Consider the following 124,184-nt stretch of genomic DNA (forward strand, 5'->3'; position numbering starts at 1 on the left):
GGGTGATGGTGGCCTCATAGAATGAGTTTGGAAGTTTACCTTCCTCTGCAATTTTCTGGAAGAGTTGGAGTAGGATAGGTGTTAGCTCTTCTCGAAATTTTTGGTAGAATTCAGCTGTGAAGCCATCTGGACCTGGGCTTTTGTTTGCTGGAAGATTTCTGATTACAGTATCAATTTCCGTGCTTGTGATGGGTCTGTTAAGATTTTCGATTTCTTCCTGGTTCAGTTTTGGAAAATTGTACTTTTCTAAGAATTTGTCCATTTCTTCCACGTTGTCCATTTTATTGGCATACAACTGCTGATAGTAGTCTCTTATTATCCTTTGTATTTCTGTGTTGTCTGTTGTGATCTCTCCATCTTCATTTCTAATTTTATTGATTTGATTTTTCTCTCTTTGCTTCTTGATGAGTCTGGCTAATGGTTTGTCAATTTTATTTATCCTTTCAAAGAACCAGCTTTTGGCTTTGTTGATTTTTGCTATGGTCTCTTTTGTTTCTTTTGCATGTATTTCTGCCCTAATTTTTAAGATTTCTTTCCTTCTACTAACTCTGGGGTTCTCCAACTCTTCCTTTTCTAGTTGCTTTAGTTGTAGAGTTAGGTTATTTATTTGACTTTTTTCTTGTTTCTTGAGGTATGCCTGTATTGCTATGAACTTTCCTCTTAGCACTGTTTTTATAGTGTCCCACAGGTTTTGGGTTGTTGTGTTTTCATTTTCATTAGTTTCTATGCATATTTTGATTTATTTTTTGATTTCTTCTGTGATTTGTTGGTTATTCAGAAGTGTGTTGTTCAACCTCCATATGTTGGAATTTTTAATAGTTTTTCTCCTGTAATTGAGATCTAATCTTAATGCATTATGGTCAGAAAAGATGCTTGGAATGATTTCGATTTTTTGAATTTATCAAGTTTAGATTTATGGCCCAGGATGTGATCTATCCTGGAGAAGGTTCCATGAGCACTTGAAAAAAGGTGAAATTCATTGTTTTGGGGTGAAATGTCCTATAGATATCAATTAGGTCTAACTGATCTAATGTATCATTTAAAGTTTGCGTTTCTTTGTTAATTTTCTGTTTAGTTGATCTGTCCATAGGTGTGAGTGGGGTATTAAAGTCTCCCACTATTATTGTGTTATTGTTGATTTCCCTTTCATACTTGTTAGCATTTGTCTTACATATTGCGGTGCTCCTATGTTGGATGCATATATATTTATAATTGTTATATCTTCTTCTTGGATTGTTCCTTTGATCATTATGTAGTGGCCTTCTTTGTCTCTTTTCACAGCCTTTGTTTTAAAGTCTATTTTATCGGATATGAGTATTGCCACTCCTGCTTTCTTTTGGTCTCTATTCGCGTGGTATACCTTTTTCCAGCCCTTCACTTTCAGTCTGTATGTGTCCCTTGTTTTGAGGTGGGTCTCTTGTAAGCAGCATATAGAGGGGTCTTGTTTTTGTATCCATTCGGCCAGTCTTTGTCTTTTGGTTGGGGCGTTCAACCCATTTACGTTTAAGGTAATTATTGATAAGTATGATCCCGTTGCCATTTACTTTATTGTTTTGGGTTCGGGTTTATACACCCTTTCGTGTTTCCTGTCTAGAGGATATCCTTTAGAATTTGTTGGAGAGCTGGTTTGGTGGTGCTGAATTCTCTCAGCTTTTGCTTGTCTGTAAAGCTTTGATTTCTCCTTCGTATTTGAATGAGATCCTTGCTGGGTACAGTAATCTGGGCTGTAGGTTATTGTCTTTCATCACTTTAAGTATGTCTTGCCATTCCCTCCTGGCCTGAAGAGTTTCTATTGACAGATCAGCTGTTATCCTTATGGGAATCCCCTTGTGTGTTATTTGTTGTTTTTCCCTTGCTGCTTTTAATATTTGTTCTTTGTGTTTGATCTTTGTTAATTTGATTAATATGTGTCTTGGGGTGTTTCGCCTTGGGTTTATCCTATTTGGGACTCTCTGTGTTTCTTGGACTTGGGTGATTATTTCCTTCCCCATTTTAGGGAAGTTTTCAACTATTATCTCCTCAAGGATTTTCTCATGATCTTTCTTTCTGTCTTCTTCTTCTGGGACTCCTATAATTCCGAATGTTGGAGCGTTTCATATTGTCCTGGAGGTCTCTGAGATTGTCCTCATTTCTTTTAATTCGTTTTTCTTGTTTCCTCTCTGATTCATTTATTTCTACCATTCTATCTTCTATTTCACTAATCCTATCTTCTGCTTCTGTTATTCTGCTATTTGTTGCCTCCAGAGTGTTTCTGATCTCATTTATTGTGTTATTCATTATATTTTGACTCTTTTTATTTCTTCTAGGTCCTTGTTAAACCTTTCTTGCATCTTCTCAATCCTTGTCTCTAAGCTATTTATCTGTGTTTCCATTTTGATTTCAAGATTTTGGATCATTTTCACTATCAATATTCGGAATTCCTTCTCCGGTAGATTCCCTACTTCTTCCTCTTTTGTTTGATTTGGTGGGCAACTCTCCTGTTCCTTTACCTGCTGAGTATTCCTCTGTCTCTTCATCTTGGTTATATTGCTGCGTTTGGGGTGGCCTTTTTATATTCTGATAATTTGTGGAGTTCTCTTTATTATGGAGCTTCCTCACTTTGGGTGGGGTTCTATCAGTGGCTTGTCAAGGTTTCCTGGTTAGGGAGGCTTGTGTTGGAGTTTTGGTGGGTGGAGCTGGGTTTCTTCTCTCTGGAGTGCAGTGGAGTGACCCGTAATGGGTTATGAGACATCAAAGGTATTGGGATAATTTTGAGCTGCCTGTATATTGAGGCTCAGGGGAGTGTTCCTGTGTTGCTGGAGAATTTGCGTGGTATGTCTTGTTTTGGAACTTGTTGGCCCTTGGGTGGAGCTTGGTTTCAGTGTAGGTATGAAGGCTTTTGATGAGCTCCTATTGCTTAATGTTCCCTGAATTCAAGAGTTCTCTAATGTTTTCAGGCTTTGGGTTTAAGCTTCCTGCTTCTGGTTTTCAGTTTTATTTTCACAGTAGCCTCTAGACTTCTCCATCTATACAGCACCGATGATAAAACATCTAGGTTAAAGATGAAAAGTTTCTCCACCTTGAGGGACACTCAGAGAGGTTCACTGAGTTACAAGGAGAAGAGAAGATGGAGGGGTAGTTAGAGGTAACTGGAATGAGATGTGGTGAGATCAAGAGAGGAGAGAGCAAGCTAGCCAGTAGTCACTTCCTTATGTGCGCTCTATAGTCTGGACCGCTCAGAGGTATTTACAGAGTTATACGGGGAAGAGGAGAGGGAGGAAGTAGACAGAGGTGACCAGGAGGATAAGAGAGAGGAATGAGTAGGAGAGAGACAAATCCTGCCAGTAACCAGTTCCTTAGGTGTTCTCTACCATCTGGAACACACAGAGATTCACAGAGTTGGATAGAGAAGAGATGGGGGAGAAAAGAGACAGAGGCCACCTGGTGGAGAAAAAGGAGAGGCCAGAGGAGGAGAGAGTGGACAAGCCTGTAATCTTGCTCTCAGGTAAACTTGGGTAGTGAAGTTTGGGTTTTTAAATGTACAAAATTGACAACAAAGATTAAAAATCTGGAGTAGAGGTTGGATTTTCAAAGATACAATATTAAAGAAAAGCAGAAGGAAAAAGGAAGAAAGAAAAAAAAAAGAATTATTAAAAAAAAAAAAAAAACAAAACACCAACAACCATCCAAAGAGTATATATGGTGTTTGCCTTAAAAAAAAAAAAAAAAGTCTTTTTTTTTTTTAAATAGTAATACTAGGTTATAGAAATAAAAATTAGAGGAGAAATAGAAGATTTAACAATTAAAAAAAAGCTCGGAAAAAAAAAGAAAAAAAATGCAAAAGGCAAAAAAAAAAAGAATGATTTTAAAAATATTAAAAAATAAAAAATATATCTGGCTCTTCTCTGATGTTATGGGCCGTGTGGGCTCACTTCCAAGGTGGTTCCCACTGTTTAACTTCTTCTGTTTGCTGGGTTTTAGGCTCACTAGTTCAGTCGCGCTGTGGGGAGGGGGGATGCTGCAAACAAATAGCACTGTCGTGTGTACACAGTATCTCTGCCCCGCTTGACCTGTCCTTTCTCGCGGCGCAGAAACCACTCCGGCTCTACGATGCTCAGCCGGGAACCGTCTGGGGCCGGCCCTAGGCTGCGTGCACTTCCTCGGTCCAAGCCGCTCAGGTTCGGCCCTCAGGCAGCCCTCAGAGGCACAAATGCAGCTGGGACTGCGCTTTGTGCCCTTCCCAGGTCCGAGTAGCTCAGGAGTTTGGCGAGCGCAATTGCCGCGGCTTGTCACCTTTTCCGCCGCTGCTGCTCAGCTCTCTGGGTGGACCGCTGGCGCACCCCGTGAGGCAGACTGTGACTGTCCAGCACCCCCAGAAGTCTTAGCAAAGGAGCCTGCTTGCAGTTAGGTAAGTAAAGTCTCTCCGGGTCTGCAATTGCCCCTTTCCAGTCCTTAGGGCTCTGGCTGCCTGTCCCCGGCGGGGAATGGTCTGCAGCCGGCTTTTCCGTTCCGTCCTTTGTTCTGTGCTGGGTCCTGGCGGTGTCTTATGTTCGAGCTTTTCGCGTGGTAGCTATCCCACAGTCTGGGTTGCTAGCCCAAGTTAGATCGTTCTGGTGGAGCGTGGGGCGTTCGTGCCCGATTCTTACAAAGCACTGCAGCCCGCGCCTCCCGCGCGTCCCTGCCCTGCCCCCACTTCCCAATGGCGGATGCAGGCGTCTGTGCTGCTTTTCCGCTGGGGGAGTTACTGGTGGGCTTGTAATCTCTTGGTTTTAATTATTTATCTATTTTTCCTTCCTGTTATGTTGCCCTCTGTGTTTCCAAGGCTCGCCACAGACTCGGCAGGGAGAGTGTTTCCTGGTGTTTGGAAACCTCTCTTCTTAAAATTCCCTTCCCGGGACGGGCTTCCCTTCCCGGGACGGAGCTCCCTCCCCACCTCCTTTGTCTCCTATTTTGTCTTTTATATTTTTCCCTACCTGATTTTGAAGACAATGGTCTGCTTTTCTGGTTGCCTGATGTCCTCTGCCAGCCTACAGAAGTTGTTTTGCGGAGTTTGCTCGGCGTTGAAATGTTCTTTTGAGGAATTTGTGAGGGAGAACGTGATCTTCCCGTCCTATTCCTCCGCCATCTTCCAGCACTACAATTTTAAGGCATCAATTCTTCACTGCTGGGCTTTCTTTATGGTCCAACTCTCATAAATATACAGGAAAAAGGATAACTTTGAGTACATAGACCTTTGTCTACAAAGTGGTATCTCTGCTTTTTAACACACTGTCTAGGTTGTCATAGCTTTTCTTCTGAGAAGCAAGCGTCTTTTAATTTTTGGCTACAGTCTGCATCCACAGTGATTTTGGAGGACAAGAAAGCAGTTTCCACTTTTCCTCCTTCTATTTGCCATGAAATGATGGGACCAGATGCCATGACTTTCTTTTTTTTTTTTTCAATGCTCAGCTTTAAGCCAGCTTTTCCCCCTTTCACCCTCATCAAAAGGCTCTTTAGTTCCTTTTTACTTTCTGTCATTAGAGGGGTATCATCTGTGTCTCACCTGAGGTTGATATTTCTGTGGCAATCTCGATTCCTGCTAGTCCAGGCCAGCATTTCGCATGATGCACTCTATATAGAGTTAAATAAGCAGAATGACAATATATAGCCTTATTGTACTTAAGTTCATTTAAAAGTGTGGGCATTAAATTCTAGTCATTTACTTTGGTCCATCGTACCAGTAACCATGAAAACATACAATAATCAGCTAGTTCTCTGAAGCCAAGAAGTGTTACAATACAAATGAAGTACTATCATTATTAATATCCAAATGAAGGATAGTCTTAGAAACAAACAAACAAATAAACAAACAGTATTTTGTATTCCAAAGGGGACAAAGTCTAATGTGTAATATGAAAGGAAATTGATGATGTAAAATGTGCTTTACAACAGAGTAGAAATCCTATCAGGCTTCTGATATTCCTGACTGGCAAAGAAGCTCTGGCTAGAGTGTGTTCTGCATTAGTTCTTGTATAGTTCTTTTAGAGAACATGAAATAATTATTGAGTATTGGACCCGAAATTATGTTAGATATTTAAGAAATATTCAACCTGATCAGTATGGAAATAGGATTTATCATTATGTTCCTGAGGCCTCACCAGCATCTCAACTGGTTGAACTGAAAGCAATGAATAAAGGAAAGCACTAAACTTTAATTGTAACAATTTCCATGTTTTTATTCATTTGTCGTATCTTTGTAAAGAATAGATTATTTTAAACCTTCATTAGGAATAGTGTGGCTTATTTCTAGAGTGAGTATTTGATCTTTGTCTTGATAAGTTGGAGACTGGATAAGAACCCAGAAGAACAGGAAAGAAATCTTTTCTAATCAGTGATTGGATTATTCAGATGGACTCTGTCAAGTTTTCTAGCCCAATTATTAAAAAAAAAAAAAAGCAGAAGAGACTACTCTCTCTTTTTCTTCTTTGCTGTCTTACCAAACTTCCAACAACAAAACAGGCAACATTTAGTGACCAGGAATGCAACAGTTGCCGCACAAGCTAGCAGGAAGCCAATCACATCCAAAGAGTGGTGCTGGAACCAGGTGAGGTCATGGAAGGCTGGTCGAAGGTGCTTGGCTCCTTTGTGGCACATGACAAACTCAACCCAGAAGACTGCTCGGTTCAGGGGTTTTACAGGTTGATCATGGTGAATTCTTGATAACTTCATAGCATTCTCTTTATAGCTAAAATTGAATATATATAAATAACAACCTGTAGAGTTTGTTAAGGACATGATATACCTAAAACAGATATATATTATTAAAAATACATTGCATAATTAATTATATAAGTTGTGTCATAATATCACCAAGAATATAAAAAGTTTAAGAAAATTTGTTTCCTCTTGAGATATTTCTAGATATGATGGTCCATTGGCTGATATCTGTTGGATGCTTTAGAGTCTCAGCAATTATTGGAGGTAGGAGAGAAAATAATTTCCAATTGAAAATAGCATTCTCAAAGTACACAAATAAGAATGGATTAATAGAATATGTAGCTTGAGAATACAGAATTTTGATCTAACTTGCTGAGTGTGGTATTGGGAACATAATAGTGTAGGAAGCAGCATGGAAGGGAAGGTCTATGAAAAAGGAATCCTTTCACCACTCCTTCACTCTTCCCCAGGTTTGGTCTGGAGTGTCAGTACTAATGAGACTTCAGAAGTAACAGGAAATGATTTCAGTATGTGATCTTCGTGGTCCTGACATTTCAGATGAAAGCAAGAAAGCTTCATGTGATCCTCTAGGCAAGAAATAGGGTCTGAGACTGAATAGATGCCGGCATTTTTGCCTCAGGCTAAAGAGGGCTGTGTGTTGAAAAGCAGAAACATTACTCTGCCAACAAAGGTCTGAATAGTCAAGGCTATGGTGTTGCTAGCAGTCCCATACCATTGTGAGAGTTGGACCATAAAGAAGTCAGAATGCCAAATAACTGATGCCTTCAACTGTGGTGCTAGAGAAGACTCCTGAAAGTCCCTTGGACAGCAAGGAGGTCAAACCAGACAATCATAAGGGAGATCAACCCTGAATATTTACTGGAAGGAATATACTGATGTTTAAGCTGAAGCTCCAGTATTTTGGTCGTCTGATGAGAATAGACAACTCACTGGGAAAGTCCATAGTGCTGAGAAATATTGAGGGAAGAAAGAGAAGAGGGCATCAGAGGATGAGACGGTTGGATGGCATCACTGAAAATGAACATGAACTTGGGCAAACTCTGGGAGATAGTGAGGGACAGGGAGGCCTGGTGTGCTGCATTTCATGGAGTCACAAAGAGTAGACATAACTGAGAAACTGTACAACAACAACAGAGGGCTGCACCTGCAGTGGTGAGATGGAAGGATGGCAATAGCTAGAACACTAACCCTTCTAACTTCTGTCAAGGAACAGAAGACCGAACCATGGTTTTGGCTTAAGGCTTTGAATGGCTGACTTAGAAGCAAGATTTCCTTGGGTTTGTGAAGGAAGGAGGTTATTCTCCCACACCAAAGTGCAATCATCATTGATAAAGAATACAGAACATTAAATAGTAGAAAATCATAGGAAAGCATGCAAAAAGTATTGAGGATGAGAACTATAAACCTGAAAAAAGTAAAGTTTAAAGTTGCCCTTTGGTTTAAACAACCAAGGCAGGCTTTTTTTAATACACAAGAATTTAAGGAATAAGTACCTCTGAATACATCTCAGGAAAACAAACAATAGCAACAGAAATTCCAAGACAGACACAGAAAGTATTGATCAGATAAAAAGTCAATAAAATACTCTATTAAAACACAAGTTGGTTCATTAAATCCATATAAATACGAAATTAATGCTAAATGATATTGGAAATTGTGGCCTTGGGCAAGATGCATATGTTGTAAGCTTTGACGACATTGTACTGATAATATAGCAAAGAAATCTAAGATGTGATGTTTAAGAGACACTGATGGAACCCACAGCCTGTTTTACAGAGTGAAGTAAGTCAGAAGGAGAAAAACAAATATCATATATTAATATTGTAACCTAGGAAAAAAAACTGTACTCATAACCCCATTAGTAAGGTAGGAATAGAAATGCAGATGTAGAGGACAGACTTGTGTACACAGCAAGGGATGGGACACAGTCGGACAAATTGGGGAAGTAGCACTGACTTATAGATACTATCATGTGTAGAGTAGATAGCCATTAGAATTTGCTGTATAACACAGAGAGCTCAGCCTGGTACTCTGGGGCTTCCTAGGTGGTTCAGTGCTAAAGAATCTCCCTGCCAATGCAGGAGAGCAGGAGATCCACATTTGATCCCTGGGTCAATGAGATCCTCTGGAGAAGCAAATGGCAATGCATGCCAGTATTAATCCCTGGAAAATCCTATCAACAGAGGAGACTAGCAGGCTACAGTCCATGGGGTCGAAAAGACTTGAATATACCCAATAGATTGCCACAAAACACAAAAGAGTGGGATGGGGTGGAGGTAAGAGGAAGACTCAAAAGGAGGGGATTATATATATATATATATATATATATATATATATATATATATATATATATATACTTATGGAGGATTCACATTGTTGTACTAGAGAAGGGAATGGCAAACCACTTCAGCGTTCTGCCTTGAGAATCCCATGAACAGTATGAAAAGGCAAAAAGATATGACACCAAAAGATGCACCATCCAGGTCAGTAGGTGTCCAAAATGTTACTGGAGAAGAGCAGAGAAATAGCCCCAGAAGGAATGAAGAATCTGACCCAAAGCGGAAAGTACGCCCATTTATGGATGTCTCTGGTGGTGAAAGTAAAGTCTGACGCTATAAAGAGCAATATTGCATAGGAACCTGGAATGTCAGATCCATGAATGAAGGCAAATTGGAAGTGGTCAGACAGGAGATGGCAAGAGTGAATATCGACATTTTAGGAATCAGCAAACTAAAATGGACTGGAATGTGAAAATTTAATTCAGATGACCATTACATCTAATACTATGGGCAAGAATCCCTTAGAAGAAATGGAGTAGCCCTCACAGTCAGTAAAAGCATCCAAAATGCAGCACTTGGGAGCAATCTCAAAAATGACAGAATGATCTCTATTCCTTTCCAAGGCAAACCACTCAACATCACAGCAATCCAAATCTTTGCCCCAGCCACTAATGCTTAAGAGACTGAAGTTGAATGGCTCTATGAAAACCTACAAGACTTTCTAGGACTAACACCAAAGAAAGATGTCCGTTTCATCATAGGGGATTGGAATGCAAAAATAGGAAGTCAAGAAACACCTGGAGTAACAGGTAATTTTGGCCTTGGGGTACAAAATGAAGCATGGCAAAGGCTAACAGTTTTGTCAAGAACACGCACTGGTCATAGCAAACACCACCCTCCTCCAACAACACAAGAAATGACTATGTGTGGTCAATGTGTAAAGATAGTCAATCCCAGAATCAGATTGATTATATTCTTTGAAGCTGAGGATGAAGAAACTATACAGTTCAGTTCAGTTCAGTTCAGTCGCTCAGTTGTGTCCGACTCTTTGCGACCCCATAAATCGCAGCACGCCAGGCCTCCCTGTCCATCACCAACTCTCAGAGTTCACTCAAACTCACGTCCATCGAGTCAGTAATGCCATCCAGCCATCTCATCCTCAGTCGTCCCCTTCTCCTCCTTCCCTCAATCCCTCCCAGCATCAGAGTCTTTTCCAATGACTCAACTCTTTTCATGAGATGGCCAAAGTACTGGAGTTTCAGCTTTAGCATCATTCCTCCCAAAGAAATCCCAGGGCTGATCTCCTTCAGAATGGACTGGTTGGATCTCCTTGCAGTCCAAGGGACTCTCAAGAGTCTTCTCCAACACCACAGTTCAAAAGCATCAATTCTTCGGTGCTCTGCCTTAGTCAGCAAAAACAAGACTAGGAGCTGACTGTGGTCAGATCATGAACTCCTTATTGCCAAATTCAGATTTACATTAAATAAGGAGGGAAAAGCAGTAGACCATTCAGATATGACCTAAATCAAATCCCTTACAATTATAAAGTGGAAGTGACAAATGAATTCAAGGGATTAGATCAGATAGACAGAGTGCATAAGAACTATAGACAGAGGTTTACGACATTGTACAGGAGGCCAAGATCAAAACCAACCCCAAGAAAAAGAACTGTAGAAGGGAAAATGGTTGTCTGAGGAAGCCTTACAAATAGCTGAGAAAAGAAGAGAAGCAAAATGAGTACATCAAGAGAAATGCCAGGCTGGATGAAGTCAAAGGTGGAATCAAGATTGCCAGGAGAAATATCAAGAGCCTCAGATATGCAAGTGACTCTGCCCTTATGGAAGAAAGCAAAGAGGAACTGAAGAGCCTCTTGATGAAGGTGAAAGAAAGTGAAAAAGCTGGCTTGAAACTCAACATTGGAAACCACTAAGAATATGGTATCCTGTCCCATCACTTTGTGACAAATAGATGTGGAAACAGTGACAGACTTTATTTTCTTGGGCTCCAAAATCACACTGGAGAGCAACTGCAGTCATGAAATTAAAAGGCTCTTGCTCCTTGGAAGAAAAACTATGACAAACACAGACAGCATATTAAAAAGCAGAGACATTACTTTGCTGACAAATATCCCTATAGTCAAAGCTATGGTTTTTCCAGCAATCATGTGAGAGTTGGACCATAAAGAAGGCTGAGCATTGAAGAATTGATGCTTTCTAATTCTGGTGCTGAAGAAGACTTGAGAGTCCCTTGGACAGTAAGGAGATCAAACCAGTCATTCCTAAAGGAAATCAACCCTGAATTTCATGGAAGGACTGATGCTAAAGCTGAAGCTTCAATACTTTGGCCACTTGATGAGAAGAGCTGACTCACTGCAAAAGAACCTACTGCTGTCAGATTGAAGGGAGAAAGAAAATTGGGCAGCGGAGGATGAGATGGTTAGATAGCATCACCACCTCAATGGACATGTATTTGAGCAAACTCCAGGAGATAGTTGAGGACAAGGTAGCCTGGCATGCTGTAGTCAATGGGGTCACAGAGTCAGCCACAATTTAGTGACTGAACAACAACAACAACAATTCTAATAAGTGTGAGGTGGGAAAGGTGAGGTTTTTATTCGCATTTTATGATGCTTAGTAGTGTCAAGCCCCTTTTCATGTACCTGTTGGCCGTTTTACATCTTTTTTGGGCCAATATCTATTCAGTAACTCCATTCATTTTTTTAAAAATTTTGCTATTAAGTAATATGAGTTACTTATATCTTTTGTATATTAGTTTCTTATCAGATGTGTTATCTTCAAAATGTTCTCCAATTTTGTATGTTGCTTTTCATTTTGTAGGTCATTTCTTTAGCTGTACAGAAGCTTTTGAGCTTAATATAGCCTCACTTTTGTTTTGCATTGGTTTCTTGTATTGTTGGTGTCATATCCCAAAATTTGTTGCCAATACCCTTGTCAAGAAACTTCCTCCTGTTTGATCATAGGAGTTCTATGGTTTCAGGTCTTATGTTTAAGTCTTTAGTCCATTTCTAATCATCTTTTGTAAGTAACATAATATACAGCTCCAAATTCTATTCTCCTGTATATAATTATCTAGTTTCCTTAGCACTACTCATTGAAGGGATAATGCTTTTCCTATTGAGTATTCTTCACTTTTTGAAAAATATTATTCAGCTTTATATATGAAGGTTGTTTCAGGGCTCTCAGTCCTATCCATTGGTCTGTATGTCTATTTTTATGACAATATCATCTGTTTAAAATTACTATAACTTTATAGTACAGTTTGAAATAAAAAGTGGGATGCCTTCAATGTCATAATTTCTTGGGACTGCTTTCGCTGTTTGAGATCTCTTGTGGCTTCATACAAATTTAGAATTTGTTTTTCTATTTCTGTGTCCCAGAAGGCCTTAGAATTTGATCACTCAGTTCATTCTTCTTTTTCTACCAAGGGACTCTTTCTAGCTGAGAGTTCTCGCTTGGTGCTGAGCAATGCTGACTTGAGGATGATGCTGGTAAAATAAAGCTGTCATCATTTTGTTCTTGTGTGATTTATCTCAGGCTCTTTTGTTTCGGTTGTTGTTCTACTGTGTTGCTAAAATTTCATACATGGACTTTAGAGCACTCCCAGAAACGATTTTTTTCATAGATAGTGTCTAATTGTTATTTTCTACTGGGGAACAAGAAGGCTAGGGTCTTCTCTGCCTCCATTTGGATCTCTCAATTTTGCTTCATTCTCTTTCTCTAGTTTTAACTTAAAATATACCAATATAAAATATGTTAAATTAACAAATATAACTCTATTTTTACAAATATATTTCTATTACTTTCTATTTATAAATTAGCACGAGCAAATAGCAGAAGTTTCTAAACTGGTATTGGTTATAACTACATAAGGAAAGCTGAGTAGTTATGTTTTTATGATTTTGTTACATTTCCTAAATTCTTTAGAGTGATAATATCTGCAATTTTTTAAGAAATAAAAAGTACTATTGTTAATTAAAAAGTTTATATCTTTTCAACAGTAGATAATTTTCTTTAAATAAATGTAGTATTTCTTTGAGGTTGTAATCTATCACTCAGTAGTGGTAGGTGACAAAATAATTTCACAAAATTTAAGAAGTATAAAATAATCTTATTTGATATTAGCTATGCACTGGTTATTATATAAAAGTTATCAATTTATAATTGTATAAAACTGATTATTCCTTCAAAAACAAGAGGCTGCTTAAAAATGTATATATTCTCTACTCACAAAGGGTTGTTAATAACTGCTTTCAAAGCATTAAGCAGATCTTCACTTGTCATTCTTTGCAAGTCTACTTCAACAGCTGCCCCTTTGGCTTTCATACGAACAACATTATCATGCTGATCACCAAACACAGGAATTCCAACCATAGGAACCCCATGGTAAATAGCTTCATAGATTCCATTGGTTCCACAGTGAGTGATAAAAGCTCTGGTTTTGGGATGTCCTAAAAATTAAAACAACAACAAAAAAGAAACATTATTATTCTAAATTGTAAGAGAGTCAGAAACAGAAAATCATGACACCTGCATAAGCCAATTCTATTAAGTAACATCTATATTATTATGTGCTATGAGAACACATATAAATCCTTATAGGCTCTGAAGAAAGCAGCAATTAATTACTCCAGGCTAAGTATAATTAGTGATTCCAGCAATTAAGTCATTCCACAGACAACTGAGAAGTTTCCTGCAGAATATATGATGGAGAGTACGTGCCATTTGACAAATTATTGCAGGAAGAATATATCAATAAAAACGAAGGGAAGAACTGTAGAAACCAAATATTTTTGAAGATGGGAAAAGGAAGGTGAGATGTGCAGGATTTCAATATGAGAACGTTGGCATAACAGGCTAGAAAGATAGGTTACATCAAGTTTATGATGTTCTCTGTTTAAGAAAATAGGATTTGCGCTTGACTTTATACTAATATGCAGCCATTTATGTTATATATGAAATATAGGTGAAATGGCTTGCCAGATTTTTTTTTTTTCCTGTAGAGAAGAAAGGTAGGAGGAAATGGATGAAGAGCATCAGGAGTGTGTTACAATATTCTATACGAAAGTTAATGAGAACCTGATCCAAAAGTACTTTCTCTTACATTGATCCTGAGGAGGGAGAGATTAATCATAAATTAAAGATTTATAAACTTGATATTTATGCTAAAGTTTGACAAAGAACCTTGACCAAGATCTAGCTAGGTTCCTCTGAACTCTTCTCAACTAGAATTTGATTTTGTGGCTCCACTATCTCTGCATTGCCCAATTTTAGCAAGCATTTACTAGGTCAGTTGAACTCTTTGTAATTTTTCATCCAATGAACTTCCATTATGTTCTTTGGGGAAAATTCCCTTTTCTTCTGCACACAGAGTTGTGTCCAAACTCTCTGTCTTATTGTAAGAGTCCATTGCACTAATAACTGTATTTATCATAATGGTCTTGAATAAAGTGTGCCTTAATCTTTAAAATGTGTCATGAATAATCCTTTTTACACAAACTCCTGAAGAAATGTGAGAGCACATTAAAATTTCTTTTTTTTTCTTATTTTAAATATAAATTTGTAAGATATCTGTTATTGAATAGTCATTTAGATTAAACTTCATTCAGCTCTGTTTATTTTTCTTCTCTTTGGTCTTACCAAGAAGATCATTTTGTGGAATCCATTCATACAGTCGAGTATTGGCTCCTAGTGTTTTTGGTTTCTTTCCTGTGTATCGCCACAGAACCTATTAAGATGAATGTCTTTATTAGAAGATTTTTAGTATCACATCCTCTCAGAAGTTAACCTATGATTAATCAGATTTGATGCCTCCAGGCATCACACATGAGTGTTTATAAACCATTACACTACAAACACTACAACCATGTTTTCAAAGGCTTGCAATGATCCTAGTCAATAGCCTTTCATATTCTGGTTAATTCTAACTTAACCAGATGAAGAAAAATGATGAAGATGTAGATGAAGAAAAACGAGAATCTGCATCTGAAAGAACTACATATTGGTGTTCATTGCAGCACTGTTTATGATAGCCAGGACATGGAAGCAACCTAGATGTCCATCAGCAGATGAATGGATAAGAAAGCTGTGGTACATATACACAATGGAGTATTACTCAGCCATTAAAAAGAATACATTTGAATCAGTTCTAATGAGGTGGATATATTAATATTCTAATGTTATACCTTAAAGAATTATAAAATGAAGGCAAACCAAGCCCAAAGCTTGTAGAAGGAACATACACATCAATAATTACCTTAAATGTAAATAGATTAAAAGCTCTAACCAAAAGACATAAACTGACAATTGATAAAGAAAACCACACTCATATATATGCTGTGTACAAGAGACTTACTTTAAACCTAGGGACACATACTGACTGAAAGTGAGGAGATGGAAAAAGATATTCCATGCAAATGTAAAGCAAAAGAAAATTGAAGTAGTGATACTTGTATCACACAAAATAGACTTTACTACAAGGACTGTTACAATAGAAAATAAAGGGCAATACATAATAATCAATGGATCAGTGTAAGAAGTAATAGTAGTTGTAAATGTATATGCACCCAACATAGGAGACAAATGCTAACAGCCTTTTATAAAAGGAGAACTCAACAGTAATACAATAATAGTGGGGCACTTACACCAATGGGCAGATCATCCAGACAGAAAATCAATAAGGAAGCACAATCCTTTAATAATATATTAGATCAAATAGGCTTAATTGGTATTTATAGGACATTCCATCTGAAAGCAGCAGAATACAGTTTCTTCTCAAGTGGACACAGAACATTCTCCAGGATAAATCACATCTTGGGTCACAAAGCAAGTTTTAGTAAATTTAAAATAATTGAAATTGTATCAAGCATCTTTTCTGATTACAAAGCAATGAGATTAGAAATCAATTGGGAAAGGGGAAAATGCAAGAAAACATTGTACATGGAGGCTAAACAGTATGTTACTAAACAAACAGTGGATCACTGAGGAAATTTTTTAAGATCTAAGGATTAATGACAACAATATCAATATCATATCATATAACAATATCAAAACATATAAGATACAGTAAAAACAGTTCTAAGAAGGGAAGTTTTAGCAATACAATATTACCTCGAAAAATCTCAAGTAAATATCCTAACCTTTACCTGAAGCAACTAGAGAAAGAAGAATAAACAAAATCAAAGTTAGTAGAATGAAGTCATAATGATCAAAGCAGTAATAAATGAAACAGAGACAAAGAAAACAGTAGCAAAGATCAATGAAACTAAAATCTGGTTCTTTGAGAAAATAAGCAAAACTAGCAAAACTTTAGCCAAACTCATCAAACAAAAAAGGAAGTGGGGTCAAATCAATAAAATGAGAAATGAGAAAGAAGCTACCATGCACAATACAGAATTACAAAGGATATTAAGAGAGTACTAAAAGCAACTGTTTATCAATAAAAGACAATTGCATGACACGGAAGAAATGAACAAAGTCTTAGAAATGTACAATCTCCCAAGACTGAACCAGAAAAAAAAAAAAGAAAATATAAGCAAACAAATCACAAGTACTGAAATTGAAACTGTGATTAAAAATCCTCCAACAAACAAAAGTCCAGAATCCTGATGATTTCACAGGCAAATTCTGTCAAAATTTAAAGAATTAATACCTATCTTTCTGAAACTCTTCCAAAAATTGCAGAGAAAGGAATATTCTGAATCTCATTATATGAGATGACCATCATCCTGATATCAAAAACAAAGATATCACAAAAAAAGAATATTATAGGCCAATAGCAGTGATAAACATAGATGCCAAAATCTTCAACAAAACACTAGCAATCTGAACCCAACAATACATAAAAAGGATTGTACACTATAATCAAGTGGGATTTATTCGAGAGATGCAAGGATTGTCCAATATACACAAATCAATCAATGTAATACACAACATTAGCAAAGTGGAGAAGGCAATGGCAACCCACTCCAGTACTCTTGCCTGGAAAACCCCATGGGCAGAGGAGCCTGGTAGGCTGCAGTCCATGGGGTCGCTAAGAGTCAGACACAGCTGAGCGACTTCACTTTCAATTTTCACTTTCCTGCATTGGAGAAGGAAATGGCAACCCACTCCAGTGTTCTTGCTTGGAGAATCCCAGGGACAGAGGAACCTGGTGGGCTGCCGCCTATGGAGTTGCACAGAGTCGGACACGACTGAGGTGACTTAGCAGCAGCAAAGTGAAAGTCTCTCAGTCATGTCTGACTCTTTGCGACCCCGTGGACTACATGGAATTCTCCAGGACAGAATTCTGGAGTGGTTGGCCTTTCCCTTATCCAAGGGATCTTCCCAACCCAGGGATAGAACCCAGGTCTCCTGCATTGTAACCAGATTCTCTACTAGCTGAGACACAAAGGAAGCCCAAGAATACTGGAGTGGGTATCCTATCTCTTCTCCAGCGGATCTTCCTGACCTAGTAATTGAACTAGGGTCTCCTGCATTGCAGTTGGTTTCTTTACCAACTGAGCTATCGGGGAAACACATTAACAAACTGAGTAGTAAAGCCATATGATCATCTCAATTGATCCAGGAAAATCTTTTGACAAAATTCAACACATGTTTATGATTTAAAAAAAAAAAAAAAAAAAAAAGCTCTGTAGAAAGTGAGCCTAGAGGAAAGTTACGTCAACAAAATAAAGGCCATATATGACTAACCTGTAGTAAACATTATTCTCAATGATGAAAAAAAAAGCATTTCTTCTAAGACCAGAAACACGACAAGGATGTTCCCTCTTGCCACTTTTATTCAACATAGTTTTGGAGAGAGAGAGTTTTTGGTGCCTCTAGCCCTTCCTTAATGCCACTCCTAAGTATTGTTTTTTAAAGCAATTAAAAATGCAATAATTTTATGAAGTTTTTTTAGATTAAATGTTTAAATGGATGTTACTTCTACAAAGCAATTTTTGAAAGCAATTGGAATATAAATATAAGAATTGTCATAATTATTTGAAACATGATTGTTGTAATGGTATGTTTTATCTTAAGCTAGGGAAAAGGTGTCACTCAGTTATAACCTAGAATGATGTTAATATAAAATTACAGTTTGCTGGAACATTGTAAAGTATATTCTTAAATCTGTTACTGGATTATTAAAGCTTTAACTGTTTAAGAGTCATTATTTAGGATTTCATTTTGGATTATTTTTAAGATTCATCATTTAGGATTATTAGAAGAAACATTGCTGCTTCTGCTACTAAGTCGCCTCAGTCGTGTCCGACTCTGTGTGACCCCATAAACGGAAGCCCACCAGGCTCCTCTGTCCCTGGGATTCTCCAGGCAAGAACACTGGAGTGGGTTGCCATTTCCTTCTCCAATGCAGGAAAGTGGAAAGTGAAAATTGAAAGTGAAGTTGCTCAGTCGTGTCCGACTTTTCGAAACCCCATGGACTGCAGCCTACCAGACTCCTCCATCCATGGGATTTTCCAGGCAAGAGTACTGGAGTGGGGTGCCACTGCCTTCTCGAAGAAGAAACATTATTTAGGTTTAATTTTAGAATATGCTCTTATATCCAAGTTTCATTAAGACAATGTTTAAAATCATTAATTATAAGAGAATATAGTCCCAAGACATGCTGTGAATCAAACCTATTATTTTAAATAGCTTTTCCTTTATTCTCTGTCATGTTATTTGTAACTTGTTTATATGCTTCAGATTTAAAAGATATATATAAGAACAGCCAAAGATGTTAAATTACATGAATGACTTAAAACCTAGGCTCAAAGCTGACTGATGCTTTAACAGTAGCATATGATTAATTTCAGATAATTATTTAAAGAAAATAATGCAATAGAATTTTCTGTTAATAATGCCAAGTTTAAAGCAAGATAGCAATCAAATACCCCCTTTTATCATTTGTACTTTTTCTTTAGCGCTCACTTAAGTTGAGACTAACAATATCAATAGCCTTTCCTGCATTTTAAAAGTATACTTTAGTTTGCATTCCCACCAACAGTGTAGGAGGGTTCCCTTTTCTCCACACCCTCTCCAGCATTTATTGCTTGCAGATTTTTGGATCGCAGCCATTCTGACTGGTGTGAAATGGTACCTTATTGTGGTTTTGATTTGCATTTCTCTAATAATGAGTGATGTTGAGCATCTTTTCATGTGTTTGTTAGCCATCCATATATCTTCTTTGGAGAAATGTCTATTTAGTTCTTTGGCCCATTTTTTGATTGGGTCATTTATTTTTCTGGAATTGAGCTGCATAAGTTGCTTGTATATTTTTGAGATTAGTTGTTTGTCAGTTGCTTCATTTGCTATTATTTTCTCCCATTCAGAAGGCTACACTGTTGGTGGGAATGCAAACTAGTACAGCCACTATGGAGAACAGTGTGGAGATTCCTTAAAAAACTGCAAATAGAACTACCTTATGACTCAGCAATCCCATTGCTGGGCATACACACTGAGGAAACCAGAATTGAAAGAGACACATGTACCCCAATGTTCATCACAGCACTGTTTACAATAGCCAGGACATGGAAACAACCTAGATGTCCATCAGCAGATGAATGGATAAGAAAGCTGTGGTACATATACACAATGGAGTATTACTCAGCCGTTAAAAAGAATTCATTTGAATCAGTTCTGATGAGATGGATGAAATTGGAGCCGATTATACAGAGTGAAGTAAGCCAGAAAGAAAAACACCAATACAGTATACTAACACATATATATGGAATTTAGAAAGATGGCAATGACGACCCTGTATGCAAGACAGCAAAAAAGACACAGATGTGTATAACGGACTTTTGGACTCAGAGGGAGAGGGAGAGGGTGGGATGATTTGGGAGAATGGCATTCTAACATGTATACTATCATGTAAGAATTGAATCGCCAGTCTATGTCTGATGCAGGATACAGCATGCTTGGGGCTGGTGCATGGGGATGACCCAGAGAGATGTTATGGGGAGGGAGGTGGGAGGGGGGTTCATGTTTGGGAACGCATGTAAGAATTAAAGATTTTAAAATTAAAAAAAGTAAAAAACTAAAAAAAAATAAAAGTAAAAAAAAATAAAAAATAAAAGTATACTTTACCGTGATCATGGATTTTAAAATACCTATCCCTGAAATAAATATTATCTGACCTTCTGTGGAATCTGGGCAAGGGCTGATGCGATCATATTAGACTTTTCTTCTGAGAGGTTTTTGATCATTGACCCTAGAGTAAACACCATGACTCCATCTCTTCCAGAGCTTTGAACAAACTCTTCAAACTCCTGTGAAGAAAATAGTCTTTGAAATATAAAAGTTTACAGTTATAATAGATGTCACACTCTTTTTATAATGTGTCTGAATTATTAGAACAATTATGTAATTTCATTATATAAACCATGTCAGTGTATAATAGATAGCTTGAAATCCTTATTTAGTTCAGTTGCTCAGTTGTGTCTGACTCTTTGCTACCCCATGAATTGCAGCACGCCAGGTCTCCCTGTTCATCACCAACTCCTGGAGTTAACCCAAACTCATGTCCATTGAGTCAGTGATGCCATCTAGCCATCTCATCCTTATTAGGTGAATTAAAAATTATTGTTACTAAAGGCTCATTTAGTAAAGCATATTTGAGGCATGTGTGTTTCTTTGTGCATGTGTGCTTGTGTTTACAAATTATTGACTGCCTGTTATCTTTTGCCATTTGCTGAGCTCTTTACATGTATCATTTAACTTAGATATACGGTGATTTTATGAGATATGTATACATTTACAAATGGGAAATCTATCTCAGTAAGGTTAAGTAATTTGTCCAAGTCTACACAGCAGTAGCTGGCAAAGCAAATTTCTACCTTTCAGTTAAATAGTTCCAGTGTTGTACTTTATATTTAGCCTTAGATCCTAATAAGATTATCTTTCATTTTTTCTGATGAATCACTGTCAGTACAATGATACAGTTTTGGTAAATTTACTTTTCTCTGCTTTCTAAATTTCTATTTTCTTTTATTTTGATTATATATATATGTATATGTTATTATATGTATATGTATATATATATGTATTATATTATATTATATGTAATATAATTATTATGTAATATATTATATGTATATATACATATATATACATATATATATATACATATATATATATATATATATATATATATATGTTTCCACATACACAATTAGGAATGAGGTAGCCATGTAATATCTGACCAGACAAGTAATGCCGGAATACCTATAAAACATACTCTGAGGATGATAGGAATATATTGGAAATATATAATTTTGAATTAAAAATAAAAACAGTATAGTCAATCATACTAAAATAAAAATAAATCTTTTCATCCTGTGTTGAAAACTAGCAAAACTAAGCCAATTACATACAATAAGAAAAAAATTTGTGAGGCTTGAAATGGAAAGACAGGGAAGAAATTTATATTAAGAGATTTATTACATGATTATGGAAGCTGGCAAGTTTAATCTGCAGAACAGCACATTAGGCTGGAGACTCAGAGAAGACCCACTGCTGTAGTTTAAGTCTGAAGGTGGCCTACAGGCAGAATTCAGTCTTTTGTTCTAGTCATATCTGCAACTAATTGGATGAGGCTTACCCACATAATGAAGAGTAATTTCTTTATTCAGGTCCACATACTTAAAAGTTGATTTCATCTAAAAAGAGCTTCTCAGTAAATTCTAGAAAATGTTTGTCTAAATAGCTGGGTACCTAGCCAGGCAGGTTAACAGATAAAATTAACCATTACACTATGTTTACAGATGATTTGACTTAAGATATAATGTTATCTTTATGTTCAATTGTAGCATAGTATTAGAGAAGGAAATGGCAACCCATTTGAGTATTATTGCCTGGAGACTCCCAGGGACAGAGGAGCCTGGTGGGCTGCCATCTATGGGGTTGCACAGATTCAGAGATGACTTAGGCGACTTAGAAAAAAAAAAAAATAGCATAGCATTTGTAAGATACTAGGAAATATTTTGATGGCATTACTGACTCGATGGACGTGAGTCTGAGTGAACTATGGGAGTTGGTGATGGACAGGGAGGCCTGGCATGCTGCGATTCATGGGGTCGCAAAGAGTCGGACACGACTGAGCGACTGAACTGAATTGAACTGAGGAAATATTTTAAAATTTATATATAATACATTTTCATGTGTAATGAATGAACTTTGAACAAGAAAAGAAAATATTGAGGACTACTTCAATCAGATAGTAATACATAATCCAAAATAAAGGCTACTCATCTTCTTACTGTAGTGTATAGTCTAAGAAAATAATGACCATTAAATTCTATGTCTGTTTTCTCTGTTTGGGGATCAAATATTGTTAACAACAACAACAACAAAAAAAACAGAAATCATCTTAAGAGATAAATACTCATAGCTGGGTAGTGAAAATCCCCTGGAGAAGGGAATGTCTATTCCACTCCAGTATTCTTACCTGGAAAATTCCATGAACAAAAGAGCCTGTTGGGTTACAGTCCATGGGGTTGCAAAGAGTTGGATATGACTGAGTGACTAACACTTCACACTTCATTCATGTAGGATAATAATAAGCACATTTAATTACCTTAGGTAGGGGCTTTGCAGGCTTACAGTGCAGTCCTCCAACAAATTCAATATTAGGCAAGTAAGGTTGAGGAAATTCAAAATCCCAGTAACTTCGAAACAACCACATGTCAGCTTTCCCCATAATCTCACATAGTGTGGTAGGTTTTCCTGAATAAAAATGAAGGATAATAGAGGGAAAGGAATCTGATATGTTAAATGAGAGATATATCTCCACCTAATTTTCTAAGTAAATTCTTAAAGATCAATACTGAGCCTATGCAACCCAACGTAAATCAATTGGCCTTTTCCCCTGAGGAGTACATGATAGTCAATATGAAAAAGTAAGCATAGATTTAAGTATGTAACAAAACGAAAAGCATGTTGCTTTCTCTCCGTCAATGGAGTCTTTCGTCTTGAGCTAAGCCTAAACCCATTCATGTGCTTCTACTAAGTACAAGAAACACACAGCAATCCTCAGCCTTCCGAGATAGAGTCGCACCTTCTTTTCTGGAATTCCAATTCATCTCATCATCATTGCTCCAAAAGCCTCTGATTATGTTGAAAAATAACTTGTGCTTTACCCATCTTTTTTCTACTGTTTTCAAGAGTGCTATCACAACTAATTACATTCTGAGCACTTTTAATACAATTTTTAAATTGATTGTCTCCTTTGCTATAGTTAATGAAAGTTCTTATTTTACAAGATTTTATCCTCATTGGTGAAGATATTTCACTGCATAATAATCTGGTGGTGAAATAGTTTCTATTTTATAATGAAGCTTACCCAGAATTTTGGTGTCTTTTTAAAAAATTTTATTTTTACTTTATTTTACTTTCCAATACTGTATTGGTTTTGCCATACATTAACATGAATCTACCACAGGTATATACGAGCTCCCAATCCTGAAGCCCCCTCCCCTCTCCCACCCCATATCCTCTCTCTGGATCATCCCTGTGCACCAGCCCCAAGCATCCTGTATCCTGTATCGAACATAGGCTGGCGCTTCATTTCTTTCATGATAGTATACATGTTTCAATGCCATTCTCCCAAATCATCCCACCCTCTCCCTCTCCCTCTCCCTCAGAGTCCAAAAGTCCATTCTATATATCTGTGTCTCTTTTGCTGTCTTGCATACAGGGTCATCATTACCATCTTTCTAAATTCCATATATATGTGTTGGTATACTGTATTGGTGTTTTTCTTTCTGGCTTACTTCACTCTGTATAATCGGCTCCAGTTTCATCCATCTCATTAGAACTGATTCAAATGCATTTTTTTTAATGGCTGAGTAATACTCCATTGTGCATATGTGCCACAGCTTTCTTATCCATTCATCTGCTGATGGACATCTAGGTTGTTTCCATGTCCTGGCTATTATAAACAGTGCTGCGATGAACATTGGGGTACATGTGTCTCTTTCAATTCTGGTTTCCTCAGTGTGGATGCCCACCAGTGGGATTGCTGGGTCATAAGGCAGTTCTATTTGCAGTTTTTTAAGGAATCTCCACACTGTTCTCCATAGTGGCTGTACTAGTTTGCATTCCCACCAACAGTGTAAGAGGGCTCCCTTTTCTCCACACCCTCTCCAGCATTTATTGCTTGTAGACTTTTGGATCACAGCCATTCTGACTGGTGTGAAATCGTACCTCAATGTGGTCTTGATTTGCATTTCTCTGATAATGAGTGATGTTGAGCATCTTTTCATGTGTTTGTTAGCCAGCCATATGTCTTCTTTGGAGAAATGTCTGTTTAGTTCTTTGGCCCTTTTTTTTTTTTTTTTTTTTTGCCCATTTTTTGATTGGGTCATTTATTTTTCTGGAGTTGAGCTGCATAAGTTGCTTGTATATTTTTGAGATTAGTTGTTTGTCAGTTGTTTCATTTGCTATTATTTTCTCCCATTCAGAAGGCTGTCTTTTCACCTTGCTTATAGTTTCCTTTGTTGTGCAGAAGCTTTTAAGCTTACTTAGGTCCCATTTGTTTATTTTTGCTTTTATTTCCAGTATTCTGGGAGGTGGATCATAGAGGATCCTGCTGTGATTTATGTCTGAGAGTGTTTTGCCTATATTCTCCTCTAGGTGTTTTATAGTTTTTGGTCTTACATTTAGATCTTTAATCCATTTTGAGTTTATTTTTGTGTGTGGTGTTAGAAAGTGATCTAGTTTCATTCTTTTACAAGTGGTTGACCAGTTTTCCCAGCACCACTTGTTAAAGAGATTGTCTTTTCTCCATTGTATATTCTTGCCTCCTTTGTCGAAGATAAGGTGTCCATAGGTGTGTGGATTTATCTCTGGCTTTCTATTTTGTTCCATTGATCTATATTTCTGTCTTTGTGCCAGTACCATACTGTCTTGATGACTGTGGCTTTGTAGTAGAGCTGGAAACATGTGCTCCATGTCACTGATAGGAGGAAACCATAGCTATCTGGTTTCTCACCACATGACTTTTTGAATATTCTCCTTGATGTTCTAAGTGTGCTAAAGTTTTGATTAGAAAATATAAGGGATTTGAACTTCTAGGATGATGCATCTGCATAAGAGATCAAAGCAAATCTCAGTAAATGAGAGATTTTATTCTGGTAATGACAATATCCAGTTTCATACTGAGTACATATCTTTTGGAATATGTACATAGGTTTTACTTTGTCATTTATTTTTTTTAATTTACTTTTGAGCTAAAATACATTGAAGTTAATTGCTAACTGGGAATATTTCTGTCTAGTAGAAAATATCATCTCCCAAATTACGATTTTATTGCTCTATAGGATATTTTTTGACCATTGTTTTGTCTAACCTAGGACTTTTATTCTAAAATTCCTTTATCCTCTGAAAGGTTTATAAAGAGCTTCTCAATTTTTTGTAATGAATGCTGTCTTTCTTGTTTTTTATTTCTCATCAATTATTTGAACATATCTATGACATGTTTTCGGAGAAGGCAACGGCACCCCACTCCAGTACTCTTGCCTGGAAAATCCCATGGGTGGAGGAGCCTCATGGGCTGCAGTCCATCGGGTCGCTAAGAGTCGGACACGACTGAGCGGCTTCACTTTCACTTTTCACTTTCCTGCATTGGAGAAGGAAATGGCAACCTACTCCAGTGTTCTTGCCTGGAGAATCCCAGGGATGGGGGAGCCTGGTGGGCTGCCATCTCTGGGGTCGCACAGAGTTGGACACTACTGAAGTGACTTAGCAGCAGCAACAGCAGCATGACATGTTTTAATGAACAATTTTATAAATTATGTGTTATATTTTTAAAGTTTGAAAAACATACTTGCAATACATAACATAATGAAGATTTTAAATTCTGACTAGCTAAATTATATCTATATCTTAAGCATTTTAACATTTATGAGAGTAAAAGAAATGTGGTTCTTCTATTTATCAAGTTTTTACTCTTCTCAGATTATTGATATAGTCCACCAATATATATATATATTCTAAGTTGCTAATAACTATGGAAGAATCAGGGACAGAGTAATACCCTATCAATAAGGCATCACTCAAAAAGATGTTCCTAAACTGAGTGTCAGACTGCTGGGACCAGAAGTAAACAAGCAAGTTCAACCAAGTTGTAGATCAATCAAGGCTTAATCCATGATCAGAAAATGCAATCTAGATGAAATTTTAAGTTTTTTTTTCTTAGTGTTGCCTTTTGTAGATTGAACTCTCAACATAGATGTGTGATGGTTTCTGCCCACATTTTATAGGGCCATGTCTAGAGATATAAGCACTTGTTTTTGTCACAAAATGTCCAGAAGAAGTTTCAGTGCAACATGCCAACCTTGATTAGGTCATATGACTTTTTTTTAACATATTACATGTTGCCAGGCAGCACAGTTCATTAGAAGCACTCATATTGTTTTTGAGTTGTTGAATAATTTCTCAGAAGAAATATTGAATAGATACTCAAAAAAGGAAGTGGCTATATAAAATAAGAGATCATAGCTATAATTTTTTTAACTTTTTAGGAATAAACACAATTTTTAGTAATGATAGGGTATTAGAGATACATCTGTTAAAATCAGTAACAAGAAAAATAATAAAAATTCATATGAAAATGAAAAAGTTCCAAATGGACAAATCATTCCTGAGAAATAAAAAGCTGTAGGCATTACTCACTCTAATTTTAAAGAATATTATAAAGCTATAGTAATAAAAGCAATACATAGGTTTAAAAACAGTCACCAGGTCCATTAGAATAGAAGCAAAGGCCCAAAGATAAACTGATGCATATGCAGTCAACTAGTATTTCACAAGGGAGCCAAAAATATTCAATGAACTCACTCTACTACAAAATTATATCAAAATAGACCAGGCTTAAATATAAGACCTGAAACCACAAAATTCCTCAAAGAAAACGATGGGAAATAATTTTTGACATTCATCATGGCAGTGAATTTAAATATGACACCTAAAATATAAGTAACAAAATTAAAAATGAACAAGCAAAACTACTTACAACTAGAAGTTACTGTACACTGCACAGAAAAAAAAAAAGATCAACAAAACAAGAAGGCAACCTATGAACATAGAGAAAAATATTTGCAAGCCATAAGTCTGTGTATGTGTTGTTATTGTTGTTCAGTAACTCACTCATGTATGACCCTTGATGACACCATCAACTGCAGCACTCCAGGCTTCCCAGTCGTTCACCATCTCCTGGAACTGATTCAAACTCATGTCCACTATATTTGGTTGGTGATGCCATCCAACCATTTCATCTTCTGTGGTTCCCATTTCCTCTTGCCTTCAATCTTTCCCAGAATCAGGGTCTTTTCTAATGAGTCAGCTCTTCGCATTAGGTGGCCAAAGTATTGGAGCTTCAATCTAAGCATCAGTCCTTTCAATAAATACTCAGGATTGATTTCCTTTAGGATTGACAGGTTGGATCTCCTTGCAGTCTAAGGGAGTCTCAAGAGTCTTCTCCAACACCACAATTCAACACCACCATTTGACTATATGGACCTTTGTTGCCAAAGCAATGTCTCTGCTTTTTAATATGCTGTCTAAGTTGGTCATAGTTTTTCTTTTAATTTCATGGCTGCTGTAACCAGCTGCAGTGATTTTGGAGCCCTGCAAATGACGGCTCCAAAGAAAATATGATCTCTCACTGTTTCAATTTTTTGCCCATCTATTTCCATGAAGTGATGGGACCAGATGCTATGATCTTCATTTTTGAATGTTGAGTTTTAAGCCAGCTTTTTCATTCTCCTCTTTCACCTTCAGCAAGTGACTGTTTAGTACCGGTTCGATTTCTACCATATGGGTCCTGTCATCTGCATTTCTGAGGTTATTGATATTTCTCCCAGAAATCTTGATTCCAGCTTGTGTTTCATCCAGCCTGGCATTTCACATGATGTACTCCGCTGCTGCTGCTAAGTCACTTCAGTTGTGTCCGACTCTGTACAACCCCATAGACGGCAGCCCACTAGGCTCCCCCGTCCCTGGGGTGATTCTCCAGGCAAGAACACTAGAGTGGGTTGCCATTTCCTTCTCTAATGCAGGAAAGTGAAAAGTGAAAGTGAAGTCTCTCAGTCATGTCCTAACCTCAACGACCTCATGGACTGCAGCCTTCCAGGCTCCTCCATCCATAGGATTTTCCAGGCAAGAGTACTGCAGTGGGGTGCCCTTGCCTTCTCCGTAATGTACTCTGCATATAAGCTAATTAAGCAAGGTGACAATATACAGCCTTGACAGACTCCTTTCCCAATTTGGAACCAGTCCATTGTTACATGTCCGGTTCTAACTGTTGCTTCTTGACCTGCATACAGTATTCTCAGGAGGTAGGTAATGTGGGCTAGTGTTCACTTTCTTGAAGAATTTTCCAGTTTGTTGTGATACACACAGTTAAAAGCTTTGGTATAGTCAATAAAACAGATATAGATGTTTTTCTGGAATTCTCTTACTTTTCTAGGATCCAGCAGATTTTAGCAATTTCTTCTGGATCTCTAGTTCCTCTGCCTTTTCTAAATCCAGCTTGAACATCTAGAAATTCTTGGTTCACGTACTGTTGAAGTCTAGCTTGGAGAATGTTCAGCACTACTGTCCTAGTCTATGAAATGAGTGCAAAGTGAGCAGTAGTTTGAACATTCTTCAACAGTGCCTTTCTTTGGGTTTTGAATGAAACTGACCTTTCCCAGGCTGTGGCCACTGCTGAATTTTCCAAATTTGCTGGCATACTGAGTGCAGCACTGTCACAGCATCACCATCTTTCAGGATTTGAAAGAGTTCAACTGGAATTCCACCACCTCCGCTAGCTTTGCTCATAGCAATGCTTCCTAAGGCCCACTTGACTTTTCATTCTAGTATGTCTGGCTCTCTGTGAGTGATCACACAGTAGAGATTATCTAGGTCATGGAGATCTTTTTTGTATAGTTCTTTTGTGTATCCTTGCCAACTCTTCTTAATATCTTCTACTTCTGTTAGGTCCATACAATTTCTGTCCTTTTTTGTGCCCATCTTTGCATGAAACATTCCCTTGGTATCTCTAATATTCTTAAAGAGATCTCCCATTCTATTGTTTTCCTCTGTTTCTTTGTATAGATCACTTAGTAGGAGTTTCTTATCTCTCACTTGTATTCCTTGGAACTATGTATTCAGATAGGTATATCTTTCATTTTCTCCTTTGCCTTTTGCTTATCTTTTCTCAGCTAAGTGTTACCATCTAAAATATAGGGAGAACTCATAAAATTCAATAACCACAAAAAAATAATTCCTTAAAAAATTAGCTGAAGACCTGAATAAACAATTTTTGAAGAAAAGATTCAAATAGTTAATAAGAATATGAAATAATGCTCAGTGTTACTAGTCACCAAGAAAATTCAAATCAAAGCTACAAGGAAGTAACATCTCGTACCTATTATGATGGTGATCATCAAAATGATAAGAGACAACAAATGTTAGTGAGTAGGTAGTTAAAAGAGACACCTTAACACTGTTGAGGCAAATGTAAATCAATATAGCCAATATGGAAAATGTGATGGTGATTCCTCAAAATTTAAAAATAAAGCTAACATATGATCCAAAATTTCCACTTCTGGATATAATATAAAAAAAGAATAAAGCAAAACAAACAAACAAAAAACAGATCACTGTACTCTCAGGTTCATTGAAGCATTGTTTACAATAGCCAGAAACATGGAAACAACTTAGGTGTTTATAAATAGGTGAATGTATAAAGAAAACATGATGACAGATGGAGTGGAATATTATTAAGTCATGAGTAACAAGGAAAACTTTCCATTTGCCTCAACATGGATGGACCTTGAGGATATGATGTTAAGTGAAGTAAGATAGGCAAATATATCACTTATATATGGATTCTAAAGAGAAAACAAAACAAAAACTACAACAAGCTATAGACACTGAGAAGATTGGTGATTGCCAGATGCTAGGGTTGGGTCATGGTCACAATAGGTAGGTGAAGGTGGTCAAATGGTACAAAGTTCCAGTTCTAAAGTAAGTAATTAGGGAGTGTAATTTACAATCTGGTGACCCTAGTCACTAATACTGTATTACATTTGAAAGGTACTAAGAAAATAGGCTTCCCTGGTGGCTCAGAGGTTAGTGTCTGCCGGCAATGAGGGAGACCTGGGTTCAATCCCTGAGTTGGGAAGATCCCCTGGAGAAAGAAATGGCAACCCACTCCAGTATTCTTGCCTGGAGAATCCCATGTATGGAGAAGCCTGGTGGGCTACAGTCCACGGGGTTGCAAAGAGTCGAACACAACTGAGTGACTTAACTTCGAAGAAAGTAGATATTAAGAGTTCTTAAGTAAAAACCATTTGTATTTATGTGTAGTGATGGATATTATCTAGAGTTATTGTGGTGATTATTTCACAATATGTACAAATATCTAATAATTTTGTTGTAAATCTCTTTTGAAACAAAATTATTTTAAAGCAAGACAGAAAAATTTTGCATAAAAATTTACTGCCAGTTGAGGCACTCCTTGTTTTAGTCTTCAATGTGCGTCTGCATTATACATTAACTAGATCCCCTTAGAAGACACAGGAAAGCTTGCTTACAAAAAAGAAAAATTTTCTTCCTTGCACCAGCAAGGTAACTCTTTAGGAGGTAACATTCCTTCCTTAACCTCTTCAGGGGTCACAATGACCCACTACTCATTTTTTAGGACTACATAAACTGGCAATCAAATGTTGTGATGCATAACCCTTTCTCTCAAAAACTTATATATTCTTTAACTTCTAATGGGCAGAACATTCCTCAGAGATTCCTGACAGATTTTCTCCAGGGTTATAATCCTCAGATTGGCTCAAATAAAATTTTCCATTTCTTTCATAGGTTGACTATTGATTAACATTTTTGTTGCCAACTGCAACTAATACAGTGTTGCTGCTGCTGCTGCTGCTAAGTCGCTTCAGTTGTGTCCGACTCTGTGCGACCCCATAGACGGCAGCCCACCAGGCTCCCCTATACCTGGGATTCTCCAGGCAAGAACACTGGAGTGGGTTGCCTTTTCCTTTTCCAATGCATGAAAGTGAAAAGTGAAAGTGAAGTCGCTCAGTCCTGTCTGACTCTTAGCGACCCCATGCACTGCAGCTCACCAGGCTCCTCCGTCCATGGGATTTTCCAGGCAAGAGTACTGGAGTGGGGTTACATGCTAATAATAACTCAAAAAAAAAAAAAAAAAAAACCCTATCTGAAAGTGAAAGTGAAACTCGCTCAGTCGCGTCTGACTCTTTGTGACCCCATGGACTATATAGCCCATGGAATTCTCCAGTCCAGAATACTGGAGTGGGTATCCTTTCCCTTCCCCAGGGGATCTCAAAAAAATCTAGCTAAAGAAAATATAAGAAAGATTCTGCTTTCTCAAGGGTAATTTATCCCTTATGCAAAACTTCCTTAACATAATCACATAATCACCTTAACATAATAAAAAATAAATTATTCAAAAGGAAAATAGAAGGGATAAATGGACTTGATAAAATAGAGAAAAATTTTGTACTCAGGGTCAAAAGTCACTAGTTAACCTCTAATGCAATTTTAAATAGAACAACAAGAACAGAACACTGAGGTGAGTTTAAAAAAGTTAGAAATACGATCCTTCAAAAACAAACAAAAACTTCTTGTTTTAACACTTTAGAAGACAAGAGAAAATGAAACCAAACTACATTATTTATTTTCTATTTTCAGGTTTGCTTGCATTGCAAACCTGGCCACCAAGTAATCATTACTTTATAGAAAACAAATATAAAGCCTTAGAAGGTGCAAGTTAATCAGAAAGAAAGTAGTCTGCTTAAGAGCAGAAGTGAAAAACAGAAAACAAATCCAAGGTTAGAGAAATCAAGCACACTGTCCTATTTGGGTTCTCCAGACACTCCAAAATATTATGCATGAGTATAGAGAATATTTCTTCTTGGATATATTATCAGTATTTAATCATATAACACAAAACCATAAAAAGGCATGTTATTACTTTTAAAATTCAAACCAGTGTAGCCACAGAAGCTTGGATCTTCTTCACCTAAAATACTTTTTGTAAGTTTTCATACAGTCAGATAAATATTTACATTTTTCATAGTATATAAGAATACTTACTATACATACATTTCTCTTACCTAAGACCTTGCTGTAATATTCATCCCATTCTGGAAATACATAATATGAATATATTATATCACTCACTGTATACAGTAACCAGTTCTCCAGCCTCTGTATAAAAGTCATCTTGTCTGTCAGTCTTGATGTGACACCAGGAACATATGAAGAAGGCATAGGAAGCCCAGCACACAGTCTTTCAAAGACATTCCCATAGAAAACCCGAAAAGTGTATATAAATGGAATATTCAGGAGTTCAGCCACCAATTCCCCACAAAATCTTAAAGGGTCAGCAATACATACATCAAACTTGGCTGCCTGTAGCCTGCTGAGTAACTCCTTGTTAGTGACAGCACTGTCACACACTCTTTTGCTTGTTAATAAAAATTTTCTGCCTATGTTTGCCAGTTTTATTTGCATTTCCCACCATGAGAACTTTGACATGTCAAAAGAAGCTTCATAGAGAATGGTACTGAGCTCTTCCATGGAAGTTTCTTTAGTTACCGAAAGTTGGAGGATCTCCACATTATAGGGAACCTTGGTATGATCAATCAGAAGACTTGGTGAAGGTATCAAGACAGTTATCTCATGCCCACGATGGTGAAGCTCTTCTAGAATAACTTGTAAATTAATCCAATGACTAAAATCTGCAGGCCATACAAGAACTTTGCCCGTCCTCCCAGAGTCAAGGAGACATAGCTGCAGCACGAAAAGGATGCAGAAGCCTTTCACAGTCTTCATGGCTACTTCTTGCCTAAATTAAATCTGGGCTTAAGTCAAGTGCATGAAACTCACAATCCAAAGATCTCTCCTTAACTTCCTCGATCAGTTCATAGTAGGTTGCGCTGAACTTTGAATTGTGTACTTTGTATTATGGATTAAAATGAAAAACAACAGCTTTGATGGAAAAAAAAAAGAAAGAAAAACCTCTATAAACTCAATCCCTCAGTCAAAGGCATCAATCTTCAATGTTCAGCTTTCGTTGTAGTCCAGCTCTCACACCCATACATGACTACTGGAAAACCAATAGCTCTGACGAGATGGACTTATGTTTTGCAAAGTAATGTCTCTGTTTTCTAATATGCTCTCTAGGTTGGTCATAGCTTTTCTTTCAAAGAGTAATCATCTTTTAATTTCATGGCTGCAGTCACCATCTGTAGTGATCTTGGAGCCCAAAAAATAAAGTCTGTCACTGTTTCCATTGTCTCCCTATCTATTTGCCATGAAGTGATGGGACCGGATGCCATGATCTTTGTTTTTTGAATGTTGAGTTTTAAGCCAACTTTTTCATTCTCCTCTTTCACTTTCATCAAGAGGCTCTTCAGTTCCTCTTCACTTTTGGCCATAAAGGTGGTGTCATCTGCATATCTGAGGTTATTGATATTTCTCCCAGAAATCTTGATTTCATCTTGTGCTTCTTCCAGCCCAGCATTTCACATAAGCAGGGTGACAATATACAACTTTCACATACTCCTTTCCCAATTTGGAGCCAGTCCATTGTTCCCTGTCTGGCTGTAACTGTTACTTCTTGACCTGCATACAGATTTCTCAGGAGGCCAGTAAGCTGGTAAGGTGGTCTGGTAATTTCCACAGTTTCTTGTGATCCACAAAGTCAAAGGCTTTGGAGTAGTCAGTAAAGCAGATGTTTTTCTGGAACTCTCCTGCCTTTTCTATGATCCAACGGATGTGAGCAATTTGACCTCTGGTTCCTCTGTGTTTTCTAAATCATCTTGAAAATCAGGAAGCTCTCTACGTACTTTTGAAGCCTCACTCAGAGAATGTTGAGCAACACTTTGCTAGCTTGTGAGCTGAGTACAGTTGGGTGGTAGATTGTACATTCTATGGCATTGCCTTTCTTTGGGATTAGAATGAAAACTGACCTTTTCCAGTCTGGTGACCACTGCTAAGTTTTCCATATTTGCTGGCATATTAAGTGCTGCACATTAACAAACATCATCTTTTAGAATTTGAAATAGCTCAGCTGGAATTCCATCACCTACACTAGTTTTGTTCATAGTGATGCTTCCTAAGGCCCACTTAAGTTCACACTCTAGGTTGCCAGGTTCTAGGTGAGTGATCACACCATCGAGGTTATCTGAGTCATTGAGACTTTTTTTTTTTTTTGTATAGTTCTTCTGCGTATTCTTGCCACTTTTTCTTAATATCTTCTGCTTCTGTGAGGTCCATACCATTTCTGTCCTTTATCGTGCCCATTTTTGCATAAAATATTCTTTTGGTATCTCTAATTTCTTGAAGAGGTCTCTAGTCTTTCCCATTCTATTGTTTTCCTGTTTCTTTGCATTGATCACTTAGGAAGGAAAGCTTTCTTTTCTTTCCTTGCTATTCTTTGGAATTCTGCATTCAGTTGGATATATCTTTCCTTTTCTTCTTTGCCTGTCAATTCCCTTTTTTTCTCAGCTATTTGTAAGGTCTCCTTAGAAAACCATTTTGCTTTTTTGCATTTGTTTTTCTTGGAGATGATCTTGATCACTGTCTCCTGTACAGTATCATGAACCTCCATCAAAAGTTCTTCAGGCACTCTGTCTATCAGCTCTAATCCCATTAATCTATGTGTCACTTCCACTGTATAATCATAAAGGATTTGGTTTAGGTCATACCTGAATGGTGTAGTGGTTTTCCCTACTTTCTTCAATTTAAGTCTAAATTTGGCAATAAGGAGTTGGTGTTCTGAGCCACAATCAGCTTCCAATCTTGTTTGTGCTGACTGTATAGAGCCTCAAAATATTCTCCAGGAAAAAATATAATCAATCTGATTATGGCATTGTCCACCTGGTGATGTCCATATGTAGCACTGCCTCTTGTGTTGTTAGAAGAATGTGTATGCTATGACCAGTGTGTTCTCTTGCAAAAGTCTGCTAGCCTTTGCTGCTTCATTTTGTACCTCAAGGCTAAACTTTTCTGTTACTCCAGGTATTTCTTGATTTTTTTATTTTACATTCCAACCCCCTCTGATGAAAAGGACATATTTTTTCGGTGTTAGTTCTAGAAGGTCTTGTAGGTCTTCATAGAACTATTCAACTTCAGATTCTTTGGCATTAGTGGTTGGGGCATAAGACTTGAATTACTGTGATATTGAATGGTTTGCCTTGGAAATGAACAGAGGTCATTTTGTCATGTTTGAGATTGCACCCAAGTACGTATTTCAGACTATTCTGTTGACAATGAGGGCTATTCCATTTTTTCTAAGTGATTCTTGCCCACAATAGTAGATATAATGGTCTTCTGAGTCAAAATCTCCTATTCTAGTCCATTTAGTTCACAGATTCCAAAAATGTCTATGTTCATTATTGCCATTTCCTATTTGACCACTTCCAATTTGCCTTGCTTTATGGACCTAACATTCCAGGTTCCTTGCAATATTTTTCCTTACTGCAATATTGTTCTTTACAGCATCACAGTTGACTTCTACCACTGGTCGCATCCACAGCTGGGTGATGTTTTGCTTTGGCTTCGTCTCTTCATTCTTCCTGGAGTTATTCCTCTACTCTTCTTCAGTAGCATATTGGGTACATATTGACTTGGAAGTTTATCTTTCAGTGTCATATCTTTTTTCCTTTTCATACTCTCATGGGGTTCTCAAGGCAAGAATACTGAAGTGGTTTTTCATTCTCTTCTCCAGTGGACCATGTTTTGTCAGAACTCTCCACCATGACTCATCCATCTTGGGTGTCCCTATATGGCACAGCTCATAGTTTCATTAAGTTCTACAAGGCTGTGATTCTTGTGATCAGTTTGGTTAGTTTTCTGTGAGTGTAGTTTTCATTCTGTCTGTCCTCTGATGGGGCTTCCCTGGTAGCTCAGCTGGTAAATAATTTGCCTGCAATGTGGGAGACCTGGGTTTGATCTCTAGGTTGGAAGATACCCTGGAGAAGGGAAAGGCTACCCACTCCAGTATTCTTGCCTGGATAATTACATGGACTGTATAGTTCATGGGATCACAAACAGTAAGACACAACTGAGTGAAGAACTGTGTTTGATCCCTGGGTTGGAAGATAACCTGGAGAAGCAAAAGGCTACCGACTCCAATATTCTGTCCTGGAGAATCCCATGGATTGTATAGTCCATAGGATCGCACAGAGTCAGACAGGACTGAGTGACTTTCACTTTCACTTGCCCTCTGATGAATACGGATAAGAGGTTTATGGAGCTTATCATTTTTTAGGACTACATAAACTGGCAATACAGTGTTCTGATATATAACCCACTATATATAGCCCTTTCCCTCAAAAACTTATATGACAGTTCTTTAACTTCTAATGGCAGACCATTCTTCAGAGTTTCTTGCCAGATTTTCTCTAGGATTATAGTCCTCGACTGGCACTGATAAAATTTTCCATTTTTTCCCTAGGTTGACTATTGATTAAATTTTTGTCATCATCTGAAACTAATACATTAGGGCCTAGAGGAGCTATCCCACGTTGAAGGTCAGGAACAGCGGCGGTAAGGAGATATCCCTCGTCCAAGGTAAGGAGCAGTGGCTGTGCTTTGCGGGAGCAGCCATGAAGAGATACCCTATGCCCAAGGTAAGAAAAACCCAAATAAGATGGTAGGTGTTGCAAGAAGGCACCAGAGGGTAGACACACTGAAACCATACTCACAGAAAACTAGTCACTCTAGTCACACTAGGATCACAGCCTTGTCTAACTCAATGAAACCAAGCCATGCCTGCGGGGCAACCCAAGATGGGTGGGTCATGGTGGAGAGGTCTGACAGAACATGGTCCACTGGAGAAGGGAATGGCAAGCCACTTCAGTATTTTTGCCTTGAAAACCCCATAAACAGTATGAAAAGGCAAAATGGACATTAAAAGAGGAACTCCCCAGGTCATTAGGCACCCGATATGCTACTGGAGATCAGTGGAGAAATAACTCCAGACAGAATGAAGGGATGGAGCCAAAGCAAAAACAATACCCATGTGGATGTGACTGGTGATACAAGCAAGATCCGATGCTGTAAAGAGCAATATTGCATAGGAACCTGGAATGTCAGGTCCATGAATCAAGGCAAATTGGAAATGGTCAAACAAGAGATGGCAAGGGTGAACGTCGACATTCTAGGAATCAGTGAACAAAAATGGACTGGAATGGGTGAGTTTAACTCAGATGACCATTATATCTACTACAGCGGGCGGGAATCCCTCAGAAGAAATGGAGTAGCCATCATGGTCAACAAAAGAGTACGAAATGCAGTACTTGGATGCAATCTCAAAAACGGCAGAATGATCTCTGTTCGTCTCCAAGGCAAACCATTCAATATCACAGTTATCCAAGTCTATGCCCCAACCAGTAATGCTGAAGAAGCTGAAATTGAACGGTTTTATGACGACCGACAAGACCTTTTAGAACTAACACCCAAAAAAGATGTCCTTTTCATTACAGGGGATTGGAATGCTAAAGTAGGAAGTCAAGAAGCACCTGGAGTAACAGGCAAATTTGGCCTCGGAATGCAGAATGAAGCAGGGCAAAGACTAATAGAGTTTTGCCAAGAAAATGCACTGGTCATAGCAAACACCCTCTTCCAACAACACAAGAGAAGACTCTACACATGGACATCACCAGATGGTCAACACCAAAATCAGATTGATTATGTTCTTTGCAGACAAAGATGGAGAAGCTCTCTACAGTCAGCAAAAACAAAACCAGGAGCTGACTGTGGCTCAGATCATGAACTCCTTATTGCCAAATTCAGGCTTAAATTGAAGAAAGTAAGGAAAACCACTAGACCATGCAAGTAAGACCTAAATCAAATCCCTTATGATTATACAGTGGAAGTGAGAAATAGATTTAAGGACCTCGATCTGATAGAGTGCCTAATGAACTATGGAATGAGGTTCATGACATTGTACAGGAGACAGGGATCAAGACCATCCCCATGGAAAAGAACTGCAAAAAAGCAAAATGGCTGTCTGGGGAGGCCTTACAATTGCTATGAAAAGAAGAGAAGTGAAAAGCAAAGGACGAAAGGAAAGATATAAGCATCTGAATGCAGAGTTCCAAAGAATAGCAAGCAGAGATAAGAAAGCCTTCGTGAAATTTGAAATATTTAAGTAGTTATTATACTTTAAGATATAAAATATAAAAATTGGAAGCACTAATGACTTTTGTCTTAAAATCTGATTCATGTAATAAAAGTGATAACTTTCCATACTGTTAAATGATTTACTCTGGCAATAAGATAATGTCTTTTGATGTAATATTTTTTACTATTCAGTTGGTAAGTCATGTCTGACTCTGCAACCCCATGGACTGCAGCGTGCCAGGCTTCCCTGTCCTTCACTATCTCCAAAAGGTTGCTCAAATTCATGTCCACTGAGTCAGTAATGCTATCTAAACAGTTCATCCTTTCTGCCCTCTGCCTTTTGCCTTCAATCTTTCCCAACATCAGGGTCTTTTCTAATGAGTCAGTTCTTTAAGTCAGATGGCCAGAGTATTGCAGTTTCAGATTTAGCATCAGTCCTTCCAATGAATATTCAGAACTGGTTTCCTTTAGGAAAAGGTAATGGCAAACCACTTCAGTATTCTTGCCTTGAGAACCCCATGAACAGTAACCGGTTTAACTTCTGTCAAGAAACAGAAGATCAGAAGTTTGGGTTTAGGTTTTGTAATGGTTGACTTAGATGAACTATTTCCTTGGATCTGTAAAGGAGATGAAGAAGGGAGGCTATTCTCCCACACTGAAGTGCAGTCACTATTGATGGAGACCATAGAACATTAAAGTAGAAAATAATAGCAAGTGAAACAACTGACAAACAACTAATCTCAAAAATATACAAGCAACTTATGCAACTCAATTCCAGAAAAATAAACGACCCAATCAAAAAATGGGTCAAAGAACTAAATAGACATTTCTCCAAAGAAGACATATGGATGGCTAACAAACACATGAGAAGATGCTCAACATCACTCATTATTAGAGAAATGCAAATCAAAACCACAATGAGGTACCACTTCACACCAGTCAGAATGTCCGGGATCCAAAAATCTGCAAGCAATAAATGCTGGAGAGGGTGTGGAGAAAAGGGAACCCTCCTACACTGTTGGTGGGAATGCAAACTAGTACAGCCACTATGGAGAACAGTGTGGAGATTCCTTAAAAAACTGCAAATAGAACTGCCATATGACCCAGCAATCCCACTGCTGGGTATACACACTGAGGAAACCAGAATTGAAAGAGACACGTGTACCACAATGTTCATCACAGCACTGTTTATAATAGCCAGGACATGGAAGCAACCTAGATGTCCATCAGCAGATGAATGGATAAGAAAGCTGTGGTACATATACACAATGGAGTATTACTCAGCCATTAAAAAGAATACATTTGAATCAGTTCTGATGAGATGGGTGAAACTGGAGCCGATTATACAGAGTGAAGTAAGCCAGAAAGAAAAACTCCAATACAGTATACTAACACATATATATGGAATTTAGAAAGATGGCAGTGATGACCCTGTATGCAAGACAGCAAAAAAGACACAGATGTGTATAGTGGACTTTTGGACTCAGAGGGAGAGGGAGAGGGTGGGATAATTTGGGAGAATGGCATTGAAACATGTATACTATCATGTAAGAATCAAATCACCAGTCTATGTCTGATGCAGGATACAGCATGCTTGGGGCTGGTGCATGGGGATGACCCAGAGGGATGTTATGGGGAGGGAAGTGGGAGGGGGTTCATGTTTGGGATAGCATGTACACCGTGGTGGATTCCTGTCAATGTATGGCAAAACCAATACAGTATTGTAAAGTAAAATAAAGTAAAAATAAATTTTTTTAAAAAAAATAGTGGAACAGCATGTAGAAAGTCCTGAGAATGAGACTTCTGAACCAAAAGAAAAATTATACAGAGTCATCCTGCCCTTCGAACTGTGCTTTTGAACTGTGGTGTTGAAGAAGACTCTTGAGAATCCCTTGAACTTCAAGGAGATCAAACCAGTCCATCCTAAAGGAAATCAGTCCTGAATATTCACTGGAAGGACTGATACTGAAGCTGAAATTCTAATACTTTGGCCACCTGATGTGAAGAACGGACCCACTGGAAAAGACCCTGATGCTGGGAAAGATTCAAGGCAGGAGAAGAAGGTGATGACAGAGGATGAGATGGTTGGATGGCATCACCAACTTGATGGACATGAATTTGAGCAAGCTCCAGTAGTTGGTGATGGATAGGGACGCCTGGCATGCTGCAGTCCATGGGGTCTCAAAGAGTCAGACACAACTTAGGAACTGAACTGAACTGAACTGTTGCCCTTTGATTAAAAAAAAATATACATACGGACAGGCCTTTCTTAATTCACAAGAATTTAAGGAATAAGTAACTTTGATATATCTCAGGAAAACAAGGAAACAACCGCAACAACAGGTCCAAAACAAAGAAGCAAAATATTTGTCAGATTAAAAAGTAATAAAAACAGAATCTTTCAAGAATAGAAACATGCAAATTAATAAATAAATAAAATGTAAATTTCATCATTATAACCATATAAATACTAAACTAATGCTAAACAGTATTGAATATGTGGTCATGGACAAGAGGCACATGTTGTAAACTTTGATAATGTTGTATTGATAATATAGCTTGCAGAAATTAATATGTGGTGTTTAAGAAATACAAAATGGAAGTTGAGGATTGACTTCAAATAAAAAGTCATTCTATATTGACCAAACTTTGGAAGCATTTACAAGATAATTATTCTAATCCCTATTGTCAAAATTTGTTCATAGATTTATACTGAATTTTTAGTAATAATTTATCTGATATTCAAAAATATTCTTCCAAAGCCTGGAAATTCTTTTAATTTTAATGTTTTTTCCCACATAATTTATTTATTTGATGTTTGTGAGAAAGAATAACATAATAAGTATAATTATTCATAATAAAATTCCTAATATATTTACTCACTTATGATCACAGCTAAACTTTGTTGTACAAAGTGCCCCACAAGTTATTCATTGAAGCAAGTTTCAATTTATCAAAAATTTATAATTTCATCTAATATCTCTTTAGCTCTCCAACTCCTAGTTTCTAGTAACCACCACACTTCTGTTTCTGTGTGTTTTATACACAAATATAATGATATCTCACAATATTTTTTCTTCCTTGATTTATTTCATTTAGCATGATGTCATGTGATCACAAATGGCAAGATTTCCTATTTTTTTATTGCTAATAATATCCTTTTATGTACATAAACCACATATCCTTTATCCTTTTATTCACTGACAGACATTTAGGTTGTTTTCATATCCTGGTTATTGTGAACAATGTTGATGAACACGGGAGAGTGAATATCTCTTTCATATTTTTTCTGTTTCCTTTAGATAAAAATAGGCTTCCGAGGTGGTGCAGGGGTAATGAATCCACCTTGCAGTACAGGAGATGCAAGAGATGTGGGTTCAATCTCTGGGTCAGTAAGATCCTCTGGAGTAGGAAATGGCAACCCATTCCACTATTCTAGCATGGAAAATTCCATGGACAGAGGAACCTCGTGGGCTACAGTCCATGGAATTTCAAAGAGTCAGACATGAATGAGCATGCATCCTGGGTGGCTGGCTTGGACGTATAGGCAGAAGTAGGCTTCCTGGATAGTATAGTAGTTCTGTTTTTAAGCAATAGTTCTATTTGTAATTTTTGAGGAGAATCCATACTGTTTTTCCATAATCTACTGTGTTCCATCAAGAATGAACTAGAGTTCCCCTTTCCTCACATTCTTACCAAAACTTGTTCTATTTTGTCTTTTGATGCCAGCCATTCTAACAGGTGTGAGGCCATGCCTTACTAGAAACTTGATCTGCATTTCCTGATGCAACAATACAAGAGAAAACTCTACACATGGGCATCACCAGGTTGTCAGTGCTGAAAACAGATTGATCATATTCTTTGCAGCCAAAAATGGAGAAGCTCTAAACAGTCATCAAAAACAAGATTGGGAGCTGACTGTGGCTCAGATCATGAACTCCTTATTGCCAAATTCAGACTTAAATTGAAGAAAGTAGTGGAAACCACTAGGACATTCAGGTATGATCTAAAACAAATCCCTTGTGATTATACAGTGGAAGTAACAAATAAATTCAAGGGATTAGATCTGATAGACAGAGCACCTGAAGAACTATGGATGGTGGTTTGTGACATTGCACAGGAGGCAGTGATCAAGAACATACCCATCAGTTCAGTTCAGTTCAGTTGCATAGTTCTGTCCGACTCTTTGCGACCCCATGAATCGCAGTGTGCCAGGCCTCCCTGGCCATCACCAACTCCCGGAGTTCACTCAGACTCACATCAATCAAGTCAGTGATGCCATCCAGCCATCTCATCCTCTGTCATCCCCTTCTCCTCCTGCTCCCAATCCCTCCCAACATCAGAGTCTTTTCCAATGAGCCAACTCTTCACATGAGGTGGCCAAAGTACTGGAGTTTCAGCTTTAGCATCATTCCTTCCAAAGAAATCCCAGGGCTGGTCTCCTTCAGAATGGACTGGCTGGATCTCCTTGCAGTCCAAGGGACTCTCAAGAGTCTTCTCCAACACCACAGTTCAAAAGCATCAATTCTTCGGTGCTCAGCCTTCTTCACAGTCCAACTCTCACATGAACACATGATCACAGGAAAAACCATAGCCTTGACTAGATGAACCTTTGTTGGCAGAGTAATGTCTCTGCTTTTGAATATGCTATCTAGGTTGGTCATAACTTTCTTTCCAAGGAGTAAGTGTCTTTTACTTTCATGGCTGCAATCACCATCTGCAGTGATTTTGGAGCCAAAAAAAAAATATCCATGGTGGGGGGGGGGGGGAATGGCAAAATAGCTGTCTGAGGAGTCCTTACAGATAGCTATGAAAAGAAGAGAAGCGAAAGGCAAAGAACAAAAGGAAAGATATACCCATTTGAATGCAGAATTCCAAAAAATAGCAAGGAGAGATAAAAAAGCCTTCCTCAGCAATCAATGCAAAGAAATAAAGGAAAACAATAGAATGAGAAAGACTAGAGATCTCTTCAAGAAAATAAAATTTTTCATGCAAAGATGGGCTCGATAAAGGACAGAAATGGTCTGGACCTAACAGAAACAAGATATTAAGAAGACGTGGCAAGAATACACAGAAGAACTATACAAAAAAAATCTTCAGGACCCAGATAACCACGATGATGTGATCACTCACCTAGAGCCAGATATCCTGGAATGTGAAGTCAAGTGGGCCTTAGGAAGCATCACTATGAACAAAGCTAGTGGAGGTGATGGAATTCCAGTTGAGCTATTTCATATCCTGAAAGACGATGCTGTGAAAGTGCTGCACTCAATACGCCAGCACATTGGAAAAAATCAGCAGTGGTCACAGGACTGGAGAAGATCAGTTTTCATTCCAATCCCAAAGAAAGGCAATGCTAAAGAATACTCAAGCTACCACACAATTGCACTCATCTCACACACTAGCAAAGTAATGCTTGAAATTCTCCAAATTAAGCTTCAACAGTATGTGAACTGTGAACTTCCAGATGTTCAAACTGGACTTAGAAAAGGCAGCGGAACCAGAGATCAAATTGTCAACATCCACTGGATCATCAGAAAAGCAAGTGAATTCCAGAAAAACATCCACTTCTGCTTTATTGACTATGTCAAAGCCTTTGACTGTATGGATCACTACAAACTGTGGAAAATTCTTCAAGAGATGGGAATACCAGAACACCTGACCTCCCTACTGAGAAATCTGTACATAGGACAAGAATCAACAGTTAGAACTGGACATGGAACAACAGACTGTTTCCAAATCAGGAAAGGTGTACATCAAGGCTGTATATTGTCACCCTGCTTATTTAACTTATATACATCATGAGAAATGCTGTACTGGATCAAGTACAAGCTGGAATTAAGATTTCTGGGAGAAATATTAATAACCTCAGATACACAGATGTCACCGCCCTTATGGCAGAAACAAGAAGAACTAAAGAGCCTCTTGATGAAAGTGAAAGAGGAGTGTGAAAAAGTTGGCTTAAAGCTCAACATTCAGAAAACGAAGATCATGGCATCCGGTTCCATCACTTGATGGCAAATAGATGGGGAAAAGTGGAAACAGTGACAGACGTTATTTTCCTGGGCTCCAAAATCACTGCAGATAGTGACTGCGGCCATGAAATTGAAAGATGCTTGTTCCTTGGAAGAAAAGTTATGACCAACATAGACAGCATATTAGAAAGCAGAGACATTATTTTGCAACATTGTCCATATAGTCAAAGCTATGATTTTTCCAGTGGTCATGTATGGATGTGAGAGTTGGACCATAAAGAAAGCTGACTGCTGAAGAATTGATGCTTTTGAACTGTGGTGTTGGAGAAGACTCTTGAGAGTCCCTTGGACTGCAAGCAGACCCAACCAGTCCATCCTAAAGGAAATCAGTCCTGAGTGTTCATTGGGAGGACTGATGATCTAGCGGAAACTCCAATACTTTGGCTACCTGATGTGAAGAAGTGACTCATTGGAAAAGACCCTGATGCTGGGAAAGATTGAAGCTAGGAGAAGAAGGGGACAACAGAAGATCAGATGATTGGAGATGGCCTCACCAACTCAATGGACATGAGTTTAAGTAAACTCCAGGAGTTAGTGATGGACAGGGAGGCCTGGCATGCTGCCGTCCATGGGGTAACAAAGAGTTTGACACAACTGAGGGACTGAACTGAACTGAACTGAACTTATGCTTAGTGACATCAAGCCCCTTTTCATATACTTGTTAGCCATTTGTGTGTCTTCTTTAGTCAAGGAGATTTTTTTCCCCTATGTTTTCTTCTGGGAATTTCATGGTTTAAAGTTATGTTTAAGTATTTAATGTATTTCTAGCCAATGTTTGTAAGTGATGGAATATAGGGGCCCAAATTTCATTCTCCTTCATATTATTATCAATTTATCCCAGTACCATTTAATGAAGAGACAACCATTTTCCTATTGACTATTTTGGTTCTCTTTTCAAATTACTGTTTGGTATGTGAGGGTTTATTTCAGCGTTCTCATTCCTCTCCATTGGTAGATGCATCTGTTTCTACGCTAGTACCATACTCTTAAAATTAAAAGACGCTTACTCCTTGGAAAAAAAGTTATGACCAACCTAGATAGCATATTCAAAAGCAGAGACATTACTTTGCCTACTAAGGTCCGTCTAGTCAAGGCTATGGTTTTTCCAGTAGTCATGTATGGATGTGAGAGTTGGACTGTGAAGAAGGCTAGCGCTGAAGAATTGATGCTTTTGAACTGTGGTGTTGGAGAAGACTCTTGAGAGTCCCTTGGACTGCAAGGAGATCCAACCAGTCCATTCTAAAGGAGATCAGCCCTGGGATTTCTTTGGAAGGAATGATGCTAAAGCTGAAACTCCAGTACTTTGGCCACCTCATGTGAAGAGTTGGCTCATTGGAAAAGACTCTGATGTTGGGAGGGATTGGGAGCAGGAGGAGAAGGGGACGACGGAGGATGAGTTGGCTGGATGGCATCATGGACTCAATGGACGTGAGTCTGAGTGAACTCCGGGAGTTGGTGATGGACAGGGACGCCTGGCGCGCTGCGATTCATGGGGTCGCAAAGAGTCAGACAAGACTGAGTGACTGAACTGAACTGAGCTATTCCCTTATGGAGACATCATGGTAATTGTAACTTGTGTATATGCCAAAAATTCAAAGCCAAACACAACAAACAAGAAACACCAAAAAACAAGGTTAGATTATATGGAAGCCTTAAGCCTAGGCACAAAACTGACCACTTCTACAATAGCAATGATAATTTTTACCTCATTATTTAAAGAAAATTTTGCAATATATTTTCCTGTAAGTGATGCCAGGCTTAAAGCAAGAAAAAATCGAATATCCTTAATATTTTTTTTCTCTACAGTTCACTTAAATTGATGTTAATAATACCAATAAGTTTTCCTACATTTCTAAGCACAATTTAAGGATATCTTCATGAATTTTAAAATAGGCTGCCCCTCAAAAAATAAAATTATCTGACCTTCTGTGGAATCTGGGCAAAGACTGATGCAACCATATTAAACTTTCCTTCTGAGAGGTTTTTGACCATTGACTCCAGATTAAACACCATGACCCCATCTTTTCCAGAACTTTGTATAAACTCTTTGAACTCCTGTGAGGAGAAGAGTCTTTGTAATATGAAAGTTTACAATTACAAGAATAAGACAGTTGCACACTTTTCTTAATGTTTCTGAATTATTAGAACAATTCTGTCTCTTCATATGTTAACCATTTCAGAGTATAAAGTTTGACCTGAAATCATTGGTTATTAAACAAATTAAAAATGATTTAAATTGGAGGTTCCCTCTCCAATTTATATGTGTGTGTTTACAAATTACTGATTATGTGTTTTCTGCCATGTGTTGAGCTCTTTACATGTATCATTTAAATCTAAGAGAAATGTATATATTTATAGATGAGTAATCTATTTCAATAAGGTTAAGTAATTTTTCTAAGTTTACACAGCTCTAGCTGACTCAGCCAAATTTCTAAGTAAGCTTGTTAATTGTAAAGTCAATTATTATATTTAGCATTCTCTATTCTCTTCCAGCACCCTCTCCACAATGCTCCAAATGAAGATCGTTTGATTCCTGCTTTAAGTTAAATAGTTCTGGTGCTTCACTTCATATTTAGCCTTGGATGCTAATACCATTTTCATTCATTTTCTGCTGAAACATAGTCAGCAAAATGATATTATTTTGGTACATTCATCTTGTTCTGTTTGTTTGTTTGTTTGTTTTAATTAGCAGTTTTATTTTAGCTGTATTTTCTTTGTATAAGCTTCCAAGAATACATTTAGAAATGAGGTAGCCATATAAACTTCCTGACCAGATAAGAGATGTAGAAATACCTGTGATGCATACTATGAAGATAACAATAATATAACAGAAATATATGACTTCACATTCAAAATAGAAATAGCATATCTAGCCATGCTGAAGTAAAAGAAATCTTTCTATCCTGTTGAACTGCTAACAAAACTAATTCAATCAATTAAGAGAAGGAAAAAAATGTGTAAAACTTGAAATGAAAAGACAGGGAAGAGATTTATTTCAAAGGGTTGACTCACATGACTGTGGAGGCTAGCAAGATTAATCTGCAGAACAGCCCATCACAGCAGGAGACTCAGAGAAGAGCCACGGCCGCAGTTCGTGTCTGAAGGCTGCCCACTGGCAGAATTCTTTTTGCTTAGGGGAGTTCAGTCTTTCATTCCATTCAAGTCTTCAACTAATTGGATGAGCCTTGGCCATATAATGTAGGGCAATTTGTTACTCAAGGTCCACATATTTAAATGCTAATGTCATCCAAAAATACCCTCACGGAAACTTCCAAAGTCATGTTTGGCTAAATACCTGGGGACCTGGCCCAGGCAAGCTGACATAAAATTAACCATTACACTACATTTATAGATGGATTGACATAATCTGTAAATTCATCAATGTAATATCACTTTACCTCTATGGAACCGGCCTGTATTAGAAAATAGATAATAGTCAAGGTTTAGACAAGATCTGGAAGATGTAGTCCCTACGTACTCCTGCTGAAAAAATAAATTTTTATAGATATCCAGTGAAATTAAATGCACAACAAAATTAAGAAGGCAATGGCAATCCACTCCGGTACTCTTGCCTGGAAAATCCCATGGACAGAGGAGCCTGGTGGGCTGCAGTCCATGGGGTCACTAAGAGTCAGACATGACTGAGCAACTTCACTTTCACTTTTCACTTTCATGCATTGGAGAAGGAAATGGCAACCCACTCCAGTGTTCTTGCCTGGAGAATCCCAGGAACGGGGGAGCCGGATGGGCTGCCATCTATGGGGTCGTACAGAGTCAGACACGACTGAATTGACTTAGGAGCAGCAGTGACCCATGACACTACCATTTCACTATTGGATATAAATCTCAGATATATGCAAAGATTTGCAATTTTTCCTCCCACTATTCCTTACTGTATCATAGAGATGGGGACACCTAACTGTCCTTTGTGGGGAATAAATAAAATATGGTATATATATACCAAGTATCTCTGCAACAGTCGGAAATAATGAAATATATTTACAAATAGAAACTTGGATACATATGAAAAAAATTCCATAGACTAATAAGGTTGAGAAAATGTGAATTATAGCTACCTTGTGGCTCAGCTGGTAAAAAATCTGCCTGCAATGTGGGAGACACGGGTTCAATCCCTGGGTTGGGAAGATCCCCTGAAAAAGGGAAAGGCTACCCACTCCAGTATTCAGGCCTGGAGAATTCCATGGACTGGATAGTCCATGGGGTCACAAAGAGTAGGACATGACTGAGGAACTTTCACTTCACTATCATTTATATAATTTAAAAATTCAAAAATTTCTACAGATAGTTTGAGGATCCACAGTTATCTATATAAATTGCAATGATATAAACATTAACTACATTTGACTGGGTGCTCACTGGTTGAAGAGTAATGGAAGAAAAGAAGATAAAGAACGAATACAAGAAATGTAAATCAAAAGAGATGCCTGCCGTGGGCCTAATTATGGAGTAGAATGACTTGAGAGTATGATTAATACATCCTATTGCCCTGAGAACCATGAAAAGCAAAGAAAAACAAATTATCTAATTCCACAAACTTATGTTTTGGCATCCAAAATCAAAATGACATCTTTTATGATGGCTTTCCTGGTGGTTCATATGGTAAAGAATCTGCCTGCAATGCAGGAGACTTGGGTTTGATCCCTGGGTTAGAAAGATCCCCTGGAGAAGGGGATGGCTACCCACTCCAATATTCTTGCCTGGAGAATCCCATGGACAGAGAAGCCTGGTGGGCTACAGTCCATGGGGTGGAAAAGAGCTGGGCACAACTGAGCGACTAACACACATGATGTTGTCATGGGAGGGATATTTCTCAGTCCTCTCTCCAACCTTTTCATATGTCTTTCTTACCAGGAAGAGATGAGCTTTGCTGTGGATCCCTACTTGGGTCCCCTTCCCTAGAGGATTGTTGTAGTGCTTTAAGAACACACATACTTGGATAAGTGTGGCTGTCCCTCTACTTCTTCAATATATGGACCCAAAGGTTAAGAAGAAAAGATCCTGGGACTTAGTTTCTTTCTTTCTTTTTTTTCCTTTTACTGTTTACAGAGATCTCATTAATAGCTTCCCTGGTTGCTCAGTGATAAAGAATTTGCCTCCCAAGCAGGTGATGCTGGTTCAATTGAAGGGAATGGCAACCCACTCCTGGAGAATCCCATGGACAGAGGAAACTGGTGGGGTACAATCTATGGGGTCAAAAAGAGTCAGACATCACTGAGACTCTGAGCACAAAGGAGCATTAATGTGACATAGCTGCCTGACTATTGGTAAGATTTTGGCTCAAGGGAAGAAAGAGTTGTATAGAGTTGAATTTAACCATATATTTCAGGTTAATTTACCAATGGGCACTGCATAGGGATTAAGACACATTACTTTGCCAACAAAGGTCCATCTAGTCAAAGCTATGGTTTTTCCAGTAGTCATGTATGGATGTGAGAGTTGGACTGTAAAGAAAGCTGAGTGCCAAAGAATTGATGCTTTTGAACCGTGGTGTTGGAGAAGACTCTGAAGAGTCCCTTGGACAGCAAAGAGATCCAATCAGTCCATCCTAAAGGAGATCAGTCCTGGGTGTTCACTGGAAGGACTACTGTTGAAGCTGAAACTCCAATACTTTGGCCACCTGGTGTGAATAACTGACTCATTGGAAAAGACCCTGATGCTGGGAGGGATTGAAGGCAAGAGAAGAAGGGGACGACAGAGGATGAGGTGGTTAGATGGCATCACCAACTCTATCCACCTTCTCCAGGGGATCTTCCCAACCCAGGGATCAAACCCAGATCTCCTGCATTGGAGGCAGATTCTTTACCATGTGAAACACCAATACTATGGAGTTTCGAGTAAACTCCGGGAATTGGTGATGGACAGGGAAGCTTGGCAAGATGCAGTCCATGGGATCAGAGTCAGACACTACTGAGTGAACTCAGCTGAACTGATTCTCAGCTTATCTCCCTTATTTAAATCTTGCTCCATTCTGGGGGACGGAGGGAAAGATGGCGGAGGAATAGGACGGGAAGACCACTTTCTCCCTCACAAATTCCTCAAAAGAACATTTCAACGCTGAGCAAACTTCACCAAACAACTTCTGTAGGCTGGCAGAGGACATCAGGCAACCAGAAAAGCAGACCATTGTCTTCAAAAACAGGTAGGATAAAATATAAAAGACAAAATAGGAGACAAAGGAGGTGGGGAGGGAGCTCCATCCCGGGAAGGGAAGCCCGTCCCGGGAAGGGAATTTTAAGAAGAGAGGTTTCCAAACACCAGGAAACACTCTCCCTGCCAAGTCTGTGGCGAGCCTTGGAAACACAGAGGGCAACATAACAGGAAGGAAAAATAGATAAATAATTAAAACCAAGAGATTACAAGCCCACCAGTAACTCCCCCAGCGGAAAAGCAGCACAGAAGCCTGCATCCGCCATTGGGAAGTGGGGGCAGGGCAGGGACGCGCGGGAGGCGCGGGCTGCAGAGCTTTGTAAGAATCGGGCAGGAACGCCCCACGCGCAACCAGAACGATCTAACTTGGGCTAGCAAATCAGACTGTGGGATAGCTACCACGCGAAAAGCTCGAACATAAGACACCACCAGGACCGAGCACAGAACAAAGGACGGAATGGAAAAAGCCGGCTGCAGACCATCCCCCGCCGGGGACAGGCAGCCAGAGCCGTAAGGACTGGAAAGGGGCAATTGCAGACCCGGAGAGACTTTACTTACCTAACTGCAAGCAGGCTCCTTTGCTAAGACTTCTGGGGGTGCTGGACAGTCACAATCTGCCTCACGGGGTGCGCCAGTGGTCCACCCAGAAAGCTGAGCAGCAGCGGCAGAAAAGGTGACAAGCCGAGGTGATCGCGCTCGCCAAACTCCTGAGCTACTCGGACCTGGGAAGGGCACAAAGCGCAGTTCCAGCCGAATCTGTGTCTCTGAGGGCTGCCTGAGCGCCGAACATGAGCGGCTTGGACCGGGGAAGTGCACGCAGCCTAGGGCCGGCCCCAGACGGTTCCCGGCTGAGCATCCTAGAAACAGAGCGGTTTGTGCCCCGCGAGAAAGGACAGGTCAAGCGGGGCAGAGATACTGTGTGCACACGACAGTGCTATTTGTTTGCAGCATCCCCCCTCCCCACACCGCGACTGAACTAGTGAGCCTAAAAAACCAGCAAACAGAAGAAGTTAAACAGAGGGAACTACCTTGGAAGTGATCCCACATGGCCCATAACACCAGAAAGGGGCAGATATATTTTCAATATTTTTAAAATCATTCCTTTTTTTTTTTTTTTGCTTTTTTTTTCTAACTTTTTTTTAATTGTTAAGGTTTCTATTTCTCCTCTAATTTTTATTTCTATAACCTATTATTACTATTTTTCTTTTTTTAAAAGACTTTTTTTTTTTTTTTAAAGGCAAACACCATATATAGTCTTTGGATGGTTGTTGATGTTTTCTTTTTTTTTGATTGTTTGTCTGTTTCTTTGTTTTTTAATAATTCTTTTTCTTTCTTTCTTTCTTCCTTTTTCCTTCTGCTTCTCTTTCATATTGTATCTTTGAAAATCCAACCTCTACTCTAGATTTTTAATCTTTGCTCTTAGGTGTTTGTTGCTAATTTTGTACATTTAAAAACCCAAACTTCACTACCCCAGCTTACCTGAGAGCGAGATTACTGGCTTGACCACTCTCTCCTCCTCTGGACTCTCCTTTTTCTCCACCAGGTGGCCTCTGTCTCTTTTCTCCCCCATCTCTCCTCTATCCAACTCTGTGAATCTCTGTGTGTTCCAGACGGTGGGGAACACCTAAGGAACTGGTTACTGGCAGGATTTGTCTCTCTCCTACTCATTCCTCTCTCTGATCCTCCTGGTCACCTCTGTCTACTTCCTCCCTCTCCTCTGCCCCGTATAACTCTGTAAATACCTCTGAGCGGTCCAGACTATAGAGCGCACATAAGGAAGTGACTACTGGCTAGCTTGCTCTCTCCTCTTTTGATCTCACCGCATCTCATTCCAGTTACCTCTAACTACCCCCTCCATCTTCTCTTCTCCTTATAACCCAGTGAACCTCCCTGAGTGTCCCTCAATGTGGAGAAACTTTTCATCTTTAACCGAGATGTTTTATCATCGGTGCTGTATAGATGGAGAAGTCTAGAGGCTACTGTAAAAATAAAACTGAAAACCAGAAGCAGGAGGCTTAAATCCAAAGCCTGAAAACATTAGAGAACTCTTGAATTCAGGGAACATTAAGCAATAGGAGCCCATCTAATGCCTTCATACCTACACCGAAACCAAGCTCCACCCAAGGGCCAACAAGTTCCAAAACAAGGCATACCACGCAAATTCTCCAGCAACACAGGAACACTCCCCTGAGCTTCAATATACAGGCAGCTCAAAATTATCCCAAAACCTTTGATGTCTCGTAACCCATTACGGGTTACTCCACTGCACTGCAGAGAGAAGAAACCCAGCTCCACCCACCAAAACTCCAACACAAGCCTCCCTAACCAGGAAACCTTGACAAGCCACTGATAGAACCCCACCCAAAATGAGGAAGCTCCATAATAAAGAGAACTCCACAAATTACCAGAATATAAAAAGGCCACCCCAAACGCAGCAATATAACCAAGATGAAGAGACAGAGGAATACTCAGCAGGTAAAGGAACAGGAGAGTTGCCCACCAAACCAAACAAAGAGGAAGAAGTAGGGAATCTACCGGAGAAGGAATTCCGAATATTGATAGTGAAAATGATCCAAAATCTTGAAATCAAAATGGAATCACAGATAAACAGGCTAGAGACAAAGATTGAGAAGATGCAAGAAAGGTTTAACAAGGACCTAGAAGAAATAAAAAGAGTCAAAATATAATGAATAACGCAATAAATGAGATCAGAAACACTCTGGAGGCAACAAATAGTAGAATAACGGAGGCAGAAGATAGGATTAGTGAAATAGAAGATAGAATGGTAGAAATAAATGAATCAGAGAGGAAACAAGAAAAACGAATTAAAAGAAATGAGGACAATCTCAGAGACCTCCAGGACAATATGAAACGCTCCAACATTCGAATTATAGGAGTCCCAGAAGAAGAAGACAGAAAGAAAGATCATGAGAAAATCCTTGAGGAGATAATAGTTGAAAACTTCCCTAAAATGGGGAAGGAAATAATCACCCAAGTCCAAGAAACACAGAGAGTTCCAAATAGGATAAACCCAAGGCGAAACAACCCAAGACACATATTAATCAAATTAAAAGATCAAACACAAAGAACAAATATTAAAAGCAGTAAGGGAAAAACAACAAATAACACACAAGGGGATTCCCATAAGGATAACAGCTGATCTTTCAATAGAAACTCTTCAGGCCAGGAGGGAATGGCAAGACATACTTAAAGTGATGAAAGACAATAACCTACAGCCCAGATTACTGTACCCAGCAAGGATCTCATTCAAATACGAAGGAGAAATCAAAAGCTTTACAGACAAGCAAAAGCTGAGAGAATTCAGCACCACCAAACCAGCTCTCCAACAAATTCTAAAGGATATTCTCTAGACAGGAAACACGAAAAGGGTGTATAAACCCAAACCCAAAACAATAAAAGTAAATGGTAACGGGATCATACTTATCAATAATTACCTTAAACGTAAATGGGTTGAACGCCCCAACCAAAAGGCAAAAGACTGGCCGAATGGATACAAAAACAAGACCCCTCTATATGCTGCTTACAAGAGACCCACCTCAAAACAAGGGACACACACAGACTGAAAGTGAAGGGCTGGAAAAGATATACCACGCAAATAGAGACCAAAAGAAAGCAGGAGTGGCAATACTCATATCCGATAAAATAGACTTTAAAACAAAGGCTGTGAAAAGAGACAAAGAAGGCCACTACATAATGATCAAAGGAACAATCCAAGAAGAAGATATAACAATTATAAATATATATGCATCCAACATAGGAGCACCGCAATATGTAAGACAAATGCTAACAAGTATGAAAGGGGAAATCAACAATAACACAATAATAGTGGGAGACTTTAACACCCCACTCACACCTATGGACAGATCAACTAAACAGAAAATTAACAAAGAAACGCAAACTTTAAACGATACATTAGATCAGTTAGACTTAATTGATATCTATAGGACATTTCACCCCAAAACAATGAATTTCACCTTTTTTTCAAGTGCTCACGGAACCTTCTCCAGGATAGATCACATCCTGGGCCATAAATCTAAACTTGATAAATTCAAAAAAATCAAAATCATTCCAAGCATCTTTTCTGACCATAATGCATTAAGATTAGATCTCAATTACAGGAGAAAAACTATTAAAAATTCCAACATATGGAGGTTGAACAACACACTTCTGAATAACCAACAAATCACAGAAGAAATCAAAAAATAAATCAAAATATGCATAGAAACTAATGAAAATGAAAACACAACAACCCAAAACCTGTGGGACACTATAAAAGCAGTGCTAAGAGGAAAGTTCATAGCAATACAGGCATACCTCAAGAAACAAGAAAAAAGTCAAATAAATAACCTAACTCTGCAACTAGAGCAACTAGAAAAGGAAGAATTGGAGAACCCCAGAGTTAGTAGAAGGAAAGAAATCTTAAAAATTAGGGCAGAAATACATGCAAAAGAAACAAAAGAGACCATAGCAAAAATCAACAAAGCCAAAAGCTGGTTCTTTGAAAGGATAAATAAAATTGACAAACCATTAGCCAGACTCATCAAGAAGCAAAGAGAGAAAAATCAAATCAATAAAATTGGAAATGAAAATGGAGAGATCACAACAGACAACACAGAAATACAAAGGATCATAAGAGACTACTATCAGCAGTTGTATGCCAATAAAATGGACAACGTGGAAGAAATGGACAAATTCTTAGAAAAGTACAATTTCCAAAACTGAACCAGGAAGAAATAGAAAATCTTAACAGACCCATCACAAGCACGGAAATTGAAACGGTAATCAGAAATCTTCCAGCAAACAAAAGCCCAGGTCCAGACGGCTTCACAGCTGAATTCTACCAAAAATTTCGAGAAGAGCTAACACCTATCCTACTCCAACTCTTCCAGAAAATTGCAGAGGAAGGTAAACTTCCAAACTCATTCTATGAGGCCACCATCACCCTAATACCAAAGCCTGACAAAGATGTCACAAAAAAGAAAACTACAGGCCAATATCACTAATGAACATAGATGCAAAAATCCTCAACAAAATTCTAGCAATCAGAATCCAACAACACATTAAAAGATCATACACCATGACCAAGTGGGCTTTATCCCAGGGATGCAAGGATTCTTCAATATCCGCAAATCAATCAATGTAATTCACCACATTAACAAATTGAAAAGTAAAAACCATATGATTATCTCAATAGATGCAGAGAAGGCCTTTGACGAAATTCAACATCCATTTATGATAAAAATTCTCCAGAAAGCAGGAATAGAAGGAACATACCTCAACATAATAAAAGCTATATATGACAAACCCACAGCAAACATTATCCTCAATGGTGAAAAATTGAAAGCATTTCCCCTAAATTCAGGAACAAGACAAGGGTGTCCACTTTCACCACTACTATTCAACATAGTTCTGGAAGTTTTGGCCACAGCAATCAGAACAGAAAAAGAAATAAAAGGAATCCAAATTGGAAAAGAAGAAGTAAAACTCTCCCTGTTTGCAGATGACATGATCCTCTACATGGAAAACCCTAAAGACTCCACCAGAACATTACTAGAGCTAATCAATGAATATAGTAAAGTTGCAGGATATAAAATCAACACACAGAAATCCCTTGCATTCCTATACACGAATAATGAGAAAGTAGAAAAGAAATTAAGGAAACAATTCCATTCACCATTGCAACGAAAAGAATAAAATACTTAGGAATATATCTACCTAAAGAAACTAAAGACCTATATATAGAAAACTATAAAACACTGATGAAAGAAATCAAAGAGGACACTAATAGATGGAGAAATATACCATGTTCATGGATCAGAAGAATCAATATAGTGAAAATGAGGATACTACCCAAAGCAATTTACAAATTCAATGCAATCCCTGTCAAGCTACCAGCCACATTTTTCACAGAACTAGAACAAATAATTTCAAGATTTGTATGGAAATACAAAAACCTCGAATAGCCAAAGCAATCTTGAGAAAGAAGAATGGAACTGGAGGAATCAACTTGCCTGACTTCAGGCTCTACTACAAAGCCACAGTCATCAAGACAGTATGGTACTGGCACAAAGACAGACACATAGATCAATGGAACAAAATAGAAAGCCCAGAGATAAATCCACACACATATGGACACCTTATCTTTGACAAAGGAGGCAAGAATATACAATGGAGTAAAGACAATCTCTTTAACAAGCGGTGCTGGGAAAACTGGTCAACCACTTGTAAAAGAATGAAACTAGATCACTTTCTAACACCGTACACAAAAATAAACTCAAAATGGATTAAAGATCTAAATGTAAGATCAGAAACTATAAAACTCCTAGAGGAGAACATAGGCAAAACACTCTCAGACATAAATCACAGCAGGATCCTCTATGATCCACCTCCCAGAATTCTGGAAATAAAAGCAAAAATAAACAAATGGGATCTAATTAAAATTAAAAGCTTCTGCACAACAAAGGAAAATATAAGCAAGGTGAAAAGACAGCCTTCTGAATGGGAGAAAATAATAGCAAATGAAGCAACTGACAAACAACTAATCTCAAAAATATACAAGCAACTGATGCAGCTCAATTCCAGAAAAATAAACGACCCAATCAAAAATGGGCCAAAGAACTAAATAGACATTTCTCCAAAGAAGACATACGGATGGCTAACAAACACATGAGAAGATGCTCAACATCACTCATTATTAGAGAAATGCAAATCAAAACCACAATGAGGTACCACTTCACACCAGTCAGAATGGCTGCGATCCAAAAATCTGCAAGCAATAAATGCTGGAGAGGGTGTGGAGAAAAGGGAACCCTCCTACACTGTTGGTGGGAATGCAAACTAGTACAGCCACTATGGAGAACAGTGTGGAGATTCCTTAAAAAATTGCAAATAGAACTACCTTATGACCCAGCAATCCCACTGCTGGGCATACACACCGAGGAAACCAGAATTGAAAGAGACACATGTACCCCAATGTTCATCGCAGCACTGTTTATAATAGCCAGGACATGGAAACAACCTAGATGTCCATCAGCAGATGAATGGATAAGAAAGCTGTGGTACATATACACAATGGAGTATTACTCAGCCGTTAAAAAGAATTCATTTGAATCAGTTCTGATGAGATGGATGAAACTGGAGCCGATTATACAGAGTGAAGTAAGCCAGAAAGAAAAACACCAATACAGTATACTAACACATACATATGGAATTTAGGAAGATGGCAATGACGACCCTGTATGCAAGACAGGAAAAAAGACACAGATGTGTATAGTGGACTTTTGGACTCAGAGGGAGAGGGAGAGGGTGGGATGATTTGGGAGAATGGGAATTCTAACATGTATACTATCATGTAAGAATTGAATCGCCAGTCCATGTCTTACGCAGGGTGCAGCATGCTTGGGGCTGGTGCATGGGGATGACCCAGAGAGATGTTGTGGGGAGGGAGGTGGGAGAGGGGTTCATGTTTGGGAACGCATGTAAGAATTAAAGATTTTAAAATTTTTAAAATAAAAAAATAATTAAAAAAAAATCTTGCTCCATTCTGAATAATTTAGTAGGCCATATTTATGCAAGGGTAAGTTGTATCATGTTGCTGCTTAAAAATTATACATTGATCCTTCACTGACCTTAGATATTTTATTATTATTATTATTTTATTTTTATTTTTACTTTATTTTACTTTACAATACTGTATTGGTTTTGCCATACATTGACATGAATCCACCATGAGTGTATATGTATTCCCAAACATGAACCCCCCTCCCACATCCCTCCCCATAACATCTCTCTGGGTCATCCCCATGCACCAGCCCCACGCATCCTGTATCCTGCATCGGACATAGACTGGCGATTTGTTTCTTACATGATAGTATACATGTTTCAATGCCATTCTCCCAAATCATCCCACCCTCTCCCTCTCCCTCTTAGTCCAAAAGTCTTCTCTAACAAGTGGTGCTGGGAAAACTGGTCAATCACATGTAAAAGAATGAAAATAGATCACTTTCTAACACTGCACACAAAAATAAACTCAAAATGGATTAAAGATCTAAATGTAAGACCAGAAACCATAAAATGACCTTAGATTTTAAAGAATACCTAGTATTGCTCATTTGATTTTTTTATGACCTATCCTCTAATCACATCTCCAGCCTAACTTCTCACTGTTCAAACCAAACAAGTCATCATTATTTAATTTCTACCAGGATTTCTAGTGGACCATTCCATCTCTATTTGCTCTTTTTTTCTTTTTTTTTTTAAAATTTATTTATTTATTTTAGTTTTTTATTTTTTAAATTTAAAATCTTTAATTCTTACATGCATTCCCAAACATGAACCCCTCTCCCACCTCCCTCCCCACAACATCTCTCTGGGTCATCCCCATGCACCAGCCCCAAGCATGCTGCACCCTGCGTAAGACATGGACTGGCGATTCAATTCTTACATGATAGTATACATGTTAGAATTCCCATTCTCCCAAATCATCCCACCCTCTCCCTCTCCCTCTGAGTCCAAAAGTCCACTATACACATCTGTGTCTTTTTTCCTGTCTTGCATACAGGGTCGTCATTGCCATCTTCCTAAATTCCATATGTATGTGTTAGTATACTGTATTGGTGTTTTTCTTTCTGGCTTACTTCACTCTGTATAATCGGCTCCAGTTTCATCCATCTCATCAGAACTGATTCAAATGAATTCTTTTTAACGGCTGAGTAATACTCCATTGTGTATATGTACCACAGCTTTCTTATCCATTCATCTGCTGATGGACATCTAGGTTGTTTCCATGTCCTGGCTATTATAAACAGTGCTGCGATGAACATTGGGGTACATGTGTCTCTTTCAATTCTGGTTTCCTCGGTGTGTATGCCCAGCAGTGGGATTGCTGGGTCATAAGGTAGTTCTATTTGCAATTTTTAAGGAATCTCCACACTGTTCTCCATAGTGGCTGTACTAGTTTGCATTCCCACCAACAGTGTAGGAGGGTTCCCTTTTCTCCACACCCTCTCCAGCATTTATTGCTTGCAGATTTTTGGATCGCAGCCATTCTGACTGGTGTGAAGTGGTACCTCATTGTGGTTTTGATTTGCATTTCTCTAATAATGAGTGATGTTGAGCATCTTCTCATGTGTTTGTTAGCCATCCGTATGTCTTCTTTGGAGAAATGTCTATTTAGTTCTTTGGCCCATTTTTTGATTGGGTCGTTTATTTTTCTGGAATTGAGTTGCATAAGTTGCTTGTATATTTTTGAGATTAGTTGTTTGTCAGTTGCTTCATTTGCTATTATTTTCTCCCATTCAGAAGGCTGTCTTTTCACCTTGCTTATATTTTCCTTTGTTGTGCAGAAGCTTTTAATTTTAATTAGATCCCATTTGTTTATTTTTGCTTTTATTTCCAGAATTCTGGGAGGTGGATCATAGAGGATCCTGCTGTGATTTATGTCTGAGAGTGTTTTGCCTATGTTCTCCTCTAGGAGTTTTATAGTTTCTGATCTTACATTTAGATCTTTAATCCATTTTGAGTTTATTTTTGTGTACGGTGTTAGAAAGTGATCTAGTTTCATTCTTTTACAAGTGGTTGACCAGTTTTCCCAGCACCGCTTGTTAAAGAGATTGTCTTTACTCCATTGTATATTCTTGCCTCCTTTGTCAAAGATAAGGTGTCCATATGTGTGTGGATTTATCTCTGGGCTTTCTATTTTGTTCCATTGATCTATGTGTCTGTCTTTGTGCCAGTACCATACTGTCTTGATGACTGTGGCTTTGTAGTAGAGCCTGAAGTCAGGCAAGTTGATTCCTCCAGTTCCATTCTTCTTTCTCAAGATTGCTTTGGCTATTCGAGGTTTTTTGTATTTCCATACAAATCTTGAAATTATTTGTTCTAGTTCTGTGAAAAATGTGGCTGGTAGCTTGACAGGGATTGCATTGAATTTGTAAATTGCTTTGGGTAGTATCCTCATTTTCACTATATTGATTCTTCTGATCCATGAACATGGTATATTTCTCCATCTATTAGTGTCCTCTTTGATTTCTTTCATCAGTGTTTTATAGTTTTCTATATATAGGTCTTTAGTTTCTTTAGGTAGATATATTCCTAAGTATTTTATTCTTTTCGTTGCAATGGTGAATGGAATTGTTTCCTTAATTTCTTTTTCTACTTTCTCATTATTCGTGTATAGGAATGCAAGGGATTTCTGTGTGTTGATTTTATATCCTGCAACTTTACTATATTCATTGATTAGCTCTAGTAATGTTCTGGTGGAGTCTTTAGGGTTTTCCATGTAGAGGATCATGTCATCTGCAAACAGGGAGAGTTTTACTTCTTCTTTTCCAATTTGGATTCCTTTTATTTCTTTTTCTGTTCTGATTGCTGTGGCCAAAACTTCCAGAACTATGTTGAATAGTAGTGGTGAAAGTGGACACCCTTGTCTTGTTCCTGAATTTAGGGGAAATGCTTTCAATTTTCACCATTGAGGATAATGTTTGCTGTGGGTTTGTCATATATAGCTTTTATTATGTTGAGGTATGTTCCTTCTATTCCTGCTTTCTGGAGAATTTTTATCATAAATGGATGTTGAATTTCGTCAAAGGCCTTCTCTGCATCTATTGAGATAATCATATGGTTTTTACTTTTCAATTTGTTAATGTGGTGAATTACATTGATTGATTTGCGGATATTGAAGAATCCTTGCATCCCTGGGATAAAGCCCACTTGGTCATGGTGTATGATCTTTTTAATGTGTTGTTGGATTCTGATTGCTAGAATTTTGTTGAGGATTTTTGCATCTATGTTCATTAGTGATATTGGCCTGTAGTTTTCTTTTTTTGTGACATCTTTGTCAGGCGTTGGTATTAGGGTGATGGTGGCCTCATAGAATGAGTTTGGAAGTTTACCTTCCTCTGCAATTTTCTGGAAGAGTTGGAGTAGGATAGGTGTTAGCTCTTCTCGAAATTTTTGGTAGAATTCAGCTGTGAAGCCGTCTGGACCTGGGCTTTTGTTTGCTGGAAGATTTCTGATTACCGTTTCAATTTCCGTGCTTGTGATGGGTCTGTTAAGATTTTCTATTTCTTCCTGGTTCAGTTTTGGAAAATTGTACTTTTCTAAGAATTTGTCCATTTCTTCCACGTTGTCCATTTTATTGGCATACAACTGCTGATAGTAGTCTCTTATGATCCTTTGTATTTCTGTGTTGTCTGTTGTGATCTCTCCATTTTCATTTCCAATTTTATTGATTTGATTTTTCTCTCTTTGCTTCTTGATGAGTCTGGCTAATGGTTTGTCAATTTTATTTATCCTTTCAAAGAACCAGCTTTTGGCTTTGTTGATTTTTGCTATGGTCTCTTTTGTTTCTTTTGCATGTATTTCTGCCCTAATTTTTAAGATTTCTTTCCTTCTACTAACTCTGGGGTTCTCCAATTCTTCCTTTTCTAGTTGCTCTAGTTGCAGAGTTAGGTTATTTATTTGACTTTTTCTTGTTTCTTGAGGTATGCCTGTATTGCTATGAACTTTCCTCTTAGCACTGCTTTTATAGTGTCCCACAGGTTTTGGGTTGTTGTGTTTTCATTTTCATTAGTTTCTATGCATATTTTGATTTATTTTTGATTTCTTCTGTGATTTGTTGGTTATTCAGAAGTGTGTTGTTCAACCTCCATATGTTGGAATTTTTAATAGTTTTTCTCCTGTAATTGAGATCTAATCTTAATGCATTATGGTCAGAAAAGATGCTTGGAATGATTTTGATTTTTTGAATTTATCAAGTTTAGATTTATGGCCCAGGATGTGATCTATCCTGGAGAAGGTTCCGTGAGCACTTGAAAAAAAGGTGAAATTCATTGTTTTGGGGTGAAATGTCCTATAGATATCAATTAAGTCTAACTGATCTAATGTATCGTTTAAAGTTTGCGTTTCTTTGTTAATTTTCTGTTTAGTTGATCTGTCCATAGGTGTGAGTGGGGTGTTAAAGTCTCCCACTATTATTGTGTTATTGTTGATTTCCCCTTTCATACTTGTTAGCATTTGTCTTACATATTGCGGTGCTCCTATGTTGGATGCATATATATTTATAATTGTTATATCTTCTTCTTGGATTGTTCCTTTGATCATTATGTAGTGGCCTTCTTTGTCTCTTTTCACAGCCTTTGTTTTAAAGTCTATTTTATCGGATATGAGTATTGCCACTCCTGCTTTCTTTTGGTCTCTATTTGCGTGGTATATCTTTTTCCAGCCCTTCACTTTCAGTCTGTGTGTGTCCCTTGTTTTGAGGTGGGTCTCTTGTAAGCAGCATATAGAGGGGTCTTGTTTTTGTATCCATTCGGCCAGTCTTTGCCTTTTGGTTGGGGCGTTCAACCCATTTACGTTTAAGGTAATTATTGATAAGTATGATCCCGTTACCATTTACTTTATTGTTTTGGGTTTGGGTTTATACACCCTTTTCGTGTTTCCTGTCTAGAGAATATCCTTTAGAATTTGTTGGAGAGCTGGTTTGGTGGTGCTGAATTCTCTCAGCTTTTGCTTGTCTGTAAAGCTTTTGATTTCTCCTTCGTATTTGAATGAGATCCTTGCTGGGTACAGTAATCTGGGCTGTAGGTTATTGTCTTTCATCACTTTAAGTATGTCTTGCCATTCCCTCCTGGCCTGAAGAGTTTCTATTGAAAGATCAGCTGTTATCCTTATGGGAATCCCCTTGTGTGTTATTTGTTGTTTTTCCCTTACTGCTTTTAATATTTGTTCTTTGTGTTTGATCTTTTTAATTTGATTAATATGTGTCTTGGGTTGTTTCGCCTTGGGTTTATCCTATTTGGAACTCTCTGTGTTTCTTGGACTTGGGTGATTATTTCCTTCCCCATTTTAGGGAAGTTTTCAACTATTATCTCCTCAAGGATTTTCTCATGATCTTTCTTTCTGTCTTCTTCTTCTGGGACTCCTATAATTCGAATGTTGGAGCGTTTCATATTGTCCTGGAGGTCTCTGAGATTGTCCTCATTTCTTTTAATTCGTTTTTCTTGTTTCCTCTCTGATTCATTTATTTCTACCATTCTATCTTCTATTTCACTAATCCTATCTTCTGCCTCCGTTATTCTACTATTTGTTGCCTCCAGAGTGTTTCTGATCTCATTTATTGCGTTATTCATTATATTTTGACTCTTTTTATTTCTTCTAGGTCCTTGTTAAACCTTTCTTGCATCTTCTCAATCTTTGTCTCTAGCCTGTTTATCTGTGATTCCATTTTGATTTCAAGATTTTGGATCATTTTCACTATCAATATTCGGAATTCCTTCTCCGGTAGATTCCCTACTTCTTCCTCTTTTGTTTGGTTTGGTGGGCAACTCTCCTGTTCCTTTACCTGCTGAGTATTCCTCTGTCTCTTCATCTTGGTTATATTGCTGCGTTTGGGGTGGCCTTTTTATATTCTGGTAATTTGTGGAGTTCTCTTTATTATGGAGCTTCCTCATTTTGGGTGGGGTTCTATCAGTGGCTTGTCAAGGTTTCCTGGTTAGGGAGGCTTGTGTTGGAGTTTTGGTGGGTGGAGCTGGGTTTCTTCTCTCTGCAGTGCAGTGGAGTAACCCGTAATGGGTTACGAGACATCAAAGGTTTTGGGATAATTTTGAGCTGCCTGTATATTGAAGCTCAGGGAGTGTTCCTGTGTTGCTGGAGAATTTGCGTGGTATGCCTTGTTTTGGAACTTGTTGGCCCTTGGGTGGAGCTTGGTTTCGGTGTAGGTATGAAGGCATTAGATGGGCTCCTATTGCTTAATGTTCCCTGAATTCAAGAGTTCTCTAATGTTTTCAGGCTTTGGATTTAAGCCTCCTGCTTCTGGTTTTCAGTTTTATTTTACAGTAGCCTCTAGACTTCTCCATCTATACAGCACCGATGATAAAACATCTCGGTTAAAGATGAAAAGTTTCTCCACATTGAGGGACACTCAGGGAGGTTCACTGGGTTATAAGGAGAAGAGAAGATGGAGGGGGTAGTTAGAGGTAACTGGAATGAGATGCGGTGAGATCAAAAGAGGAGAGAGCAAGCTAGCCAGTAGTCACTTCCTTATGTGCGCTCTATAGTCTGGACCGCTCAGAGGTATTTACAGAGTTATACGGGGCAGAGGAGAGGGAGGAAGTAGACAGAGGTGACCAGGAGGATCAGAGAGAGGAATGAGTAGGAGAGAGACAAATCCTGCCAGTAACCAGTTCCTTAGGTGTTCCCCACCGTCTGGAACACACAGAGATTCACAGAGTTGGATAGAGGAGAGATGGGGGAGAAAAGAGACAGAGGCCACCTGGTGGAGAAAAAGGAGAGTCCAGAGGAGGAGAGAGTGGTCAAGCCAGTAATCTCGCTCTCAGGTAAGCTGGGGTAGTGATGTTTGGGTTTTTAAATGTACAAAATTGACAACAAACACCTAAGAGCAAAAATTGAAAATCTGTTTTTAAAGACAATGGTCTGCTTTTCTGGTTGCCTGATGTCCTCTGCCAGCCTACAGAAGTTGTTTTGTGGAGTTTGCTCGGCATTGAAATGCTCTTTTGAGGAATTTGTGAGGGAGAAAGTGGTCTTCCCGTCCTATTCCTCCGCCATCTTTTCCAGAGTAAGATCTCTATTTGCTCTTTTCTATAATTATTATACTATCCTTATTATGTCCATTTTTAGACTAAGTTATGCAAAATAACTTTCAACTTCAAAATCTCAGTAGCCTAAAACAACACATTGTTTCTGTCTCATGTCATATGTCCATCTATTGAGCTGCACCTGTTGCTATATTCTTTAATCAGGACTCAGGTAGACAGAGCAGCCACTCTGGAACACACCCCTTTGACATCACAGAGGAAAAGAGAGCTCTGGGGTAAGTGCTCCTGACAGTTGAGTGCTGGACCTGGAAGGGATTCATGCAACTTCAGTTCACTGTCATTGCCCAGAGAGTATTGGACAATTCCACTAAACTCAGAGGCTAAGACCATTATTTTTGGCAAATATCTGGTATATTTGATAAGCATCAGTAAGGATTACCATGATAACATGGCAAATACTTAAGGGTAGCATAATATTAATAGTCTAAGGTGAATAATTCCCATTAACTCATATCTAGTTTTTCAGTTTGAGAGTCAAATACTAAAAATGATAGACTTGAAATCATTCCAGGAGGTAAATACTCAGAGAAGTATAAAGAAGCACATTTAATTTACCTTAGGCAAGGGATTTGCAGGCTTGCAATGCAGTCCTGCAACAAATTCAACATTAGGTAAGTAAGGGTATGGAAATTCACAATCCCAGTAAGTTTGAATCAACCACATTTCAGCTTTTCCCATAATCTTATGTAATGTGGTAGGTTTTCCTGGACAAAATGAAAGAGAGGAAAAGCAGTCTCATATGTTAAGTGGGGCATGTTTTGCCAAAGAATTTTCTAAGAAAAATATTTAAAGAACCAATATTAGTTCTATGCAACCCATGAGAAATCAATAAGCCTTCCCCCTCAAGAGTACACAATACTGAGATTATGATAACTAAACATGGATTTAGGTATGAAATAAAGCCAAAACCTGTTTCCGTCTCTCTGCCAACAGACTCTTTCTGTTTCTGCTAAGCCTGAGCCCAGCTGCACGCTCAGAATCAGCATGTGCTCCTAGTTTTTGTTCATTCAGCCAGAGGTCCTCAACCTACTATGGTAGTCTCCTCTTCTGGAATTCCAATTTATCTCATCCTCACTGCTCCAAAAGTGTCTGATATCTTTTAAAAATAGCATTTGTAATTTATCCATCTTTTCTTCTGGTGTTTGGTACTATTCTTCCATAACTAAATACATCCTATCAGGAATGAAAATCCTGTAATAAAAATTTGAAAGTAATGACCTTTCCTTTACATAATTATAATTCATGTCTCACAAGACTTTGTTCTCTTTGGTGAAGATAGAGCACTGCATAATAATTTGATGGTGTAATATTTGCCATTTTGACATATTTAGCTGATAAACATTGCCAAAGTGTGACTTTTGAACTGAAGTGGAGACCAAGTGAACATGAACTCAAATTAGTGACTCTGCATTGAGTTATCTTCCTTAGTTTGGAAACAGAGCTTCATTTCTAAACTATATTTAATTACTGTGGCATAAGAACCTTACCCCGAAGAAGGCAATGGCACCCTACTCTGGTACTCTTGCCTGGAAAATCCCATGGACAGAGGAGCCTGGCAGGCTGCAGTCCATGGGGTTGCTAAGAGTCGGCACAACTGAGCAGCTTCACTTTCACATTTCACTTTCATGCATTGGAGAAGGAAATGGCAATCCACTCCAGTGTTCTTGCCTGGAGAATCCCAGGGATGGGGGAGCCTGGTGGGCTGCCGTCTATGGGGTCACACAGAGTTGGACACGACTTAAGCGACTTAGCAGCAGCAGCGGCAGCAAGAACCTTACCCAGAGTTTGGTGTCCTTTTGAAATATGTGCTCCATATCACTGATAGGAGGAACCTATATCTATCTGTTTTCTCACCACACAGCTTTTTTATTATTTTCTTGATGTTCTAAGTGTGATGAAGTTTTGATCAGAAAATATAAGGATTTTTTATCTGATCAGAACAATCTTTTTATGTAAAAGATCACAAACAAATCTCAGTAATTTAGGGGCTCACTCTGTTAATGACACAGGTATTAAAAATCCAGTTTCAGATCCAAGACAGACCCCATACTGGAGCCTTACTGGTGTTAACCAGGGGTATAATCTTATTCACTTTGTGTGAAGTTTCTCTCTCATGCTTTATTTTAATGACAGCTTTACTGAGATGTATTTTATATGCCATACAATTCTTTTTAAATAAAAAATTGAGTAGTTTTTAGTACATTTGTAACATTATGAAAACATCACCACTGGCTCATTGCTAAAAGAATCTGGCTGCCAATGCAAGAGACTCAACAGATATGGGTTCCATCCCTGAGTCAGGAAGATCCCCTAGAGTAGGAAATGGCAAACCCCTCCAGTATTTTTGACTGGAAAATTCCATAGAAGAGGAGCCTGGCGAGCTATAGTCCATGGGGTCACAAAGAGAGGGACATGACTGAGCACACATGTGCATGCATATACACCACTATTAAATTCAAAAGCAAACTTATTACTCACAAAAGAAATCCTGTATCCATTGGCCATCATTCTCCATTTCTAAACCAGTAACCTATTTTTTTCTTTACTTGCCTGTTCCAAAATAATTTTATTTCCCTTAATATAAATGAATTCATACACTGTCATGTCTCTTTCATTGCCTTCTTTCACTTAGCATAATGTTTTTCAAGGTTCACCTGCATGGTAGTATGTATCGGTACTTCATTACTTTTTGTTGCTGAAAGATTTTTGTTGAGATATACCTCATTTTGTTTATTCATTCACTGGCTGGTGAACGTTCGGGCTGTTTTCATGTTTGTCTACTATGAGTAATGCTGATATGAGCATTCATGTATATGTTTTCTATATACATATGTCATCATTTTTAAACCTAGGAGTAGAATTGCAGGATCATATGATTGTTTCACTAACCTTCATATTATCAGATGACATCTTTTTCTTGTTAATTCTCCACTCCTAACTTAGTAATCTAGAGTGGTAAAGAACCCACCTGCCAATACAGGTTAGATGTTTAGAGATGTGGGTTCAATCCCTGGGTCAGGAAGATCCCCTGGAGGAAAGCACTGGCAACCCCCTTCAGTATTCTTGCCTGGTGAATGCCATGGACAGAGCAGCCTAGCAGGCTGCATTCCTTACAGTCCCACAGAGTCAGACATGACTGAAGCAACTCACGCACACACACATGCACTTAATGCATCTTATTGAAATGAATCTGATATTGTAGGAGAAATAGAAAAGCAGTTTATTTGAATAAGGAGATTGTGAGACAATATCTCAAATCTGGAAAAGCATTTCGGAATTTCCAAAAGCAATGCTACATTTGATGTAATGCTAGAGCATTTGCTGAATATTGAATGATTAAAGAATTATTTACATCCTTTAAGAAAAGCATAGGAAAGTGTGCCTATGCTTTGTTTTGTTATTTATTATTGATTTATTGTGGACTTTTGTGTTCTGATACTGTGAAGTTAAAAACTTGAGTTATATTTCTGTCTGTTAAAAAAATCATCTATTAAATTATGATTCTGTTACCCCTTTAGACATTGACCATTTTTGTATCTAACCTAACAGTTCTTTTTCTCCCAAAATGTTTATAAATATTTCCTCAATATATATTTTGAAACAGATACCACCTTACTCATTTCCTTTTCAATTATTTGAATGTATCTGTGACATGATTCAGTTTATAATTGTATAATTTATGTTATCCTTTTAAAATCTGAAAAATATACTTGAAATATACTTTAAAGTGAAGATCCTCAATGGATTCTGAATAGCAAATGTAATAGCATTTTAAAATTTATGAGAGTCAAAGAAATGTTTTTCTTCTATTTACCAAGCCTTTCTTATTCTTTCTCAGATTACCGATATATTCCCCAAAAGAATGTTCTAGTGTGCCAAGAGTTAGGAATAAATCAGAGACAGAGTTATATCCTATCACTGTTCCTTACTATAAAACAGTTTTCAAAACTGAGTACAAAGTTGCTGGAACCGGAAGTAGGCAAATAGCTTCAGTCCAGCTGTAGATCAGTCACTGCTTGATCCGTGACTCAGAAAATGTCACCAGAAGATTTTCAGTTTTCTTTTCCTACTTTTGCCTTTTGCAGCTTGGAATCTCACTTTGTAGCAGTTTTGTCCACATTTTTTAGGGTTGATTCTAGAGATATAAGCACCTGTTTCTGTCACAGAGTGCCCAGAAAAAGCCTCCATGCAAGACATTGACCTTGATTAGGTCGTATACCTTTTTTGAATCTGTGGCGTATTTCTGGGCAGCATACTTCAGTAGAAGCACGCATATTGTTTGTGAGTTGTAGAAGAAATAACTTCTCAGAGGAAATTTTGAACAGATATCTTGAGAAAAATGAAGTGGCTACATAAAACAAGAGATCACAAGTGTAAGGAAAACTTAATTATTTAGGAATAAGCTTAATATTTAGTAATGATAGGATTTTAGAGATATTGATACTTCTGTTAAAAAATAGCAACAAAGAAAACACTTTTAAAATTCATGTGGAACTACAAGACTTCAAATAGTCAAAGCAATCATGATAAAAAAGAACAAAGATGGAGGCATCACAGTTTCTGATTTTAAGCAATACCAGTCAAAATGATATGATACTGGCATAAAAGCAGACCCACTGATCAATGAAACAGACTCAAGAGCCCGTAAATAAGCCCATACATATGTGGCCAACTAACATTTAACAAAGCAGCCAAAAATATTCAGAGGAGGAAGACAGTCTTAAATAATTCTTGCTGAAAAAACTGGATATTTACATGCAAAATAATGAAATTAGTCCCCAATTTTACTTCACTAGAAAAATTAACTTGCAATGGAATAAGAAGAATATAAATGGAAGTCCTGAAACCATAAAATTCTTAGAAGGAAATATAGAGGGAAACCTTCAGACATGGATTTTGGCAATGATTTTTTTTAATATGACAACAAAATCATGTGATAAAATTAAAAATTAAAAAGTACAGACTAATTCACATTATAAAGCTTTTGAACAGCAAAAGACATGATTAACAAGATGAAAAAGCAACCTATGAAATGAGAGAAAACACTTACAAACCATGTATCTCATTTGTTGTTACTATATAAAATGTGTAAGGAAGACAAAGAATTCAACAATGGAAAAACCAAATAATTCAATTAAAGAATGAACAAAGGACATGAATAGACATTTTTCCAAAGAGGATACTCAAATAGTCAACAAGTATATAAAAGTGTTCTCAACATCACTGATTACTAGAGAAATGTAACTCAAAACCACAACGAGATATCAACTTCCACCTATTAGGATAGCTATCATTAAAAAGAGAACAAATTTTATACTGGTGGGGATGTGGAGAAAAGAGAACCCTTGTGCTCTGTTAGTGGGAATGTAAATTGGTAAAGCTACAATGGAAAACACTACGGTTGTTCCTCAAAAACTTCAAAATAAAACTAATACGAGGCACTCCCATGTCAGTTGTATCATTATTGACAATACACATAATATGGAAACAATCTGTTTTTCAGTAAATGAACGGACAAAGAAAATATGGTTATATAAAAAAAAAATTATTAAGTCATGAGCAAAAGGAACAATCTGCCACTTGCTTAACCAAGACTGGAACTTGAAGGAAATATGGTAAGTAAAGTAACTCAGAGAAAGACAATTATTGTTTGATATTATTTAAATATGAAATCTAAAAAGAAAGTGAAACAAAAAAAGAAAAATAAAGTCACAGAGAACAGACTGATGGTTGCCATATCCTAGGGATAAAGGATAGACACAGAAGTAAAGGTGGACAAAAAATACAAACTTCAGTTTTCAAATAAGGAAGTCCTGGGGATCTAATGTACAGCTTGGTAACTATAGTTAATAATTGTGGTTGTTTTTTAGTCACTAAGTACTGTCTGACTCTTTTGCCACCCATGAAGTGTAGCCTGTTAGTCTCCTCTCTTCATGGAATTTTTTAGGCAAGAATACTGAAGTGGGTTGCCATTTCCTTTTCCAGGAGATCTTCCTAACCTAGGGATCAAATGTACTGGCAGGCAGATTCTTTACTACTGAGCCAACAGGGAAGCCCATCGTTGTTAATACTGTATTGTATATTTGAAATGTGCTAAGAGAATGTCTAAAGTTCTCATCTCAAAGGAGAAGAGAATTTTAACTATGTGTGGTGATGAATGTTAACTAAAGTTACCTTAGTGATCATTTCAAAATATGTACAAATATAAAATCATTATGTTGTATACCTGTGATGAAAAAATATAGTTTTAAAGCAGGACAAGAAAAATTTAACATAAAAAGTTCTCTGCCATTTGAGCCAACACCCTGCTTCCCTTTAGTATACATTTTGCATCTCCATTGTACATTACCAAGATCTCCCTAGAAGATACAGGAATGTCTACTCACAATAAAACAAAAACAAACAAAATTACGATTTCCTCCTGGCACCAGCAAAGTAACTCCTTAGGAGATAGCATTCCTTCCTTAATCTCTCAAGAGGTCACAGTGACCCACCACTCACTTTATTGGCCTCTGTAAACTGTCAGTATATTAGTCTGATGTAAAACCCATTATCTCAAAAACGTATAACTGTTCTCTGACTTCTAATTGGTGAAATGCTCTCCAAAGCTTTCTGAAAGACTCTCTCCTGGGTTATAATCCTCACATTGGCTTAAATAAAATTTTCCACTTGTTTCTTAGGCTAATTATTGGCTAATTTCTTCATCCACACCTGAAACTAATACCATATTATATGTTAATTATATTTTTTAAAAATCTAACTAAATAATGCAACTAGGATACTGCCTTCTCTAAGAAAATTATTATATTGTGCAAAATCATACTTAGCACAATTAAATAAATTAAATAAATGCTGCTTTAAAAAATCAATTGTGAAAAATGAAAAACAAAGGGGCACACAAACTTACTGAAATAGAGAAAATCTTTTTGTTGGAATCAAAGCTCACTAATTGACTTTAATGTATTTATGAACAGAACAATAACAACAGGATGACAATGAGATAAATTTCAACATCTAGAGACATGGTCCTTTAGAGAAAAATCTTCCATGTTTCTCTTTAGGGATACAAGAGTAGAGAAACCAAGATTTATACATTTATTTTCCAGTTTCACGCTCACCACATTCCAAGCCCAGGAATTAGCCAACCAAGTGTTGATAGGATGCAAATAAAAAGCTTGAAAAAAGAGAAGATTAATCAGAAAGAAAACAGGGTATATAAAAATAGAAGCAAAAAAAGAGAGAAATAGTCCAGGGTTATGGAACTTGCACTGTCAGATTTGAGTTTTCCCAGATACTTGAAAAAATTAGTAACATCAAACAGGATATATGGGAAAATAAAGAGAATATTTCTTCTGTGATGCATAGTAAACCAAAAGCTTAAAAAAGGAAAAATTAAAGAAAAAGTTATTATTTTCACTCAAAACAGTTAAGCAACAGAATCTCGTATCTCACTTAAAACTTTTCAAAGTTTTCATACAGTCAGATAGACACTCACATTATACGTATGAAATCAGAATCATTATTGCATGCAAATTTCTCTTACCTAAAAACTTGCTGTAATACTCATTCCATTCTGGAAATGAATAATGTGCAGATATCACCTCCCTCATGGTATACAATAACCATTTTTCCAGCCTCTGTATAAAAGTCATACTATCTGTCAGTCTTGATGTGACATCAGGAATATATGAAGGAAGCATAAGAAGCCCAGCACACAATCTCTCAATGACTTTTTCATAGGAAAACTGCAAACAATATATAAGTGGAATATTGATGAGTTCAGCCACTAATTCTCCACAAAGGCTTAAAGGGTCAGCAATACAGATATCTAACTTAGCTGTGTGTAGCCTGCTGAGTAGTTCCTTCTTTGTGACAGCATTATCACATACTCTTTTGGCTGTTGCTAAAAAATTTTTGATCATTTTCATCAGTTTTACTTGCCTGTCCCATCATGAAAGTTTTGGCAGTTCAAAAGAAAGTGTGTAGAGACCAGCACTGAGTTCTTCCAGGAAACTTTCTCTACTTATTGGAAGTTGAAGAATCTCCACGTTAAAGGGAATCTTGAATGATCAAACAGAAAACTTGTTGAAGGTATCAGGATGGTTATCTCATGCCCATGAAAATGGAGTTCATCCAGAATAACTTTTAAATTAATCCAGTGACTAAAATCCATGGGCCATACAAGTACCTTCCCAGTAGTCCTTCCTTTCAGGGTCAAAGAATGATAAATGTAGCATGAAAAGGACACAGAAGCCTTTTGCAGTTTTCATGACATTAACTGTGCTCAAACAAAATCTGGGTTTAAATCAAGTTCATGAAACTCACAATCCAAAGGTCTCTCTGAGATTCACAGTCAATTTATGGATGGTTGGGCTAAACTTTGAGTTGTGTACTTTGCATTAAAGATTAAAAGGAAATACAACTGTTTTGATGGAAAGAAAACTATCAATAAAGTCAATAAAATGAGTTACAAAGAAACCCCTCTAAATGAGAGTTTCCAAACTTAGTTCAGTTCAGTTCAGTCGCTCAGTAGTGTCCGACTCTTTGCGACCCCATGAATAGCAGCACGCCAAGCCTCCCTGTCCATCACCAACTCCCGGAATCCACCCAAACCCATGTCCATCGAGTTGATGATGCCATCCAACCATCTCATCCTCTGTCATCCCCTTCTCCTCCTGCCCTCAATCTTTTCCAGCATCAAGGTCTTTTCCAATGAGTCTTTAGTTGATATCAAAAAAATAAAAGGAATGTGAAGTTAAACATAAATTCATAATAATTTCTAAATAATGTTAAGAAAATCCATCATCATCTCATGTGTATTCAATGAAGACTAGATTTTTTTTGGCAAATAAATAAATAAATGGTGAATAGATGGGGAAATAATGGAAATAGGAAGAGACTTTATTTTGAGGGGCTCCAAAATCACTGAAGATGGTAACTGCTGCCATGAAATTAAAAGACAATTGCTCCTTGGAAGAAAAGCTATGACAACATAGAGAGTATATTAAAAAGCAGGGAAAATACTTTGGTCAACATTATTTTAGACAACAAAGGTCCATCTAATCAAAGCTATGGTTTTTCCAGTAGTCATGTATGAATGTGAGAGTTGGACTATAAAGAAGGCTGAGTGCTGAAGAATTGATGCTTTTGAACTGTGATGTTGAAGAATACTCTTGAGAATCCCTTGGACTGCAAGAAGATCCAACCAGTCCATCCTAAAGGAAATCAGTCCTGAATGTTCATTGAAAGGACTGATGCTCAAGCTGAAACTCCAATACTTTGACTACCAGATGCAAAGAACTGAATCACTGGAAAAGACCCTGATGCTGTGACAGACTGAAGGCGAAGGGAGAAGGGGACAACAAAGGATGAAATGATTGGATGGCCTCACCGACTCACTGGACATGAGTTTGAGCAAGCTCTGGGAGTTGGTGATGGACAAGGAAGCCTGGCATGCTGCAGTCCATGGGGTCACTAAGAGTTGGACACAACTGAGTAACTGAACTGAACTGAGAATTTTTTTTATATATATTTTGGATATTTTTCTCTGCTTTTATTTGAATGTTTGTTTGAACAGGATAGTCTCTGTAGTGTTTTTCTTACTGATAAATCTGCTAAATATTCAGATAAGAATGAGGCCATCACTTACTGCCAGATGGAGTGACTATGCATACTTTGAGACGTTAAGGCAGAGAGATTTAGATCCAAATGTTCTGATGCTGAATTCAGTGCTCTCCTGCTAAATCACATTTGTCTTTAAGAGAAACAGAGAAATATATCTTTTCACTATTAGTTCAGCTTATTTAAGCTCTGGTTCTCATCAGACTAATGTTATGTTGAGACGAGATACTTTATTAATAGAGTGAAGAAAGGAAGTCATGAAGAACATAACTTGATAATATTATCCTTCTATCCAGCAAATCTAATTGCATTATCTTTGCCTTCTTGTTCTAATGTAATTTTTATAATGTAAAATTCCATTTTTTTTTGCTTGAAATTTTGCAACTTGAACTCACTACACTCTGTAGAAATGAATCCAATGATATTTAGGGACATTTGCTTAAAAAGTTTATTTTCCTCAAGTAATTAAACAATAGAAATATATAATTATACCATTGTCATAAGAATAGTTGTTTCTTAACAAAAATATAATCATGTAATTATCCAACTCTTTACTATTTCTATACATTCTACTCCAAAATTATAAGTCAATCTATTTACATTTGTAGACTTCACCATTATAGTCATTTATATATCTAATCTGGAATTACTACAGAACCCTTATGGTCTCACTGCTTCAAATCCTGCACACATGCAACTCACATTCCATAGAGAAATTTTGCTGCAGTTTAAATTGTGTCTGACTCTCTGGGACCCCATGGACTGTAGCCCACAAGATTCCCCTATCCATGGGATTATTCCAGCAAGAATATTAGAATGGGTTGCCATTTCCTCCCCCAGAGGATCTTCTTGACCCAGGATTGAACCAGCGTCTACTGAATCTCCTGCTTAGCAGGCAAATTCTTTACCACTGAGTCACCTGGGAAGCTAGAGAAACTTCACTGATTTTTTTTAAAATTCTCTTTCACAAATTATCTTACTTGAGTCCAATGTTTTAATAACTATATCTTATATAGATATTAAAATCTATGCTCTTTGAAATGGCCTACAAAATGCTGACTTGATTTCTAATCTTATGTTGTTCCACATTCCTTCTCCATTGATATCAGCTTTCTTTGAGGTTTTCATGGTAAGAATTTCTTATCTGGAATGACATCAGCAAGACTGCAGAATAGGAGATCTCTACTGTCATCCCCATAGAACAATGATTTTGGTAGTTACCTCAGGATGAGCATAACTTTCTAGGAATCTGAAAGCCCAATGGAGAAATTTCAGCCCACCATGGGAGCAAATAATCCCAAGAATGTATGCATTGAAGAGGGTAAGATGAGCAGTTTTGCTTTTTCTGTCACTTCTTCCCCAATTATCATGGTTCAGTGCCACAAAAGATCCATGTAAAATGTAATTTCTCCCACATGGAGAAAGTGAAATTGTATGAGTCAGTACATGGTGTCCCAACAATACGGAATGCCTCTTTTTTTTTTTTTTTTTTTTTTTTTTACCTTGCCAAGATTACTGAATGATCTACAAAGCTAAGGGGTTACAAGAGGCTGGTATCATTGCTGAGTCTTAGAACTCCTCAAAGCAATGCCACTAACCACTTTGTGGTTCTTCCTACTAAACAATTTGCAGACTCCATCAGGTGGACTTCCCACCATCTCTTTGGACACCTCATCTTCAGACCAGTCTGAGTAGCCACAGGCTTCCCCAGTGTTTCATCTGTTTCACTCACACCACTCCGCTCCTCCTCCCTAACCCACAGAATCATCTCCTCTGTGCACTGCCATGGACAGCAAGAGTTAGCAAATGCAAAAATCTGACCCATATCTGTAGTACTGGGAGAATACTCACAACCTTGAACATTTCAGGACACTATACTTAAGAGGACAAATGGGAAACTCTCAACATGAGGCTGGTATTGTGGGATCAAACGGAGATACACAACTTAAATAAATCCCCCACAAGAGGGAGAAATCAATGTGGAAGAGACATTGGGAGGTCATCTGTGGGGTCACAAAGAGTTGGACGTGACTAAGCAACTAACACTGCACTGTTACTACTATTTAATACAGTTAATGTAAAATTTTCAAGGCATATTCACAAAGATAGGAAAAACACTCCTAATATGTGTATGGAGCCATAAAACACCCTGAATCACCAAAACAATCCCCCAAAGAAAGACAAAGCTGAAGATATTATACTTCCTGATTTCAAGTTATGTTACAAAGAAATAGAATCATGAACTGAAATGACACTGGCATAAAATATGGGCAAAGACCACTGGAACAGAGTTGAAAGTTAAAAAAAAAAAAACTGTAAGAAATATGGGCAACTAATATTCAACATGAGTTCTAATAACAATAGATGGAGAATGGACAATCCTTGCAATACACAAAGTAGGAAAACCAGATTACCATGTCCAGAAGAGTGAAACTGGACCTCTACCAAATGCCACTCACAAACTTAGCCTGAAATGTATAAAGAATTAGACATAAAAACAAAAACCTAAACCATTCCTAGAAGAATAAATAGGGAACATGTTCCTTGATATTGGTCTTGGCAGCAGTTTTTTGGATTGACCCCAAAAGCACAGCAGTAAGAACAAAAGTAAACAAGTGGGATAACATCAAAATATTAAGCTGTGCACAGCAAAAAAAAAAAAAAAAAAAAAAAAGGAAAGAAAGAAGGAAAGAAAAGGCACCTGACAGATGATATCAGCAAGCCACATACCTGTTAAGGCATTAATATCCCCAAAATATAAAGAACTCATATGTCAAACCCAATCTCCCAATTTACTTTGCTGTACCGCAGAAATGGTGGCTCAGTGGTAAAAAAATCCGCTTGCCAAGCAGGAGACAAAATTTCAGTTCCTGGATTGGGATAATTCCTTGGAGAAGGACTTGGCAACCCACTCCAGTATTCTTGCCTGGAGAATTCCAAGGACAGAGGAGCCTGGAAAGCTACAGTTCCTTGGGTCGCAAAGAGTCAGACATGACTGAGCAACTAAACAACAATGACAGCAGAAATTAACACAACATTGTAAATCAACTATGCTGCTGCTAAGTCGCTTCAGTCATGTCCTACTCTTTGTGACCCCATAGACGGCAGTCCACCAGGCTCCTCCATCCCTGGGATTCCATACTCCAATAAAATTTAATTAAAAAAAAAAAACCTCATGCAATTAATAGTAAAATAATGTGATTTAAAACTGATCAGACACACTGAATAATTTTTCCAAAGAAAACATATATATGTCCCCGCATAATTGAAATGTATTTCTAACCCTCACAGAAATGCAAATCATAGCCACTTTGATATATCAACTAACACTGTTAGAACCAGTTCAGTTCAACAGCTCAGTCATGTCCAACTCTTTGTGACCTCCTGGAATCCAGCATGCCAGGCTTCCCTGTCCATCACCAACTCCAAGAGCTTACTCCAAGTCATGTCTAATGAGTCAATGATGCCATCCAACCATCTCATTCTCTGTCATCCCCTTTTCCTCCCACCTTCAATCTTGCCCAGTATCAGAGTCTTTTCAAATGAGCCACCTCTTCACACCAGGTGGCCAGAGCATTGGAGTTTCAGCTTCAGCATCTGTCCTTCCAATGAATGTTCAGGACTGATTTTCTCTAGGAAGGACTGGTTGGATCTGCTTGCTGTCCAGTGGACTCTCAAGAGTTTTTACCAACACCGCAGTTCACAAGCATCAATTCTTCAGCACTCAGCCTTCTTTATAGTCCAACTCTCACATTCATACATAACTACTGGAAAAATCATAGTTTTGACTAGATGGACCTTTGTTGGTAAACTAATGTCTCCGCTTTTTAATATGCTGTCTAGGTTGGTCATAACTTTTCTTTTAATTTCATGGCTGCAGTCAACATCTTCAATGATTTTGGAGCACCGAAAAATGAAATCTGTCACTGTTTCCATTGTTTTCCCATCTATTTGCCATGAAGTGATGGGATCAGATGCCATGACCTTAGTTTTCCGAATGTTGAGTTTTAAAAGTATGAAAAGAGTGAAAGATAAGTACTTGTATTTCATGATGTCACATGGTTTGCTGATATTATATACAAGAGAATTGTATGTAAGGGTATAAAAAGGACAACTTCCAGGTAAATAAATGCCAGGAAGTGAGATTGTGATTTTTAAGATCTCAGTCTACTCAGCCAAGTTTAGAGCCAGAATCTAGAACTTTAGTAGTAATGGAGTGGGATTCAGAAGCAAAGAACCTAGGGAGGAAACAAAATTGAGAAACAAAAGGTCGGTGGCAATCCAATGTGAATTGCAGAACTGATGTTTCTCTGCTCCATAGACTGGATATTTTTTTAAGCCCCAACTGTACTGCTTTTTAAAATATTATAGTTGATATCTCCATAAATATATGGATAATGTTAGATCTGAGATTACAGATGAATAATTATTTTTGCTAAAATATGTTGAATATAGCAAAAACAAATACCTACTTCACCATAAAAGACAGCCATGTTTAGAAATCAAAGCATAGAATTTCATGGATTATTTTTTATTTATGACACATAGAACTTGACATTGTGTTCATATATATATGCACATATGTACAAAATATTTGCATATACCTGTGATAATTTAAAATTTTTATTTTAAATTAAGTCTTGATATGGAAGAAATTTGAGCAGGATTTCCTAACATAATGATGTATGAGATGTAACTAGTTTAAATATAAATTATTTTAGAACATGTTATTATAAAAGACTAGGAAACCCAGATGTTATAAAAAATGCAGGAAAAAAAATGCCTATTAAAACTAAACTGGAAAAGTAAAGCATGTTACAAAGGCTTAGCCTCTGCATACCTAAAATTATTAGCATATTGTTTATTTAATAAAATGATGTATAGATGATTTAAATAGGCAAATATTAGTGTTTAAGAGAAGTTCCAGTTTCTATAAAGTAGAATAGATTCACTTATTTATCAGAGTAGCTTTTTTGAAAAAAATTGAGAAATTTCAGAAATAAAGTATCTAAACCTTGAATTACTTAAGCTCCTTTATGTTAACATAATTTTATATTATGCAAGACATCTTGATTTTGGCATAAAATGGTGAAAGATTCAATTATAGTTTTTAAAGAGTATTATTGGTCATAACTTTCCTTCCAAGGAGCAAATGTCTTATAATTTCATGGCTGTATCACCATCTGCAGTAATTTTAGAGCCCCCCCAAAATAAAATTTGACACTATTTCCACTGTTTCCTCATCTATTTCCAATAAAGTGATGGGACCAGATGCCATGATCTTCGTTTTCTGAATGTTGAGTTTTAAGAGGAGAGTTTTTCACTCTCCTCCTTCACTTTCCTCAAGAGGCTTTTTAGTTCCTCTTCACCTTCGGCCATAACGGTGGAGTCGTCTGCATATCTGAGGTTATTGATATTTCTCCCTGCAGTCTTATTCCAGCTTGTGCTTCTTCCAGCCCAGTGTTTCTCATGATGTACTCTTCATATAAGTTAAATAAGCAGGGTGACAATATACAGCCCTGACGTACTCCTTTTCCATTGTCTGTTGTTCCAAGTCCAGTTCCAACTGTTGCTTCCTGACCTGCATATAGGTTTCTCAACAGGCAGGTCAGGTGGTCTGGTATTCCAATTTATTTAAGAATTTTCCACAGTTTATTGTGATCCACGCAGTCAAAGCTTTGGCATAGTCAAAAGCTTTGGCATAGTCAAAAAGCAGAAATAGATGTTTTCTGGAACTCTCTTGCTTTTTCGATGATCCGGAAAATGTTGCCAATTTGATCTCTGGTTCCTCTGCCTTTTCTAAAACTAGCTTGAACATCTGGAAGTTCACAGTTCACGTATTGCTGAAGCCTAGCTTGGAGAATTTTGAGCATTACTTTACTAGTGTATGAGATGAGTGCAAGTGTGCGGTAGTTAGAGCATTCTTTGGCATTGCCTTTCTTTGGTATTAGAATGGAAACTGACCTTTTCCAGTCCTGTGGCCACTGCTGAGTTTTCCAAATTTGCTGGCCTATTGAGTGCAGTACTTTCACAGCATCATCTTTCGGGATTTGAAATAGCTCAACTGGAATGCCATCACCTCCACTAGCTTTGTTCATAGTGATGCTTTCTAAGGCCCACTTGACTTCACATTCCAGGATGTCTGGTGAGTGATCACACCTTCGTGATTATCTGGGTAGTGAAGATCTTTTTTAATACAGTTTTTTTTGTGTGTATTCTTGCCACCTCTTCTTAATGTCTTCTGCTTCTGTTAGATCCATACCATTTTTGTCCTTTTTCAAGTCCATCTTTGCATGATATGTAACCTTGGCATCTCTATTTTTCTTGAAGAGATCTCTAGTCTTTACCATTCTGTTGTTTTCCTCTATTTCTTTGCATTGATCACTGAGGAAGGTTTTTTTTTTTAATCTCTCCTAGCTATTCTTTGGAACTCTGCATTCAGATGCTTATATCTTTCCTTTTCTCCTTTGCTTTTCACTTCTCTTCTTTTCACAGCTATCTGTAAGCCCTCCTCAGACAGTTATTTTGCTTTTTTGCATTTCTTTTCCATGGGGATGGTCTTAATCTCTGTCTCCTATACAATGTCATGAACCTCATTCCATAGTTCATCAGGCACTCTGTCTATCAGATCTAGGCCCTTAAATCTATTTCTCACTTCCACTGTATAATCATAAGGGATTTGATTTAGGTCATACCTGAATGGTCTAGTGGTTTTCCCTACTTTATTCAATTTAAGTCTGAATTTGGCAATAAGGAATTCATGATCTGAGCCACAGTCAGCTCCTGGTCTTGTTTTAGCTGACCGTATAGAGCTTTTCCATCTTTAGCTACAAAGAATATAATCAATCTGATTTCAGTGTTGACCATCTGGTGATGTCCATGTGTAGAGTCTTCTCTTGTGCTGTTGGAAGAGAGTGTTTTCTATGACCAGTGTGTTCTGTTGGCAAAACACTATTAGCCTTTGCCCTACTTCATTCTGAACTCCAAGGCCAAATTTGCCTGTTACTCCAGGTGTTTCTTGACTTCCTACTTTAGCATTCCAGTCCCCTATAATAAAAAGGACATCTTTTTTGGTTGTTAGTTCTAAAAGGTCTTCTAGGTCTTCATAGCACCATTCAACTACAGCTTCTTCAGAATTACTGGTTGGGGCATAGGCTTGGATTACTGTTATATTGAATGGTTTGCATCCAAGTATTGCATTTCGGACTCTTTTGTTGACCATGATGGCTCCTCCATTTCTTCTCTGGGATTCTTGCCCACAGTAGTAGTAGATATAATGGTCATCTGAGTTAAATTAACCCATTCCAGTCTGCCGGGAGCCAGCGTGAAGAACTCCGCCCATGGCAAAGGTCATGAGGAAGGAGGCTTTGGCATAAGTAAAGGCGGGATTGAGCCTCGGGAAACCCCCTGTTCCCTAACATCTATCCCCAAAACCAGAGTGCCTAGTTTACTGTTTTATGCTCTCATCTACACCTCTGACTTTATGGAGGTGGGGCTATTCCCCACTGGTTCTCTTGGAGAAGCAGTAAACTTGCAGCTCCAGTCAATAAAAATTCCTGGGCGTGACAAGGTGTCTCAGGTCAAACCTCTCTGCTGGCAGACTAGCTTGTGTGACAGAATTAGCCACACTCCTGCCACTACATGATTGTTTACTACCTCTCAACCATAAACAGCAGAGAGAGTTTGGAGTATTTTGAAAATCTTAATTAGCATAGGGCTTTTCTCATTGTTGAGTCAATGATTGCTGCCAGGCCTTCATATTCCTAGGCACCTGGGAATATATTAATGTATTTGGGATATAGAAAAGGAAATATAGTAGTTTTTGATGTTAGCAATATTAGACTTTTTGAGTTAATGAATTTTCTCTTTTGTTATAGATCACTGTACTTTTTTATAAATCACTGTGTCTTTGCTATGTAAAAATTTAACTTTATCACTATCTTAAGACTAAATAGATCTTAAGGGGAACATTGGTGAAGGGTTTTCATTTGTTGGGCTGATGTTTGCTGCTAAATCTCCATATTCCCTGCTCTTATAATGAATTTAACTAGCATACAGGAGAAATAAGTATTAACCTTTAAGATTAATCATGTTAACCTTAGGTTAAATAAATTCCTTTCTTAGTTGTAACCCACTACACCCTCACCTTATAGGAATGCAACTTTATCTGGTACCTTCGGAGGGTGACGCCTGGTTTAAGAAAAAACACCCTAGGAAAAAATAAGTTTTTTGGTTATCAGAAAGGGTCATAAAATGTCAGCAGGCCTCATGGCCAGAAGATAATGTAAAACCCCTAAGACCTTTTTTTAAATATTTATGTGAAGCACATGATTTTGATCAAGGTCAGGACTGCTGACCCCCGCGTGACTTTAAAATTTCCATTTGTCTCTATGTGTAACAAAATGTATATAAGCAAACCTAAAAAATAAAGAAATCGGATCAGTTTCTGGAAAGACTGATTCCCCCGTGTCGTTATTTCTTGTTCTCCATTTTTCTGGCTGAATTCCCATCTGGAACATGGGTACTCATCATGTCTACTTACTTGCCCTGGCTTCTAAGATCCATGAGAGAGGGAGCCCAAGGTGGGGCACCCTCCAATATTCAAATGGGACATCGGTGGCCCAACGTAGATGGTGCAAATTCCTTGTCTTGGAGTTTTATTGGTATCCCACGTAAACCAAGTTATTCAGCCTCTTATTTCTCCACTAATATTTCCTACTACACTATCCGTTTCTAATCTCTCTATATATCTGTAATTAAATAAGTTTTTTCCTAGGACGCCGATTCCGTCTCCCTTTGAATTACCCTGGATCCACCGGGGCTGGACCCCCGCACCAGTCCATTTTAGTTCGCTGATTCCTAGAATGTCGACGGTCACTCTTGCCATCTCTTGTTTGACCATCTCCAATTAGCCTTGATTCATGGACATAACATTCCAGGTTCCTATGCAATATTGCTCTTTACAGCATTGGACCTTGCTTGTATCACCAGTCCCATTCACAACTGGGTAATGTTTTTGCTCTGGCTCCATCCCTTCATTCTTTCTTGAGTTATTTCTCCACTGATCTCCACTAGCACATTGGGCACCTACTGACCTGGAGAGTCCATCTTCCAGTGTCCTATCTTTTTGCCTTTTCATACTGTTCATGGGGTTCTCAAGGCAAAAATACTGAAATGGTTTGCTATTCCGTTCTCCAGTGGACCACATTCTGCCAGATCTCTCCACCTTGACACGCCCATCTTGGGTGGCCCCATATTTGAAAGCAGAGACATTACTTTGCCAACAAAGGTCCATCTAGTCAAGTCTATGGTTTTTCCAGTAGTCATGTATGGATGTGAGAGTTGCATGGTGAAGAAAGCTGAGAGCCAAAGAATTGATGTTTTTGAACTGTGGTGTTGGAGAAGACTCTTGAGAGTCCCTTGGACTACAAGGAGATCCAACCAGTCCATTCTAAAGGAGATCAGTCCTGGGTGTTCATTGGAAGGACTGATGTTGAAGCTGAAACTTCAATACTTTGGCCACCTCATGAGAAGACTTTGCTCACTGGAAAGACTCTAATGCTGGGAGGGATTGGGGGTAGGAAGTGAAGGGGACGACAGAGGATGAGATGGCTGGATGACATCACTGACTCAATGGACATGGGTTTGGGTAGACTCCAGGAGTTGGTGATGGACAGGGAGGCCTGGCATGTTGTGATTCATATGGTCACAAACAGTCGGACATGACTAAGCCTCTGAACTGAACTGAACTGAAAGAGTATTATAGAAAAGGACATTATCTTACTGTCAGAAAAAATGCTTTAGCACTATGATAAATTAGTGCTTTGATTACATGAATTAGGTCTTAAAACAAGCAACATTAGTGTTTATGTTTTTAAACTCTATATCTTAAAGTATAATAATTATTTCAAACTCATAAAATTAAGAATAAATAATTTTCTGATGTATTTTTATAGTTAATTCCCCATTGAAGAATAAATTTATGTTTACCTTGTTCTTATTTGTGCCACTATTCCTGTAATAAAACTGAAAAATGCCCAAATCATTCATATTTGTCCTACTTCCCTGGTGGTTCAGACAGTAAGGAGTCTGCCTGTACTGCATGAGATCCGGGTTCGATCCTTGAGTTGGGAAGATCCCCTGGAGGAGGAAATGGCAATCCTCCCCAATATTCTTGCCTGGAAAATCCCATGGACAGAGAAGCCTGGCAGGCTACAGTCCACAGGGTCCAAAGTGTCAGATACTTTCTTTAAGATAACTTTTTTTAAGATAACTTTCTTTAAGATAATTCTATATTCGTTCTAATATATTTTTATGTTCTTAGACTAATCTGATAAACTAATATTTATTCTGAGATTGTAATTTAAGGTCTATTTTGCATGAGATATTAATATAAAAGTTTATGATAAATCATTACTAAATCTGGTTGATATCAGTTCAGTTCAGTTCAGTTCAGTCGCGTCCGACTCTTCGTGACACCATGGACTGCAGCACCCCAGGCCTCCCTGTCCATCACCAACTCCCGGAGTTTACTCAGACTCATGTCCATTGAGTCGATGATATCATCCAACCGTGTATTATGTTAAATAACTTTTTGGAGATAGACTTTTAGAAAAGAATACTAGAGACATATTTTTTAAAGGGGAGAATTGGGTGGAATTCAAAATATTGTCCAGAGACCCCAAAATTGATCCTGTATGATTAGGGAAGAAAGAAAGGGAATGTTCCTTTTTTTTTTTTTAAGAGAAACCTCTTTTTATTAAAATTCAAGCTGTGTTTTCAAACTTACTGCAGATTTCCAGCAGATACTAGTTAGTAAGAAGCCTAAGTACTTGTGCTTGTAAATAGTGATCAAAGGACCATTTATGAGAAGACCAGGGGAAGTGATGGGAGTGAAGGAAGAAATGAGGAAACCCACTGAGTTTCTCTTTAGATGGAGAAATCATTCCCCATAGCAAATAGTATTTCTGAGAAATGCATTTTCCCCAATGAATCTGCAGTGTAGCTCTAAGAAGTTTGCTTCTTCTCTCCAAATGTATATGTTCTAAGTAAAATTAATATAGGAAATTTTTTTTTATTAAGTTAGTTTAGGGCCTGCCTGTTGGTCCAGTAGTTAAGAATCCACCTGCCACTGAACGAGACATGAGTTCAATCCCTGGTCCAGGAAGATCTCACCTGCCACAGGCAACTAAGCCTGTTCAATAAAACTACCGAACTCCCACTCTAGAGCCCACAAGCTACAACTGCTGACACTCACATATCCTAGAGCCTGTGCTCTGCAATAAAAGAAACCACCTCAATGAAAAGCCCACAGACTGCAACTAGAGGAGCCCCTGCTCACTTCACCTAGAGAAGGCCCATGTGCAGCAATGAAGACATAACACAGTGAAAGATAAATAAATTAAAATAAATGTTTAAAAAATTGTTACTTTGAAACAAATATTGAATTCCAGTCATTTACTTTTGCTCCATCATACCAACAACCATGTTAATATATGATAATCACTAGTTCTCTGAAGCTATGAAGTGTTACAATATAAATTAAGTACTATTATTATTATCAAATGAGTATTATCATTACTAATATCCAAGTGAAGGGCAATCTTCAAATCAAATACAAAGCAAAGCTTTGTATTCCAAGAGGGACAACACCTAATGTATGATATGAAAGAAAATTGATGGTGTAAAATGTGCTTTACAGATGAGTAGAAACCCTACGAGTTTCCTGATCATCCTGACTGGAAGGAAAGCTCTGACTAGAATGTGCTCTACATTACTCCTTGTCTAGTTCCTTTAGAATATGGAACCCAAAATCATGTCAGATATTAAGGAAATATTCAATATGGTTAGTACTGAAAATAGAACTACTTGTTATGTTCATAAAGCCTCCAACAAGCATCTCAACTGATTGAACTGAAAGCAATGAATGAAGTAAACCACTACATTGTTAATGGTACCAACTTTATGTTTATTTGTTTATCCTCTTTTTAAAGAAAAGATTCTTTTAAACCATAATTATAAATCATGTGGCATATTTTTGGAGTGAGAGTTTGAACTTCGACTCAATAAGCTGAGGAATGGACAAGAACCCAGGAGAGTAGGAATCTGTTCAAATCAGTGCCTGGTATAATTCAGATGGATTGCATCAAAGTTTCTAATCCAATTGTTAAAAAAATAAAAATAAAAACTACTCTCTCTTTTTCTTTTTTGAAATTTTACGAAACTTCCCACAACAAAACAGGCAACATTTAGTGACCAGGAATACAACAGTTGCCACACAAGCTAGCAGGAAGCCAATCACATCCAAAGAGTGGTGCTGGTACCAGGTGAGGTCATGGAAGGCTGGTCGAAGGTGCTTGGCTCCTTTGTGCCGCATGATAAACTCAATCCAGAAGACTGCTCGTTTCAGGGGCTTCACCGGAGTATCATGGTGAATTCTTGATAACTCCATAGCATTCTCTTTATAGCTAAGGATTAAATATATAGAGAGCCTCTTGAAAATTTTGTTAAGGACATGATATACCTAAAATTGTTATATACTATTAAAAGTATATTACATAATTATGAATATATTATGTCATAAATGATATCTCCAATAGCACAGAATATACATAAAAGATTTTTTTACTCTTGAGATATTCTAGATATGGTAGTTTATTAACTGAAATTTGTTGGATATTTCACAGTCTCTACAATAATTGGAGGTAGGGGAGAATTTCTAACTGGAAGTAGCATAAAGATTCAGAAAGAAGAATGTAGAATATGTAATTTGAGAATACAGAATTTTTACCTCTTTTGCTGAATGTGGTGCTGGGAACATAATAGTGACAGACGCAGCATTTAAGGGACAGAGCTATGAGAAAATAACTCTTCCTGTACTCCCCTTCCCTCTCCCCAGTTCAGTATTAGTGCTAAAAGAAGCTAGTTTTCAACAGCAGCAGGAAAGATTTCAGTCTGAGATTTTCATGGCCCTGACATTCCAGATGAAAACAAGAAACTTGATGTGATCCTCTGGTCAAGGAGTAGGGGCTGAGAGTAAGTCGATGGTATGTCAATGCTGCTGCTGCTGCTAAGTCGCTTCAGTCGTGTCCCACTCTGTGTGACCCCATAGACGGCAGCCCACCAGGCTCCCCCGTCCCTGGGATTCTCCAGGCAAGAACACTGCAGTGAGTTGCCATTTCCTTCTCCAATGCGTGAAAGTGAAAAGGAAAAGTATGTCAAGGCTACTTTTCTCAATTTGTCCCACCCTCTTTTTCCCCTGCTGAGTCCACAATACTATCCTCTCTACATCTGTGTCTCTATTTCTCCCCTGTAAACAGGTTCATCAGTACCATTTTTCCAGATTCTGTATATATGAGTTAATACATTTGTTTTTCTCTTTCTGAGTTCTTTCTCTTTGTAAAATAGGCTCTAGGTTTAGAGTTTTTAATGGCTCACTTAGAGGAAGTATTCCTTTGGATTTGTGAAGGAGATGGAGAAGGAAGGTTATTCTCCCACACTGAAGTGCAATTATCATTGATAGAGCGTACAGGACATTAAATTGTAGAAAAATAATGAAATATATGTAGAAAGTTCTGAGAAACAGAATTGTGAGCCAAAATAAAAGAAGTATGCAAAACCCTGTCACCATTTGGTTTTAAAAAAAGAAAAAAAGACAGGTCTTTCTTAATTACAAGAATTTAATGAATAAATACCTCTAGATATATCTCAGGAAAACAAGGAAAAAACAATAGCTCTGAGACACAGAAAAAAAAATTGTCAGATAAAAAATTAATAAAAACAAGCCATTCAGGAATAGATATACCAAGCATACTGTGCAAAGTTGCTTCAGTTGTATCTAACTCTTGCAATCCCATGGACTGTAGGTCTCCAGGCTCCTCTGTCCATGGAATTCTCTAGGTAAGAATACTGAAGTAGGTGGCCATTTTCTTCTCCAGGATATCGTCCTGACCTAGGGATCGAACCTCTCCTGCATTGCAGGCAGATTCTTTACCATCTGAGCCACCAGGGAAGTCCCAAAATGTAGCCTGGTCCCATTTTTATACATTTTTTTCTTTTCTCTTTATAAATTAGCACAAAGAAATATCTGAAGTAATATTTCTATACTGGTAATAGGTTATAGATACCTGAAGAGAGCTATGTGATTTTTTTCAACTTTATTTCTCTGTATTTCTGTCACATTGCCTAAATTCTTTATAGTAGTAATATCTGTAATTTTAAAGACATAATAAATGGCTTCCCAGGTGGCTCAGTGGTGAAGAATATGCCTGCCAATGCAGGAGATGTGGGTTGGATCCCTGGGTCAGGAAGATCGCCTGGATTATATAGGTTTTTATATATAAAAACCTCCATTTCCCCTGGAGAAGGAAATGGCAACTCACTCCAGTCTTCTTGCCTGTAGAATCCCACAGACAGAGGAGACTGGTGGACTAAAGTCAATGAGGTTGCAAAAGAGCTGACATGACTCAGCACTGAGCATACACATGAACAAAAAATAATATTAGCAAAAGTATGTGTGACTCTTTAAAAATAGTTTATCTGTTTTAAATAAATTCAGCATTTTTTTGAGGATGAAATCTATTCTCCCATAACAATAGGTAAATATTTTCATAGAATTTGAAAAGTATATGGCAATAATTTATTTGATGTTAGATATGTCCTGGTAATTATATAAAAGTATTGAATTAAACTGAATGAAACAATTATTCCTTTTAAAAACCAATGTTTCTCAGAAAACTGTATACTTTATACTCACATAGGGTTGTTAATAACTGCCTTCAAAGCGTTAAGCAGATCGGAGCTCGTCATTCTCTGCAAGTCTAATTCAACAGCTGCTCCTTTGGCTTTAACACGAGCAACATTACCATACTGATCACCAAACAGGGGTATTCCCACCATAGGGACCCCATGGTAGATAGCTTCATAGACCCCATTGGTTCCACAGTGAGTGATAAAAGCTCTGGTTTGGGGATGACCTTAAAAGAAAAAAAAAATCAGTATTCTAAATTGAAAGAGTTTTAGAAATAGAAAGCCATAATATCTTTATAAATAATTAATTCAGTTAGGTAGCATCTTCTATGTGATTGTGTACAATGAAGCCATATATAGATTCCTATAGGTGCTAAAGAAAATAGCAATTGATTATTCCAGGCTAAGCAGCAATTAGTGATTCCAGCAAGTGAGTCATTCCATAAACCTCTGAAAAATTTGTGCAGAGTTAAATGATGGAGAGTACCTGCCATTGGACAAGTAATTGGGATGATGATGCTTTAATAAATAGGATCAAGGGATTTAAGAAAAAAATGCTTCTGTGAATGGGACATGGGCGGAGAGATATTCAGGGTTTCAATGTGAGAATGTTGGCAGCACAGGATAGGAAGATAGACCAAGGCAAGTGCATTAAGCACCTGTTTAAGAAAACAATTGTGCATGTAATTTTATAGTAATCTGGAGCCATTTGTAATATGCTAGATGATGGAATGGTTTACCAGATTTTTTTCCCCCTAAATAGTTACTGCAGGGAACATGCAGAGAGGAGGATGGATACAGAGGAGAAAGAGATACAGAGAGATACAGAGAGTTGGGAAGATGTTGCCATATTCTATACAAAATGTAATGAGAGCCTTATCTAAAGGTACTTTCCTTTACCCTGATCCTGAAGAGGCAGAGATTATATCAGAAGTGGAAGAATTATAAAATCCATATTTGTGTTAGAGCTTGAAAAAGATTCTATCCTTGACCAAAGTCTAGTCAGGCTCCTCTGAACTCTCTTCTCAACTAGGTCCTGGTTTGGGGGTTTCTTTTTTCTCTCTGCATTACCTAATTTTAGCAAGCATCCTATGAAGTCAGTTTCCCTAGACTCTTGAAACCTTGATATTTGATCACCTCTCTGATTGTTGATTCATCCTTCACCATCCCCCTATTTGATACCTGATCGCTCTGGCCTGCCTCCAGCAAGAATCTGATTCAGTTGTTTTTGCCAGAATCCCCCCCTTATCTGTGATGCTTACTCTTATTAATTTTTCATCTAATGACCATCCACTCTTTACTTTATCTATAAATTTTCCACTTTTCTTTTTTGACTCAGATTGAATCCAATCTCTGATTTGCTGTGAAAGTCTATTGCAGTAGTATTAATCCTGATGGTCTTGGATAAAGTGTTCTTTACAGTCTTTTGGGGCTTCCAGTCTTTTGGGGCTTTTTTTGATAGCTCAGGATTCTTGGTAAAGAATCTACTTGCAATGCAGGAGACCCTAGTTCAATCCCTGGGTTGGGAAGATCCCCTAGAGAAGGGAAAGGCTACCCATTCCAGTATTCTGGCCTGGAGAATTCCATGGACTGTATAGTCTATGGGGTATTAAAGAGCTGGACACGACTGAGCAACTTTCACTGCACTGCACTTCAGTTTAGTCTTTAACAAGTGTCATGGATAATTGTTTCTTTAACAAACTCCAGAAGAAATGTGAAGAAGCCATCAAGGTTTTTATTTCTTATTTTGAATGCAAATTTTTTGGATTTATTTGTTATTGAGTAATCATTCAGATTATCTCTTATTTTTTCTGTTTGACTTTCTTCTCTTTGGTCTTACCCAGAAGATCATTCTGTGGAATCCATTCATATATCCGGGTATTGGCTCCTAAATTTTCTGGTTTCTTTCCTCCATATTTCCACAGAACCTGTTAAGGCAAGTGTCTTTACTTCATTTGAAAATTTTTAGAACCATATCCTGTCAGAAGGAGGCAGTTAACTTAGAATTAATCAGATTTAATGCCTCCAGGTATTACACAAGCAATGAGGCCCTAGTGATTAAGTAATGAATGTTTCTAAACCATTGACATTACAATCATATTTTCAAATGCTTACAATAATCCTAATCTATATACTAACAGGTTAATTCTCACTTAAAAGATGAAGGAAAAAAAGACAATCTTTAGCTGAAACAATTATGTATTGGCATTTCTAGGTTATTCTGGTAAAGGGAATTTCACAACAAAATTTTCAGAGGTAAAGGGGATGGATGTTATTTACCTAGGAACTTGTTAGCACTCTGACCTTTGTTATATACTTGGTAGTGATATAGAATCGAGTATTGTCTTTATTATAATAAAATATATATAATGATATTTATAATTTTAAGGTATTGTATGACTAGAACTTACATTAGGCATTATAATCCACAATGTTGTGAAACCATCAGCACCATCAATATCCCAAATGTCTTCATTATCCCTATATAACTGTATCATTCAGCAGTAACTCCCTATTCCCTTCACTTCATAACCCCTGGTGACCTCTATTCTATTTTCTGTCTCTGCAGATTTAACTACTCTGGTAATTTAAGTGGAATCATGCATTACTTTCTGACAACATTATTTCGCTTAATGTTATGTCTCAGAGTTCGTACATACTGTAACATATCAGCATTTCCTTCTGTTAAAAGGTGGATAATATTTCTTTGTGTGTATATGTCACATTTTATCCAGTCATTTCATGATTGTGAATAATGTTGCTGTGACCACTGGAGTGCAAATAGCTGTTTGAGCCCATGATTTCAATTCTTTTGGATATATAGCCAGAATTAAAATGACTGGTTTGTATGATATACTCATGGTTAACTTCCTGAGAAAACACAAAACGTTTTCCACAGCCCATGGGCTTCCTTGGTAGCTCAGATGGTAAAGAATCTGCCTGCAATGTGGCAGGATAGATCCCTGGATTGGGAAGATCCCCTGGAGAAGGGAATGACAATTCACTCCAGGATTCTTGACTGGAGAATTCCATGGAAAGAATCTACCCTTCTAATACCACACTGTTAATTTACTGTTGGTTTATAATATTTCTAATTACAATGTTTGAAAATATGAGTCTTTTCACTTTTTGTTTTTCAATATTGTTTGTCTATTTGTGGTTCTTGAAATTCCATATGAGGTTGTTAATTGGATATTTCATTTCTGACAAAAAAGGCTGTTAAAGAGTTTTGATAGGCATTTAATAAATCTATAGATTACTTTGGATAGTGTTGACATTTTAACATGCTAAATGTTCCTATCCGTGGACACGGGATAGCTTTCCATGTATTTAGGCATTCTTTAATTCCTTACAATGATAATGTTTTATATTTTTCCACATGCAAATATGTAACTTCCTCAGTCAGATTCATTCTTAAGTATTTAAATTGTTTCATTGTTCTTGTAAAGAAAGTTTTAAAATTTCACCTTCAGTGTGCTCATTGATACTGTGTGCATAATAAGAAAAACTGATTTTTGTGTGTGAATCTTGTACTCTACACTTTTGTTAAATTTGGTTTTTAGCCCTAGTAGCCCTTTGTGAGTTCTTGGGGATTTTTTATGTATAAGATCATGTCATCTTCAAATACACATTGTTTTCCCTCTCATTCTAATGTGCATGAAAGCCTTTCATTTCTTTTTCTTGTGTCATTTCCATGCTGAACTTCTAGTAAAAGTTAAATAGCAGCAGTGCAAGTAGTCATTCTTGTATTTTTCCTGATCTTAGGAGGAAAGCTTTCAGGTTCCATCATTGAGCTTGATACTAGATTTTTTTTTTAATACTCTGTATCATGTTGAGGGATTTTTTCACTCTTCCTACTTTCTTAAGAATGTTTACCATGAGAGAAATTGGATTTTGTCAGCTTTCTTTAATGTGTAGCTTGTAATGATTGTTTGTTTGTTTTTTTTCCCTTGGTATTGAATGTCATCTCTTTAACTGTCTCTTGCATCTTCTGAAAAATGTGTTACTGTAAAAATTACACATTTCCAGTCATGCATAATATGTCTACAAACCAAATAACATTAAATTAATTAACTTTTAAAAAATCATAGAAATTTTAAGGGTTATTTTCCATTCATAGTTGTCAGAAAGTATTGGCTATGTTCCTGATGTTGTACAATACATCCCCGAGCTTATCTTATACCCAATATTTTGTACTTCCTACTCCCCTACGCATATATTACCCTTCTGCCCTTCCCCACTGGTAGCCACTATTTTCTTCTCTATAACTGTGAATATGATCATTACACTTATATCAAGTTATTATACTGATTGATTTACTTTTGCTTAACCATCCTCATATAAGGAAATTAAATACCATTTCATTATGGTGAATACTCTTTTTCAATATTCTACTGGATTTGATCTGCAAATATTTTCTTAAGTATTTTAATATTTACATTTAAAACTGATCATGGTCTATAATTTTATGTTTTGTGATGTCTCTATATGGCTTTTGTATCAGGGTGAATCTGGTCTCATAGAATTATTTAGTGTTCCCTTAAAATTTTTTGAAAATTTGGAAGTGATTAACTTATTTTATTGTTTAAAAGTCTGGTAGACTTTACTAGTGATGTGATCTCTCCTGGATTTTTCCTCTAGGAGAGATTTTTTATTATAATTTATAATTCAATCTCTTAATTTGATATGTTTGTTGAAATAATCTATTTCTTTTTTTTCTTTTGATCAGACTCACAGATATAGAGAAGAAACTAGTAGCTACCAGTGGGGAAGGGAAGAAGGGTAATATAAGCCTAAGGGAGTAGGAAGTACAAAATATTGAGTATAAAGCTCAGAGATGTATTGTGCAACATGGGGAACACAGCCAATAGTTTGTGGTAACTATAAATAGAAACTAACCCTTAAAATTTGTATAATTTTTTAAAAATTAATTAATTTAATGATTCTTGGGTCATAGACATGCAATTACAGATGACTGGAAATGTGTGATTTTTATACAACACATTTTTCAGAAGGTTCAAAAGACAGTTAAAGTGTTAAATAACATTCAATAAAAATGGAAGAGAAATTTTTAAATTCTTACAATAATATTGCTAATGTCTTTTAAAAAAAGAACTGTATAATTTGACATTTATAGATTTTTACGGTGCAAATTTGCATAACACATTTCACTGGGAATATTTCAGGGGTATTTCAGGTGTAATTGAATAGGACATGTTCAATTTTCACATTCTGATTCAACCATTTTGTCAGATTTCTGCTAAGACAGTAAAAGCAGATGTGGTAATAAAAACATAATATTGAGAGTTAGTACTATTATATAAATGAATAATCAAAGTAATTCAATATTTGCTATAAAAATAAATTATTATAAATAAGATTTAAAAAATCACCTTAAGTAAATTGAGTTTTTCAAGATATTTATCCATGACCTCTAGTTTGTTTAATTTTGTTGTGCAATTTTTATATCACTTTTTCCTCCAGTTTTGTTGTGATGTAATTGACATAACAGCACTGTGTAAGCTTAAGTTGTACAGCATAATGATTCAACTTACATATGTTAGGAAATGACTGTCACAATAAGCTTAGTGAATATCTATCAGCTTATATATGTATAAAATTAAATAGAAAAAAATCCTCAGATGAGAAATCAGGAAGTTATTCTCCTGACAATTTCTGTGTATATCATACAGCAGGGCTTCCGTGGTGGCTCAGAGGTTAAAGCGTCTGCCTGAAATGTGGGAGACCTGGGTTCAATCCCTGGATTGGGAAGATTCCCTGGAAAAGGCAATGGCAACCCACTCCAGTATTCTTGCCTGGAGCCTGGAGAATCCCATGGATGGAGGAGCCTGGTAGGCTGCAGTCCATGGGATCACAAAGAGTCAGACACGACTGAGCGACTTCACTTAGTGTTAATTAAGTTTATAATGTATATGGCATCCTGGTATTTATCTTGTAACTGGAAGTTTAAACCTACTAACTACCTTCCTTCTATTGCCCCTTCCCCAATCCCATGTATCTGGTAACCAAAAATCTGATCTGTTTTTCTATGAATTTCTGTAATTTTTTGTTGTTGTTGTTTTGAAGTAGAATTGACCTACAACACTATGTTAGTTTCTGTTAGACCACATAGTGATTTGATATTTCTATATATTTCAAAGTGATCATCATGATAGATGTAGTTACAACATGTGAAGATATTACACAGTCATTCCCCACACTGTACTTGGCAAAATACATACAAATATATGTAAAATATATGATTATCTTAAGTTGCTGACCTCTTAAGTGCAAATGCATTTTAAGAACCTGTGTTTTTACTCCTCTCACCACACTTATTGCTTTTGATGTCATATTTTAAGTCTTCTTGTTTTGTGTATCCCTTAACTACTTATTATGAGTATACTTAATGGTACTACTTTTGTCTTTTAACCTTCCTTCATGCACTGGAGAAGGAAATGGCAACCCACTCCTGTGTTCTTGCCTGGAGAATCCCAGGGACGGCAGAGCCTGGTGGGCTGCCGTCCATGAGGTCGCACAGAGTCGGACACGACTGAAGCAACTTAGCAGCAGCAGCTAGCCTTATACCTTGCTGATTTACTAGCACTGTGGTATATTTCTCTTCACCGATGAGATTTTTCCTTTTGTAATTTTCACGTTTCCAGTTTTGACCTTTTCTTTCTCACTTGAAGAAGTTCCCTTAACATTTCTGTAAACCTGGTTTGGTGGCTCCAATCTCCTTTAGCTTCTGCTTGCTTGCAAAATTTTTGATATCACCATCAAGTCTGAATGAGAACCTTTCTGTATAGAGTATTCTTGATAGTAGGTTTTTCCTTTCATCATTTTAAATATGTCAAGTTACTCCATTCTGGCCTTTACAGTTTCTTCTGAAAAATCAGCTGTTGTCTTAAGGGAGTTTTCTTGTACATAACTTGTTTCTTTTCCTTTGCTGCTTTACATTTTTTTTCTTTATCTTTATTTTTTTTCCATTTTAATTGCAATGTGTCTTAATGTGGTCCTTTTTGAACTGGTCCTGTTTGAGATTGTCTCTGCTTCCTATGATTGGATGCTTGTTTCCTTTTGCAGGTTAGTAGTTATATCTTCAAATACGTTCTTTGCCCCTTTCTCCCTCTTCTTCAGGTCCCCTATAATACTAATGTAGTGTGCTTGATGCTGTCATGCAGGTCTCTTAAGCTGCCCTCATTTCTTTTTTTTTTTAATTTCTTTTCAGCTTCAGTGTTTTCCAGTACTTTATCTTTTTGCTCACTGACCTGTTTCTCTACATTATCTGATGTACTGTTTTTTCCTTCTAGTGTATTTTTCATGTCAGTTTTTATATTCTTCATCTCTATTTAGTGGTGCTTCATATTTTCTCTTTGTTAAAAATTTCTGACTTCTCACTCTGTCCATCCAATCTTCCCCCAAGTTCTTTGAAAATCTTTACAACCATAATAATTGAACTCTCCATCAGGCAGATTGTCTGCTTCCATTTCACTTAGTTCTTTTTTTCTGGAGTTTTATATTGTTGTTCCACTTGACCATATTCTTCTATCACCTTATGACACCTTACTTTCTGTTTTATTTTATGTATCTTATAGTTTGGTTACGTTGCTTGATCTTGGAGAAGAGACCTTTTGTAGGAGATATCCTGTGCATCCAGGCAGTGTACCCTCCTCTGGTTACCTCTTCATTTTTACAAAGCAGACAAGCCAGTGTCTTGTCATTAGCTACTGGGGTGCCCGTGTTTGGGCTGCATGCATCCTTCTGTTATGGGTTTGAGGCAGCAGAGAGATGGGCCCCGGGCTGAGCAGTTGAAGTCTGTCCCCTGTGGACCAATGATCCAAGATAAAGATGATACGGGGCAGAGAGGAGCTGAGTTCTGCTCATATAAAGAGACCACAGATTTTTCATTCTTGAGGTCAAGGAGACCTTTTCCATCACACATGTGCAGAAAGTCTTCTTAGGGGTCAAAAAGGAAGGGAGTGCCACCCCATAATAGGTAGTATAAACCTTCCCACAGGCCTCTGAGATGGAATCCTTCCTAGCTAAGCGATGCATGCATACACAGGGGAAGGCTCTGAGTTATACCAATAAAGACTCAGAGCCAGGTAAAGCAATATCAGCCAGATGAAATTTGGAAAGAAATGATCCATAGAGTGATTTAAGCTACCACAAATCACAACTCTCTCTCTGAACCTGCCCATGTGTGTCTGTTCACAAGTACTCTTCTTTTTTCTCCCAATAAACACTTCACTTGTTTCACTAATTTCTGTCTCTTTGTTGAAATTCATTTTTACAAAGCTAAGAAGACAGGGCCTTTTCACTTGCTACTGGCCCTCTCAGTCTAATGGTCTGGACTCAGTACTCTCACTGCCTAGACCTGGTTTCAATATCTGGTTAAGGAATTGACACCCTGCTTCAAGCCACTGCCTGCTAAATTTCCCTGAGATCAGATTGACTGCTGTGAGCCACTGGCTCCTCTGAAAGTAATACCTACTTGCCTTTGAAGTCAGTGCTCTGAGGGGATTAAATTCTGAGCACAGAATACCTAGGCCAAGGAGTCCAGGATTGGGATCAAACCTTTCAGTCTTTGGGAACCACCTCTGCTAATTAGCCTACTTGGGGATATGAGTCTTGATTGTATTCCATCTCCATCCTTCTTATCTAATTGTAGTTCCTTCTTTATGTCTTTAGGTGTAGATCTTTACAGCCCGTCTTCTGCTTGTTCTCATCAATAATTGCTTTGTAAATAGGATCTATTTTAGTGTGCCTAAGGAAAAAGGTAAGCTGGGGTCTTTCTACTCTCCATATGAGCCACACTGCCATTATATTCTCTCATAGTCTTTTTATCTGGGATCATTTCTAACTTTAATTTTTTGCATCAACTCTCTTTTTTCTCTTTTCCAGCTTAGCTAAATTTTGATAATTTTGCTGACTTTTTAAAAGTACTGGCTTTTTATTTTATTGATTATCCTTGTTTTATTTTTAACCTATTTTTGTTTGTTTATCTCTGATCTAATAATCATTATTTCTTTGCTTTGGCTACATGTTGGTTCGGCTAGCCTTCTTTTTATAGTTCTTTAAAGTATAATCTTAGGCTGCTTGTTTTAGATCTCTCTTATGTTTCAACGTAGTCACATAAAGCTATGAGGGCTTCCCTGATGGCTCAATGGTAAAGAATCTGCCTGTCAATGCAGCAGACATGGGTTCAGTCCTTGAGTTGGGAAGATCCCCTGGAATAGGAAACAGCAACCACTCCAGCATTCTTGCGAAAAATCCCATGAACAGAGGAGCTTAGTGGGCTAGTCCATGAGGTTCCAAAAGAGTTGAACACTACTTAATTACTAAAATAAATTAAAATTTTTTCTATGGCCCTCCTTTCTCACCATATATTTTTCGTCTCTTGTGTTTTCATTCATTTAAAAAGATATTTTCTAATTACTCTCATGCCTTATTCCTTGACCTATTGATCCAATAGCAGAAAATAGCTCCTCTTCTTTATAGATTCATCCTTTCTTTTACTGTTGTCATAATTTATATATTTATGCATTGTGTTCCTAATTACATAATTGTTTCTGAACATTTAAATATTAAATTTTTGAGATTTTTAAAAGTTAGATATACAGCCAGAACTACAAAAATGCTAACTTTTATAACTGAATTTACTGCAATTTCACATCACTTCAGATCTTTATTTCTTCATATAGTTTTGTGTTACTGTTTAGCAGACTTTTATTACAACCAGAAAGTTTTCCTTTTGCACTTTTTACAGGGAAAATCTAATGTTAATGATGCTCTTCAACTTTTGCTTTTCTGGAAATGTCTTAATTTGTATTTCAGCTTTGAGGACATTTTCATCATATAAAATTCTGTTAACAATTTTGTCTTTCAACACTTTGAATTTAACAACTTACTGTCTTTCCAAGGTTTCTGATTAGAAATTGGCTGATCACTGTGTTAAAGATACCATATATGTAATGAATTCTTTCTTCCTAGCTACTTTCAATACTTACTCATTATCTTTGGCTTCCAAGAAGTTGCTTATAATATGTTTTAATGTAGGTGCTTTGAGTTTATCAACTGGAAGTTCATTAAGCGTCTTGGAGGTGTGGATTCATTCATACTAAGCTGCTTCAGTAATGTCTGAATCTTTGCGACCCCGATAGACTATAGCTTGCCAAACTCTTCTGTCCATGGGATTTTCCAGGCAAGAATACTGGAGTGGGTTTTGTGCCCTCCTCCAAGGGATCTTCCTGATCCAGGGATTGAGCACACAGCTCTTAAATCTCCTGCTTTGGCAGACAGGTTCTTTACCACTAGCACCAACTGGGAAGCTCTGTATAGATTCATACCTTTATTAAATTGGGGCTATTTTAAGCCATTATTTATTTAAGTATGCTATCTCCTTATTTCTCTCTTTCTGGGACTCCCTCAGTAAATATGCTAATTCACAGGATGGATCTTCACAACTTTTAGGCTTTGTTTATTTTTCTTCATTTTTTCCTTTTTCTGTTCTCAAACTTGATAATTTCAATTATTCTTTATTAACATTTGCCACTTCTTCTTGATATTCTTTACTTCTGTTAGGTCCATAGCATTTCTGGCCTTTATTGAGCCCATCTTTGCATGAAATGTTCCCTTGGTATCTCTAATTTTCTTGAAGAGATCTCTAGTCTTTCCCGGTCTATTGTTTCCCTCTATTTCTTTGCATTGATCACTGAGGAAGGCTTTCTTATCTCTCCTTGCTATTCTTTGGAAATCTGAATTCAAATGGGTATATCTCTCCTTTTCTCCTTTACTTTTGGCTTCTCTTTTTTTCACAGTTATTTCTAAGGCCTCCTCAGACACCCATTTTGCTTTTCTGCGTTTCTTTTCCTTGGGGGTGGCCTTGCTCCCAGTCTCCTGCACAATGTCAGAAATCTCCATCCATTTTTCATCAGGCAGTCCGTCTATCAGATCTAGTCCCTTAAATCTATTTCACACTTCAAATGTATAATCATTAGGAATTTGATCTAGATCATACCTGAATGGTCTAGTGGTTTTCCCTACTTTCTTCAAATTAAGTCTGAATTTGGCAATAAGGAGTTCATGATCTGAGCCACAGTCAGCTCTCAGTCTTGTTTTTGCTGACTGTATAGAGCTTCTCATTGAAGAAGGAAATGCCAACCTTCTCCAGTATTCTTGCCTAGAGAATTTCAGGGATGGGGAGCCTGGTGGGCTGCCGTCTATGGGGTTTCACAGAGTTGGACATGACTGAAGCGACTTAGCAGCAACAGCATAGAGCTTCTCCATCTTTGGCTGCAAAGAATATAATCAATCTGATTTCAGTGTTGACCATCTGGTGATAGCCATATGTGGAGACTTCTCTTGTGTTGTTGGAAGAAGGTGTTTACTATGACCAGTGCATTCTCTTGGGCGAACTCTATTAGTTTTTGCCCTGCTTCATTCTGTACTCCAAGGCCAAATTTGCCTGTCAGTCCAGGTGTTTCTTGACTTCCTACTTTTGCATTCCAGTCCCCAGTTAACATTTGCATTCCAGACATCCTGGAATGTGAAGTCAAGTGGGCCTTAGGAAGCATCACTATGAACAAAGCTAGTGGAGGTGATGGAATTCCAGTTGAGCTATTTCAAATCCTAAAATGTTGCTGTGAAAGTGCTACACTCAATATGCCAGCAAATTTGGAAAACTCACCAGTGGCCATAGGACTGGAAAAGGTCAGTTTTCATTCCAATCCCTAAGAAAGGCAATGCCAACGAATGCTCAAACTACTGCACAATTGAATTCATCTCACACACTAGCGAAGTAATGCCCCAAATTCTCCAAGCCAGGCTTCAACAATAAGTGGTCCATGAATTTCCAGATGTTCAAGCTGGTTTTAGAAAAGGCAGAGAAACCAGAGATCAAATTCCCAACATCTGCTGGATCATTGAAAAAGCAAGAGAGTTTCAGAAAAACATCTATTTCTGCTTTATTGACTATGCCAAAGCCTCTGACTGTGTGGACCACAATAAACTGTGGAAAATTCTTCAAGAGACAGGAATACCAGACCACCTGACCTGCCTCTTAAGAAACCTGTGTGCAGGTCAGGAAGCAACAGTTGGAACTGGACTTGGAACAACAGACAGGTTTCAAATAGGAAAAGGAGTACGTAAAGGCTGTATATTGTCACCCTGCTTATTTAACTTCTATGCAGAGTGCATCATGAGAAAAGGTGGGCTGGATGAAGCCCAAGCTGGAGTCAAGATTGCTGGGAGAAATATCAATAACCTCAGATATGCATATGACACCACCCTCATGGCAGAAAGTGAAGAAGAACTAAAGAGCCACTTGATGAAAAAGTGAAAGAGGAGAGAAAAAAGTTGGCTTAAAGCTCAACATTCAGAAAACGAAGATCATGGCATCTGGTCCCATCACTTCATAGCAAATAGGTGGAGAAACAGTGGCAACAGTGGCATACTTTATTTTGGGGGCTCCAAAATTACTGCAGATTGTGACTGCAGCTATGAAATTAAAAGCTGTTTACTCCTTGGAAGGAAAGTTATGACCAACCTAGACAGCATATTTAAAAGCAGAGACATTACTTTTCCAACAAAGTTCCATCTAATCAAAGCTATAGTTTTTCCAGTTGTCATGTATGGATGTGAGAGTTGGACTATAAAGAAAGCTGAGTGCCGAAGAATTGATGCTTTTGAACTGTGGTGTTGGAGAAGACTCTTGAGAGTCCCTTGGACTACAAGGAGATCCAACCAGTCCATCCTAAAGGAAATCAGTCCTGAGTGTTCATTGGAAGGACTGATGTTGAAGCTGAAACTCCAATACTTTGGCTACATGATGCGAAAAGTTTACTCATTTGAAAAGACCCTGATGCTTGGAAAGATGAAGGCAGGAGGAGAAGGGGATAACAGAGGATGAGATGGCTGGATGGCATCACTGATTCAATGGACATGAGTTTGAATAAACTCTGGGAGTTGGTAATGGACAGGGAGGCCTGGCCTGCTGCAGTCCATGGAGTCACAAGGAGTCGGACACAGCTGAGCAACTGAACTGAACTGAGCTGAACATTTGCTGATGCTTTTGACTCATGTCTGATTTAGTACCCCTTCCATGGATTTTTCACTTTAGTTATTGTAACTGTTAGCTCTATAATTTCTTTTTGATTCTTTTAAAAAATAAATTTTTTCTCTTTGTGAGTATCTCCTTTTGTCCCTGTATCATTTTCTTCTCTTTATCATTGTCTTCCTTTGTTTCTTTGTCCATCTTTAGGACAGAGTTTTTAAAGTATTTGTTTATAGTAATTCCAAAATCTAGCATCCCTCAGAAATTATTTTTCTCAATTTATATTTTTTCTTTTTTTCCCCCTTCATTCCTTTGATTGGGCCATACTTTCATCTAACTTTCTATGTCTTGTGATATTGGTTGAGATGTGTACATTGGATTTTTAAACAAGATTCGAACCCTGGAAATCTGATTTGTCCCTTTGGTAGGGTTTGCTTTGTATATTTGTTTGTTTGACTGTTGAAGCATTTTTCTTTGCCAGGAAACAGCCTGAGGTTAAAGCTTTAGGCCTTCTAAATATTTTATGAACCATTACCTTTTCATGGACCTGCATACAGCTTTCTAAATTCCACTGTGTGAGGTTGTTTTTTGAAGGCCTAATTCAGTGACTTGCTCCCAAGTGGACAAAAATGGGAAATTGGAAAAAATAAGCTTATCCTTTAAAGTTCCTGGAAATTGCATCTTCTAATGAAGGTTGAAATACTGTGGTCAACTTTTGTGCCTCACCTCAATTATCACAGGCAGTAGTCAGCAATTAAATTTCAGACACACAGTTTTTGGAGGTTAAAGTCTCTATTGCCTCTCATGGTGCCACAAATCACACCAGGGATACAGGCATGTTGGCTACTGTGAGGCTGGGTGATGACTGAAAGGCCTGAAATTGACTGAAATTAACCACAATTTCCACCCAGCCTTTCCACTGTGAGTTGCAAGTACTTAGGAGTCCTGAGTTCGAATATGGTTACTTCAGATAGCTTTTGCTGAAACAATTTTGTTTATGCAGAGAGTGAGGTCTTGGTGCTTCAGATTCTGCCCTGGTTTAACCCCTAAGCATTGTATATTTTAATACAATTCAATATTCTTATGAAGATGCTTTTTTACATTAAATATTTAGAAGATATTACTTCCACAAAACAATTTTTGAAAGTAATTTGGCTATTGTGAGCATTTGTAACTTAACATTACAGGTAATTCTCTGTTTTCACTAAAGCTAGGGGGGAAAATGTCTTTGGTCGTTTAAGAAGAATATTATCCAGTTATAACCTAGAATAGTATCAATAAAAATTATAATTTAGGGTAACATCATAGAGTGAACTAGATAAATCTTTATTGTATTAATGTTATTAAAGTTTTCAGTTATGTAAATAGAAGAATCATTGCTTAGGAGTATTCCAAGAATCTATGTTGTTACTTCAAGGTTCAACCAGGTCCTGATTGACCCAAATCCGTTAATTATAAGAAAATATAGTCCAAGGCATCCTGTGAATCAAGACTACAATTTAAAATATTATAGTCTTTAAAATATTTAAATAAATATTTTAAAATATTAAAAATAAATATTTTAAAATATTAAAAATAAATATTTTAAAATATTAAAAATAAATATTATTTTATTCTCAATCATGGCAGTTGTAACTTGTATATATGCCTCATATTAAAATAAAACAATACAAACAACAAAACAGTATTAGATTACATGGAAGATTTACAGTCTAAGCACAAAGCTTACTGATTAACAGTAGTGAAGGATTCAGTATTAGCTCATTGTTTAAGGAAAATTCTGCAATATGTTTTCCTGCTAGCAATGCCAGGACAGCAATTACATATGTCGCTTTCACAGCTAATACTTTTTTAATATCTCAGTTAAACTGACAATAACAGTACCAATAACTACTACATTTTAAAGCACACTTTTTAATTAAAGAGTTTTTCCTAGATTCTAAAATAGCTGCCCCTCCTTCAAAAAATACAAATATCTGACCTTTTGTGGAAGCTGGGCAAGGGCTGATGCAATCATTTTAGACTTTTCTTCTGTGAGGTTTTTGACCATTGATCCCAGAGTAAACACCACGACTCCATTTTTTCCAGAACTTTGAACAAACTCTTCGAACTCCTGTAAAGAAAACAGTCAGTTCAATGAACCTATGAGATACAGTATCAATATAAAATTTTATTTTAAAATTGGATTTTTAGTGTGTATACAAATTATTGACTATATGTATCTTTTGCCATTGCTGAGCTCTTTACTTGTATCATTTGACTCTGATACATGGTAACTAAAGTAATATGTATACATTTGCAGATGAGAACAGTATCTCAGAAAGGTCAAGTAATTTGTCCAAGGCTATAAAGCTTCCCTGGTAGCTCAGTTGGTAAAGAATCCAACTCTATTGCAGGAGACCCCAGTTCCACTCCTGGGTGGGAAGATATGCTGGAGAAGGGATAGGCTACCCACTCCTGTATTCTTGAGCTTCTTTGGTGGCTCAGACTGTAAAGAATCCGCCTGCAATGCGGGAAGGCTGGGTTTGGTCCCTGGGTTGGTAAGATCCTCTGAAGAAGGTAACAGTTACTCATTCCAGTATTCTGGCCTGGAGAATTCCTTGGACAGAGGAGCCTGACATGTACAGTCCATGGGGTCCCAAAGAGTTGGACACGATTGAGTGACTTTCACACAGCTGTAGGTGTTAGCCAAATTTCTAAGTTACTTCAGCATGATTAAATATGCCATTTTACTTTGAATGTGATGCTATATGTGTCTATTATATTACTGTCATTCTCAAGTATGCATTATAAGAACTTCTGCATTACTTGTCCAGTCAGGAAGTTATATAGCCATCTCATTTCTAAATGTGCTGTGGAACCTTCTACCAAGAGAAAAAATAGGCAATATAAAACAAAACTGAAATTTAGAAAACAGAACAAAGTAACTGTACCAAAAGTATGTCATTATATTGACTGTGCTTCAGTAGAAAATGAAAGATAAATCTTATTAGCATCCATGGCTAAATATAAGGTGAAGCACCAGAACTACTTAAGAATCAAATGTTTTTCGTTTGGACCATTGTGGAGAGGGTGCTAAAAGGTAATAAAGAGAACTGAATATAGCCATTGGCTTACTCATCACTTACCATTGTACATGCACTAACTCTGAAACAGCCCACAAAAGGTGTTATTGTTCATGAAAAGGTTCAAGTTCCACCAGGTTCTCCATCATATTCTTTTCTATTAGAACCTCAAACCTCGTGATTACTTTACTCTTCACCCTCTTTATGCCTTACTTTACACATTTGCATTGACTCCTGTAGCTGTATATAACATGTTGATTTAGCGTCCTTTGTTGTCTAATTTTTGTAATTAGGGATATTACTGAACCAACATTCAGTTCAGTTGAGTTCAGTCACTCAGTCGTGTGCTCAGTCATGTCCAACTCTTTGCGACCTCATGAATCACAGCATGCCAGGCCTCCCTGTCCATCACCAACTCCCAGAGTTCACTCAGATTCACGTTTATTGAGTCAGTGATGCCATCCAGCCATCTCATCCTCTGTCGTCCCCTTCTCCTGCCCCCAATCCCTCCCAGCATCAAAGTCTTAGCAATACAAATTATTCAAAAAATTCAATGTTATGAAAATGCTTGCTACATTGAAGAATCCTACTGATATCATAGATTTAAGAATCTTTGTTTTTTTTCATATGTGTGAGGGCATGTCATTATGTGACTGCCGAGATGTGATTGTGCTTTTGTAGTGTCCCCAGGGCCCTAGTGTTCTCTGGTGGGTGGAGATGGGAAGATAGATTCACTGGAAAATCTACAAAGCTCTTACGCTTTCTGGACCCCCTGCAAAAAATAACAGATTGATCCTTGATGCCACATTATTGATAAATAAATACTCAAATACACACATTACACATACATATGCATACACATTAAACATTACACATACATATGTGTTATTGGTCAATACTAAGACAATAGAATTCTTCATATTTTTGAGCTATTAAATATATCTGTTTATAAGCAAGCCTCACACTATTCCAACATTTGATTTCTAGGATTTTAGAACTGAATGTTTACAAGGCGTAGATCTTTTATTAAAAATTATGAAGAAAAAAAAACTCAGAATACTTAAAGGATTACTTTCTCAGCTGAAAAACTGGCTTATGACAATGTAGAATGGATATCCAACATCATCTATCTTTTCAAAATATTGAACACTGTGCTTTAAGATTTTGCTGTGAATGTAAATGTCTCTAAAAATGGTTTATTAATTTAAAAAACTTCATAAATACTTAATTGACCTGTCTCCTGTGATTAAAACAGTGCGTTTAATAGCTGCTTGCTAGATACTGCATTGTACCTCATTCATCATATACAAACATGAATTGACCATTTTCCCTCAAAATTGCTCTTTTTCCTTCTTCACTTAGTAAATGACAACATTCTATACTAAATTCCCATACAATATAGTAAATACAAAGGTATGACATATACAAGAAATAACAAGCTAAGGATTAATTCTGAAACTGTCACTCTTAACTGCCACCTCCAGCCTATCTGAAAATCTGACTTTCTTTGTAAATATTCACCAAATCTTTCCATTTATTCTCAAAATTATTATCATATTTCAGTTTGGATTTCTATAAAGTCTTCCTGAAACTATTGCACCTATTTCTCAGCCCATTACATCTTAGCCTATTTAAATTGTATTCCATTTCAAAGAATTCAATAACCAAACTATATAAAGTGGTAAGCTGTATCACTTTATTGCTTAAAACGTGTATATTGATCTGTCATTGATATTAAATTTGAGGTGGAGAGTACTTGTACTATGCTGCGCTTAGCTGCTCAGTCATGTCTGATTCTTTGTGACCCCATGAACTGTAGCCCACCAGGCTCCTCTAATCCATGGGGATTTTCCAGACAAGAATACTGGGATAGGTTGCCATGCCCTCCTCTAGGGGATCTTCTCTACCCTGGGATCGAATGCAGGTCTCCTCCACTCCGGGTGGATTCTTTACCTTCTGAGCCACCAGTTCAGTTCAGTCGCTCAGTCATTTCTGACTCTGCGACCCCATGAATCGCAGCACACCAGGCCTCCCTGTCCATCACCATCACCCGGAGTTCACTCAGACTCACGTCCATCGAGTCCGTGATGCCATCCAGCCATCTCATCCTTGGCCGTCCCCTTCTCCTCCTGCCCCCAATCCTTCCCAGCGTCAGAGTCTTTTCTAATGAGTCAACTCTTCGCATGAGGTGGCCAAAGTACTGGAGCTTCAGTTTTAGCATCATTCCTTCCAAAGAAATCCCAGGGTTGATCTCCTTCAGAATGGACTGGTTGGATCTCCTTGCAGGCCAAGGGACTCTCAAGAGTCTTCTCCAACACCACAGTTCAAAAGCATCAAGTCTTCAGCGCTCAGCCTTCTTCACAGTCCAACTCTCACATCCATACATGACCACAGGAAAAACCATAGCCTTGACTAGACAGACCTTAGTCAGCAAAGTAATGTCTCTGCTTTTAAATATACTATCTAGATTGGTCATAACTTTTCTTCCAAGGAGTAAGCGTCTTTTAATTTCATGGCTGCAGTCACCATCTGCAGTGATTTTGAAGCCTCCCAAAATAAAGTCTGACACTGTTTCTACTGTTTCCCCATCTATTTCCCATGATGTGATGGGACCAGATGCCATGATCTTCATTTTCTGAATGTTGAGCTTCAAGCCAACTTTTTCACTCTCCTCTTTCACTTTCATCAAGAGGCTTTTTAGCTCCTCTTCACTTTCTTCCATAAGGGTGGTGTCATCTGCATATCTGAGGTTATTGATATTTCTCCCAGTAATCTTGATTCCAGCTGTGTTTCTTCCAACCCAGCGTTTCTCATGATGTACTCTGCATATAAGTTAAATAAGCACGGTGACAATATACAGCCTTGATGTACTCCTTTTCCTATTTGGAACCAGTCTGTTGTTCCATGCCCAGTTCTAACTGTTGCTTCCTGACCTGCATACAGATTTCTAAAGAGGTAAGTCAGGTGGTCTGGTATTCCCATCTCTTTCAGGATTTTCTACAGTTTATTGTGATCCACACAGTCAAAGGCTTTGGCATAGTCAATAAAGCAGAAATAAATGTTTTTCTGGAACTCTCTTGCTTTTTCCATGATCCAGCGGATGTTGGCAATTTGATCTCTGGTTCCTCTGCCTTTTCTAAAACCAGCTTGAACATCAGGGAGTTAACGGTTCACGTATTGCTGAAACCTGGCTTGGAGAATTTTGAGCATTACTTTACTAGCATGTGAGATGAGTGCAATTGTGCGGTAGTTTGAGCATTCTTTTGCATTGCCTTTCTTTGGAACTGGAATAAAAACTGACCTTTTCCAGTCCTGTGGCCACTACCGAGTTTTCCAAATTTGCTGGCATATTGAGTGCAGGACTTTCACAGCATCATCTTTCAGGATTTGAAATAGCTCAACTGGAATTCCATCACCTCCACTAGCTTTGTTCATAATGATGCTTTCTAAGGCCTACTTGACTTCACATTCCAGGATGTCTGGCTCTAGATGAGTGATCACATCATCGTGATTATCTGGGTCGTGAAGATCTGTTTTGTACACTTCTTCTGTGTATTCTTGCCACCTCTTCTTAATATCTTCTGCTTCTGCTAGGTCCAGACCATTTCTGTCCTTTATCGAGCCCATCTTTGCATGAAATGTTCCCTTGGTATCTCTAATTTTCTTGAAGAAATCTCTAGTCTTTCCCATTCTGTTGTCTTCCTCTATTTCATTGCATTGATCGCTGAAGAAGGCTTTCTTATCTCTTCTTGCTACTCTTTGGAACTCTGCATTCAGATGCTTATATCTTTCCTTTTCTCCTTTGCTCTTCGCCTCTCTTCTTTCCACAGCTATTTGTAAGGCCTCCCCAGATAGCCATTTTGCTTTTTTGCAGTTCTTTTCCATGGGGATGGTCTTGATCCCGTCTCCTGGACAATGTCACGAACCTCATTCCATAGTTCATCAGGCACTCTATCTATCAGACCCTTAAATCTATTTCTCACTTCCACTGTATAATCATAAGGGATTTGATTTAGGTCATACCTGAATGGTCTAGCGGTTTTCCCTACTTTCTTCAATTTAAGTCTGAATTTGGCAATAAGGAGTTCATGATCTGAGCCACAGTCCGCTCCTGGTCTTGTTTTTGTTGACTGTATAGAGCTTCTCCATCTTTGGCTGCATAGAATATAATCAATTTGATTTCGGTGTTGACCATCTGGTGGAAGCTCAAAGACTACTTAGTATTGCTCAGTTGCTTTTTTCATAATTTATCCTATGATCATCTTTCCAGGCTAATTTCTTTCCTCTATTTAAACCAAACAAATAATTACTGTAAGTTCTGCCAGATTTCGGGTGAGCCATCACACCTCTATTTGATGTTTTTTCAAAGTATCGTAATTTCTCTACTATGTCCATTTCTTAGACTAGGTTATGCTGAATAACTTGCAACAGAAATCTCAGTGTCTTGGGGTTTCCCTGCTATCCCAGTGATGAAGACTCCACTTTCCAAGGCAGGGGACGCCTGTGTAATCTTGGTCAGGGAACAAAGATCCCACATGCTGCCACAGCATGGCCAAAAATAAACAAGTAAATGAAAGCCTCAAGAATCTTAGTGTCTTAAAGCAACAGCTTCTTTCTTTTACCATATATCTATTATTCCATGTATTTTTAATCAGGATTCAGATTGACACACGCTTTTCACATCACAAAGGGAAAGAGAACTCTGGAGTAAGTGCATCTGCCAATTAAGAGTTGGATATAGAAGTTTTATATGCCTCTTCAGCTCATACTCATTGCCCTGAGAATATTGGACAATTTCACTAAACTCAGGGGCTGGGAATTTTATTTTAGCTAAACATCTGGCATATTTGATTAGCATCAGTAATGATTACCACAATGATGTAGAAAATCTGGTAGCATAGAAGTCTAATGTGGGTAAGTTCCATTAATTCTTGTGTCTAGGCTTTCAGTTTGAATATCAAATACTAGAAATAATAAACTACAAATCATTCCAGGAGGTAAATACTGAGAGAGGCAAAAAGAAACACATTTAATTACCTTAGGCAATGGTTTTGCAGGCTTGCAGTGCAGTCCTCCAACAAATTCAAAGTTAGGTAAGTAAGGGTGAGGAAATTCAAAATCCCAGCTAGTTCGAATCAACCACATTTCAGCTTTTCCCATAATCTCACAAAATTTGGTAGATTTTCCTGAACAAAAATGAAAGATGATAGAGGGAAAATTACTTGATATGCTAGGTGAGACATGTTTTACCATCAAATTTCTTATGCAAAATATTTAAAGAACCAATATTAGTTCTATGCAAACCAAGAGAAATCAATAGGCTTTTCCCCCTCCAAGAGTACAAAATACTGAGACTAGGAAGAACCAAACACAGAATTAAGTATGGAATAACCAAAGATCTTCTGCTTTATCTCTACCAACAAAATCTTTCAGCTTGAGCTACACCTGAGCCCTACTCCATGCTCAGAATCAGCAGGTGTTCTTAGCAATGAACGAGAAACAGCCAGTGATCCTCAGCCTACTGTGGTACAGTCTCCTGCTCTTCTGGAATTCCAGTGCTTCCCTGGTGGCTCAGAGGTTAAAGCATCTGCCTGGAATGCAGGAGACCTGGGTTCTATCCCTGGGTCAGGAAGATCCCCTGGAGAAGGGAGTGGCAACCCATTCCAGTACTCTTGCATGGAGAATCCCATGGAGGGAGGAATCTGGTGGGCTACAGTCCACACGATTGAGCAAATTCACTTCATTGCTCCAAAAGCTTCTGATAGCTTTAAAAATAAGCAGCTTTTTAAATTAAACTACTGTTTTCTTTTCTGGTATTGGAAATCTCCTGTTTCTACTAAGTATATCCTATCCAGAATGGAACTCTTATAATAAAAATCTTGAAGTGATTATCTCCTTTACAAAATTAGTTTCACAAAACTTTGTCCTCTTTGGTGAAGATAGAGCACTGCATCATAATCTGGTGGCAAAATATTTGCTGTTTTGACCTACTACCTGACAAAAGCACCCCCTTTCAAAAGAAATGGAAAGCATGTGAATATTAACATAATAGCAGCTCAAATTAGTGACTCTGAATTAAATCACGTTTCTTAGTTTGGAGCAAAAGTTTCATTTCTGAATTTATATAATTACTGTGGTATGAAGAACCTTATTCAGAGTGTCAGTGTTTTTTGAAATATGTACTCCTGCTGCTGCTGCTGCTAAGTCGCTTCAGTCGTGTCCGACTCTATGTGACCCCATAGATGGCAGCCCACCAGGCTCCCCCATCCCTGGGATTCTCCAGGCAAGAACACTGGAGTGAGTCACCATTTCCTTCTCCAATTCGTGAAAATGAAAAGTGAAAGTGAAGTTGCTCAGTCGTGTCTGACTCTTAGCGACCCCATGGACTGCAGCCCACCAGGCTCCTCCATCCATGGGATTTTCCAGGCAAGAGTGGAGTGGGTCGCCATTGCCTTCTCTAATATGTATTCCACATCACCAATAAAAAGAAACTACAGCTATCTGGATTCTCACCACATGATTTTTTTAAAAAATATTTTCCTTGATATTCTAAGAGTGCTGAAGTTTTGATTAGAAAATATGAGGGATTTTTGAATTGTCAGGGAAACCTATCTGCTTAAGAGATCACAAGCAAATCTCAGTAATTTAGGGGTCTGATTCTGGTAATGTCCAAGGTATTCAAATTCCAGTTTCAGATCTAATATAGACCTCATATTTGAGCCTTAAGTGTCAGCTGTGGGTATAATTTTATTTTCTTTCTGAAATGTTTTGCTCCTCTGCTCTTTTAATGACGATTTTATTGACATACAATTTACCACATACAATTCTTCCTTTTAAATACACTATGTGGTCTTTTATGCTACCTTCTTTTATTTAGCAAGTTTTCAAGACTGATTCCTAAGGTCATATGAATCAGTACTTCAAGAATTTTTATTTCTGAATAATACTTTTATACAGATATACTTCATTTTTTTAATCCATTCAGTAATTGTTGAATATTTGTGTTGTTTTCATATTTGGCTCTATGAAAATGTGGTTATGAACATTAAAGGTATGTAGTTTGTGTGGATAAATGCATTCATTTTTCTTTGTTATAAGCCTATGAGCAGAATTATGGGGTCATATCATTGATTCGCCTTCTTTTTTATCCAAATAATATCTTTTTTAGTTAAAATCTGCACTCTTTTGTTATTAATCTAATGTGCTTCAAGCATCTTATTGAAAGGAAGACAACATGTATACTATCATGTGAATTGAATCGCCAGTCTATGTCTGACGCAGGATGCAGCATGCTTGGGGCTGGTGCATGGGGATGACCCAGGAAGATGTTATGGGGAGGGAGGTGGGAGGGGGTTCATGTTTGGGAATGCATGTAAGAATTAAAGATTTTAAAATTTTTAAAAAAAAAAACTGTAATTGATCTGAATAAAGATTGTGAGCCAATATCTCAGATTTGGAAAGCCATTTCCCAAAGTTCCAAAGCAATGCCACTTTTTGTATTATGATGTTGCATTTGTTGGGTATTGGACAATTCATAGATTATTTATATCTTTAGAAAAATGTATCTATATTCTATATTGCTATTTGTTAGTGATTTACTGCAGATTTTTGTTTTTAGATACTGTGAAGTTAAATGTTAACTTGCATATTTCTATTTAGGAGAAAAAATCATCTCCTAAATTATGATTTTGTTGCCTTATTAGACATTGACTATTTTTGTATCTAACCTAATAGTATTATCCTAACATTCTTTTTCCTCCAAAACTGTTTGTAAATAGTTCCTCAAAATATTTTGAAGCAGATGTCATTTCACTTGTTTCCTCATCAACTATTAGAACATATTCATACATAATAAAGTTAATAATTACATAAATTATATTTTAAATTTGAAAAAATATGCTTAGAATTCATTATATAATGGAGATTATAAATTGATCCTGAATGGCAGGCTATATCTAATAGTATTTTTAAATTTATAAGTAAAATAAATGTTTTCCTTTTATGACTTTTTTTTTTTTCAGATTATTGATATATTCCCCAAAGAATATTTCAGGTGCCAAGAGCTAGGAAAGAATCAGAGACAAGAGTTATGTCCTATCACTAACTTCACACTAAAATACTTTCCTAAGCTGAGTATCAAACTGCCGGAACTAGGAGTACACAAAAATCTTAGATCCAGCTGTAGGTCAGTCACTTCTTGTTCCACGGTTCAGAAAATGTCACCAGGATGAGATATCAATGACCTTTTCTCAGTTTTGCCTTTTGTACCTCGTACTTTGGACAAGCGATGGGTGCCACAGTTTCTGCCTATTTTTAGGGTCAAGTCTAGAGAAATAAACACCTGTTTCTGTCACAAAATGCCTAGAAACTGTCTCAGTGTTACATGTCTACCTAGATTAGGTCTTATGCCTTGTTGAACACACAACTTATTCCTGAGCAGAATACTTCATTAGAAACACTCACATTGTTTCTGAATTGTTGAATAAATGATTTCTCATAGAAATTTAAGTGTGCTGAAAATAAGGAAAATGAAAAGATCTATATGAAACAAAACATTACAACTATAAAGGAAAATTTTTAAATTTAGTAATAAACTAATCATTTAGTAATGACATATTATTAGAGATATTTCTGTTCAAAATAGTAAAAAAAAAAAAAAGCAACTTTAAAATGTATATAAAACTAAAACTGACTCCTAAAAGCCAAAGCAATCTGCAGGCATAACATTTCTGATTTCAGGCAATACTGTAAGCTATAGTGATCACAGCCATATGGTATAGGCATAAAAACAGGCACATGAACCAGTGGAACAGAATCAAAAGCCACAAAATAAGCCCATATATATATGATCAACTAATATTTCACAAAGGAGCCAAAAATATTCAATGAGAAAAGATCATCTTTTAAATAATTCTTACTGGAAAAAAAAAGAAAAAGGATATTCAAATGAAAAAAATGAAACTAGACTCCAATCTTGTCCACTACAAAATTAACTGGAAATGCATTAAAGATTTCAATGTAAGATCTGAAACCATAGAGTTCCTAGAAGAAAACATGGCAGAAACTTTTCTTGATATGAGTCTTGACAGTGATTTTTTAAAACATGATACCAAAAGCATAAGCAACAAAATTAAAAATAAGCAAATGGGACTACTTCAAACTACAAAGACTATGAACAGCAAAATAAATCATCAACAAAATGGAAAGGCAACCTATAAAACTAGGGACAATATTTTCAAACCATATATCTGATACAAGATTGCCATTCAAAATGTCTAAAGAACTCATACAACTCAGTACAAAAATAAACAAATACTTTAATGTAAAAATGGGCATGCGTGCATGCATGCTAAATCACTTCAGTCGTGTCCAGCTCTTTGTGATCCCATGGACTGTGTAGCCCACCAGGTTTCTCTGTCCATGGGATTCTCCAGGCAAGAATACTGGAGTGGGTTGCCATGCCTTTCTCCAGTAAAAATGAGCAAAACTACTACCACCTCCCATGTTCACTGCAGTGTTGTAGCATTGTTTACGGTAGCCAAAATATGGAAAACTTCTGAATGTTTTTCAGTGGGTGAATAGATAAAGAAAATATGATTATATCTACCACGAAATAGTATTAAATCATGAGAAAATAAAAGACAACCTGTCATTTGCCTCAGTATGAGTGGAACTTGAGGAAATCATGGTAAGAGAAGTCAGAGAGGGAAAGACAAAACCTATGTGAAATCACTTAAATGTGGGATATTAAACACACACACACACACACACACACACACACACCAAAAAAGAAAATGAACTCATAGAAGCCGAGAACAGATTGTTGGTTGTCAAATGCCAGGATTGGAAAGTGGGTACAGTAGGTAGGTGAAGGTGGTGAAAGGGTACAAGCTTTCACTTATAAGATAAGTCAGTCCTGGGGATATGATGTACAGCATGTTGACTATATTTAGCAGTACTGTATTGTATATATGAAATGAGTTAAGGGAGTAGATCTTAAAAGTTCTCATCTCAAAATTGAAAAGTTGTAACTATGCGAGGTGATGACCATTAACTAGAGATCTTGTGGTGATCACGTCACAATATGTATAAATACAAAATTATTACATTGTATGCCTGTGATAAAAAAAATTAATTTGAAGCAAGGTAAAAAAAAAAGTTTTTCTCTGCCCTTTGAGTCACTCACCACCTTCCTCTTTAGCGTATATTGCATACCTATATTCCACATTAACTAGGTCTCTTTAGAAGACACAGGAATACCAACTCATCAAACAAACAAACGGACAAAACAATTTCCTTTTGCTAGCAAGGTAACTCTTTAGGAGAAAGCATTTCTTCCTTAATCCTATAAAGTGTCATAATAACCCACCACTCGCTTCGGCCTATGTAAGTTGCCGGCATTACTCTGATACATAAAGTTTTGATGTATAACCCTCTATCTCAAAAACTCATATAACTGTGCTTTGACTTCTAATGTGAGGACTTTTTTCAGAACTTTCTAAAACACTGTCTCGCAGGTTATAATCTTAAAGTTGGCTCAGTTACAATTTGCAATTTTTTCTACAGATTGACAGTATTTTATTGACACCTAAAATTAATACAAAGTAACATGTCAATTATATCTTAAAAAATCTAACTGAATAATGCAAGCAGAAATGGCTGATAGGGCCCACATGGGGTCTCATTGATAAGATGGCTCGTTATTTGTGGTGCAGCTATTAAACCATCAACCCCCATAACAGAGACCTGAGAGACCTTGGTTTTTCCAGAGTAGGCAGGCATAGCAGAGTAAGTGGCCCCTGTGTTAGTGAGAAATGAGATCAGCTTACCTGCCACTGTAAGAGTTACCCTGGGCTCCACAGAGGTGATGAGAGTTGGGGCCTGGAGCCCTGGGTACCTTCAGACTACAGTGGCAAGTCTGAGGCAAGTCTGAGGAGGCTAGGCAGAGTTGGGTCAGAGGACTCCTGCTCTGGACCAAGAGGGGATGTCTGGATCCCTGAAGGCAGATTTGGGCAGTCGACCTTCCAATGTCCCTTTATGCCACAGCTGGGATATGGACCTGGAGGGTGCCTTGGCTTTAGGCATGATTGGGCCCAGTGGCCCTCTTTGCCACATTTGAAGCAGGGACCAGTTGGCTTCCTTTCTTTGTTGGTTGATGGAGGCTTGGAGCCATGTAGAGCAGTGGCTAAAAGGTGATATTTCACTCACTCTTGTAACCGATGGATGAAATGTGGGCTGGTGTGTGGATGTCAGCCCAGCAAGGCGAGTGGAGTGTCCCGTCCCAGAGCTCATCTCAGTTTCTCGGCATGGTCCAAGGGAGGGGACCACCGGATGTGGGCTTGTGAGAGGAGCCCACCCAGGATCTTCCCTCCTGAGTTTCGGCACCAAAATATAACGCAAGTGCAGGGAAAAAGAGAGCGAGCCAAGCAGTCAGACAAGAAAAGGGAAATTATTAGAGGGTAAAGAGAGGGTGACTGGCTCTTAAGGAGAACCAGCATTCTCCCTTTGTGATGGAATCCTTATACCCCACCAAAGGAAACTTCTCTGAAGGGATGGTCACATAGCTGGAGGTCTGGAATCTGGTGGTCTCACAGCTTTGAGAAGATAGGCGCCAGTGAGATAACCAGATGTCATTTGGACAATTTGGTCAATCTCACAGATCACTGTGCTTTATTCTGTGTTTGTGAGGTCGACATAAGGAGCCATCTTATCAATGAGACCCCATGCGGGCCCTATCAATGGCTTTCTAAAAAGATCTTCTGCAAAATCCTCCTTAACACAATTATATAAACTTTATTTTTTTAAAAAAATAAGCATATCGGTTATGCAAAAGGAAAAATGAAAGCATAAAAGGACTTGCTGAAACAGATAAAATCTTTGAGCTCAGGATCAAAGCTCAATAGCTCACTTCTAATCCAATTATGAATGGAACAGCAACAATAAGGCAACAATAAAATTTAAAAGTCTAGTTAGAGAAAAACATTTCTTGTTTCTTTCTCTTTTGGAAGGAAAGAGCAGATGAAACCCATGTATGTTTATTTATTTTCCAGTTTCTTACTCATCACGTTACAAGCCTGGGAATCAGCAAACCAAGCCTTCAGAGGATGCAAACAGAAGGCCTGAGAAACAGCAGATTAATCAGAAAGAAAACGGAAGGTATAGTGCCCTATTCTAGGGGATCTTCCCGACCCAGGAATCATCAAACCCCTGTCTCTTATGTTTCCTGCATTGGCAGACAGGTTCTTTACTTCTAGCACCACCTAGGAAACCAGCATATACAAGGAGAAGTAAGCAAGAGAGAAGTAGCCCAAGGTTATGGAACTTAAAGGTTATGGAACTGTCAGATTTGGGTTTTGTACATATCCTGAAAAAAAAAAAATTAGCAGCATTGAATAGGATTTATGGATAAATATAGAGAATATTTGTTCTCTGATAAAATTTTAGTACTCAATAATCTAAAAACAAAAAAGGAAAAGTTTAAGAAAAGAATACAGAAAGATAAAGAATTGTTATTATTGTTGTTATTCAAAACAGTTAAGGAAACATGAGCTTGAGTATCACTCAAAGAAAAGCTTTTTTAAGTTTTCGTACAGTCAGATAAACATTTGCATTTTCCATATGAAATAAGAATATTATTACATGCAAATATCTCTTACCTAAAACCTTGCTGTAATATTCATCCCATTCTGGAAATACAAAATATGAATACATCAGCTCATTCACTGTATACGATAACCAGTTCTCCAGCCTCTGTGTAAAAGTCATGCTGTCTGTCAGTCCTGATATGGTGCCAGGAACATATGAAGAAGGCATAGGAAGCCCAGCGCACAATCTCTCAAAGACATTTCCGTAGGAAAACCGAAAGGAGTATATAAATGGAATATTGAGAAGCTCAGCCACTAATTCCCCACAGAAGCTTAAAGGGTCAGCAATACAGATATCAAACTTAGCTGCCTGAAGCCTGGAGAGCAACTCCTTGTTTGTGACAACACTGTCACAAATGCTTCTGGTTGTTGCTAAAAACATTTTTAACATTTTTGTCAGTTGTACTTGCCTCTCCCACCATGAAACTTTCGGCAGTTCAAAGGAAACTCTGTAGAGATTAGCATTGAATTCTTCCATGAAACTTTCTTTACTTATTGGAATTTGAAGAATCTCCACGTTAAAGGGAATCTGGGTATGATCAAGCAGAGAACTTGTTGAAGGTACGAGGACAGTTATCTCATGCCCACCACGGTGGAGTTCATCCAGAATAACCTTTAAATTAATCCAGTGACTAAAATCCATGGGCCACACAAGTATCTTTCCGGTCCTTCCAGAGTCAAAGAACCATAGATGCAGCATGAAAAGGACATAGAAGCCTTTCACAGTCTTCATAATCAACTCTCTGAAACTAAATCTGGGCTTGAACCAAGTGTATGAAACTCAAAATCCAAACATCTTTCCTTGACTCTCCCAATCAATTTATACTAGGTAGGACTGAACTTTGATTTATGTACTTTGTATTAAAGATTAGAGCCAAATGAAACTTCCTTGATGGGAAAAAAAAAAAAAAGAAACAGTCTATAATGTCAATAAAATAATTAAGGGAAAAAGAGAAACACCTCAGAATGAGTTTCAAAGCTTCTTTTATGAGCTTCTCTGGTGATTCATATGGTAGAGAATATGCATTCAATGCAGGAGACCTGGATTCAATCCCAGGGTCAGGAAGAAATAGCTACAGAAAAAACAAAACAAACAAAAAACTTCAGAATGAGATTTTCAAAACTTCTTTTCATGGATATCAAACACAGGGGACATGAAGTTAGACATCAATTCATAGTAATTTCTAAATAATGTTAAGAAAGTTCATCACTATTTGATGAATATTCAATTAAGACTAGATTTTTTGGATCTTTTCCTCTGATTTGATTTGAATGTTCATTGAACAGAATGGTCTCTCTAATATTTCTTTTACTGATGGCAGATTCTTTATCCACTGAGCCACTGATATTTGTCTATAATTTTGTACCCACTCATATTTTGATTGTCTGGGAACTAATTATGTCTTCTCATTTAAGAAGGAATTCACTGTCTAATAAAAGGTCACATATTTTGTCTTTCAGAACTTTGAATATACCAAACAACTCTGTCCTGGCCTGCCAAGTCTCTACTGTTGGACACTCAGCTGTGTCCAACTCTTTGCAACCCCATGGACTACAGCACACCAAGCTTCACCATCCTTCACCATCTCCCAGAGCTTGCTCAAACTCATGTCCATAGACTCGGTGATCCCATCCAACCATCTCATCCTCTGTCATCCCCTTCTCCTGTTGCCCTCAATCTTTCCCAGCATCAGGGTCTTTTCAAATGAGTCAGCTCTTCGCATCAGGTGGCCAAAGTATTGGAGTTTCAGCTTCAACATAAGTCCATCCAATGAACATACAGAATTGATTTCCTTTTGGATGAACTGGTTGGATCTCCTTGCAGTCCAAGGAACTCTCAGGAGTCTTCTATGACACCACAGTTCAAAAGCATCACTTCCAGGGCTCAGCCTTCTTTATAGTCCAACTCTGACATCCCTACATGACTACTAGAAAAACTATAGCTTTGACTATATGGACCTTTGTGGGCAAGGTAATATCTCTGCTTTTTAATACGCTGTCTAGGTTGGTCATAACTTTCCTTCCAGGGAGCAAGCGTCTTTTAATTTCACAGCTGCAATCACCATCTGCAGTGATTTTGGAGCCCCCCAAAATAAAGTCTGCTACTTTTTCCACTGTTTCCCCATCTATTTACCATGAAGTGATGGGACCAGGTGTCATGATTGTAGTTTTCTGAATGCCAAGTTTTAAACAGACTTTTTCACTCTCATCTATCACTTTCATCGTCTGCTTCCCTGGTGACTCAGAGGTTAAAACTTCTGCCTGCAATACGGGAGGCCTGGGTTTGATCCCTCGGTCAGGAAGATCGCCGGAGAAGGAAATGGCAACCCACTCCAGTATTCTTGCCTGGAGAATCCCATGGATGGAGGAGCCAGGTGGGCTACAGTCCATGGGGTCACAAAGAGTGGGACACGACTGAAAGAGGCTCTTTAGTTCTTCTTTGCTTTCTGCCATAAGGATGGTGTCATCTGCATATCTGCTGCTGCTGCTGCTGCTGCTAAGTCACTTCAGTCATGTTGGACTCTGTGCAACCCCAGAGACAGCAGCCCACCAGGCTCCCCCGTCCCTGGAATTCTCCAGGCAAGAACACTGGAGTGGGTTGCCATTTCCTTCTCCAATGCATGAAAGTGAAAAGTGAAAGTGAAGTCTCTCAATCGTGTCCGACTCTTTGCGACCTCATGGACTGCAGCCTACCAGGCTCCTCCGTCCATGGGATTTTCCAGTCAAGAGTACTGGAGTGGGTTGCCATTGCCTTCTCCGCTGCGTATCTGAGGTTATTGATATTTTTTCCAGCAATTTTGATTCCAGCTTGAGCTTCTTAAAACCCAGCGTTTCTCATAATGTACTCTGCATAGAAGTTAAATACACAGGGTGACAATATACAGCCTTGATGTACTCCTTTTCTATTTGGAACCAGTCTGTTATTCCATGTCCAGTTCTAACTGTTGCTTCCTGATCTGCATACAGGTTTCTCAAGAGGCAGGTCAGGTGGTCTGGTATTCCCATCTCTTGAAGAATTTTCCAGTTTCTTGTGATCCACACAGTCAAAGGCTTTGGCATAGTCAATGAAGCAGAAATAGATGTTTTTCTGGAACTTTCTTGCTTTTCTGATAATCCAGCAGAAGTTGGCAATTGATCTCTGGTTCCTCTGCCTTTTCTAAAACCAGCTTGAACATCTGGAAGTTCACAGGTCATGTATTGTTGAAATCGGGCTTTGAAAATTTTAAGCATTACTTTACTAGCGTGTGAGCTGAGTGCAATTGTGTGGTAGTTTGAGCATTCTCTGGCATTGCCTTTCTTTGGGATTGGAATGAAAACTGACCTTTTCCAGTCCTGTGGCCACTGCTGAGTTTTCCAAATGTGCTGGCATATTGAGTACAGCACTTTCACAGCATCATCTTTTAGAATTTGAAATAGCTCAACTGGAATTCTTTCACTTCCACTAATTTTGTTCGTAGTAATGTTTCCTGAGGCCCATTTGACCTCTTATTCCAGAATGCCTATCTCTAGGTGAGTGATCACACCATTGTGTTATCTGGGTCATGAAGATCTTTTTTGTATTGTTTCTATGTATTCTTGCCACCTCTTCTTAATCTCTTCTGCTTCTGCTAGGTCCATACCATTTCTGTCCTTTATTGTGCCCATCTTTGCATGAAATGTTCTCTTGGTGATGTAATGAAAGTGAAAGTGAAGTCGCTCAGTTGTGTCCAACTCTTTGCGACCCCATAGACTATAGCCCACCAGGCTCCTCTGTCCATGGGATTCTCCAGGCAAGAATACTGGAGTGGGTCGCCATTTCCTTCTCCAGGGAATCTTCCCGACCCAAGGATCGAACCAAGGTCTCCTGCAATGCAGGCAGATGCTTTAACCTCTAGGGGTCCAAATTTCATTTTCCTCCATATGATTATCCAGTTTCCTCAGTACTATTCATAGAAGAGATGACCATATTCCTATTGTTTTGGTGGGTTTTGTCAAATATTATTCAATTTCATAGGTGAAGGTTTATAATCCTATTCACTCATCTATGTGTTTTTTATGATAATACCATATTTTTTATTTATTTTTTTTAATTTTTTATTTTTAAATTTTAAAATCTTTAATTCTTACATGCATTCCCAAACATGAACCCCCCTCCCACCTCCCTCCCCATAACATCTTTCTGGGTCATCCCCATGCACCAGCCCCAAGCATGCTGCATCCTGCGTCAGACATAGACTGGCGATTCAATTCACATGATAGTATACATGTTAGAATGTCATTCTCCCAAATCATCCCACCCTCTCCCTCTCCCTCTGTGTCCAAAAGTCCGTTATACACATCTGTGTCTCTTTCCCTGTCTTGCATACAGGGTCATCATTGCCATCTTCCTAAATTCCATATATATGTGTTAGTATACTGTATTGGTGTTTTTCTTTCTGGCTGACTTCACTCTGTATAATCGGCTCCAGTTTCATCCATCTCATCAGAACTGATTCAAATGAATTCTTTTTAACGGCTGAGTAATACTCCATTGTGTATATGTACCACAGCTTTCTTATCCATTCATCTGCTGATGGACATCTAGGTTGTTTCCATGTCCTGGCTATTATAAACAGTGCTGCGATGAACATTGGGGTACATGTGTCTCTTTCAAGAGTTGGAGAACCCCAGAGTTAGTAGAAGGAAAGAAATCTTAAAAATTAGGGCAGAAATAAATGCAAAAGAAACAAAAGAGACCATAGCAAAAATCAACAAAGCCAAAAGTTGGTTCTTTGAAAGGATAAATAAAATTGACAAACCATTAGCCAGACTCATCAAGAAGCAAAGAGAGAAAAATCAAATCAATAAAATTAGAAATGAAAATGGAGAGATCACAACAGACAACACAGAAATACAAAGGATCATAAGAGACTACTATCAGCAGTTGTATGCCAATAAAATGGACAACGTGGAAGAAATGGACAAATTCTTAGAAAAGTACAATTTTCCAAAACTGAACCAGGAAGAAATAGAAAATCTTAACAGACCCATCACAAGCACGGAAATTGATAATGTAATCAGAAATCTTCCAGCAAACAAAAGCCCAGGTCCAGATGGCTTCACAGCTGAATTCTACCAAAATTTCGAGAAGAGCTAACACCTATCCTCCTCAAACTCTTCCAGAAAATTGCAGAGGAAGGTAAACTTCCAAACTCATTCTATGAGGCCACCATCACCCTAATACCAAAACCTGACAAAGATGTCACAAAAAAGAAAACTACAGGCCAATATCTCTGATGAACATAGATGCAAAAATCCTCAACAAAATTCTAGCAATCAGAATCCAACAACACATTAAAAAGATCATACACCATGACCAAGTGGGCTTTATCCCAGGGATGCAAGGATTCTTCAATATCCGCAAATCAATCAATGTAATTCACCACATATTTTTTTAATGTCTATAGTTTTGTAATAGAGTTTAAAATAAGAGGTGGCATGCTTCCAGCTTCATTCTTATTTCTAAGGATTCCTATGGCTATTTCAGTTCTTTGTGACTTCATAAATATTTAGGACTTTTTTTTTTTTCCATTTCTGTGCCCCAGAAGGCTTTAAAAGCTGGCCATTCAACTCACTCCTCCCAGCTAGGTTCCTAGAGGAACTCTTTCTAGCTGTGAAGTTCTCTCTTGGAGCTAAGCAATGCTGGCTTGAGAATATGATGATGCAGCCAGGAGCAAGCTGTCTTCTTCGTTCCAAACTGTGTGACTATTCTCAGGTTTGTTTGTTTGTTTTTGTTCCACAGTGTTGCTGAAATATCATAAGTGGACTTCAGATCTCTCAAAGATGTTTTTGTTCATGGATAGCGACTAATTGTTGACCTTAGGGAACAAGGTCATGAACTTTCTCTTCCTTTAATTTAAATATGTCAATATAGAATATTTTAAATAATTATTAAGTAGCATTGTTCCATTTTTATAATTATTTCTTTTTTCTTTTCTATTTATAAACTAGCACAAAAATATCTAAATTAATATTTCTATACTGGTAATTGGTTATAACTACATGAGGTGAGTTAAGTGACTTTTTTTCATTTTTATTTTTCTATATTTTTGTCATATTACCT

At 37.7% G+C, this 124,184-nt stretch overlaps 3 protein-coding genes across 6 annotated transcripts; 1 reads left to right on the top strand and 2 right to left on the bottom strand.

The window, feature by feature from the left end:
- Positions 1 to 3,959: 3,959 nt before the first annotated feature.
- Positions 3,960 to 48,739, top strand: LOC132659962 (craniofacial development protein 2-like). 2 transcript variants are annotated; one of them, XM_060417162.1, is made up of 4 exons: positions 4,169 to 4,387; positions 36,459 to 37,840; positions 40,299 to 42,127; positions 46,657 to 48,739. In XM_060417162.1, the coding sequence occupies exons 2-3, from the start codon at positions 36,951 to 36,953 to the stop codon at positions 40,330 to 40,332; spliced, it is 924 nt and encodes a 307-aa protein (XP_060273145.1). In that variant the 5' UTR covers positions 4,169 to 4,387; positions 36,459 to 36,950; the 3' UTR covers positions 40,333 to 42,127; positions 46,657 to 48,739. The 2 variants fall into 2 exon arrangements, with proteins under 2 accessions (XP_060273146.1, XP_060273145.1); XM_060417163.1 differs by having other exon boundaries at positions 3,960 to 4,387; positions 36,459 to 42,127.
- Positions 6,169 to 72,895, bottom strand: LOC101123042 (UDP-glucuronosyltransferase 2C1-like). 2 transcript variants are annotated; one of them, XM_042251481.2, is made up of 6 exons: positions 72,511 to 72,895; positions 22,551 to 22,699; positions 20,113 to 20,244; positions 14,633 to 14,720; positions 13,224 to 13,443; positions 6,169 to 6,703 (listed from the first exon to the last, which is right to left on the bottom strand). In XM_042251481.2, the coding sequence occupies exons 1-6, from the start codon at positions 72,893 to 72,895 to the stop codon at positions 6,424 to 6,426; spliced, it is 1,254 nt and encodes a 417-aa protein (XP_042107415.1). In that variant the 3' UTR covers positions 6,169 to 6,423. The 2 variants fall into 2 exon arrangements, with proteins under 2 accessions (XP_042107415.1, XP_027826849.2); XM_027971048.2 differs by lacking the exon at positions 72,511 to 72,895 and adding an exon at positions 32,110 to 32,892.
- A 13,640-nt stretch (positions 72,896 to 86,535) lies between these two features.
- LOC101119393 (UDP-glucuronosyltransferase 2A2-like) lies at positions 86,536 to 118,896 on the bottom strand. 2 transcript variants are annotated; one of them, XM_004009879.5, is made up of 6 exons: positions 118,115 to 118,896; positions 110,496 to 110,644; positions 104,375 to 104,506; positions 91,177 to 91,264; positions 89,344 to 89,563; positions 86,536 to 87,055 (listed from the first exon to the last, which is right to left on the bottom strand). In XM_004009879.5, the coding sequence occupies exons 1-6, from the start codon at positions 118,833 to 118,835 to the stop codon at positions 86,776 to 86,778; spliced, it is 1,590 nt and encodes a 529-aa protein (XP_004009928.2). In that variant the 5' UTR covers positions 118,836 to 118,896; the 3' UTR covers positions 86,536 to 86,775. The 2 variants fall into 2 exon arrangements, with proteins under 2 accessions (XP_004009928.2, XP_012035485.2); XM_012180095.4 differs by lacking the exon at positions 118,115 to 118,896 and adding an exon at positions 116,288 to 116,389.
- Between the last annotated feature and the right edge of the window lie 5,288 nt (positions 118,897 to 124,184).

The sequence above is a fragment of the Ovis aries genome, chromosome 6 (assembly GCF_016772045.2).
Source record: "Ovis aries strain OAR_USU_Benz2616 breed Rambouillet chromosome 6, ARS-UI_Ramb_v3.0, whole genome shotgun sequence".
NCBI lineage: Eukaryota > Metazoa > Chordata > Mammalia > Artiodactyla > Bovidae > Ovis > Ovis aries.

Excerpts from the sequence above, each read along its gene's own strand:
- LOC101123042 (XM_027971048.2), bottom strand. The coding sequence starts at position 32,830 with ATGAAGACTGTGAAAGGCTTCTGCATCCTTTTCGTGCTGCAGCTATGT. Across the intron at positions 22,700-32,109 it reads ATATTACAGCAAGGTCTTAG|GAAAACCTACCACACTATGT; the intron begins GTAAGAGAAATG and ends ATTTTTATTCAG. Across the intron at positions 14,721-20,112 it reads TTGCCCAGATTCCACAGAAG|GTTCTGTGGCGATACACAGG; the intron begins GTCAGATAATAT and ends TCATCTTAATAG.
- LOC132659962 (XM_060417162.1), top strand. The coding sequence starts at position 36,951 with ATGCTACTGGAGATCAGTGGAGAAATAACTCCAGACAGAATGAAGGGA. Across the intron at positions 37,841-40,298 it reads AAAACCACTAGACCATGCAA|TCCATGGGGTCTCAAAGAGT; the intron begins GTAAGACCTAAA and ends GGCATGCTGCAG.
- LOC101119393 (XM_004009879.5), bottom strand. The coding sequence starts at position 118,835 with ATGAAGACTGTGAAAGGCTTCTATGTCCTTTTCATGCTGCATCTATGG. Across the intron at positions 110,645-118,114 it reads ATATTACAGCAAGGTTTTAG|GAAAATCTACCAAATTTTGT; the intron begins GTAAGAGATATT and ends ATTTTTGTTCAG. Across the intron at positions 87,056-89,343 it reads GCAGTTATTAACAACCCTAT|CTATAAAGAGAATGCTATGG; the intron begins GTGAGTATAAAG and ends TTTAATCCTTAG.